Here is a 136,418-nt window from a genome sequence, read left to right on the forward strand (position 1 = left end):
ATCGCTGATAGGCGGCGAGAGAGGTGATTGACGTGTCCCGGGGAGCCAACCGGGATGCGGCAAGGGGCGGGAGCTGCGGTCTCCCTAGTGCGCATGCCCAAACCGCGAGCGCTGATAGGCGGCGAGAGAGGTGATTGACGTGTCCCGGGGAGCCAACCGGGATGCGGCAAGGGGCGGGAGCTGCGGTCTCCCTACTGCGCATGCCCCAGCCGCGATCGCTGATAGGCGGCGAGAGGGGTGATTGACGTGTCCCGGGGAGCCAACCGGGATGCGGCAAGGGGCGGGAGCTGCGGTCTCCCTACTGCGCATGCCCCAGCCGCGATCGCTGATAGGCGGCGAGAGGGGTGATTGACGTGTCCCGGGGAGCCAACCGGGATGCGGCAAGGGGCGGGAGCTGCGGTCTCCCTACTGCGTTTGCCCCAGCCGCGATCGCTGATAGGCGGCGAGAGGGGTGATTGACGTGTCCCGGGGAGCCAACCGGGATGCGGCAAGGGGCGGGTGCTGCGGTCTCCCTACTGCGCATGCCCAAACCGCGAGCGCTGATAGGTCCGCGGTTTCTCGGTGCCGCGCCGTGGGGGGAGACCGGGAGCGAACGGGAACGGGGGTCGGGGCGGCTGCGGAGCGCTCGCTGCGGCCGGCGCCCGGGCATCGGGAGGCGGGCGGCTCAGGGCCGCCCTTCGTGAGGTTCCCCGGAGGCGGCAGGAGGGCGGAGGGGAAGGAGGCGACAGCCGGGGACCTCCCGCCGCGGGCGTCTCCGGGGCGCGGCGGCTGTCGGTGCCCGCGGAGCCCGGCGGGACGGCGGGGGAGCGCGAGGGGAACGGAGCGGCGAAAGAGGCGGCAGGTGAGTGCGGCAGCGGCGAGGGTGACCGTGCCGTTGGAACGGGGGGAGCGGGAGGGGCCGGCGCGGCGCGGCGCGGAGGCGTTCGGTTCCGGTTCCCCCCCCGCCCCCCCCCCCCCCGCCCTTACGGCCGCGCTGGCGAAGCTGCTGGGAGGCGTGCGGTCCGGAGCCGCGTCTCCCTCCGGCGCAGCGCCCGTGCCCGGTGCGGCAGCCCCTCCGGGAGCGGCGCAGCCCCCGTCGGTCGCGGGGACGGTTACAAGCAGAGCTAAGGCGCGGTTGCGGGCGGGCTGGGTGGCGTGGCGAGCGGGGCGCCGCTTCGGCGGGAGCTCGGGGCGAGCCCCGGCGGGTTCCGTGTCCTGCGGGCGCGGCTTTCGCGCCGCGGCTCTCTCTGTGCGCTTTTTTGTTTGGTCGCGTTTGTTTTTTGGGTTTTTTTTTGGCGGGATTCCCGCGAAACGCGGCACGACCGCTCGCCCGGGGCTGCCGCGGCGGGTCTCAGTGGCGCCGTCCTGTGGGCAAAGCGCGGTACTGCACCCGGCCGCCCCAACGCGGTGCCGCGGCGCGCCTCGGTGCTGCCGCCCTGTGGCGAAACTCGGGTACTGCAGCGCACGGCAAGGCGGGGGGCAGAGACGCCGATCGAGCCGCGGGGGTTCGCGGTCGGGTCTGTGCGTGCCGGTGTCCGTCCCCCCGACGGGGGTCAGGTCCCCATTTGTGTGAAAACGACATCCCTCCCTCGGTGCCTCCTTAAACGTTTAATGACGTAAATATTGCTCCTGCTAACGTTGTCGGCGCGGCTTCTTTCCTCAGTGGATCCGTCCGGCAGTCGGTGGCCCACGGTTGCTCGGCAACAGCAGAAGCGGATTGAAGGGACCGGCCGCTGGAGGATGCCGAAGCCTCCCGGGTCAGCGGTGGGAGCAGCTTTGCGTAAAGCGAGGGGTACGTGAAGCCGGGCGTGCGGTGCCGACCGCCCAGCAGGTAAGGGAAGCTAAAGCTTTACCTCCAGGGACTTCTGCCCAGAAAGCTGAAGCAATTGCTCTCGCGTGAGCTGTAGAGTTACGCAAAGAGAAGAAGATTAGTAGCTGCACTGGTTCTAAGCAGGTTTCTTGAAGGGTGCAGGCCCTTGAAGCCGTTTGAAAAGAATAAAGTGTATTAACGGCACAAGGGAGGCAGATTAAACGTGATGCTCCGGTTGCTGGAAGCTGTGCTGTTGCTAGGAGAGTTGCCGTCACGCGTTGCAACGGGCCTCAGAAGGGAAACGCTGCTCAGGAAACTGGCCATAAATTGGCAGGCGCCGCTGTCAAACCAGCCACCGAGAGGACCGAGACCGGTACGGAAGCCGCGTCTCTGAGCCCAGGTGGCCGTGTCCTCCAGCCAACGTCAGGGAACTGTAACAAAGAGGATAAGCAATTAATAGGAGATTAATAGCCCGATCAGAATTAGGGTCCAAAGGAGCCGTCACCGGCGACGGGAGAGCAGCGGCGCCTCGCGGCGCGAGGAGCTGACGCGCTCTGTCGAGATCGGACGAACAGGTAAGAGCGAATTTAGAAGCTCTGTGCGAACGAGGCAATGGGAAACGTGCCTAGAAAACCATCTTGATGGTGCACGCGGGGTACAGACAAGAGCAGCCGGACGAGGGAAACGTACCAGGACAACGCTGGCAAAGGGAGTTCTCCGAGCTGCCTGGAAAAGGGGGGTGTCGATACCGGCCGGCACGAACGGCTCCCTTCTCGGGTCGGCCGGAAGCGTTGCCGTGCCGGGGGGCGGCTGCCGGCCTGCGGGCCGGGGCTGCGGCTGTTTGGGGCGCTGCCCCCGCTTTGTTTTCCTCGGGGAGTCCCCCCACGTTCGGGGGCTTGTGGGACGTGCACGTGCGAATGACACGGTGTTCCCAGCTGCTCTGTTCTCTGCCTTGTTTTTCCAGACGCCTGTCCCTGTTTTCTCTTCCCGCTTTTGAAGAGAAGCTGCCGAGTTAGCGTACGCTGCGGTGAAGTTCTACAAGATGCGGCCCTCAGGAACCGGTTGCTGTGGGGTTGCTCGTGCGGCCAGGTTTTGGTGTCGGTTGTTCCGGCGCTCCGTCGCGGTGTAGAGCCGGCCCCGTACGTAGCGGTGAGGCGTACCGCAGTTCGGTTTGATTCTCGGATAGGCCTCGGCTCTGACTGTGCACTCGAACGCCAAAACCTACAGCGGAAGCTGCGGTGGCTTTAGCGTGCAAGGGGCGCGAGCGCCGTGAAGCCGCCCGTGTGGCCGAGCGTCCCGATCGCGGCGCTGAGCGTTAGACGGACTTGAGCCGCGTGCCGGAATCGTTTTGTTTTGGAGAGGGCGGGATAAACTTGGAGCACAACTTGTGAGGGCGGTACGTCGTGGGCAGGTTTTAGTATTGCCTGTGGAGTGCCGCTAGAAGCGTTCGTAGTTCTTGCTTGTCTCTGTTACAAGATGAGCCGTGTCGTCCTGCGTGACGCGTAACGGGAGGACGGCGCGGTAGCGGTGCTCTGCAAAAGAGCCCGTTGGGCGGTATTTTAGCTCGCGGGAAAGGGATTGGGGAACCACCTGGTGGGAATGCGAGGAGAGCAGCCCTGGCGGAATCTGAGGAGCCGAGGCCGTTGTATAAATTGGACAAGGAAGGAAAGGCTGCGGGCAAAGCGCGGTACTGCACCCGGCCGCCCCAGTGCGGTGCCGCGGCGCGCCTCGGTGCTGCCGCCCTGTGGCGAAACTCGGGTACTGCAGCGCACGGCAAGGGGGGGGGCAGAGACGCCGATCGAGCCGCGGGGGTTCGCGGTCGGGTCTGTGCGTGCCGGTGTCCGTCCCCCCGACGGGGGTCAGGTCCCCATTGGTGTGCAAACGACACCCCTCCCTCGATGGCTCCTTAGGAGGGTTAATCCCAGTCCTCGTTCTTTTGGCAGCGGCGGGTCTGTGACCTCGCGGGAAGCCCAGGCTGCTGCACAGAGCTCGTCGGGAGCGGGAGCCGCGGAGGCGGGGGGCCTCGACGAGCCAGAGCTGCGGCAGACGGAGGGGGCGCGCGCGCTGCCCGGGGGCCGCGTCCGGCGGAGCCGGAGTGACCTGCGGCGGCAACGAGCGGGAGCCGCTCGGAGCTGGAGCGGCCGTTGGCCGCGCCTTCCCTGGGGAGGTGAGCGCGGGGAGCCCGGCCTCTCTCTCCCTCGGGGATTAAACCCGCGCCCGTCCGCGCCCTTCCCGGGGGCGGCGGCGAGGCGGGTTCCCCCGGCTCTCCCGGGGCGGCCCCGCTGCCGGGGGGCGCGGGCGAGGCGGCGGCAGCGCCTCCTCGGTGCCGGGGGGCGGAGGGGAGAGAGACCTGCCGGCCGGAGCCACGGGGCGCGCGGCCCCTCGGGCAGGGCGCTCCCGGTCTCTGGGCCGCAGGCCGGGGGCGGCAGACGGGTTCAGGTGCTCTGGCCTGCTTTTTAGCCAGCGCGGCCTTCTCCGCGCCGTGAAGAAAATCCCGCGCGGTCGATTCCGCTTGCCGCTCGGGAGATGCCGCGTCTCTGGGGCCGTGGACTGGGGAAGAACGTTTGCGAGTTGGAGGGCGCTACAAGATATTCCGCGGGGAAGCCGGAGAAGAGGCAAATTGGCTGCCAGCGGAGTTGCGTTCCTTCGGTTTAGGACGTTCAGCTTGTCCTTCCAGAGAAGGAGCAGTCGTGGGTAGGGCCGAGAGAGGCTTTTAGGCGCGTGATCGGAATTGGAGCCAAATGGCACTCGACGTTGCCGCCGTGGGTCTTGGCTTTCAGTGGTTTCCCCGCGGCTGCCTGGTGTTTGGGAGCTCGGAGCGGGCATTTTTTTTCCCCCAAGGAGAGGCTGTGCTTGAAACAGAACTTGCTTGAAGAAGACAGACGAGGCGGGTGAGGATGCAGAGCGGGCCAATCAGATCGCTCGGGAGGGCTGGAGGGGCGGAGCGCCGATAGGCGGGGAGAATGGCAATTGATGTGCGTAGGCAGCCAATGAGGTTGCCGGGGGGGCGGGCGTTGCGGTGTCCGTACTGCTCATGCCCAACTTGCGCAGTCCTCAGTCAGGTCCGACGCTGAGGCGGGCACCTGGGGGCGGAGCGCGGGAAGGAGCATCCAATAGGAGGACGGCGCGGCGGGGTGGAAAGCAGCCAATCAGAGCGCGCCGTCTCAATCCCGTTTGAACAGCTGCCTCCCTGGCAAACGCGTCCGTGGGGTCCCGGGGCGGGTAGCGGGAGTTAACGGGGAAACGGGGGTCGGGGCGAGGGAGGGGAGGCTGTGGAGCGCTCATTTTGGCCTCTCCGTCCCTTTTGCCTCTCTCTTCCTCTCTCTGTGTCTCCTTGTCTTGCTCCCTGTCCCTGTCTTTCTCTGGTAAGCTGACCTGCTCTTTGCCCTTCTTTTTTTGTGGAATCACAGGCTCCTTCTGCTTGGAAAAGACACGTGCAGTTTTAAATTTGGGTTTGAATTCTAGGCTTTTTTTTCCCCATTAGCCTGGGGATGCAGAGCGGGCCAATCAGATGGCGCGGGAGGACTGGAAGAGCGGAGCGCTGGTTGGCTGCCTAGGCACGTCAGTTACCATTCTGTCTGCCTATCAGATTGCCAGAGGGGCGGGCGTCGAGGGCTGGGTACTGCGCATGCCCTAAAGCTCGAGCGCTGATAGGCGGAGAGATGCTGATTGGCGTGCCTCCCGCAGCCAATGATGTTGCCGAAGAGGCGGGCGTTGCGGTGTCCCTACTGCGCATGCCCCACTGGCGAGCGCTGATAGGCGGCGAGAGAGGTGATTGACGTGTCCCAGGGAGCCAACCGGGATGCGGCAAGGGGCGGGAGCTGCGGTCTCCCTAGTGCGCATGCCCAAACCGCGAGCGCTGATAGGTCCGCGGTGTCTCGGTGCCGCGCCGTGGGGGGAGACCGGGAGCGAACGGGAACGGGGGTCGGGGCGGCTGCGGAGCGCTCGCTGCGGCCGGCGCCCGGGCATCGGGAGGCGGGCGGCTCAGGGCCGCCCTTCGTGAGGTTTCCCGGAGGCGGCAGAAGGGCGGGGGGGAAGGAGGGGACAGCCGGGGACCTCCCGCCGCGGGCGTGTCCGGGGCGCGGCGGCTGTCGGTGCCCGCGGAGCCCGGCGGGACGGCGGGGGAGCGCGAGGGGAACGGAGCGGCGAAAGAGGCGGCAGGTGAGTGCGGCAGCGGCGAGGGTGACCGTGCCGTTGGAACGGGGGGAGCGGGAGGGGCCGGCGCGGCGCGGAGGCGTTCGGTTCCGGTTCCCCCCCCCCCGCCCTTACGGCCGCGCTGGCGAAGCTGCTGGGAGGCGTGCGGTCCGGAGCCGCGTCTCCCTCCGGCGCAGCGCCCGTGCCCGGTGCGGCAGCCCCTCTGGGAGCGGCGCAGCCCCCGTCGGTCGCGGGGACGGTTACAAGCAGAGCTAAGGCGCGGTTGCGGGCGGGCTGGGTGGCGTGGCGAGCGGGGCGCCGCTCCGGCGGGAGCTCGGGGCGAGCCCCGGCGGGTTCCGTGTCCTGCGGGCGCGGCTTTCGCGCCGCGGCTCTCTCTGTGCGCTTTTTTGTTTGGTCGCGTTTGTTTTTTGGGTTTTTTTTGGCGGGATTCCCGCGAAACGCGGCACGACCGCTCGCCCGGGGCTGCCGCGGCGGGTCTCAGTGGCGCCGTCCTGTGGGCAAAGCGCGGTACTGCACCCGGCCGCCCCAACGCGGTGCCGCGGCGCGCCTCGGTGCTGCCGCCCTGTGGCGAAACTCGGGTACTGCAGCGCACGGCAAGGGGGGGGGCAGAGACGCCGATCGAGCCGCGGGGGTTCGCGGTCGGGTCTGTGCGTGCCGGTGTCCGTCCCCCCGACGGGGGTCAGGTCCCCATTTGTGTGAAAACGACATCCCTCCCTCGATGCCTCCTTAAACGTTTAATGACGTAAATATTGCTCCTGCTAACGTTGTCGGCGCGGCTTCTTTCCTCAGTGGATCCGTCCGGCAGTCGGTGGCCCACGGTTGCTCGGCAACAGCAGAAGCGGATTGAAGGGACCGGCCGCTGGAGGATGCCGAAGCCTCCCGGGTCAGCGATGGGAGCAGCTTTGCATAAAGCGAGGGGTAGGTGAAGCCGGGCGTGCGGTGCCGACCGCCCAGCAGGTAAGGGAAGCTAAAGCTTTACCTCCAGGGACTTCTGCCCAGAAAGCTGAAGAAATTGCTCTCGCGTGAGCTGTAGAGTTACGCAAAGAGAAGAAGATTAGTAGCTGCACTGATTCTAAGCAGGTTTCTTGAACGGTGCAGGCCCTTGAAGCCGTTTGAAAAGAATAAAGTGTATTAACGGCACAAGGGAGGCAGATTAAACGTGATGCTCCGGTTGCTGGAAGCTGTGCTGTTGCGAGGAGAGTTGCCGTCACGCGTTGCAACGGGCCTCAGAAGGGAAACGCTGCTCAGGAAACTGGCCATAAATTGGCAGGCGCCGCTGTAAAACCAGCCACCGAGAGGACCGAGACCGGTACGGAAGCCGCGTCTCTGAGCCCAGGTGGCCGTGTCCTCCAGCCAACGTCAGGAAACTGTAACAAAGAGGATAAGCAATTAATAGGAGATTTATAGCCCGATCAGAATTAGGGTCCAAAGGAGCCGTCACCGGCGACGGGAGAGCAGCGGCGCCTCGCGGCGCGAGGAGCTGAAGCGCTCTGTCGAGATCGGACGAACAGGTGAGAGCGAATTTAGAAGCTCTGTGCGAACGAGGCAGTGGGAAACGTGCCTAGAAAACCATCTTGATGGTGCACGCGGGGTACAGACAAGAGCAGCCGGACGAGGGAAACGTACCAGGACAATGCTGGCAAAGGGAGTTCTCCGAGCTGCCTGGAAAAGGGGGGTGTCGATACCGGCCGGCACGAACGGCTCCCTTCTCGGGTCGGCCGGAAGCGTTGCCGTGCCGGGGGGCGGCTGCCGGCCTGCGGGCCGGGGCTGCGGCTGTTTGGGGCGCTGCCCCCGCTTTGTTTTCCTCGGGGAGTCCCCCCACGTTCGGGGGCTTGTGGGACGTGCACGTGCGAATGACACGGTGTTCCCAGCTGCTCTGTTCTCTGCCTTGTTTTTTCAGACGCCTGTCCCTGTTTTCTCTTCCCGCTTTTGAAGAGAAGCTGCCGAGTCAGCGTACGCTGCGGTGAAGTTCTACAAGATGCGGCCCTCAGGAACCGGTTGACGTGAGGGAAATGCTTTCTGACCGCCTGCGCGGTGAGGGGACGGTTTTCACCTTTTAGCTCCTTCTGCACGACAAGAGGGAGACGGAAGGTTAAGTAACACGTTGTTTAGGAGCTGAGAGCTTAGTTTGTATTTAACTAATAATTAAGAGACGTGTTGTCAGCGAGAAACTAAACGATTACAACTAACCTCATCAAATGAAGTAAAGACAGGCCAGCCAGGCGTGGTGGTGGAGTTGCTCTCTATGTGAGAGAGCAGCTACAGTGTACTAAATTCTGCCCAGGAGCGGATGAGGAGCGAGTTGAGAGTGTATGGGTCAGGATCAAGGGGCAGGCTGGCAGGGGTGACACTGCTGTGGGCGTCTGTTACAGGCCACCAGATCAGGCTGAGGAAGTTGATGAGGCCTTCTATGGGCAGCTGAGAGCGGCCTCACGGTCACAGGCCCTGGTTGTTGTGGGGGATTTTAAGTTCCCTGGTGTTTGCTGGAAGGACCGTTCAGCCAGCCAGCCACAGTCCAGGAGGTTCCTGCCGTGCATCGGTGAGAACCGCCTCATGCAGGTGGTGGAGGAGCCGACTAGGAGAGGTGCACTGCTGGATCTCATCCTCGCTAGCAAGGAGGGTCTGGTCGAAGCAGGAAAGGTTGAGGGCTGCCTGGGCTGCAGTGACCACGAGAAGGTGGAGTTCAGCATCTTGGGCGGCAGGAACAGAATAGCAAGTAGAATTGCAGCCCTGGACTTTAGCAGGGCTAACTTTGGCCTTTTCAAGCAATTGCTGGGGGAAATCCCACGGGCAAGACTGCTTGAAGGAAAAGGGGCCCGAGATAGCTGGGTTGCATTCAGAGATTGCTTCTTCCACGCTCAGGATCAGAGCATCCCCACACGAAGGGAGTCAAGGAAGGGAGCCAGGAGGCCTGCGTGGTTGAACAGGGACCTGTTGGGTATGCTCAAGCAGAAGAGGAGAGTTTGCAGGTCATGGAGGCAGGGGCTGGCCACTTGGGAGGAATATAAGGCTGCTGTTAGAGGATGCAGGAAGGCAGCTAGGATAGCCAAGGCCCCCTAGAATTACAGCTGGCGAGAGGGGTCAAGGACAGCAAAAAGAACTTTTTCAAATACATAGCAGATAAAACTAACACCAGAGGCAATGTAGGCCCACTGATGAACGGGGTGGGTGCCCTGGTGGCAGAAGATACAGAGGAGGCAGAATTCCTGAATGCCTTCTTTGTCTCTGTCTACTCTGCCGGAGGCCGTCCTGGGGAGCCCTGTACCCCTGAGACCCCGGATGAAGCCAGGTCAGTGGAGGAGTTTGCTTTAGTCGATGAGGACTGGGTTAGGGAGCAATTAAATAGTCTGGACATCCATAAATCCACGGGTCCGGAGGGGATGCACCCGCGGGTGCTGAGGGAGCCGGCTGAAGTCACTGCTGGACCGCTCTCCGTCATCTTTGCCAAGTCTTGGGAAACGGGGGAGGTGCCCGAGGATTGGAGGAAAGCAAATGTCACTGCAGTCTTCAAAAAGGGCAAGAAGGAGGACCCGGGTAATTACAGACCGGTCAGCCTCACCTCTGTCCCTGGGAAAGTAATGGAACAGCTTCGTCTGGACAATAGAGCAGTGAGGTGGGTTGCAAACTGGCTTAAGGAGAGAAGCCAGAGAGCGGTAGTCAATGGTGCGGAGTCCAGCTGGAGGCCAGTATCCAGCCAGTATCATTAACGATTTGGACGAGGGAATAGAGTGCACTATCGGCAAGTTTGCTGATGACACCAAGCTGGGAGGGGTGGCTGACACGCCAGAGGCTGTGCTGCCATCCAGAGACCTGGACAGGCTGGAGAGTTGGGCGGGGAATAACCTGATGAAATTTGACAAGGGCAAGTGTAGAGTCCTGCATCTGGGCAGGAACAACCCCAGGTTCCAGTATAGGTTGGGAAATTACATATTAGAGAGCAGTGGAGGGGAAAGGGACCTGGGGGTCCTGGGGGACAGCAGGGTGACCATGAGCCAGCCCTGTGCCCTTGTGGCCAGGAAGGCCAATGGCATCCTGGGGTGTATTAGAAGGGGGGTGGCTAGTAGATCGAGAGAGGTCCTCCTTCCCCTCTGCTCCGCCCTGGTGAGACCGCATCTGGAATATTGTGTCCAGTTCTGGCCCCTCAGTTCCAGAAGGACAGGGAACTGATGGAGAGGGTCCAGCGTAGGGCAACGAAGATGATTAAGGGAGTGGAGCACCTCCCTTATGAAGAAAGGCTGAGGGAGCTGGGTCTCTTTAGTTTGGAGAAGAGGAGACTAAGGGGGGACCTTATCAATGTTTATAAATACATAAAGGGTGAGTGCCATGAGGATGGAGCCAGGCTCTTCTCGGTAGCAAACAACGATAGGACAAGGGGTAATGGGATCAAGCTGGAACACAAGAGGTTCCGCTTAAATTTGAGAAGAAACTTCTTCTCAGTGAGGGTGGCAGAGCCTGGCCCAGGCTGCCCAGGGAGGTTGTGGAGCCTCCTTCTCTGGAGACATTCAAAACCCGCCTGGACATGCTCCTGTGCGACCTCACCTGGGCGTTCCTGCTCCATGGGGGGATTGGACTGGATGATCTTTTGAGGTCCCTTCCCGTCCCAAACATACTGTGATACTGTGAAGAATGCGGCTTAGCAGCGCTGCTGACTCTGCCGTCCCGTTCCCTTCCCCGTTTCAGCCGGCGAGGCGGCCGGAGGACCCGCTCTGTGCGGCCGCGGGGCCCGCGGAGTCGAGGGCTCTGTCGGCGCGCCCCGGGGGTTTCTCTGGAGAGACTCCTCGTCTCGGTCGCGTCGCGGCGGGGACGGACGAGGACCTCTGGCGAGGGGTCTTTCTGCGCTGGGAGCCGGGACCGGGCACGCGCTCGCGGGGCATCCGTAAGTCGCGGTACGGAATTTAGGCAGGATCGCGCGCACGGGCTTGCGAGCGCCTTACAGGCGTGCGGTGGTTGCTCGTGCGGCCAGCTTTTGGTGTCGGTTGTTCCGGCGCTCCGTCGCGGTGTAGAGCCGGCCCCGTACGTAGCGGTGAGGCGTACCGCAGTTCGGTTTGATTCTCGGATAGGCCTCGGCTCTGACTGTGCACTCGAACGCCAAAACCTACAGCGGAAGCTGCGGTGGCTTTAGCGTGCAAGGGGCGCGAGCGCCGTGAAGCCGCCCGTGTGGCCGAGCGTCCCGATCGCGGCGCTGAGCGTTAGACGGACTTGAGCCGCGTGCCGGAATTGTTTTGTTTTGGAGAGGGCGGGATAAACCTGGAGCACAACTTGTGAGGGCGGTACGTCGTGGGCAGGTTTTAGTATTGCCTGTGGAGTGCCGCTAGAAGCGTTCGTAGTTCTTGCTTGTCTCTGTTACAAGATGAGCCGTGTCGTCCTGCGTGACGCGTAACGGGAGGACGGCGCGGTAGCGGTGCTCTGCACAAGAGCCCGTTGGGGGGTATTTTAGCTCGCGGGAAAGGGATTGGGGAACCACCTGGTGGGAATGCGAGGAGAGCAGCCCTGGCGGAATCTGAGGAGCCGAGGCCGTTGTATAAATTGGACAAGGAAGGAAAGGCTGCGGGCACAGCGCGGTGCTGCACCCGGCCGCCCCAACGCGGAACTCTAATGTGGAATTCCTGTGTTTCAGAGGGGGAGCTGTGACCGCCCCGTGCTCAGCAGACCCCCCAGCCCGGGTGGGGGGAGCAGCGCCGGAGCGGGAGACGCGGCTCCGTCCTCCGTCCCCAGCGTGCCGGGGGGCGGCTGCCAGCCTGTGGGACGTGGCTGCGGCTGTTCGGGGCGCTGCCCCCCCATGTTTGGGCGCTCTGGTATGTACATAGGTAAATGGCGTTTTAAAGTAATGTGCTGCCCGCTGGGGCTGTTTTCCTTTTCTACCTTTTTTTTTTTTGAGTGAATAAATGGGGGGACTCGGGGGGTGACGATGATGTTGCTGGAGGAGCAGGCCAGTGAGAGATGGGGGCTTTCAGCCCCAAAACGCCTGAACAATCATGGGTGGGGTGTTTAGTGGTACTGTGGGGAGGAGAAATGTCTCCCTGTCCGTTGCAGAGAAAACAGAACAATCCCACATCAAAGCTGTCCTAGAGAAGTACTTGCTGTTTGTCATTGCGGTTCTAGAGCAGCCCGATGTGCTGTTAAAGGTTGTGGTGGTGCGGGTCAGGGATCCCCAGGCTGTGCCGAGACCGCAGGACGGCTGCTGGTGGAACAAAGTCAAGGACAACTTCTCAGAGTAAGAACCTCTCTATTTGTTCTCCTCGGGACACATCCCTTTGCCTCTGGACCCCTCACAAGCTCACTCGCCACCTTGTTCCCTCAGAAACCCGTTTCCTCCCAGTTCCTCTGCGATTACCCTGCCTGCCTTTGGGTCCCTGCAGGCTCGTTGGTGGCATCACGGTGCCTGTTTGACCTTTTGCCCTGTTAAATTCCCCTCTTTTCTCTCTTCCCCTCAAAACTTCCCCAGTTGCTCTTGTCACATCCCAGAGGCCTCATTTTCCCCTCTTGTCTCCTCTCAGGACCCCCATCTGTTGGCCCCTGTCGAGGGTTTAGATTGCGGGGTGACAGTAAAACCCTGGCAGATGTATTGTTAACCCCGTCTCCCCCCACTTCCCACTTTTGCCCCTCCCTCTCCCCCCTTCCCACTCAGGACAGGCGATCCGGAGGGAAAGAAGGACACAGAGAAGAGAGTTGGAAAAACTGGCAATGTTTTACTAATGCTATATTAAGAGTAGAGAAAATAATACAAAACCAATCCTGAAAGTCTCAGCAACTGCAGAGCCGGCACCTGAAGTCCTGGACTGGACTCTGCAGCCAACCGGAGCTGGATTCAGTCTCTCAGTAGGCCTCAGTTTGCAGGGACGACTAGCAAGGTCCTCTCCTAATGTCACCATAAGCAGAAGGGACGAAAAGGGGCAAAGAGGACAAGATCCTCATGATCTGCCACTTCTATATGAAGTATTCATGTGAAGGGGATGTTATACACGGTTGGTCAGTTTGTTGGTCACCTGTTTCTTGTTGCTCCTCTTGCAAGATGTGAATCTGTCCTTATCAACAAGTAAGCATTCCATTGCATTGTTTACCAAAACATGTGTCTGGTTCTCCAGGAAAATGCAGCTAATATGAAGCTTTAGCTGACAGGCAAATTCACTGAAAGAGAAACTTGTTTTTTAATGAAACCAGGACAGCCCCCTCCCCAATCCCCTCAGGACTCCTCTGATTCCCATCTGCTCCTCTCAGGACAGCTGAGCTTGTCTTTTGGGGCCCCTGAGAGCCCCCATTTACCTTCTTTTACCTACCTTTGTTGTTGTTCCCAGCCTATCCTGGTGTTTTCCATCCTTCAGGACTTACTTATTACTGTTGTGAGAGTCCGAGAGAAAAGGAAGAGTGTCTGCTACTTACAACTGTCGTTGTTGATCTACAGTGTTTTAGAGACGGATTCTTGCAGTATCTATTTCTGGTTCGTCCTTCACTCCTCCCCAGACCGCAGCGCTGGTCCGAGTTCCCCAGCACACGTGTGTGTGTCCAGCCGGGTACGCCGGGGGAGCGCGTCAGGGCGGGCAGACGGCTGAATGGACGCGCTGTCAGCGACTGCGGAACGAGCTGGGGCTGCTTTGACCGTGTCCAGCCTTGTGCGTGTGGTTTGTTTTCACTTGCAGGCTGAAACAGCAGTTTCCTCAATTAAAAACACCCCAACATGTCCCCCGGCCCCCAACAAAAATAACGCCAAAAATGCCACTGAAAGAAACACAGGGAGTTTTTAAAAAATTTCCTTTAGCTTTCTCTCCCCTCCACCCCTACCCTGCTGCGTTCAGTGCAGTGAATGACCGTGAGGAGATGGCTGTGGATCTGGCTGTTGAAGGGTGTGTGAAGGAGAAGGAGGTGTGTGTAGAGCAGGATTGGTGGTGGAGGTGAGTGCAGCTGGTTCGGGTGTGGGGCTGTAAATTCTTTTTGGAGGCTTCCTAGTTTCTGGTGTCACCTGCGGGGTGAAGTGTGACTCTGTGCAGGTTTGAAAGGTGCCACGTGCAGAGCTCCCTCATTTGCCACCAGATCTCCCAATCACAGAGACAGCGTCGCTGTGCAGCTGCTAAGGACAGCGCGTCTCGTGCAGAACAGCATCCTTTGTGCTCCGTGTGCGTGTTCCTCCTTTGAAATGAAGTTGGGCCGCCCGGTGTTCCACGTTACGTGTGGTACCTGCTGGGCTGAGTCTCCTCCCCGCGCTCCGGTCGGTTCCGTCGCGCTGCCGCAGCCCCGGCAGCACCGCGGCGTTCGCTGGACGCGTTGTTGGCGGAGCCGGCACCGACAATCTTGACACGTCGAGGTGCTGCGGTGGGTTTGCCTGGAAATTCCAAGGTAATTCCAAGGCAGACAGTAATAATCCCCAATTTATGTAGTAAAATTTAAAAGAGTGGAATATAAATACTGGAGCGCTAATTGGAAGTAATACCTGTAGAGAAAAAAACCTCTAGTTTATATCTACAATAAAAAATAATGTGTGCTAGTTAATCCGCCTGGTAGTAATGTAATGATAAAAATGTTAAAGTGTAAATAGATGAAATTATATAGGCATGAGCAAGAAGTAAATTTAATTTCAGCTATTACTTGGTGAACTAGGCAGCAGTTGTTCCCAATCTGAATGCTAGTTTAAAAAACACATTGTTTGGAATTCCTTTTAAATGATAAAGGCAGAAAACTAATGTGGAGTCATTGGTAGCTTCATTTGAACAACCGTTATGAAATAAACCGCAGACACGAATGACTGCATAGGAAACAAAGTGAGGAAGCTTTAGATTTTAAACAGCATTGGAAAGTGATCGGGAGTGTTTAGTATTTAAATTATAACAGACCCACGAGATGGGAGGCAACAAAGCTCAGAACCAAACAGAGTCAAAACGTTACATTTCTTTTTTTAAAGAGAAGTATAAAGGAACCACGAAGTAGTGGCTGTTTATAAACAGAGGTATTAAAAAGTTCCCAGGCAGTAATGATTCCCAACAGAACACTAAAAGATATTTAGATGTAAAATAATATTAGAAAACAGTTATGACAGTCTGAATTTAACCACAGCTTTTTTGGGGTTGTGCAAAAACATGACCGCTATTAATTACCTCTGAGTTAAAATAAAAAGACATCAAACTAGATGTGATTAACAACAGCTAATTTTAATTTTTCAGTGTGCTATCCAGTCCGGCTTCTCCCTCCAAGGGCGTGGTCTGAGAAAGCCAGACCCCCAACTCCACCCCGTCCAAGCTCCGCCCCTGCCAGTCTGTGCCCTCCCCGAGGCGCGTGTCCCTTACAGACCCCTCCCAGCAGCATAATGCATCGAAGCCCCGCCCGCGGCTCCACCCCTAAACTCAGCCCCTGCTAAACCACGCCCCCTCAGAGCACGTGCTGTACAGAGTCCACTCTACTCTCGGCTCCACCCCTCCCTTCCTAAGCTACGCCCTCTTTGGGCGTGTCGTTCTCCCTACCCCAAGCGGCTCCTCCTATGGGGGTGTGACACACGGAGGCCCCACCCCCTGCCCAGTTCCCCCAGGTGGGCCTCCTAATGGGCGTGTCCTCCCAGTCCCCGCCCCTCAGCACGGATCCCACCCCCGTGGGTGGGGCTACACCCAGCTGCGCGCGCGGCCCCCCCACCCATGCGTGACCCTAAGTAACCCCATGGCAGCCCTATGGCTGCCCCACAGGTACCGCTACAGCAGCCCTGCTCCTGCCCCGCAAGAGCTCCAGACACGCCTCTGCAGAGCCCCCACAGCAGCCACTTCAGTGCCCCACAGCTATCACCGCAGCCGCCCCATCCCGCCCCACGGCCGCCGCTGCGGGACCCCTGGAGCCCCCGGCCCCACACCCGCCCCGCAGCCCCACAGCGCGCGGTCTCGCGGCCGCGGTGCCGGTGAAGCCACGTGCCGGCCGCGGCCGGAGGAGCCGCCGGTTTTCCCCCCCGCACCCCCCGATCGCTGCTGCCGCGGCCCGAGGAGCCGCCGGTTTCCCCCCCACATCCCCCGATCGCTGCTGCTGCCGCGACCGGAGGAGCCGCCGGTTTCCCCCCCACACACCCCCCGATCGCTGCTGCTGCCGCGGCCGGAGGAGCCGCCGGTTTTCCGCCTAGCCCCGACTCTCCTCCTTCCTCCTCAATCGCCGCTGCATGCCAACACCATGCCTTCTCTTCCGCCATCTTGTTTCCCCCTTCTCCTCTCATTCGCTATTTTATACCGAGGGAGGGAGGAGGCGCTCGCTGATTGGCTGACAGTGTCAGCCTCGGAAGTCGTCCATTGGCTCATCCCCACGAGGGGTTCTCCGAGGGGGTGGGAGAAAGGCGCTGATTGGTCACCGTGTCGCTGAGGGGAGGAAGGCACTGATTGGTCACTTTCCGCCGAAGTTCGCCCTCCCAGTAACAGGCGCTGATTCGCTAGCGCCCCTGAGGTAGAAAAGGCGCTGATTGGTCGGCGTTTTCTCGCCGACGTTAGCCCACAGCAACGAAGCGCTGATTGGGCAGCGCGGCTGACGGGGCGGATCGTCCATTGGAAGGAGGGCGGGCGGGGGGCGGGACCGGGCGGGACAACGAGGTAATAAATGGGGCGGCGCAGGACGCGCGCAGGACCAGAAAGGCGGAGGCGGCAGCGGCAGCGCGAGCTCATCGCCCCCCCCCCCCCCCCCCCCCCCCCCCCCCCGCCCGCCGCGGGAAACCGGAGAACGGCAGGAACGGCGGCCGGAATCAGTTAACGGGATGGGTAAGGGCGGTAATTATCGTGCGGGTGTTAATTGGGGCTCGGCGGGTTAATGAGTGACCGGCGGGCTGGGGTGTATCTGGGGGTTTTGATCGGAACTGGGGTTTTAAAGCCGCGGGTTTGGGGGGGGGGGGGGGGGGGCGGGGGCGATTAAGGCTCCCGAAGCCGCTTTAGCGGCTTAAATCGTTGTGTTGAACGCGGGAGGAGCCGGTTCGGGGCTTTTCTCAGCAAGCGGGGCTGGTTTGGGTCTAATTCGGCTTTTAAAAGATGTTTTTACGTAATTTTTGGGTGCCGATTTGTGCCAGAAGGCGCCTTTGAAATCTGTTTATTGAGGGTTTATCAGGAGAATTAAAGTTTAAAGCTCGGGGAGATTTGGGGCTTTTCCCCGGGATTTTGAGTCCAAATCGGTTTTTTTAGAGCCCTTATTTATTTAAATTGTTATGTTTAAAGGGTTTATTTGAGGTTTTATTTGGAACATTTTGGGCGGGTTTGAGGCTCCTAAGATTTAATTGTTGGTTTATTATTTGATTTATTATTTCACTGCGGTTCGGGGCTCCTGAAGACGCTGAGTTGTTTCAATTATTTAGCGCTGTGAGGAGCCGTTTTGGGGCCGTTGGGGTCTAAATCGGCTTTTTAAAAGGTTTATTTAACGCGTTTAAAGTTTGAGGGGCCGATTTGCGACTTTAAAGCTTTTTGAATCTACTTATTGATAAGAATTTATACAATAGATTAATATTTAAAGCCCGGGGGGAGATTTGGGGCTGTTTCCCAGGATTGCGAGTCCAAATGCGTTTTTTTCTGTTAACCGCTTATTAATTTACATTATTATATTTAAACGGGGCTTTTTGAGGTTTTATGAGGGTTTTTTTGAGCATTTTGGGCGGTTCTGAGGCTCCTAAAGCCGCTTAATTGTTTAAATTATTAATTGTTAAAATAATGTAAGTAGTTGTTGAAATAAGTGTGTAAGTTATTGTATTTAAAGCCGGGAGGGGCATTTCGTTGCTTTTTGGGGGGTTTTAGGGCTGAATTCACTTCATTGAACGTGTCTAGAGCTGGGGGTCCCAGATCTGGTGCTGATTTGGCCCCAAAAAAAGCTTTAAAAATCTATTTATTTATATAATTTACTGAATTAATATTTAAGCGGGAACATGTTCGGCTTTTTTAACCCGCCGCCATTTTGTCTCCCCCGTCCCGCTCTCCCTCACGCTGAGGGGGCCGAGGAGACGCTCGCTGATTGGCCGGTGCCGTCTGGCGGGAAAGCCTCCCCCGGCTCAGCCCCGCTCGGCTGTCTCCGAGGGAGAGAAAGGCGCTGATTGGTCGCTGCCTCTGAGGAGAGAAAGGCGCTGATTGGTCGCCGCCTCCCTAAACCCACGTAATTGTTTACATTCCATTTTAAAATTTATTTCTATATTTTAATTTAATTTAACTTATTTTTAATTTAATTTAAATTTAAATTATTAAAGTTAATTTTAAATTAATAGTAAATATATAGACTAAATCAATATAGCAATATGCTACTATAAACGATATAATATGATGAATAGTAGAAATATATAATATATAATCTGATATAATTAACTGATCAACTAATACTCATTGATATTACGTAATGAAATTTATAATTAATATATAATGGCATAATATAATGATATCTATAATATACTATTGTAATGATATTCATTAAATATTAATATATACTGTATATATTATGTATAATTACTATGTAATGTATCTAATCTATTTTTACATATATATCTTATTATATAAAGCTGTGAGGGACCATATTTGGGCAGGATTTTGAGATTTTTAAGGCTGTTTGGTCTCAAATTCAATTTACTTCATTTTGGGGCTGTTTTTAGGATAATTTGTGCTCAAAGAAGCTTTCAAGATCCATTTTTTTGGCAGTTAATTTGCTCACTCGGTTAATGTTGAAGCGGGGGGATTTGGGGCTGTTTCCCAGGACTGTGACACAAATAACGGCCCTTTCCTTCCCTTTCCCACTGCAGCTCCTGCGCAGAGAACAGCGAAGGCAGCCTGGCCACGCCCCCTCCGGCTGACCACGCCCCCCGCTCCGGCTGACCGCGCGTGCCCCCCCCGCAACTCGGCTGACCGCGTGCCCCCCCCAACTCCGGCTGACTGTGCCCCCCTGCCCCCCGGCTGATCCCGTGCCCCCCCCACTGCACTCCTGCTGACTGTGCGCCCCCCCCACCTCCTCCGGCTGGCCACATCTCCACTGCACACCATGGCGGGGATGGGGCGGGGGGGGATCACAAGGGTCTATGGGGCGGTGTGGGGGTCAGGGCGGCTGTGGGGTCAATGGGGTTGTTGTGGGGTGAAACACCCCTGAAGAGGCTGAACACCCTGCAGGTGAGTGACCCACACAGTGCCCCACAGTGCCCCATAGCACCTCCACTCTGCCCTATGGATCCACAACACTGCCCCACAGCACCCTATAGCTCCTGCTTGCTATCCCACAGCACCCCATGGCTTCTCCACTCTGCCCCATATGTCTACAGCAGTGCCACAGAGTACCTCATATGTCTTCCACTCTGCCCCATGGGTGCAGAGTGCTGCCCTACAGCACCCTATAGCTCCTGTACTCTGCCCCACAGATCCACAGTGCTGTCCCACAGCACCCTATAGCTCATCTGGCCTATAGACCCACTGTACTGCCCTACAATGCCCCATGGCTTCTACACTCTGCCCCATAGACCCACAACACTGCCTCACAACACCCCATTGCTCCTGCACTCTGCCCCATGGATGCCCAGTAACGCCCCACAGCACCATATAGGTCCTGTACTCTGCCCCATATATCCACAGGAGTGCCCCCCAGCACCCCATGGCTCCTGCACTCTGCCCCATGGATGCCCAGTACTGCCCAACAGCACCATATAGGTCCTGTACTCTGCCCCATACATCCACAGGAGTACCCCCCAGCACCCTATGGCTCCTGCATTCTGACCCATGGATGCCCAGTACTGCCCCACAGCACCATATAGGTCCTGTACTCTGCCCCATACATCCACAGGAGTGCCCCCCAGCACCCCATGGCTCCTGCACTCTGCCCCATGGATGCCCAGTACTGCCCCACAGCACCGTATAGCTCCTCTACTCTGCCCCATACATCCACAGGAGTGCCCCCCAGCACCCCATAGTGACTCTACTCTTCCCCATAGAGCCACAGTGCTGCCCCACAGGACTCTACTCTGCCCCTTAGACCCAGAGAGCTGCCCCACAGCAGCCTGTAGGTGCTGCGTTCTGCCCCATTGGTGCAAAGTGCTGCCCCACAGCGCCCCACACGTCTGTCCACCTGACCACCCTTCCCTCCTGACTGCGCCTGCACTGCCCACTATGGGTGGGTCACAAGGGTCTATGGGGCGGTGTGGGGTCAATGGGGTTGTTGTGGTGTGAAACACCCCTGAAGAGGCTGAACACCCTACAGGTGAGTGACCCACACAGTGACCCACAGCAGCCCATAGCCCCTCTGCCCTATAGAGTCACTGCACCCCATAGCTGCTTTTACTCTGCACCATAAATGGACAGCAGTGCTGCACAGACACACAGTGCTGTCCCACAGCACCCCATATCTTGTTCACTCTGCCCTATAGACCCACAGTGTAACCCTACAGCACCCCATAGTTCCTCTGCCCTATAGATCAACAGCACTGTCCCAGAAAACACCATAGCTTCTTCCCACTAGCCCATAGGCCAGCAATTCTGCCCTACAGCGCACTAGCTCCTGCACCCTATCCCATAGACCCACAGCAGTGCCCCCCAGATCCAGTCTGCCCTATACAGCCACAGCACTGCTCTGCAGCACCATATACTTCCAGCACTCTGGCCCATTGATATGTAGCACCCCACAGCTGCTGCATTCCACCCATAGATCGAGATTCCTGGGTCCCCTCACCCCACCAGCTGTCCTGGGTTGCGATGCTGCACGGGGCCCTGTGCACAACAAAATGAGGACAGCATGGCTGCTGGGCGCCACCCTGCTTGGAATCCAAGATGGCTGGGGGGGGAGGGCTGGCAGCCATGCTGGCACTGCCGGAGGGGCTGTTGGTCTGCACCGTGCTCAGGCGGCAGCTCCCGGCTGTATCGGCTGCTCCTGTGGCCCTGCACCCTGCCCATGGGAACAAGGTGGCTGCCCTGATGGGCGTGGCCATCTCGGCTGTTGTGTCCCTGCTGGTGGGTGGGGCTATGACTGTCATGGCTGCCAAGCCTGTGCTGGAAGGGTGGGGCTGAGGTGGGTGGGGCCTGCCTAGGGTGGCCATTTTGGGGTGGGGCCCAAGGTGGGTGGTGGGGCCTGTGGCTCTGCTTGCCCCTGACGGCCATCTTGGAAAAGGGCAGCGCTGTGCCGCTGCCATCCTGACGTTGCTCCCCCAGGGCCATGTTGGGGGATTTTTAACCTGGTTTTGGGGCCAGTTCTCACCCAATAAAATTAAATAATGTAAAAAAACCTTAAGCATTTGGTTTCTTCCATTTCCAGTGAAGGATTTGGGGGTGGGGTTTAGGGTTGAGGGTGGGGCTGAAGATGTGGGCGGGGCCACTGCCAACCCCACCTCCCTCCCAAGCTCTCCCCAATGTGCCTTCTTGAAGGGGTGTGCCCCAACCAGGACCCCCGCCCTTTCCAAGCACCTCACCCTCCCCGCTGGGCTCCTCCCCCTTGACCCACACTTCCACCCCCATTGGTGGGCTCCCTGCAGGGGATGTGGCCTACAGACCTACAACTCCTTCCCCTCCCCTGCTGAGCCATGTACCCGACAGGGCATGACAGGGGCAGACAAAGCTCAAGAAAGACCAACAGAGCCAGGCAGGGCCTGAGAGAGCTTGAGAAAGTCCGACAGAGCCCGACAGGGCCCGAGAGAGTTTGACGGATCCTCACAGAGCCTGACAAAGCTTGGCAGAGCCCAACAGGACCCGTCAGGGCCTGACAAATCTTGTCAGTTCCTGATAGAGCCTCAATGTGTATGACAGAGCCCTGGGGGTCTCAACAGAGCCTGAGAAATCTTGACAGGGCTCAGCAGACCCCAAGAGGTCTCGACAGAGCCCTACAGAGCCCATCAAAGCCTGACAGAGCCTGACAGACCCAAGAGGTCTCACAGGGCTTCACAAAAACCAACAGTGTCTGACAGAGCCCGACAGGAGTGCAGGTGCTGTCACTTCCAGTGAGGGTCCAGGTGATTTGATAAGGGTGGTGGGTGGGGCCTGGGGTGATTGACCCCTCCCCTTTCCCAGGGGATTGTGGGAAGGGGTGGGCGGGGCTCAGGGTATTTGAGCCCCAGTCCCTAGGTAGGGAAGCTCATTCTGCTGCTGGGCTGCTTGGGTGCTGGTTCTCTGCTGCTCCTTTAGCAGTCGGCAGCTTTTGAGCTGTTTAAGCTGCATGGACGGATGTGTTTGGAGAAGTGGAGATGTCTGCTTGAGGTAGGACCTTCAGGAGCAGAGAAGTTTCAATTGCAGCTGTAGTTGAAAGTATGTTTGTAACTATTTTTCATTTATTGCATCAATTCCTGGTACTTGGTGTTTTCCATAAATTCCTGATTGCAATGAAGATGGGGTGTTAATTCTTGGTTTGTATTGGTGTGTAACAAGTTGCTGATACAATCTCTCCTCCTAGGATGCTCAGGTTATCTACCAGGGGTTAGGATGAGCATCTCGTATCTGTAGGTGGAGTTTTAGCATTTCTGAAGGAAGCAGCAGGACCATAAGGCAGAGTGTCTTTCAAGCTACGGGGTGGCTCATGGCCTCCCTGATCACCCACAGAACAGTGTGTTGTCCACAGAACCTTTGCAGTGTGCGGTGGACCCTGGTAGATCATTCAAATGTAACTCCCAGAACTCAGTCAAGGTGAACGATGGCTAGGGAACTAGTATGGACAACCGCTATCTGAGTGCTTATTATTGTGTATGTCTTTTCGTATTGTGGGTGATTGTCGAGGGTTAAGATTGCGGGGTGACAATAAAACCCTGGCAGATGTATTGCTAACCCCCTCTCCCCCCCTCCCCACACTTCCCCCTCCCTCTCCCCCCTTTTCACTAGGGAGAGGCGATTGGGAGGAAAAGAAGCACAGAGTGAAGAGAGTTGGAAAAAAATTAAAGATGTTTTACTAATGCTACTAATAAGAATAGAGAAAATAATAGAAAATATACAAAACCAGTCTTGAAAGTCTCAGCAACTGCAGAGCCGGCACCTGAAGTCCTGGATTAGACTCTGCAGCCAACCGGAGCTGGATTCAGTCTGTCACTGGCCTCAGTTTGCAGGGACGACTAGCAAGGTCCTCTCCTAATGTCACCATAAGGAAGAGGGAAAAGGGAAAAGCACATGAGATCCTCGTGATCTCCCACTTTTATATGCAGTATTCACGTGAATGGGATGTTATAAACAGTTGGTCAGTTTCTTGCTCGCTTTTTTCTCGTCGCCCCTCTCACGAGATGTCCATCTGTGCTTATCAATAAGTTTGCATTCCATTGCAATGTTTACCAAAACATGTGTCTGGTTCTCCAGGAAAATGCAGTTAATATGAAGCTTTAGCTGACAGGCAAATTCACTGAAAGAGAAACTTGTTTTTAGCAAAACCAGGACATTCCACCCCTTATAATATGCCATTCACTGAATGCTTAAACCTTATCAATACAATCTATCAATACAATCTAATTACTCACTACTACTATATATATATATATACATATGTACATATATACACAGGAGTAATTAATCAGTAGACCATCCTTTAAAAAGTTCATTAAGTTCATTTTGTCACGACAGTCTCCCAGGGCAGGAAAAATGGTACAAGTGCATCTCATGACCACTGTTTGTGGGTTAAAGACATCAACTTCGAAGAAGTTGTCAGGCGCCACTCGAAGAAGCTAGCTCTGGTTTCGTCATCACTGTTTTGATCTGAAAAACACTTATTAAACATTGTTAGCATGGCAATTCACATCCTGCAGTTCAGTATTGCGTATTTTCACCTAAACTCAAATCCCCTTGAGGTACACACCGAAATTCTCCATCCTTAAGCATCACCCACCAGGTGCTGCCAGGTCCCTGGGCAAAAACAATCCCACGAATGGGCTTGCCTTTGCCTGAGCCAGGATTAACCCAGACTGCCTTTCCTAACATGTTTTTCATGTGTACTACAGGGACTTTATCTCCTTCTACAGTCTGTGTAACTTCTGACTGGGCAGGCCCGGCTCGATTCATTGATCCCCTTTTGTTGACCAACCAAGTGGCTTTTGCTAAATGTGAATCCCAGTTTTTAAAGGTTCCACCACCAAGTGCCTTTAGTGTAGTTTTTAGCAAACCATTGTACCTTTCAATTTTCCCAGAGGCTGGTGCATGATATGGAATATGATACACCCACTCAATACCATGTTCTTTGGCCCAATTGTCTATAATACTGTTTTTGAAATGAGTACCATTGTCTGATTCAATTCTTTCTGGCGTACCGTGTCGCCAAGGACTTGCTTTTCAAGGCCCAAGATAGTATTTCGGGCTGTAGCATGAGGTACGGCATATGTTTCCAACCATCCAGTGGTTGCTTCCACCATTGTAAGTACATAACGCTTACCTTGACGTGTTTGTGGAAGTGTAATATAATCAATCTGCCAAGCTTCTCCATACTTATACTTTAACCATCGCCCCCCATACCATACAGGCTTTAACCGTTTCGCTTGTTTGATTTCGGCGCAAGTCTCACATTCATGAATAACCTGTGAAATAGTGTCCATAGTTAAATCCACCCCTCGATCGCGAGCCCATTTATATGTTGCATCTCTACCTTGATGCCCTGAAGCATCATGGGCCCACCGAGCTAGGAAAAGTTCACCTTTATGTTGCCAGTCCAAGTCCACCTCAGCTACTTTAATCTTAGCAGCTTGATCTGCTTGTTGGTGGTTTAGATGTTCCTCGGTGGCTCGACTTTTAGGCAGATGAGCATCTACATGCCGAACTTTCACAGGCAGGCTCTCTAGCCGAGCAGCAATGTCTTGCCACAGTGTGGCAGCCCAAATGGGTTTACCTCTGCGCTGCCAGTTGCTTTTCTTCCATTGCTGTAGCCACCCCACAAGGCATTTGCTACCATCCATGAGTCAGTATAGAGATAAAGTATTGGCCGCTTCTCTCGTTCAGCAATGTCCAAAGCCAGCTGGATGGCTTTCACTTCTGCAAATTGACTAGATTCACCTTGTCCTTCAGTGGCTTCTGTAACTTGTCGTGTGGGACTCCACACAGCAGCTTTCCACCTTCGATGTTTTCCTACAAGACGACAGGATCCATCTGTGAACAGTGCATACTGCTTATCAGTCTCTGAAAGGGTATTATACGGTGGTGCTTCTTCAGCACGTTTTACTTCCTCATCATCTGGAGACATCCCAAAGTCTTTGCTTTCTGGCCAGTCTGTAATCACTTCTAAGATCCCTGGGCGACTGGGATTTCCAATTCGAGCTCGTTGCGTGATCAGTGCAATCCGTTTACTCCACGTAACTTCGGTTGCATGATGTGGAGAGGGAACCGTCCCTTTGAACATCCAGCTCAGCACCGGCAGTCGAGGTGCCAGGAGGAGCTGTGCTTCAGTACCGATCACTTCTGAAGCAGCTCGAACTCCTTCATATGCTGCTAGTATCTCTTTTTCAGTTGGAGTATAGTTGGCCTCAGATCCTTTGTATCCTCGACTCCAAAAACCTAAGGGTCGACCTCGCGTTTCTCCTGGTGCTTTCTGCCAGAGGCTCCAGGTAAGTCCATTATCTCCGGCTGCAGTGTAGAGCACATTTTTAACATCTAGTCCAGTCCGAACTGGTCCAAGGGCCACCGCATGAGTTATCTCACGCTTCATTTGTTCAAAGGCTTGTCGTTGTTCAGGGCCCCACTCAAATTGGTTCTTTTTACGAGTCACTCGATAGAGAGGGCTCACAATCTGGCTGTAGTCAGGAATACGCATTCTCCAAAAACCTACAACGCCCAAGAAAGTCCGTGTCTCCTTTTTATTAGTAGGTGGAGACATTGCTGCAATTTTGTTGATCACATCTATTGGGATCTGACGACGGCCATCGTGCCATTTTATTCCTAAAAACTGGATCTCTCGTGCAGGTCCCTTGACCTTGCTTCGTTTTATGGCAAAACCAGCATCCAAAAGAATCTGAATTATTCTCTCACCTTTCTCGAAGACTTCTTTCGCCGTGTCGCCCCATACGATGACGTCGTCAATATATTGCAGGTGTTCTGGAGCTTTACCTTGCTCCAGCGTGGTCTGGATCAGTCCATGGCAGATGGTAGGACTGTGTTTCCACCCCTGGGGCAAGCGATTCCACGTGTACTGGATGCCTCTCCAGGTGAAAGCAAACTGCGGCCTGCACTCTGCTGCTACAGGAATAGAGAAAAATGCATTAGCAATGTCAATTGTAGCATACCACTTAGCTGCCTTTGACTCCAGTTCAAATTGCAGTTCTAGCATGTCCGGCACAGCAGCACTCAGTGGTGGTGTAACTTCATTCAGGCCACGATAGTCTACAGTTAGTCTCCACTCGTCACTAGACTTACGCACTGGCCAGATTGGGCTGTTAAAAGGTGAGCGAGTCTTACTGATCACACCCTGGCTTTCCAATTGACGGATCAACTTCTGGATCGGAATCAAAGAGTCTCGGTTGGTGCGCTATTGCCGACGATGCACCGTCGTGGTAGCAATTGGCACCTGCTGATCGTCAACCATCAGCAGTCCTACAACAGAAGGATCATCTGAAAGACCAGGCAAATCAGACAGCTGTTCAATTTTCTCAGTGTCCACAGCTGCTATACCAAATGCCCACCTATACCCTTTTGGGTCCTTAAAATACCCTCTCCTGAGGTAGTCTATGCCAAGGATGCACGGAGCATCTGGACCAGTCACAATGGGATGCTTTTGCCAGTTTTTTCCAGTTAGGCTCATTTCAGCCTCTACAACAGTCAGTTCCTGGGATCCCCCAGTCACTCCAACAATATTGATGGATTGCGTTCCTTTATAATTAGAAGGAATTATTGTGCACTGAGCACCAGTGTCCACTAAAGCTTTGTACTCCTGGGGGTGTGTTGTACCAGGCCATAGTATTTGTACAGTCCAATATACTCTGTTATCCCTTTCCTCCACCTGGTTGGAGGCAGGGCACCTCTAATTTCTGTTTTGCACAGTCTCTGGGTGTGAATTAGAGGTTCCTTCAAGAGCATCAGAATCTCTTCTGCTCCTTTTGTAAACTGGAGCAGCCACCTTCCTAGGAGTTTTTCCTTTTATCTCACGTACTCGTTCCTGAAGTTCTGAGGTCGGTCTTCCATGCCACTTATTCATGTTTTCTCCCTGCTCATGTAGGAAGAACCACAGTGAACCTCTTTTTGTGGGCTGCCTCTGTCCTCTCTCTCGAGATTGGAAACGCCTTTTCCTAATAGCTGAAACATAGGTTTGTGCAGGTCGTGAATGGTATGTGTCTTCGCTGAGTTCTTTGATTTCTTGCAATATCTTTTCAAACCGGTCATCAGATTTTTCACACAGTTTCTCTACAGCGGAGACACAAGCCCGTAGAGAACCAGCAAGGCTGTCCTCAAAGTTCCGAAGCTGCTCAATCACTTCATTAATCTCTTGTTGACCTCTAGCTGACCAGACCATTCCTGCCAATGACTTAGCATATGCAGGGGGTGCACTTTGTACAAATCTGCGCCACAGAGATCGTGTACAATTGATTCTATCTGGGTCTGTCCCCTCTTGGTTGTCTGATCCAAAATAGATGATCTCTCGCACAGCTAATTCTCTCAGGAACTGAATACCTCTCTCCATAGTATTCCATTTCCCTAACTTGGATATACAATCTTCCTTGTAGGGAAATCTTACTTTCATAGCTGCCAGGAGTCGGGTCCAGAGACTAGTGGCATTAGACTCTCTTGAAATTGCCCTATCAATGGTGGAATCTCTTGACAGAGATCCCAGCTGCCTGGCTTCACCACCTTCCAATTCAATTGTTTCTGCCCCATTGTCCCAGCATCGGAGCAGCCAGGTTAAAATATTCTCGCCTTCACGGCGACTAAAGTCTTTTCTCATATCTCTCAGCTCACCTGGAGAAAAGGACCGAGTGGTGGTCACTTCATCTCCTCCCTGTCCTGATGATGCACCTTGGGTTGATGTTGGCCCTGTGCCATCATCTGCTGCACGGGTAGTCTTTCTAGTGACTTTCTTACAACCAGCAACTGATGCTGATATGGGTTTACCATCATTTGATTTATTTCCAGAGTCTGAATGACTGTCACAGTGGTTACAGCAGCAACAGTGCCCAGTGTGTGAAGAAGGGGGGGCTGCCTTGTTAGCCTTTGAGGCTGGAGAAGTAATGTTATCTGCAGCGCCCTTGGCAGAGGAACTCTGCGGAGGAGCTGTAGCTTCAGCCTGCGAAGCCGCCGTTGCGGGGGCAGTGGCTGCAGCGGCAGCTTTGGCTGTTTTGCTCTTTCTCGAGCGGCTCGGAGTGCTTTTTGCTAAAGCTTCCGAAGACGCACCGCAAATCTCAGGACAACAAAGAGACGCAAACCTCCTGTTGAACGCCATTTCTCTTAACAGAAGCACAAACTGACACACATTCAGCAAACCAGATAACACCATCACAGTTCTATCAAAACTCCAAGGATATTCAAAGTTCTCTAAAACATTTGTGAACTATCCTAGCGAAAAAACGAAAGTATTGTTAGTCAGCCTTTCTAAAGATTCGCCTGACCAATTAGCAAACACAGAGCCGTACTGCTCTTTAATCTCTCCTGGAGGCTTTTCAAGGTAGAGCAGAAGCGAGTAGAAATTCATTAGCGGCTGCAGTATAATGAAATAAACCAGTGACAAACCACACAGTATCATCATGACCATTGTCCAGTTCCTTGTTGTTATATAATGAATACTTCGATTTAAAAAGAAAGCCCAACACAGATATGGAATCAGTGAGCACAGTGTAGAAAATAACTGATACAACTTATGCCATAACATCTTTAAATCAGTGTAATTCACTTTGCCTTAATACAACTAACTAATATCCAAAGCAAACAGACGCCCGAGTATCACAACTCTATGAGTTGGCACCGTGCCAAGAAAACTGAACGGTACGTCAGAGCAGTAGAAAAGCCAAAAATCTTCAAATTTACCCCTTTCTCGTGCCCCACGTTGGGCGCCAATTTATCTGTTGAGGGTTAAGATTGTGGGGTGACAATAAAACCCTGGCAGATGTATTGCTAACCCCCTCTCCCCCCCTCCCCACACTTCCCCCTCCCTCTCCCCCCTTTTCACTAAGGAGAGGCGATTGGCAGGAAAAGAAGCACAGAGTGAAGAGAGTTGGAAAAAAATTAAAGATGTTTTACTAATGCTACTAATAAGAATAGAGAAAATAATACAAAATATACAAAACCAATCTTGAAAGTCTCAGCAACTGCAGAGCCGGCACCTGAAGTCCTGGACTGGACTCTGCAGCCAATAGGAGCTGGATTCAGTCTGTCACTGGCCTCAGTTCGCAGGGACGACTAGCAAGGTCCTCTCCTAATGTCGGCCATAAGCAGAAGGGAAAAGGGAAAAGCACACGAGATCCTCGTGATCTCCCACTTTTATATGAAGTATTCACATGAATGGGATGTTATACACAGTTGGTCAGTTTCTTGCTCACTTGCTTCTCGTCGCCCCTCTCACGAGATGTCCATCTGTGCTTATCAATAAGTTTGCATTCCATTGCTAGGTTTACCAAAACATGTGTCTGGTTCTCCAGGAAAATGCAGTTAATATGAAGCTTTAGCTGACAGGCAAATTCACTGAAAGAGAAATTTTTTTTTTAGCAAAACCAGAACAGTGACGAAGGGGAAAGTGGCAACTTCCTGGTTTGTCCCAAGCACTACAGTTCTTTTGCTTCTCGCCGTCGTAGGCGTCACCAGCGCTGAGGGTTTGTGACGGCGCCAGCGGCAGGACACGCCGACCGGACCGCCCTGGAGCTCAGCAGGAGGTGGGTGTCGCGGACGGACTCGGCGTTTGCCCCGCGGCGCCGTGTGCCGGCGTGGCTTAGCGAGCGCGTGCTTTCTCGTGCTCCTGCAGGCGCTGAAGAGGAACCCGGCGACGCGGGAAGACGGCCGTTGGCGCACGTGGCGTTTTCCTCTGCCGAAGATGGGTTCGGTCCCTCGGCCCTCTGAAAGCTAAGTGGAGGCGCGAGGGCTGGGAAGGGGCCGGGAATGGCAGGGACGGGGGGTTTAGCTCTGCTAAGGGCAAGGGCCGTCCAGGAACCACGCCCTTGGCGCGGGTCAAGGGCCCGGGGACCTTTACCGTGCGATGCCAGCGTGTGCCGGGCCGGGCAGCTCCAGCCTGCGTCTGCGTTGTGGTGTAGTTCGGGAAGCCTGCCTTGCGCCTGTCAGCCGATCCTATTTTAGCTCGCGGGAAAGGGATTGGGGAACCACCTGGTGGGAATGCGAGTAGAGCAGCCCTGGCGGAATCTGATGAGCAGAGGCCATTGTATAAATTGGACAAGGAAGGAAAGGCTGCGGGCAAAGCGCGGTACTGCACCCGGCCGCCCCAACGCGGTGCCGCGGCGCGCCTCGGTGCTGCCGCCCTGTGGCGAAACTCGGGTACTGCAGCGCACGGCAAGGGGGGGGGCAGAGACGCCGATCGAGCCGCGGGGGTTCGCGGTCGGGTCTGTGCGTGCCGGTGTCCGTCCCCCCCGACGGGGGTCAGGTCCCCATTGGTGTGCAAACGACACCCCTCCCTCGATGGCTCCTTAGGAGGGTTAATCCCAGTCCTCGTTCTTTTGGCAGCGGCGGGTCTGTGACCTCGCGGGAAGCCCAGGCTGCTGCACAGAGCTCGTCGGGAGCGGGAGCCGCGGAGGCGGGGGGCCTCGACGAGCCAGAGCTGCGGCAGACGGAGGGGGCGCGCGCGCTGCCCGGGGGACGCGTCCGGCGGAGCCGGAGTGACCTGCGGCGGCAACGAGCGGGAGCCGCTCGGAGCTGGAGCGGCCGTTGGCCGCGCCTTCCCTGGGGAGGTGAGCGCGGGGAGCCCGGCCTCTCTCTCCCTCGGGGATTAAACCCGCGCCCGTCCGCGCCCTTCCCGGGGGCGGCGGCGAGGCGGGTTCCCCCGGCTCTCCCGGGGCGGCCCCGCTGCCGGGGGGCGCGGGCGAGGCGGCGGCAGCGCCTCCTCGGTGCCGGGGGGCGGAGGGGAGAGAGACCTGCCGGCCGGAGCCACGGGGCGCGCGGCCCCTCGGGCAGGGCGCTCCCGGTCTCTGGGCCGCAGGCCGGGGGCGGCAGACGGGTTCGGGTGCTCTGGCCTGCTTTTTAGCCAGCGCGGCCTTCTCCGCGCCGTGAAGAAAATCCCGCGCGGTCGATTCCGCTCGCCGCTCGGGAGATGCCGCGTCTCTGGGGCCGTGGACTGGGGAAGAACGTTTGCGAGTTGGAGGGCGCTACAAGATATTCCGCGGGGAAGCCGGAGAAGAGGCAAATTGGCTGCCAGCGGAGTTGCGTTCCTTCGGTTTAGGACGTTCAGCTTGTCCTTCCAGAGAAGGAGCAGTCGTGGGTAGGGCCGAGAGAGGCTTTTAGGCGCGTGATCGGAATTGGAGCCAAATGGCACTCGACGTTGCCGCCGTGGGTCTTGGCTTTCAGTGGTTTCCCCGCGGCTGCCTGGTGTTTGGGAGCTCGGAGCGGGCATTTTTTTTCCCCCAAGGAGAGGCTGTGCTTGAAACAGAACTTGCTTGAAGAAGACAGACGAGGCGGGTGAGGATGCAGAGCGGGCCAATCAGATCGCTCGGGAGGGCTGGAGGGGCGGAGCGCCGATAGGCGGGGAGAATGGCAATTGATGTGCGTAGGCAGCCAATGAGGTTGCCGGGGGGGCGGGCGTTGCGGTGTCCGTACTGCTCATGCCCAACTTGCGCAGTCCTCAGTCAGGTCCGACGCTGAGGCGGGCACCTGGGGGCGGAGCGCGGGAAGGAGCATCCAATAGGAGGACGGCGCGGCGGGGTGGAAAGCAGCCAATCAGAGCGCGCCGTCTCAATCCCGTTTGAACAGCTGCCTCCCTGGCAAACGCGTCCGTGGGGTCCCGGGGCGGGTAGCGGGAGTTAACGGGGAAACGGGGGTCGGGGCGAGGGAGGGGAGGCTGTGGAGCGCTCATTTTGGCCTCTCCGTCCCTTTTACCTCTCTCTCCCTCTCTCTGTGTCACCTTGTCTTGCTCCCTGTCCCTGTCTTTCTGTGATAAGCTGATCTGCTCTTTGCCCTTCTTTTTTTTTGTGGAATCACAGGCTCCTTCTGCTTGGAAAAGACACGTGCAGTTTTAAATTTGGGTTTGAATTCTAGGCTTTTTTTTCCCCATTAGCCTGGGGATGCAGAGCGGGCCAATCAGATGGCGCGGGAGGGCTGGAGGAGCGGAGCGCTGGTTGGCTGCCTAGGCACGTCAGTTACCATTCTGTCTGCCTATCAGATTGCCAGAGGGGCGGGCGTCGAGGGTTGGGTACTGCGCATGCCCTAAAGCTCGAGCGCTGATAGGCGGAGAGATGCTGATTGGCGTGCCGCCCGCAGCCAATGATGTTGCCGAAGAGGCGGGCGTTGCGGTGTCCCTACTGCGCATGCCCCACTGGCGAGCGCTGATAGGCGGCGAGAGAGGTGATTGACGTGTCCCAGGGAGCCAACCGGGATGCGGCAAGGGGCGGGAGCTGCGGTCTCCCTAGTGCGCATGCCCAAACCGCGAGCGCTGATAGGTCCGCGGTGTCTCGGGGCCGGGGCCGGGGTGGGGGGGACCGGGAGCGAACGGGAACGGGGGTCGGGGCGGCTGCGGAGCGCTCGCTGCGGCCGGCGCCCGGGCATCGGGAGGCGGGCGGCTCAGGGCCGCCCTTCGTGAGGTTTCTCGGAGGCGGCAGAAGGGCGGAGGGGAAGGAGGCGACAGCCGGGGACCTCCCGCCGCGGGCGTCTCCGGGGCGCGGCGGCTGTCGGTGCCCGCGGAGCCCGGCGGGACGGCGGGGGAGCGCGAGGGGAACGGAGCGGCGAAAGAGGCGGCAGGTGAGTGCGGCAGCGGCGAGGGTGACCGTGCCGTTGGAACGGGGGGAGCGGGAGGGGCCGGCGCGGCGCGGCGCGGAGGCGTTCGGTTCCGGTTCCCCCCCCCCCCAGCCCTTACGGCCGCGCTGGCGAAGCTGCTGGGAGGCGTGCGGTCCGGAGCCGCGTCTCCCTCCGGCGCAGCGCCCGTGCCCGGTGCGGCAGCCCCTCCGGGAGCGGCGCAGCCCCCGTCGGTCGCGGGGACGGTTACAAGCAGAGCTAAGGCGCGGTTGCGGGCGGGCTGGGTGGCGTGGCGAGCGGGGCGCCGCTTCGGCGGGAGCTCGGGGCGAGCCCCGGCGGGTTCCGTGTCCTGCGGGCGCGGCTTTCGCGCCGCGGCTCTCTCTGTGCGCTTTTTTGTTTGGTCGCGTTTGTTTTTTGGGTTTTTTTTGGCGGGATTCCCGCGAAACGCGGCACGACCGCTCGCCCGGGGCTGCCGCGGCGGGTCTCAGTGGCGCCGTCCTGTGGGCAAAGCGCGGTACTGCACCCGGCCGCCCCAACGCGGTGCCGCGGCGCGCCTCGGTGCTGCCGCCCTGTGGCGAAACTCGGGTACTGCAGCGCACGGCAAGGGGGGGGGCAGAGACGCCGATCGAGCCGCGGGGGTTCGCGGTCGGGTCTGTGCGTGCCGGTGTCCGTCCCCCCGACGGGGGTCAGGTCCCCATTTGTGTGAAAACGACATCCCTCCCTCGGTGCCTCCTTAAACGTTTAACGATGTAAATATTGCTCCTGCTAACGTTTTCGGCGCGGCTTCTTTCCTCAGTGGATCCGTCCGGCAGTCGGTGGCCCACGGTTGCTCGGCAACAGCAGAAGCGGATTGAAGGGACCGGCCGCTGGAGGATGCCGAAGCCTCCCGGGTCAGCGGTGGGAGCAGCTTTGCGTAAAGCGAGGGGTACGTGAAGCCGGGCGTGCGGTGCCGACCGCCCAGCAGGTAAGGGAAGCTAAAGCTTTACCTCCAGGGACTTCTGCCCAGAAAGCTGAAGCAATTGCTCTCGCGTGAGCTGTAGAGTTACGCAAAGAGAAGAAGATTAGTGGCTGCACTGATTCTAAGCAGGTTTCTTGAAGGGTGCGGGCCCTTGAAGCCGTTTGAAAAGAATAAAGTGTATTAACGGCACAAGGGAGGCAGATTAAACGTGATGCTCCGGTTGCTGGAAGCTGTGCTGTTGCTAGGAGAGTTGCCGTCACGCGTTGCAACGGGCCTCAGAAGGGAAACGCTGCTCAGGAAACTGGCAATAAATTGGCAGGCGCCGCTGTCAAACCAGCCACCGAGAGGACCGAGACCGGTACGGAAGCCGCGTCTCTGAGCCCAGGTGGCCGTGTCCTCCAGCCAACGTCAGGGAACTGTAACAAAGAGGATAAGCAATTAATAGGAGATTAATAGCCCGATCAGAATTAGGGTCCAAAGGAGCCGTCACCGGCGACGGGAGAGCAGCGGCGCCTCGCGGCGCGAGGAGCTGACGCGCTCTGTCGAGATCGGACGAACAGGTAAGAGCGAATTTAGAAGCTCTGTGCGAACGAGGCAATGGGAAACGTGCCTAGAAAACCATCTTGATGGTGCACGCGGGGTACAGACAAGAGCAGCCGGACGAGGGAAACGTACCAGGACAATGCTGGCAAAGGGAGTTCTCCGAGCTGCCTGGAAAAGGGGGGTGTCGATACCGGCCGGCACGAACGGCTCCCTTCTCGGGTCGGCCGGAAGCGTTGCCGTGCCGGGGGGCGGCTGCCGGCCTGCGGGCCGGGGCTGCGGCTGTTTGGGGCGCTGCCCCCGCTTTGTTTTCCTCGGGGAGCCCCCCCACGCTCGGGGGCTTGTGGGACGTGCACGTGCGAATGACACGGTGTTCCCAGCTGCTCTGTTCTCTGCCTTGTTTTTCCAGACGCCTGTCCCTGTTTTCTCTTCCCGCTTTTGAAGAGAAGCTGCCGAGTTAGCGTACGCTGCGGTGAAGTTCTACAAGATGCGGCCCTCAGGAACCGGTTGACGTGAGGGAAATGCTTTCTGACCGCCTGCGCGGTGAGGGGACGTTTTTCACCTTTTAGCTCCTTCTGCACGACAAGAGGGAGACGGAAGGTTAAGTAACACGTTGTTTAGGAGCTGAGAGCTTAGTTTGTATTTAACTAATAATTAAGAGACGTGTTGTCAGCGAGAAACTAAACGATTACAACTAACCTCGTCAAATGAAGTAAAGACAGGCCAGCCAGGCGTGGTGGTGGAGTTGCTCTCTATGTGAGAGAGCAGCTACAGTGTACTAAATTCTGCCCAGGAGCGGATGAGGAGCGAGTTGAGAGTGTATGGGTCAGGATCAAGGGGCAGGCTGGCAGGGGTGACACTGCTGTGGGCGTCTGTTGCAGGCCACCAGATCAGGCTGAGGAAGTTGATGAGGCCTTCTATGGGCAGCTGAGAGCGGCCTCACGGTCACAGGCCCTGGTTGTTGTGGGGGATTTTAAGTTCCCTGGTGTTTGCTGGAAGGACCGTTCAGCCAGCCAGCCACAGTCCAGGAGGTTCCTGCCGTGCATCGGTGAGAACCGCCTCATGCAGGTGGTGGAGGAGCCGACTAGGAGAGGTGCACTGCTGGATCTCATCCTCGCTAGCAAGGAGGGTCTGGTCGAAGCAGGAAAGGTTGAGGGCTGCCTGGGCTGCAGTGACCACGAGAAGGTGGAGTTCAGCATCTTGGGTGGCAGGAACAGAACAGCAAGTAGAATTGCAGCCCTGGACTTTAGCAGGGCTAACTTTGGCCTTTTCAAGCAATTGCTGGGGGAAATCCCATGGGCAAGACTGCTTGAAGGAAAAGGGGCCCAAGATAGCTGGGTTGCATTCAGAGATTGCTTCTTCCACCTCAGGATCAGAGCATCCCCACACGAAGGGAGTCAAGGAAGGGAGCCAGGAGGCCTGCGTGGTTGAACAGGGATCTGTTGGGTATGCTCAAGCAGAAGAGGAGAGTTTGCAGGTCATGGAGGCAGGGGCTGGCCACTTGGGAGGAATATAAGGCTGCTGTTAGAGAAAATAATACAAAATATACAAAACCAATCTTGAAAGTCTCAGCAACTGCAGAGCCGGCACCTGAAGTCCTGGACTGGACTCTGCAGCCAATAGGAGCTGGATTCAGTCTGTCACTGGCCTCAGTTCGCAGGGACGACTAGCAAGGTCCTCTCCTAATGTCGGCCATAAGCAGAAGGGAAAAGGGAAAAGCACACGAGATCCTCGTGATCTCCCACTTTTATATGAAGTATTCACATGAATGGGATGTTATACACAGTTGGTCAGTTTCTTGCTCACTTGCTTCTCGTCGCCCCTCTCACGAGATGTCCATCTGTGCTTATCAATAAGTTTGCATTCCATTGCTAGGTTTACCAAAACATGTGTCTGGTTCTCCAGGAAAATGCAGTTAATATGAAGCTTTAGCTGACAGGCAAATTCACTGAAAGAGAAATTTTTTTTTTAGCAAAACCAGAACAGTGACGAAGGGGAAAGTGGCAACTTCCTGGTTTGTCCCAAGCACTACAGTTCTTTTGCTTCTCGCCGTCGTAGGCGTCACCAGCGCTGAGGGTTTGTGACGGCGCCAGCGGCAGGACACGCCGACCGGACCGCCCTGGAGCTCAGCAGGAGGTGGGTGTCGCGGACGGACTCGGCGTTTGCCCCGCGGCGCCGTGTGCCGGCGTGGCTTAGCGAGTGCGTGCTTTCTCGTGCTCCTGCAGGCGCTGAAGAGGAACCCGGCGACGCGGGAAGACGGCCGTTGGCGCACGTGGCGTTTTCCTCTGCCGAAGATGGGTTCGGTCCCTCGGCCCTCTGAAAGCTAAGTGGAGGCGCGAGGGCTGGGAAGGGGCCGGGAATGGCAGGGACGGGGGGTTTAGCTCTGCTAAGGGCAAGGGCCGTCCAGGAACCGCGCCCTTGGCGCGGGTCAAGGGCCCGGGGACCTTTACCGTGCGATGCCAGCGTGTGCCGGGCCGGGCAGCCCTGTTGGGTATGCTCAAGCAGAAGAGGAGAGTTTGCAGGTCATGGAGGCAGGGGCTGGCCACTTGGGAGGAATATAAGGCTGCTGTTAGAGGATGCAGGAAGGCAGCTAGGATAGCCAAGGCCCCCTAGAATTACAGCTGGCGAGAGGGGTCAAGGACAGCAAAAAGAGCTTTTTCAAATACATAGCAGATAAAACTAACACCAGAGGCAATGTAGGCCCACTGATGAACGGGGTGGGTGCCCTGGTGGCAGAAGATACAGAGGAGGCAGAATTCCTGAATGCCTTCTTTGTCTCTGTCTACTCTGCCGGAGGCCGTCCTGGGGAGCCCTGTACCCCTGAGACCCCGGATGAAGCCAGGTCAGTGGAGGAGTTTGCTTTAGTCGATGAGGACTGGGTTAGGGAGCAATTAAATAGTCTGGACATCCATAAATCCACGGGTCCGGATGGGATGCACCCGCGGGTGCTGAGGGAGCCGGCTGAAGTCACTGCTGGACCGCTCTCCGTCATCTTTGCCAAGTCTTGGGAAACGGGGGAGGTGCCCGAGGACTGGAGGAAAGCAAATGTCACTGCAGTCTTCAAAAAGGGCAAGAAGGAGGACCCGGGTAATTACAGACCGGTCAGCCTCACCTCTGTCCCTGGGAAAGTAATGGAACAGCTTCGTCTAGACAATAGAGCAGTGAGGTGGGTTGCAAACTGGCTTAAGGAGAGAAGCCAGAGAGCGGTAGTCAATGGTGCGGAGTCCAGCTGGAGGCCAGTATCCAGTGCAGTGCCTCAGGGGTCAGCGCTGGGGCCAATGTTATTCAGTATATTCATTAACGATTTGGACGAGGGAATAGAGTGCACTATCGGCAAGTTTGCTGATGACACCAAGCTGGGAGGGGTGGCTAACACGCCAGAAGGCTGTGCTGCCATCCAGAGACCTGGACAGGCTGGAGAGTTGGGCGGGGAATAACCTGATGAAATTTGACAAGGGCAAGTGTAGAGTCCTGCACCTGGGCAGGAACAACCCCAGGTTCCAGTATAGGTTGGGAAATTACATATTAGAGAGCAGTGTAGGGGAAAGGGACCTGGGGGTCCTGGTGGACAGCAGGGTGACCATGAGCCAGCACTGGCCCTTGTGGCCAGGAAGGCCAATGGCATCCTGGGGTGTATTAGAAGGGGGGTGGCTAGTAGATCGAGAGAGGTTCTCCTTCCCCTCTGCTCCGCCCTGGTGAGACCACATCTGGAATATTGTGTCCAGTTGTGGCCCCTCAGTTCCAGAAGGACAGGGAACTGCTGGAGAGGGTCCAGCGTAGGGCAACAAAGATGATTAAGGGAGTGGAGCACCTCCCTTATGAGGAAAGGCTGAGGGAGCTGGGTCTCTTTAGTTTGGAGAAGAGGAGACTAAGGGGGGACCTCATTAATGTTTATAAATATATAAAGGGTGAGTGCCGTGAGGATGGAGCCAGGCTCTTCTCGGGGGCAAACAATGATAGGACAAAGGGTAATGGGAGCCGGAGGAGGGGATTGCTTTGGGGGCTTCATCAGGGGTCTGGGACATGCAGAGGCAGGGGGCCCAGCGGCTGTGTGCCCCCAATCCAGGGTGCCCCCATAGCCATGACCTGGGTGCCGACAGCTGCCTCTGGCCATTGATTTCTTCGTTATTTGCGTCCCCTTCGCTCTCCCGCCCCGCTGCAGCGATGCTGGTGGGAGGGGGCGTTAAGAAACCCCCCCCACCCAGCACCCACCCCTGTGCTGCTGCTCCTTCTCTCTAGATTTATATATATTAAATATATATTTTTAAAAAATGAGGGGAGAAAAGACCATCTAGAGGCTCTCAAGGGCCAGTGCCCTCCCCAGCAGTGTGTGCCCCCCACCCTAGAAATAATACCTAGAAAATTGTTCCAGTGCGATTCTCAGGGGAGCCCCCGCTCCCAACACCGTGGCCTGGGACCCCCCTGACCCCCCCACCTCCGCCAACCCAGTCTGGTCTCTGGCTGTCCATGGTGGCCGTGGCTTTCTGGGGGGCAGGGGGTGGTGGAGGCCGTGGGCGGTGGGTGAGGAGGGGGCAGCCAGGCGGGCTGGGGGTTGTGGGTGAGGAAGCCCAGTAGGGACTGAAGCTCCCGGGGGCACAGGCCATGGAGGTGATGGGGCTGATGCTGCTCTGTGGCTCTCGGGGGTTCGCAGCTTGGAGAACGTGGCCAGAGCGTCGGGGAAGTTGGGCGGCGTGGCCGGTGTGTTGCTGGGGGTGCACATCTGCGGGGGTGTCAGATCGGCCATGGATGGTTTTTGGAGTCCCAACCTGCCAACTCCCCATCACTGAAGATCTGGGTGCATCCCGCACCAGGGGATGCTCGAAGCCGAGCTCTGGTGGGTATTGGGGTACCCAGCGCTGCAGGGTCTGGGTGGCACCCCCAGAACGTGGGGGCTGCCTGGGGAGGATCTCCAGCCCAGGCAGGGCCAGCTCGGGCTGCGAAGAACAGTTTGGACCATCCAGGGTGCTTAGAGCGCTGGGGTGCAGCGGGTTTGGGGAGGGGACACTGCTCTGATGCCAGCTGCCCCGGGCAGGGATGAGGTGATGCAATGAGGACCAGCACGATGGGTGGGGAGAGTTTTGGGGTCCCTCAGGACCCTCTTCACCCGGCTCCCTGTCCCCTGCTCCACTTCGCACCCCATTAGGACACAGAAAGTCAGGCAGGGCCCCCGGGACACGAGGCGCTGGCCGGGCCCCTCGCGGTTCCCGGCACGGCCCCTGCTTTCTGAGCACTGAGCTGAATTTAGTGCCCTCCCCACCTCCCCCCCGGACAGACCCGGCCCTTTTTGAGGCCAGTCTTGCCAAAAACCCCAGGAGCTCACGATGAAAATGAGAAGTTAAATGATTCCTCACAACACCATTCAACACAAGAACCGAGAGGTTTTTGACACCTGCTTCCTTGTAGGTGTCCTACTGAGCACTAGCACAAAGCCAAGAGTGTTGCTCAGCAGCACCAACCGCGTCTGCCAGGAATTAATCTTCAACATGAACCAGGGGCAGCAGAAGGCAATCACCAGCACCACAGACAGCAAAGGAGAAGTCTGCAAGATCCCATAAGGCTGGAATAGACTGTTGGCATCTGCTCTCCACGGCAAAAGTGGAGGAGAGCGTAGAGGGAAAAGAAATGAAAGTCATTGACAGTGAAAAATGCGTGGCGAAACACAGGAGGTTCTGACACAAGAAGACCCTCCCAGGAGCAAGCCATGACTTCTGGAGCCAGCATCTCTGGCCCGGGATGAACGCTTGCCCATTGCCGTGCGGCCACTTGGGGTGCAAAACTGGGGTTTGAGAGGGGCTGTTGCCCCCCGGTGTCTTGCTCTGCCTGGAGATGTCTGTGCAGAGGTCCCTGGACAGGACGCCTCTTCCTCAGTCAGCGCTGGCAAAAACCATCTGGGGACACGCTCCGTCCCCTGGAACTCTTCCTTGTGTGACTCGCAGCTCACGTGTGACAGCGCTGCTCCAAACTTGGCCATCTCTAAGGACCGGCTTTCTTTGGGATGTGGGGTTCACTCTCAGAGGAATCATGGCAGCCCTGCTTTCTGTGTTGGGGTCTCCCTTTCAGCTGTGGAGCAGCTTCAGTTCTCAGTGCAAAAGGATCTTGCAATGGCTGTGTAGCTAGCAGCAGCGTTTCTGAAGCATCAGAGGAGATGTCAGAGCCATGAGGCTGAGGGACGGGACTCCCAGCACAAGATTGCCCGTGTTTCAAAAGGGAGGCAGCCGTGCCAGCTGGAGAACCTCTCTCGCAGCTCCATCCCCAGCAAAGAGCTGTCTCTAGAGCAGTTTGTGCTGCTTACGGGCAAGATCAGCCTTTGCATTTGAACCACCTTCTTGCAGAGGTGACAGGAAACATCCTCTGGTTTATGTCGTTCCAGCTGCAAAGGCCAGAGCAGTGTTCTTGAGGGAGCAAGCGATGAGCACATTTCCTGGTCAGCAGCCGCTGGCTCGTGCCAACGGTCAAGAGAGGCAGAAGAAATCCCTTCAGAACAGCTCCCTCTCAAAAGACACCCTTCTGCTTGATGAACCGCAGGGAAAGGCGTCCTAAACCAGGCACTTTGACCTTGTTTTCAGCCCAGGTTCCCAGTGCTGGTGCACTCGTGAGCCAGTCGCTGCACATCTGCCGCCAAGGGGAATCGCCTCCGAGGCCAACTGTGCCATGGGGAAAGGAAAGGGTGAGACGTCGGGAGAGTTTCATTTAGTGCACAACACGGATAAAGCCATTCTTTCTGCAATTAAAACTGAGGGTATTTAATTGAGTGAAATGAGATTTCATTCCCCATGACCTGTCTGATTGTACTTTGAATCTGGGCACGGGCTGCAGTGACCTGCCACAACATTTGAGGTGTCACCAGCTGCATTGTAGGTGGTAAAGTGGGAAAGGCAGGAGGGAGCCTCAGCATCTCCCATCCCGTGGGTGACTTCATCACAAAGGACCAGGGCGGCGCCCGCTGGCTCCTGGGGCGGCTGTTGCCAGGCAACAGAGACACTATATTGTCCCCTGTCACCTGTGCCCCTCGCCCATTTGGTCACTGGCCGTGGTGGGATCACTTGCCGTGGTGGGATCACTGTGGTGGTGGACTCATTTTGGCAGTTGGATTGCTTTCGTGGTGGGATCGCTATTGGTGGTTGCACCACTTTTGGTGGTAGGATCGCTACTGGTGGTTGAACCACTTCTGGTGGTTGAACTGCTGTTGGTGGTTTTATCACTTTCGGAACTTGGATCTGTTTGGCGACTGGATCACTTTCATCACTCGGATTGCTTTTGGCACTTGGATCTGTTTGGTGACTGGATCACTTTCTGTGGCAAGGAGGAGGAGGAGAAAGGCTGCTGGCTGCCCATCCCTCCAACATCATCTCCGGACAGAAGAGCTCCCGTCTTCCCACATCCAGTTCAGTGTTTTCGGGCAGAGCAGCAGCGATGGCCACACGTGGACTGCTGGAGATGCTGAACGCCGCCATGGGGACACCCCATTTGGGGGTTGTCGACTTGGTGGCACTGCACAAATTGCTTGAGGCCATCATCGGGCAGCTGGGCCAGCAGGAGCTGTCTGTCCTGGAGCCAGAGCAGAGCCCGACCCCCGGCCTGGCAAAGGATCAGGACAGCAAGGCCCAGCCTGGCCAGGAGAAGGAGGAGGATGGAGCCCTGGGCACAGGGCAGCACCTCTGGAAACCAAAGCAGCAGCTGGATGAGAAGGACACGCTGGAGGGGACCGGGAGCAACTCCAAGGTCTCCTCCGTGGCCAAGGAGGCCATGCTAAAAACAACGGAAGAGGAGAAGAGAGATGTCCCCAAGGTAGATGCTCTTGCTGGTCCCTGGGTGCTCCCCCACGAGACGCCCCCTCCTCCGGGCTCCGCGCTGCCGTCGTGCCGCCCTCAGCCCAAGGGCTGGGTTAAGCCCGAGCTCCCGCAGCAGAGCACAGCGGGGCCCAGGTCCCCAGGGACCCTCCCCTGGGCTCACCCCCCACCCGCTCTCCCAGAAAAGGGCTTCGCTCCAGGACCTGTGGGAGGAGATCAGCAAGTTTAAGGAGGCGCAGTCCAGCCTGGAACAGGACGTGCGGGAGATGAAGGAGGCCATGCAGGAGGCGCATTCTGGCCTGGAACAGGACATCCAGGAGGTGAAGGAGGCACATGTCGGCCTGGCAGAGGACATGCATGCCCTGCAGGAGGCGCATTCCGGCCTGGCGGAGGACATCCAGGAGATCCAGGAGACGCTTGGCCTGGTGAGCATCCCCTGGTGCCCCGGGAGGGAGCTGGGCCCTCGTCCCTCCCCGCTCCTGCTGCCCTGTCACACTGTGCCCCTGCCCCACGGCCATCGGTGTCACCAGCGTGAAGGGCAGCAGGAGGGAAGATGGGAAGGGTGTCCCAGGAGTTGCTAAGGCACTTTTGAACTAGAGAGCCCTCAAAACAGAACCATGGGAGGGGCAGGAGGGGAGATAAAGTTCTGCCCATGCAATTCAGCCGCGGTCCCCAGGCACAGCCCTGCCCAGTGTCCCTCTGCCTCGTGCCCCAGTTCACTCGGGGATACTCTTTAAATCCCGCTCCCACATCTGAGCGGGTGTCCCTCTCCTCGCCCAGCTCCAGGGGAAGCCCCGGGACGCTGCCGGGCTGCGCAGGGACAGGAGGCGGCTGCGTCCCCCGCTCCCTCGGGGACACCAGCCCTCCTGCCTCGGGGCACAGCCTGTGGGCTGGGGTGCTGGGCAGTGATGCTGGGGGTTCCATCCCTGGGGATCCCATCCCTCTGGTTCCATGGCCGGGCTGACCCCGTGATCACTTTGCATTTGGGCTCTCGTTTTCAACACGAGTCTGGCCATGCAAGATGGTGGTTTGGGGACGGGGACTGGGGACATGGCGGGGGGTTCTGGGGTCTGTCCTCTAGGCTGCCCAGCTGCCAGTAAACCTGCTGCCTTTTGCCTCTTCTTCCCAGGAGGGTGGTGGGGGCCAGTCTGCCCCCGCTGAGCCCACCCAGGTGGCCATGGACAGCCAGGCCAGGAGGAGCTCAGCACTGGAGCCAAAGGGACGTGGGACACAGCCTGGGATGGAGACCGGCAAGGGGACTGCAGGGTCTGGCTCCCCGGGGATGCAAGCAGGGATACAGGGGCAACCAGCGACCCCTGTGAAGTTGTCAGGCGCTCCCTCCATTCACAAGAGGTCTATTGGTGCCAACGCCACCACCCCGGGGATGCAGCCAGGATCCCCGGGCACCCAGGCCAGCACCTCCCTGGGGACACAACCAGGGGCCCCTGATGCCCAGGCCAGCACCGCGGGGATGCAGGCAGGATCCCCTGGGACCCACACCACCACCCCTGGGGTGCAGCCTGGGTCCTCCAGCTCCAAAGCCACCATCCCAGGGGATGCCCAAGAGCCGGCCAAGCCCTGGGGCTCCACCAGCACCTCAAGCTACGAGTCGGAGATGCGGGAGGTGCTGTCACAGGTTGGGCAGCTCGGCCAGCTCTGCGCTGGTCTGAAGGAACAGGTGGAGCAGCTTAAATCTACAAAAGCAGAAAGCACAGATCTTGAGGACGTGCGCCGGCTCTTCCCAAAGGGAGGTGAGAGCACGGGGGGGCTGGCGGCGTTGTTTGGTGTGGGGACACCCTGGGTCAGGGGCTCGTCATGCTCAGAGCCTGGCCCCACGGGTGAGACCCCCTCACCGACAGCACATCCCCTTGCACCATGTCCCTCTAGGCCGGCAGAGCATCACCAGCATCCTGGCCGACCTCAGGTGCCAGGTGTCCTTCCTGCAGGACATGGCCAGGGCCCTCCACGGGGAGAAGGAGAAGGTGAGCCGGCAGCAGTCCCCGAGGGGCTGTGGGGACAGCAGTTTGGGCAGGGAGGGGGCAGCTGAAGGCTCCCCGTGCCAGAATGACACAGGGGGCTGTGCCCTCACCCCCCCCACTGCCGTTCCCAGATCAGCAAGGTGGAGGATGCTCCCAGAAAGACGAGGGGGTCTGGAGCCGGTAGGAAAGCAGACGGCAGTGGCCAGATGACCCAACAGCCGCGGTAAAAGGATGGGAGAGGGTTTCCTACCTGCAGGGCTGTGAGGGAGCCTGGGGTCTGGGAACATCCCAGTTTGGGGGCCGAGGGACACCCCCACGAAGGCTAAGCCTGCCCCTGCCCCCGTCTCGCTGGCCAGGCCCAAGGGACAGAAGGTCAAGGCAGAGCGCAAGGAGCTGGGGAAGCAGCAGGAGCCAACCCAGGCCGAGCTGGAGCAGTTTGCGGCCAAGTACGTGAATAAGTTGGTGATGGAGGCAGCACAGCAGCTGCAGGCAGAGGTGAGGCCCGGGGGCAGCGCTCCCAGCCCCCGCTGGCTCGGGGGGGGTCCTGGCGGGGTCCCGGCCACGTCCCCTGGCTGGATGGGGCCATGGAGCCTCCACGGCACCTGGGCTTGTGGGCGGCATCCAGCCCGGCTCAGAGCTGATTCCTCCTCCCCTGCCAGCAGGTGGACGAGCCGAGGACGACGGCGCAGAGCGGGGGACACGAGCACGCAGGGTGCCACGTCTGCAGCCCGGACACCAGGGTGCTGCTGGGGAAACTCCTCCAGCGCTGCGAGAAGCTCGAGGAGCAGGTGGAGTCCCTGGTCCAGAAGGCGGGCAGCAAGGTGGAGAGTCATCCGAAGTGGAGGAGACAGGTAAGGAGATGTGGTGTAGGGGGCTTGAGCTGCCAGGACCCCTCAGACATTTCAACATGGGGGAGCCCCTCGCTGCCCCCCTAATTGGCTTGTGAGAGTCAGCAGCACGGAAGGGAACTAAAGCCTTGGAGCAAATGTCCTGCTTGCACTGAGGGCCCGTGGCCACCAGCCAAAATACCCTGGGTCTGTCCCCGAGGGGCAGCCACCCCCTTGCTCAGCACCGCCTTGTCCTCTTAGTCCCTGCAGCAGGACGAGCAACTCAAGTGCCTCCAGGCCAGCATCATGCAGCTACAAAAGGACTATGAGAAGTTGAGCTCGGCCCTTGCAAACCTCCAGCAGGATCGTCAGCAGAAGCAGAATGACATCAAGGTGGGTGGCTGTAACCCGCAGGAGAGCCCAGGCTGGGACCCCAAGGGGTCTGTCCCCCTGCCACCCTGCTCGCAGCCCTGCACAGCTTCCCCATGCCTTTCCTGGAGGTATCTGATGGGGTGGGGAGGCAGGGGGTGCTCGGCTGGCCGGGGGGCAGCTCCGACCCTGCCGTGGCATCACGGGCTGCTGTCTGCCTTGGAAGGCTCTGTCCCAGGCCCTGGGGAGGCTGGAGAAGAAGCAAGCAGACAAGGAGGAGCTGCTGGTGCTGGGAATCGATGAGGTACGGGCTCGAGGGGCCCTGGTGCCAGCCAAGGGTGTCCCAGGCAGGGTGACAAACACCCCTTGTCCCTTGGGTGCTGGCTGGCAGAACCAGCCAGGGGGAGGGAGGATTTCCAGCCCGGCTGCGGGTCCCTTGCCAGGTCCCTCTGTGGCCCCGAGTCCCTTCGGCTGGTGGGACCAACGCCACGGGGGTGATGGGGTGAACAGGACCACGTAGCCACTTCTCCCTCTCCCGTTGTCCCTGCATCCTGTCCCCACCGCTCTCCTGCCTTTCCCCGTTGCTAGAAAGCAGACAAAGCCGCCCTGGCTGACAAAGTCAGTCGCAGCCAGCTTGAGGCGTGCGAGGAGCGGCTGACCAAGATGATGGAGGAGGTGACGAGCCGGGTGACGGGCCAGGAGAAGGGCTGGCACCAGTTCCAGCGAGAGCTGCAGAGACAGATGGACTGCAAGGTGAGGGCTCGTCCCCTCCACGCAGAACTGGCACCTTGGGGGCCTGGCAGCCTAAGGCAGCATTCTTGCGAGGGTCCCCCCTCCCGGCTGTGCCCCAGGGGACCGCCATGTCCCATCCTGGGGTAGCTGGCTGAGGGTGTCACCCGTCCACAGCTGGACCGCCGGGAGCTGGGGGCGTTCCGGCAGCAGCAGGAGGAGCGGTGGAAGAGCCTCAGCGGGCAGCTCCAGGAGAAGGCGCTGCAGGCAGAGCGTGACGATGCCGCTGGGATTAGGAAGTGAGTGCGATGGGGACAGTGGTGGCTTTGGCAGTGCTGGCCCTGTTCCTGCTGGCTGTCCCGGCTCGTGCCGGTGTGGTACCTGGCGTGGGAGCCACGTGGGCAGCGCCCCTGGGGATGCTGAGCAAGTGGCTGTGCCTTGTGCTCCTGCCAGCTGCAGCTTCGCAGCGATAGAGGCGGCACAATGAGGGGGCACGCGCGGGAGGAGCCCTCCTGAACCAGTCTTGGGGGGTGGGTGCAGAGGCGTTTTGTGGCAGGTGTGCAGGTGGGGCTGTGCCCCCCAGGAGCTCCCCAGCCCTTTTCTCCCCCCTCCAGGCAGCTGCTGCCCGGTTTCCATTGCCTGTCCTGCGACCGGCCCCTCAACATGCTGGCACCTGGACCGTGAGTAACTGCCCCCTGAACATGGAGCACCCCCCGACCCCTCCTGGCGTCGAGTGACACACGGGGTGCCACCTGCCGGGCACTGAGCACCCCCATGTCCTGTCCCACAGGGAGCGGACGGGCGAGTGTAGATACCCCACTGTTCCGCGGAGCTGCGGAGGCCAACACACCGTCACGCCCCCGCGTTTCCAGCCCCAACCGCCCAGCACCCCACGGCCATCCAAACCCAGTGCCCGCAGCCCCAACAAGGTAGGGATGACAGAGGTGGGGAGGGGGATCTGAGCCTGTGGGGGGATCCATCCGTGCCTCAGTTTCCCCGGGGAGAGCTGGCTGGGGGAGGGTTGCTGGGGGATGCGGAACGGGGCCCCGTGTTTGGGTCACACGCTCTCCCCTTCTCAGAAGGACGCGATGCAGCTGTTGGGCCAGGACGGCACTGATGGGAACCAGCAGGACGAGCAGCTCTCCATGATGGGGGGCTCTGAGCTGCCCACAATGCCAAGGGCCACCCCAGACACCCCGACCTCCAGGAACCGGCCAAGTATGGCCCTGTCAGGGCACCGGGGGGCAGAGGACACCCCGCTGTCTGGGGGGACGGGTCTGTGCCCACAGCTGGGCGGGGTGGGAGGGGGGTCTGGGGTCTGGGCTGGGCTGTGGGGGCAGCACTGGCTGCTGGGGCAGCCGGTCCTCGTGGTGGAGCTGGAGGGAGCTGGGGGCACATGGGGGGTGGTGCTGGGCAGTGTGGGACAAGAGCCTGTGTGCTTCAGGGTGGGGGCAGGACCCTGTTGGTGGGTGTCTGTGGCTGACCCTGCCCCTCGCCCCCAGGCACCCGCTCCTCGCTGAGATCAGCCGTGCTGCAGCACCTACCAGTCTCGTCTCCCAGACGCTTCACCCTGGCACCGCAGCTGCTGCCGCCCATCCCGCCCCCCCGCCGTGAACCAACCCCCTGACAGCCGGGCACGACGGGGTCCCGGCCCCGGTCCCACCGCCCCGGGCACTGAGCAGGCAGCGGCTGCAATAAATGGCGATGGGAAACCAAGCACCGGTGTGGTCTGAGAGGAGTCCCTGGGGCAGGATGGCAGAAAGCCCCGCTGTGTTTGCTTTTTCAGGAGAAAAATAAGTGCTAAAAAGGCGCTTTGGGGGTGCCCAGGTGGATCCAGTTGGTATCCAGGCCCCCCCAGAAGGAGCACGGGGAGCAAACCAGTGGGCACCAGGGCAGAGCCAGCAGAGGCCCATCCTGCCCCCGGGTGGGGCTGAGGTGTCCATGGGCTTCAGAAACACCCCTGGGACTAACTGGGGGGACGGGGTGAGGGGGAACCAGGGGGCTGTGTAAGAAGCCGGGCTGGCTGTCGGCAGCCGGAGGAGGGGAGCGCTTTGCGCTTTGCTCTGGGTCAGGGGATCCAGAACTGGGGGGACGCAGCAGCTTCGTGCCCCGCCCCGGGGTGCCCGCAGCCGCCATGTCGCAGATGTATTGTTAACCCCGTCTCCCCCCCACTTCCCCCTTTTGCCCCTCCCTCTCCCCCCTTCCCACTCAGGACAGGCGATCCGGAGGGAAAGAAGGACAGAGAGAAGAGAGTTGGAAAAACTGGCAATGTTTTACTAATGCTATATTAAGAGTAGAGAAAATAATACAAAACCAATCCTGAAAGTCTCAGCAACTGCAGAGCCGGCACCTGAAGTCCTGGACTGGACTCTGCAGCCAACCGGAGCTGGATTCAGTCTCTCAGTAGGCCTCAGTTTGCAGGGACGACTAGCAAGGTCCTCTCCTAATGTCACCATAAGCAGAAGGGACGAAAAGGGACAAAGAGGACAAGATCCTCATGATCTGCCACTTCTATATGAAGTATTCATGTGAAGGGGATGTTATACACGGTTGGTCAGTTTGTTGGTCACCTGTTTCTTGTTGCTCCTCTTGCAAGATGTGAATCTGTCCTTATCAACAAGTAAGCATTCCATTGCAATGTTTATCAAAACATGTGTCTGGTTCTCCAGGAAAAGGCAGCTAATATGAAGCTTTAGCTGACAGGCAAATTCATGCTGTCTGCCTATCAGATTGCCGGAGGGGCGGGCGTCGAGGGCTGGGTACTGCGTGCCGCCCGCAGCCAATGATGGTGCGGAAGAGGCGGGCGTTGCGGTGTCCCTACTGCGCATGCCCCAGTTGCGAGCGCTGATAGGCGGAGAGGGAGATGATTGACGTGTCCCGGGGAGCCAACCGGGATGCGGCAAGGGGCGGGTGCTGCAGTCTCCCTAGTGCGCATGCCCAAATCGCGAGCGCTGATAGGTCCGCGGTGTCTCGGGGCCGGGGCCGGGGGGGGGAGACCGGGAGCGAACGGGAACGGGGGTCGGGGCGGCTGCGGAGCGCTCGCTGCGGCCGGCGCCCGGGCATCGGGAGGCGGGCGGCTCAGGGCCGCCCTTCGTGAGGTTCCCCGGAGGCGGCAGGAGGGCGGAGGGGAAGGAGGCGACAGCCGGGGACCTCCCGCCGCGGGCGTCTCGGGGGCGCGGCGGCTGTCGGTGCCCGCGGAGCCCGGCGGGACGGCGGGGGAGCGCGAGGGGAACGGAGCGGCGAAAGAGGCGGCAGGTGAGTGCGGCAGCGGCGAGGGTGACCGTGCCGTTGGAACGGGGGGAGCGGGAGGGGCCGGCGCGGCGCGGAGGCGTTCGGTTCCGGTTCCCCCCCCCCCAGCCCTTACGGCCGCGCTGGCGAAGCTGCTGGGAGGCGTGCGGTCCGGAGCCGCGTCTCCCTCCGGCGCAGCGCCCGTGCCCGGTGCGGCAGCCCCTCCGGGAGCGGCGCAGCCCCCGTCGGTCGCGGGGACGGTTACAAGCAGAGCTAAGGCGCGGTTGCGGGCGGGCTGGGTGGCGTGGCGCCGCTTCGGCGGGAGCTCGGGGCGAGCCCCGGCGGGTTCCGTGTCCTGCGGGCGCGGCTTTCGCGCCGCGGCTCTCTCTGTGCGCTTTTTTGTTTGGTCGCGTTTGTTTTTTGGGTTTTTTTTGGCGGGATTCCCGCGAAACGCGGCACGACCGCTCGCCCGGGGCTGCCGCGGCGGGTCTCAGTGGCGCCGTCCTGTGGGCAAAGCGCGGTACTGCACCCGGCCGCCCCAACGCGGTGCCGCGGCGCGCCTCGGTGCTGCCGCCCTGTGGCGAAACTCGGGTACTGCAGCGCACGGCAAGGGGGGGGGCAGAGACGCCGATCGAGCCGCGGGGGTTCGCGGTCGGGTCTGTGCGTGCCGGTGTCCGTCCCCCCGACGGGGGTCAGGTCCCCATTTGTGTGAAAACGACATCCCTCCCTCGGTGCCTCCTTAAACGTTTAACGATGTAAATATTGCTCCTGCTAACGTTTTCGGCGCGGCTTCTTTCCTCAGTGGATCCGTCCGGCAGTCGGTGGCCCACGGTTGCTCGGCAACAGCAGAAGCGGATTGAAGGGACCGGCCGCTGGAGGATGCCGAAGCCTCCCGGGTCAGCGGTGGGAGCAGCTTTGCGTAAAGCGAGGGGTACGTGAAGCCGGGCGTGCGGTGCCGACCGCCCAGCAGGTAAGGGAAGCTAAAGCTTTACCTCCAGGGACTTCTGCCCAGAAAGCTGAAGCAATTGCTCTCGCGTGAGCTGTAGAGTTACGCAAAGAGAAGAAGATTAGTGGCTGCACTGATTCTAAGCAGGTTTCTTGAAGGGTGCGGGCCCTTGAAGCCGTTTGAAAAGAATAAAGTGTATTAACGGCACAAGGGAGGCAGATTAAACGTGATGCTCCGGTTGCTGGAAGCTGTGCTGTTGCTAGGAGAGTTGCCGTCACGCGTTGCAACGGGCCTCAGAAGGGAAACGCTGCTCAGGAAACTGGCAATAAATTGGCAGGCGCCGCTGTCAAACCAGCCACCGAGAGGACCGAGACCGGTACGGAAGCCGCGTCTCTGAGCCCAGGTGGCCGTGTCCTCCAGCCAACGTCAGGGAACTGTAACAAAGAGGATAAGCAATTAATAGGAGATTAATAGCCCGATCAGAATTAGGGTCCAAAGGAGCCGTCACCGGCGACGGGAGAGCAGCGGCGCCTCGCGGCGCGAGGAGCTGACGCGCTCTGTCGAGATCGGACGAACAGGTAAGAGCGAATTTAGAAGCTCTGTGCGAACGAGGCAATGGGAAACGTGCCTAGAAAACCATCTTGATGGTGCACGCGGGGTACAGACAAGAGCAGCCGGACGAGGGAAACGTACCAGGACGACGCTGGCAAAGGGAGTTCTCCGAGCTGCCTGGAAAAGGGGGGTGTCGATACCGGCCGGCACGAACGGCTCCCTTCTCGGGTCGGCCGGAAGCGTTGCCGTGCCGGGGGGCGGCTGCCGGCCTGCGGGCCGGGGCTGCGGCTGTTTGGGGCGCTGTCCCCGCTTTGTTTTCCTCGGGGAGCCCCCCCACGTTCGGGGGCTTGTGGGACGTGCACGTGCGAATGACACGGTGTTCCCAGCTGCTCTGTTCTCTGCCTTGTTTTTTCAGGTGCCTGTCCCTGTTTTCTCTTCCCGCTTTTGAAGAGAAGCTGCCGAGTGAGCGTACGCTGCGGTGAAGTTCTACAAGATGCGGCCCTCAGGAACCGGTTGACGTGAGGGAAATGCTTTCTGACCGCCTGCGCGGTGAGGGGACGTTTTTCACCTTTTAGCTCCTTCTGCACGACAAGAGGGAGACGGAAGGTTAAGTAACACGTTGTTTAGGAGCTGAGAGCTTAGTTTGTATTTAACTAATAATTAAGAGACGTGTTGTCAGCGAGAAACTAAACGATTACAACTAACCTCATCAAATGAAGTAAAGACAGGCCAGCCAGGCGTGGTGGTGGAGTTGCTCTCTATGTGAGAGAGCAGCTACAGTGTACTAAATTCTGCCCAGGAGCGGATGAGGAGCGAGTTGAGAGTGTATGGGTCAGGATCAAGGGGCAGGCTGGCAGGGGTGACACTGCTGTGGGCGTCTGTTACAGGCCACCAGATCAGGCCGAGGAAGTTGATGAGGCCTTCTATGGGCAGCTGAGAGCGGCCTCACGGTCACAGGCCCTGGTTGTTGTGGGGGATTTTAAGTTCCCTGGTGTTTGCTGGAAGGACCGTTCAGCCAGCCAGCCACAGTCCAGGAGGTTCCTGCCGTGCATCGGTGAGAACCGCCTCATGCAGGTGGTGGAGGAGCCGACTAGGAGAGGTGCACTGCTGGATCTCATCCTCGCTAGCAAGGAGGGTCTGGTCGAAGCAGGAAAGGTTGAGGGCTGCCTGGGCTGCAGTGACCACGAGAAGGTGGAGTTCAGCATCTTGGGTGGCAGGAACAGAACAGCAAGTAGAATTGCAACCCTGGACTTTAGCAGGGCTAACTTTGGCCTTTTCAAGCAATTGCTGGGGGAAATCCCATGGGCAAGACTGCTTGAAGGAAAAGGGGCCCAAGATAGCTGGGTTGCATTCAGAGATTGCTTCTTCCACCTCAGGATCAGAGCATCCCCACACGAAGGGAGTCAAGGAAGGGAGCCAGGAGGCCTGCGTGGTTGAACAGGGATCTGTTGGGTATGCTCAAGCAGAAGAGGAGAGTTTGCAGGTCATGGAGGCAGGGGCTGGCCACTTGGGAGGAATATAAGGCTGCTGTTAGAGGATGCAGGAAGGCAGCTAGGATAGCCAAGGCCCCCTAGAATTACAGCTGGCGAGAGGGGTCAAGGACAGCAAAAAGAGCTTTTTCAAATACATAGCAGATAAAACTAACACCAGAGGCAATGTAGGCCCACTGATGAACGGGGTGGGTGTCCTGGTGGCAGAAGATACAGAGGAGGCAGAATTCCTGAATGCCTTCTTTGTCTCTGTCTACTCTGCCGGAGGCCGTCCTGGGGAGCCCTGTACCCCTGAGACCCCGGATGAAGCCAGGTCAGTGGAGGAGTTTGCTTTAGTCGATGAGGACTGGGTTAGGGAGCAATTAAATAGTCTGGACATCCATAAATCCACGGGTCCGGAGGGGATGCACCCGCGGGTGCTGAGGGAGCCGGCTGAAGTCACTGCTGGACCGCTCTCCGTCATCTTTGCCAAGTCTTGGGAAACGGGGGAGGTGCCCGAGGACTGGAGGAAAGCAAATGTCACTGCAGTCTTCAAAAAGGGCAAGAAGGAGGACCCGGGTAATTACAGACCGGTCAGCCTTACCTCTGTCCCTGGGAAAGTAATGGAACAGCTTCGTCTAGACAACAGAGCAGTGAGGTGGGTTGCAAACTGGCTTAAGGAGAGAAGCCAGAGAGCGGTAGTCAATGGTGCGGAGTCCAGCTGGAGGCCAGTATCCAGTGCAGTGCCTCAGGGGTCAGCGCTGGGGCCAATGTTATTCAGTATATTCATTAACGATTTGGACGAGGGAATAGAGTGCACTATCGGCAAGTTTGCTGATGACACCAAGCTGGGAGGGGTGGCTGACACGCCAGAAGGCTGTGCTGCCATCCAGCGGGACCTGGACAGGCTGGAGAGTTGGGCGGGGAATAACCTGATGAAATTTGACAAGGGCAAGTGTAGAGTCCTGCACCTGGGCAGGAACAACCCCAGGTTCCAGTATAGGTTGGGAAATTACGTATTAGAGAGCAGTGTAGGGGAAAGGGACCTGGGGGTCCTGGTGGACAGCAGGATGACCATGAGCCAGCCCTGTGCCCTTGTGGCCAGGAAGGCCAATGGCATCCTGGGGTGGATTAGAAGGGGGGTGGTTAGTAGGTGGAGAGAGGTTCTCCTTCCCCTCTGCTCCGCCCTGGTGAGACCCCATCTGGAATATTGTGTCCAGTTCTGGGCCCCTCAGTTCCAGCAGGACAGGGAACTGCTGGAGAGGGTCCAGCGTAGGGCAACCAAGATGATTAAGGGAGTGGAGCACCTCCCTTATGAAGAAAGGCTGAGGGAGCTGGGTCTCTTTAGTTTGGAGAAGAGGAGACTAAGGGGGGACCTTATCAATGTTTATAAATACATAAAGGGTGAGTGCCACGAGGACGGAGCCAGGCTCTTCTCGGTAGCAAACAACGATAGGACAAGGGGTAATGGGATCAAGCTGGAACACAAGAGGTTCCGCTTAAATTTGAGAAGAAACTTCTTCTCAGTGAGGGTGGCAGAGCCTGGCCCAGGCTGCCCAGGGGGTTTGTGGAGCCTCCTTCTCTGGAGACATTCAAAACCCGCCTGGACGTGCTCCTGTGCGACCTCACCCGGGCGTTCCTGCTCCATGGGGGGATTGGACTGGATGATCTTTTGAGGTCCCTTCCTGTCCCAAACATACTGTGATACTGTGAAGAGTGCGGCTTAGCAGCGCTGCTGACTCTGCCGTCCCGTTCCCTTCCCCGTTTCAGCCGGCGAGGCGGCCGGAGGACCCGCTCTGTGCGGCCGCGGGGCCCGCGGAGTCGAGGGCTCTGTCGGCGCGCCCCGGGGGTTTCTCTGGAGAGACTCCTCGTCTCGGTCGCGTCGCGGCGGGGACGGACGAGGACCTCTGGCGAGGGGTCTTTCTGCGCTGGGAGCCGGGACCGGGCACGCGCTCGCGGGGCGTCCGTAAGTCGCGGTACGGAATTTAGGCAGGATAGCGCGCACGGGCTTGCGAGCGCCTTACAGGCGTGCGGTGGTTGCTCGTGCGGCCAGCTTTTGGTGTCGGTTGTTCCGGCGCTCCGTCGCGGTGTAGAGCCGGCCCCGTACGTAGCGGTGAGGCGTACCGCAGTTCGGTTTGATTCTCGGATAGGCCTCGGCTCTGACTGTGCACTCGAACGCCAAAACCTACAGCGGAAGCTGCGGTGGCTTTAGCGTGCAAGGGGCGCGAGCGCCGTGAAGCCGCCCGTGTGGCCGAGCGTCCCGATCGCGGCGCTGAGCGTTAGACGGACTTGAGCCGCGTGCCGGAATTGTTTTGTTTTGGAGAGGGCGGGATAAACCTGGAGCACAACTTGTGAGGGCGGTACGTCGTGGGCAGGTTTTAGTATTGCCTGTGGAGTGCCGCTAGAAGCGTTCGTAGTTCTTGCTTGTCTCTGTTACAAGATGAGCCGTGTCGTCCTGCGTGACGCGTAACGGGAGGACGGCGCGGTAGCGGTGCTCTGCACAAGAGCCCGTTGGGGGGTATTTTAGCTCGCGGGAAAGGGATTGGGGAACCACCTGGTGGGAATGCGAGGAGAGCAGCCCTGGCGGAATCTGAGGAGCCGAGGCCGTTGTATAAATTGGACAAGGAAGGAAAGGCTGCGGGCACAGCGCGGTGCTGCACCCGGCCGCCCCAACGCGGAACTCTAATGTGGAATTCCTGTGTTTCAGAGGGGGAGCTGTGACCGCCCCGTGCTCAGCAGACCCCCCAGCCCGGGTGGGGGGAGCAGCGCCGGAGCGGGAGACGCGGCTCCGTCCTCCGTCCCCAGCGTGCCGGGGGGCGGCTGCCGGCCTGTGGGACGTGGCTGCGGCTGTTCGGGGCGCTGCCCCCCCATGTTTGGGCGCTCTGGTATGTACATAGGTAAATGGCGTTTTAAAGTAATGTGCTGCCCGCTGGGGCTGTTTTCCTTTTCTACCTTTTTTTTTTTTGAGTGAATAAATGGGGGGACTCGGGGGGTGACGATGATGTTGCTGGAGGAGCAGGCCAGTGAGAGATGGGGGCTTTCAGCCCCAAAACGCCTGAACTATCATGGGTGGGGTGTTTAGTGGTACTGTGGGGAGGAGAAATGTCTCCCTGTCCGTTGCAGAGAAAACAGAACAATCCCACATCAAAGCTGTCCTAGAGAAGTACTTGCTGTTTGTCATTGCGGTTCTAGAGCAGCCCGATGTGCTGTTAAAGGTTGTGGTGGTGCGGGTCAGGGATCCCCAGGCTGTGCCGAGACCGCAGGACGGCTGCTGGTGGAACAAAGTCAAGGACAACTTCTCAGAGTAAGAACCTCTCTATTTGTTCTCCTCGGGACACATCCCTTTGCCTCTGGACCCCTCACAAGCTCACTCGCCACCTTGTTCCCTCAGAAACCCGTTTCCTCCCAGTTCCTCTGCGATTACCCTGCCTGCCTTTGGGTCCCTGCAGGCTCGTTGGTGGCATCACGGTGCCTGTTTGACCTTTTGCCCTGTTAAATTCCCCTCTTTTCTCTCTTCCCCTCAAAACTTCCCCAGTTGCTCTTGTCACATCCCAGAGGCCTCATTTTCCCCTCTTGTCTCCTCTCAGGACCCCCATCTGTTGGCCCCTGTCGAGGGTTTAGATTGCGGGGTGACAGTAAAACCCTGGCAGATGTATTGTTAACCCCGTCTCCCCCCACTTCCCACTTTTGCCCCTCCCTCTCCCCCCTTCCCACTCAGGACAGGCGATCCGGAGGGAAAGAAGGACACAGAGAAGAGAGTTGGAAAAACTGGCAATGTTTTACTAATGCTATATTAAGAGTAGAGAAAATAATACAAAACCAATCCTGAAAGTCTCAGCAACTGCAGAGCCGGCACCTGAAGTCCTGGACTGGACTCTGCAGCCAACCGGAGCTGGATTCAGTCTCTCAGTAGGCCTCAGTTTGCAGGGACGACTAGCAAGGTCCTCTCCTAATGTCACCATAAGCAGAAGGGACGAAAAGGGGCAAAGAGGACAAGATCCTCATGATCTGCCACTTCTATATGAAGTATTCATGTGAAGGGGATGTTATACACGGTTGGTCAGTTTGTTGGTCACCTGTTTCTTGTTGCTCCTCTTGCAAGATGTGAATCTGTCCTTATCAACAAGTAAGCATTCCATTGCATTGTTTACCAAAACATGTGTCTGGTTCTCCAGGAAAATGCAGCTAATATGAAGCTTTAGCTGACAGGCAAATTCACTGAAAGAGAAACTTGTTTTTTAATGAAACCAGGACAGCCCCCTCCCCAATCCCCTCAGGACTCCTCTGATTCCCATCTGCTCCTCTCAGGACAGCTGAGCTTGTCTTTTGGGGCCCCTGAGAGCCCCCATTTACCTTCTTTTACCTACCTTTGTTGTTGTTCCCAGCCTATCCTGGTGTTTTCCATCCTTCAGGACTTACTTATTACTGTTGTGAGAGTCCGAGAGAAAAGGAAGAGTGTCTGCTACTTACAACTGTCGTTGTTGATCTACAGTGTTTTAGAGACGGATTCTTGCAGTATCTATTTCTGGTTCGTCCTTCACTCCTCCCCAGACCGCAGCGCTGGTCCGAGTTCCCCAGCACACGTGTGTGTGTCCAGCCGGGTACGCCGGGGGAGCGCGTCAGGGCGGGCAGACGGCTGAATGGACGCGCTGTCAGCGACTGCGGAACGAGCTGGGGCTGCTTTGACCGTGTCCAGCCTTGTGCGTGTGGTTTGTTTTCACTTGCAGGCTGAAACAGCAGTTTCCTCAATTAAAAACACCCCAACATGTCCCCCGGCCCCCAACAAAAATAACGCCAAAAATGCCACTGAAAGAAACACAGGGAGTTTTTAAAAAATTTCCTTTAGCTTTCTCTCCCCTCCACCCCTACCCTGCTGCGTTCAGTGCAGTGAATGACCGTGAGGAGATGGCTGTGGATCTGGCTGTTGAAGGGTGTGTGAAGGAGAAGGAGGTGTGTGTAGAGCAGGATTGGTGGTGGAGGTGAGTGCAGCTGGTTCGGGTGTGGGGCTGTAAATTCTTTTTGGAGGCTTCCTAGTTTCTGGTGTCACCTGCGGGGTGAAGTGTGACTCTGTGCAGGTTTGAAAGGTGCCACGTGCAGAGCTCCCTCATTTGCCACCAGATCTCCCAATCACAGAGACAGCGTCGCTGTGCAGCTGCTAAGGACAGCGCGTCTCGTGCAGAACAGCATCCTTTGTGCTCCGTGTGCGTGTTCCTCCTTTGAAATGAAGTTGGGCCGCCCGGTGTTCCACGTTACGTGTGGTACCTGCTGGGCTGAGTCTCCTCCCCGCGCTCCGGTCGGTTCCGTCGCGCTGCCGCAGCCCCGGCAGCACCGCGGCGTTCGCTGGACGCGTTGTTGGCGGAGCCGGCACCGACAATCTTGACACGTCGAGGTGCTGCGGTGGGTTTGCCTGGAAATTCCAAGGTAATTCCAAGGCAGACAGTAATAATCCCCAATTTATGTAGTAAAATTTAAAAGAGTGGAATATAAATACTGGAGCGCTAATTGGAAGTAATACCTGTAGAGAAAAAAACCTCTAGTTTATATCTACAATAAAAAATAATGTGTGCTAGTTAATCCGCCTGGTAGTAATGTAATGATAAAAATGTTAAAGTGTAAATAGATGAAATTATATAGGCATGAGCAAGAAGTAAATTTAATTTCAGCTATTACTTGGTGAACTAGGCAGCAGTTGTTCCCAATCTGAATGCTAGTTTAAAAAACACATTGTTTGGAATTCCTTTTAAATGATAAAGGCAGAAAACTAATGTGGAGTCATTGGTAGCTTCATTTGAACAACCGTTATGAAATAAACCGCAGACACGAATGACTGCATAGGAAACAAAGTGAGGAAGCTTTAGATTTTAAACAGCATTGGAAAGTGATCGGGAGTGTTTAGTATTTAAATTATAACAGACCCACGAGATGGGAGGCAACAAAGCTCAGAACCAAACAGAGTCAAAACGTTACATTTCTTTTTTTAAAGAGAAGTATAAAGGAACCACGAAGTAGTGGCTGTTTATAAACAGAGGTATTAAAAAGTTCCCAGGCAGTAATGATTCCCAACAGAACACTAAAAGATATTTAGATGTAAAATAATATTAGAAAACAGTTATGACAGTCTGAATTTAACCACAGCTTTTTTGGGGTTGTGCAAAAACATGACCGCTATTAATTACCTCTGAGTTAAAATAAAAAGACATCAAACTAGATGTGATTAACAACAGCTAATTTTAATTTTTCAGTGTGCTATCCAGTCCGGCTTCTCCCTCCAAGGGCGTGGTCTGAGAAAGCCAGACCCCCAACTCCACCCCGTCCAAGCTCCGCCCCTGCCAGTCTGTGCCCTCCCCGAGGCGCGTGTCCCTTACAGACCCCTCCCAGCAGCATAATGCATCGAAGCCCCGCCCGCGGCTCCACCCCTAAACTCAGCCCCTGCTAAACCACGCCCCCTCAGAGCACGTGCTGTACAGAGTCCACTCTACTCTCGGCTCCACCCCTCCCTTCCTAAGCTACGCCCTCTTTGGGCGTGTCGTTCTCCCTACCCCAAGCGGCTCCTCCTATGGGGGTGTGACACACGGAGGCCCCACCCCCTGCCCAGTTCCCCCAGGTGGGCCTCCTAATGGGCGTGTCCTCCCAGTCCCCGCCCCTCAGCACGGATCCCACCCCCGTGGGTGGGGCTACACCCAGCTGCGCGCGCGGCCCCCCCACCCATGCGTGACCCTAAGTAACCCCATGGCAGCCCTATGGCTGCCCCACAGGTACCGCTACAGCAGCCCTGCTCCTGCCCCGCAAGAGCTCCAGACACGCCTCTGCAGAGCCCCCACAGCAGCCACTTCAGTGCCCCACAGCTATCACCGCAGCCGCCCCATCCCGCCCCACGGCCGCCGCTGCGGGACCCCTGGAGCCCCCGGCCCCACACCCGCCCCGCAGCCCCACAGCGCGCGGTCTCGCGGCCGCGGTGCCGGTGAAGCCACGTGCCGGCCGCGGCCGGAGGAGCCGCCGGTTTTCCCCCCCGCACCCCCCGATCGCTGCTGCCGCGGCCCGAGGAGCCGCCGGTTTCCCCCCCACATCCCCCGATCGCTGCTGCTGCCGCGACCGGAGGAGCCGCCGGTTTCCCCCCCCACACACCCCCCGATCGCTGCTGCTGCCGCGGCCGGAGGAGCCGCCGGTTTTCCGCCTAGCCCCGACTCTCCTCCTTCCTCCTCAATCGCCGCTGCATGCCAACACCATGCCTTCTCTTCCGCCATCTTGTTTCCCCCTTCTCCTCTCATTCGCTATTTTATACCGAGGGAGGGAGGAGGCGCTCGCTGATTGGCTGACAGTGTCAGCCTCGGAAGTCGTCCATTGGCTCATCCCCACGAGGGGTTCTCCGAGGGGGTGGGAGAAAGGCGCTGATTGGTCACCGTGTCGCTGAGGGGAGGAAGGCACTGATTGGTCACTTTCCGCCGAAGTTCGCCCTCCCAGTAACAGGCGCTGATTCGCTAGCGCCCCTGAGGTAGAAAAGGCGCTGATTGGTCGGCGTTTTCTCGCCGACGTTAGCCCACAGCAACGAAGCGCTGATTGGGCAGCGCGGCTGACGGGGCGGATCGTCCATTGGAAGGAGGGCGGGCGGGGGGCGGGACCGGGCGGGACAACGAGGTAATAAATGGGGCGGCGCAGGACGCGCGCAGGACCAGAAAGGCGGAGGCGGCAGCGGCAGCGCGAGCTCATCGCCCCCCCCCCCCCCCCCCCCCCCCCCCCCCCCCCGCCCGCCGCGGGAAACCGGAGAACGGCAGGAACGGCGGCCGGAATCAGTTAACGGGATGGGTAAGGGCGGTAATTATCGTGCGGGTGTTAATTGGGGCTCGGCGGGTTAATGAGTGACCGGCGGGCTGGGGTGTATCTGGGGGTTTTGATCGGAACTGGGGTTTTAAAGCCGCGGGTTTGGGGGGGGGGGGGGGGGGGGGCGGGGGCGATTAAGGCTCCCGAAGCCGCTTTAGCGGCTTAAATCGTTGTGTTGAACGCGGGAGGAGCCGGTTCGGGGCTTTTCTCAGCAAGCGGGGCTGGTTTGGGTCTAATTCGGCTTTTAAAAGATGTTTTTACGTAATTTTTGGGTGCCGATTTGTGCCAGAAGGCGCCTTTGAAATCTGTTTATTGAGGGTTTATCAGGAGAATTAAAGTTTAAAGCTCGGGGAGATTTGGGGCTTTTCCCCGGGATTTTGAGTCCAAATCGGTTTTTTTAGAGCCCTTATTTATTTAAATTGTTATGTTTAAAGGGTTTATTTGAGGTTTTATTTGGAACATTTTGGGCGGGTTTGAGGCTCCTAAGATTTAATTGTTGGTTTATTATTTGATTTATTATTTCACTGCGGTTCGGGGCTCCTGAAGACGCTGAGTTGTTTCAATTATTTAGCGCTGTGAGGAGCCGTTTTGGGGCCGTTGGGGTCTAAATCGGCTTTTTAAAAGGTTTATTTAACGCGTTTAAAGTTTGAGGGGCCGATTTGCGACTTTAAAGCTTTTTGAATCTACTTATTGATAAGAATTTATACAATAGATTAATATTTAAAGCCCGGGGGGAGATTTGGGGCTGTTTCCCAGGATTGCGAGTCCAAATGCGTTTTTTTCTGTTAACCGCTTATTAATTTACATTATTATATTTAAACGGGGCTTTTTGAGGTTTTATGAGGGTTTTTTTGAGCATTTTGGGCGGTTCTGAGGCTCCTAAAGCCGCTTAATTGTTTAAATTATTAATTGTTAAAATAATGTAAGTAGTTGTTGAAATAAGTGTGTAAGTTATTGTATTTAAAGCCGGGAGGGGCATTTCGTTGCTTTTTGGGGGGTTTTAGGGCTGAATTCACTTCATTGAACGTGTCTAGAGCTGGGGGTCCCAGATCTGGTGCTGATTTGGCCCCAAAAAAAGCTTTAAAAATCTATTTATTTATATAATTTACTGAATTAATATTTAAGCGGGAACATGTTCGGCTTTTTTAACCCGCCGCCATTTTGTCTCCCCCGTCCCGCTCTCCCTCACGCTGAGGGGGCCGAGGAGACGCTCGCTGATTGGCCGGTGCCGTCTGGCGGGAAAGCCTCCCCCGGCTCAGCCCCGCTCGGCTGTCTCCGAGGGAGAGAAAGGCGCTGATTGGTCGCTGCCTCTGAGGAGAGAAAGGCGCTGATTGGTCGCCGCCTCCCTAAACCCACGTAATTGTTTACATTCCATTTTAAAATTTATTTCTATATTTTAATTTAATTTAACTTATTTTTAATTTAATTTAAATTTAAATTATTAAAGTTAATTTTAATTTAATAGTAAATATATAGACTAAATCAGTATAGCAATATGCTACTATAAACGATATGATGAATAGTAGAAATATATAATATATAATCTGATATAATTAACTGATCAACTAATACTCATTGATATTATGTAATGAAATTTATAATTAATATATAATGGCATAATGATATCTATAATATACTATTGTAATGATATTCATTAAATATTAATATATATTATATATATTATGTATAATTACTATGTAATGTATCTAATCTATTTTTACATATATATCTTATTATATAAAGCTGTGAGGGACCATATTTGGGCAGGATTTTGAGATTTTTAAGGCTGTTTGGTCTCAAATTCAATTTACTTCATTTTGGGGCTGTTTTTAGGATAATTTGTGCTCAAAGAAGCTTTCAAGATCCATTTTTTTGGCAGTTAATTTGCTCACTCGGTTAATGTTGAAGCGGGGGGATTTGGGGCTGTTTCCCAGGACTGTGACACAAATAACGGCCCTTTCCTTCCCTTTCCCACTGCAGCTCCTGCGCAGAGAACAGCGACGGCAGCCTGGCCACGCCCCCTCCGGCTGACCGCGCCCCCCGCTCCGGCTGACCGCGCGTGCCCCCCCCCCCCGCAACTCGGCTGACCGCGTGCCCCCCCCCAACTCCGGCTGACTGTGCCCCCCCGCCCCCCCCGGCTGACCGCGTGCCCCCCCCACTGCACTCCTGCTGACTGTGCGCCCCCCCCACCTCCTCCGGCTGGCCACATCTCCACTGCACACCATGGCGGGGAGGGGGCAGGGGGGGATCACAAGGGTCTATGGGGCGGTGTGGGGGTCAGGGCGGCTGTGGGGTCAATGGGGTTGTTGTGGGGTGAAACACCCCTGAAGAGGCTGAACCCCCTACAGGTGAGTGACCCACACAGTGCCCCACAGTGCCCCATAGCACCTCCATTCTGCCCTACGGATCCACAACACTGCCCCACAGCACCCTATAGCTCCTGCTTGCTATCCCACAGCACCCCATGGCTTCTCCACTCTGCCCCATATGTCTACAGCAGTGCCACAGAGTACCTCATATGTCTTCCACTCTGCCCCATGGGTGCAGAGTGCTGCCCTACAGCACCCTATAGCTCCTGTACTCTGCCCCACAGATCCACAGTGCTGTCCCACAGCACCCTATAGCTCATTTGGCCTATAGACCCACTGTACTGCCCTACAATGCCCCATGGCTCCTACACTCTGCCCCATAGACCCACAACACTGCCTCACAACACCCCATTGCTCCTGCACTCTGCCCCATGGATGCCCAGTACTGCCCCACAGCACCATATAGGTCCTGTACTCTGCCCCATATATCCACAGGAGTGCCCTGCAGCACCCCATGGCTCCTGCACTCTGCCCCATGGATGCCCAGTACTGCCCAACAGCACCATATAGGTCCTGTACTCTGCCCCATACATCCACAGGAGTGCCCCCCAGCACCCTATGGCTCCTGCATTCTGACCCATGGATGCCCAGTACTGCCCCACAGCACCATATAGGTCCTGTACTCTGCCCCATACATCCACAGGAGTGCCCCCCAGCACCCCATGGCTCCTGCACTCTGCCCCATGGATGCCCAGTACTGCCCCACAGCACCGTATAGCTCCTCTACTCTGCCCCATACATCCACAGGAGTGCCCCCCAGCACCCCATAGTGACTCTACTCTTCCCCATAGACCCACAGTGCTGCCGCACAGGACTCTACTCTGCCCCTTAGACCCAGAGAGCTGCCCCACAGCAGCCTGTAGGTGCTGTGTTCTGCCCCATTGGTGCAAAGTGCTGCCCCACAGCGCCCCACACCTCTGTCCACCTGACCACCCTTCCCTCCTGACTGCGCCTGCACTGCCCACTATGGGTGGGTCACAAGGGTCTATGGGGTGGTGTGGGGGTCAGGGCGGCTGTGGGGTCAATGGGGTTGTTGTGGTGTGAAACACCCCTGAAGAGGCTGAACCCCCTACAGGTGAGTGACCCACACAGTGCCCCACAGTGCCCCATAGCACCTCCATTCTGCCCTACGGATCCACAACACTGCCCCACAGCACCCTATAGCTCCTGCTTGCTATCCCACAGCACCCCATGGCTTCTCCACTCTGCCCCATATGTCTACAGCAGTGCCACAGAGTACCTCATATGTCTTCCACTCTGCCCCATGGGTGCAGAGTGCTGCCCTACAGCACCCTATAGCTCCTGTACTCTGCCCCACAGATCCACAGTGCTGTCCCATAGCACCCTATAGCTCATCTGGCCTATAGACCCACTGTACTGTCCTACAATGCCCCATGGCTCCTACACTCTGCCCCATAGACCCACAACACTGCCTCACAACACCCCATTGCTCCTGCACTCTGCCCCATGGATGCCCAGTACTGCCCCACAGCACCATATAGGTCCTGTACTCTGCCCCATATATCCACAGGAGTGCCCTGCAGCACCCCATGGCTCCTGCACTCTGCCCCATGGATGCCCAGTACTGCCCAACAGCACCATATAGGTCCTGTACTCTGCCCCATACATCCACAGGAGTGCCCCCCAGCACCCTATGGCTCCTGCATTCTGACCCATGGATGCCCAGTACTGCCCCACAGCACCATATAGGTCCTGTACTCTGCCCCATACATCCACAGGAGTGCCCCCCAGCACCCCATGGCTCCTGCACTCTGCCCCATGGATGCCCAGTACTGCCCCACAGCACCGTATAGCTCCTCTACTCTGCCCCATACATCCACAGGAGTGCCCCCCAGCACCCCATAGTGACTCTACTCTTCCCCATAGACCCACAGTGCTGCCGCACAGGACTCTACTCTGCCCCTTAGACCCAGAGAGCTGCCCCACAGCAGCCTGTAGGTGCTGTGTTCTGCCCCATTGGTGCAAAGTGCTGCCCCACAGCGCCCCACACCTCTGTCCACCTGACCACCCTTCCCTCCTGACTGCGCCTGCACTGCCCACTATGGGTGGGTCACAAGGGTCTATGGGGTGGTGTGGGGGTCAGGGCGGCTGTGGGGTCAATGGGGTTGTTGTGGTGTGAAACACCCCTGAAGAGGCTGAACCCCCTACAGGTGAGTGACCCACACAGAGACCCACAGCAGCCCATAGCCCCTCTGCCCTATAGAGTCACTGCACCCCATAGCTGCTTTTACTCTGCCACATAAATGGACAGCAGTGCTCCACAGCACCCTAAGTCTCCACTGTGCCCCATAGACACACAGTGCTGTCCCACAGCACCCCATATCTTGTTCACTCTGCCCTATAGACCCACAGTGTAACCCTACAGCACCCCATAGTTCCTCTGCCCTATAGATCGACAGCACTGTCCCAGAAAACACCATAGCTTCTTCCCACTAGCCCATAGGCCAGCAATTCTGCCCTACAGCGCACTAGCTCCTGCACCCTGCCCCATAGACCCACAGCAGTGCCCCACAGATCCAGTCTGCCCTATACAGCCACAGCACTGCTCTGCAGCACCATATACTTCCAGCACTCTGGCCCACTGATATGTAGCACCCCACAGCTGCTGCATTCCACCCATAGATCGAGATTCCTGGGTCCCCTCACCCCACCAGCTGTCCTGGGTTGCAATGCTGCACGGGGCCCTGTGCACAACAAAATGAGGACAGCATGGCTGCTGGGCGGCACCCTGCTTGGAATCCAAGATGGCTGGGGGGGGGAGGGCTGGCAGCCATGCTGGCACTGCCGGAGGGGCTGTTGGTCTGCGCCGTGCTCAGGCGGCAGCTCCCGGCTGTATCGGCTGCCCCTGTGGCCCTGCACCCTGCCCATGGGAACAAGGTGGCTGCCCTGATGGGCGTGGCCATCTCGGCTGCTGTGTCCCTGCTGGTGGGCGGGGCCATGGCTGTCATGGCTGCCAAGCCTGTGCTGGAAGGGTGGGGCTGAGGTGGGTGGTGCCTGCCTAGGGTGGCCATTTTGGGGTGGGGCCCAAGGTGGGTGGTGGGGCCTGTGACTCTGTTTGCCCCTGACGGCCATCTTGGAAAAGGGCAGCACTGTGCCGCTGCCATCCTGACGTTGCTCCCCCAGGGCCATGTTGGGGGATTTTTAACCTGGTTTTGGGGCCAATTCTCACCCAATAAAATTAAATAATGTAAAAAAACCTTAAGCATTTGGTTTCTTCCATTTCCAGTGAAGGATTTGGGGGTGGGGTTTAGGGTTGAGGGTGGGGCTGAAGGTGTGGGCAGGGCCACTGTCAACCCCACCTCCCTCCCAAGCTCTCCCCAATGTGCCTTCCCAAAGGGGTGTACCCTAATCAGGCCCCACCCCCTTTCCAAGCACCTCACCCTCCCAGCTGGGCTCCTCCCCCTTGACCCACACTTCCACCCCCATTGGTGGGCTCCCTGCAGGGGGTGTGGCCTACAGACCTACAACTCCTTCACCTCCGCTGCTGAGCCATGTACCCGACAGGGCATGACAGGGGCAGACAAAGCTCAAGAAAGACCAACAGAGCCAGGCAGGGCCTGAGAGAGCTTGAGAAAGTCCGACAGGGCCTGACAGGGCCCGAGAGAGTTTGACGGATCCTCACAGAGCCTGACAAAGCTTGGCAGAGCCCAACAGGACCCGTCAGGGCCTGACAAATCTTGTCAGTTCCTGATAGAGCCTCAATGTGTATGACAGAGCCCTGGGGGTCTCAACAGAGCCTGAGAAATCTTGACAGGGCTCAGCAGAGCCCAACAGGTCTCGACAGAGCCCTACAGAGCCCATCAAAGCCTGACACAGCCTGACAGACCCAAGAGGTCTCGACAGGGCCCTACAGAGCCCATCAAAGCCTGACAGAGCCTGACAGACCCAAGAGGTCTCACAGGGCTTCACAAAAACCAACAGTGTCTGACAGAGCCCGACAGGAGTGCAGGTGCTGTCACTTCCAGTGAGGGTCCAGGTGATTTGATAAGGGTGGTGTGTGGGGCCTGGGGTGATTGACCCCTCCCCTTTCCCAGGGGATTGTGGGAAGGGGTGGGCGGGGCTCAGGGTATTTGAGCCCCAGTCCCCAGGTGGGGAGCTCATTCTGCTGCTGGGCTGCTTGGGTGCTGGTTCTCTGCTGCTCCTTTAGCAGTTGGCAGCTTTTGAGCTGTTTAAGCTACATGGGCAGATGTGTTTGGAGAAGTGGAGATGTCTGCTTGAGGTAGGACCTTCAGGAGCAGAGAAGTTTCAATTGCAGCTGTAGTTGAAAGTATGTTTCTAACTTTTTTTCTTCTATTGAATCAATTCCTGGTACTTTGCGTTTTCCCTAAATTCCTGATTGCAATGAAGATGGGGTGTTAATTCTTGGTTTGTATTGGTATGTAACAAGTTGCTGATATAATCTCTCCTCCTAGGATGCTCAGGTTATCTACCAGGGGTTAGGATGAGCATCTCGTATCTGTAGGTGGAGTTTTAGCATTTCTGAAGGAAGCAGCAGGACCATAAGGCAGAGTGTCTTTCAAGCTACGGGGTGGCTCATGGCCTCCCTGATCACCCACAGAACAGTGTGTTGTCCACAGACCCTTTGCAGTGTGCGGTGGACCCTGGTAGATCATTCAAATGTAACTCCCAGAACTCCATCAAGGCGAGGAATAGCGAGGGAACTAGTACGGACAACCATGATCTGAGTGCTCATTATTGTGTATGTGTTTTTGTATTGTGGGTGATGAAGGGGAAAGTGGCAACTTTCTGGTATGTCCCAAGCAATACAGTTTTTTGCTTCTCGCCGTCGTAGGCGTCACCAGCGCTGAGGGTTTGTGACCGCGCCCGCGCCACGACACGCCGACCGGACCGCCCTGGAGCTCAGCAGGAGGTGGGTGTTGTGGACGGGGTCGGCGTTTGCCCCGCGGCGCCGTGTGCCGGCGTGGCTTAGCGAGCGCGTGCTTTCTTGTGCTCCTGCAGGCGCTGAAGAGGAACCCGGCGACGCGGGAAGACGGCCGTTGGCGCACGTGGCGTTTTCCTCTGCCGAAGATGGGTTCGGTCCCTCGGCCCTCTGAAAGCTAAGTGGAGGTGCGAGGGCTGGGAAGGGGCCGGGAATGGCAGGGACGGGGGGTTTAGCTCTGCTAAGGGCAAGGGCCGTCCAGGAACCGCGCCCTTGGCGCGGGTCAAGGGCCCGGGGACCTTTACCGTGCGATGCCAGCGTGTGCCGGGCAGGGCAGCTCCAGCCTGCGTCTGCGTTGTGGTGTAGTTCGGGAAGCCTGCCTTGCGCCTGTCAGCCGATCCTGGGGTCTCGTTGCGTTCGAGGGGCACGGAAGGCCTCTCGGGTGCCACCCCGGGATCTGGAACGCCGGTGCCGATCGGCGTAGCGCCGATCGGGCGCTGGTTTTCTGGTGTCGGCAGCCGAAAGCGTGGCGCGTTCTTGCCTTTGGGCCGTTTCTGGTCAGGGCTGATTGTGGCGTTGTCCTGGGCTGTGCCGGCAGCTCTAGCCATCCAGTCTCAGGGACTGGAACTTCAAGATGCTGGGAAGAAGTTCTTAGGTTTTTCATCAGCTTCTCGTTTGGTTGCGACGTCTCTGCTCGGTTGTGGCGCTGCCGCCGTCTCGTCAGGAGCCGTGACGTCGGGCTCCTTTTCCGTTTGAGGATGCAGGAGAGGCTCCTCTCCTCCCCGTAGATTATTGGGATCGATGCCCTTCTGGTCTCAGAGCGTCGTGTTCGTTGTGGAGCGTTTTTGGTGCTGTGGCCGTCGCGTGGTCTATAAGTGCCGCGATTGAGAGACGGGGACGCAGCTTGATGCAAGCAAGGTGTCCGCTTTATTGTTTGGCAAACATACATTTATATAGTCTAAGGCACACATGTTTCATGCTGATTGGCTAATCACTTTAACAGACATTAAGCTAGCTAAGGCGGGAATGTTGGTCAGGCAGTGTTCGCATGGTAACAAGATCGTTATCTCGTAGTCACAAGCTGTCCCCCCGCTCCAGGGCGCAGGCACCCCCACCGACCACAAGCTCCCCGCCTCCAAGTCGCCTCACAACTAGCGCAACACTTAACTTTATTCATACAGCAAACTAGCCTATTAACTCCAAATACAGAAAACTAACTCATCACCTCTAAATTCAGACAACCCACATCTCCCCCTTTTTGTTTTAATTAACTGACCCTCCCAAGGTCGGCGAACGACCAACTCGAGGACATCTTATTTCACTAACAGCTCCGTACTGGGGGTTTTCGTAATTTCGTTCTGATCTTGGTCCGCTCCTTGCTGCACAAGGAGAATCTTGTTCATTGAAGCAGTTATTGATTTTTGCAAGCATTGTAACACACATGGGATTACTATTAATAATGCACAAATCATTAAAAGAACAGAAACTCATTTGAATGTCTTTGGCGTATTCAATCTTAGAATATAAAATGTCTCCAGACCTTTGTGCTACAATTTTCCCCCAATCGTTAGAATAATAATCATACCGGGGAGAATATTCTGTCTCTCTACCTGTTATCAATAACACCTGAACTGTATTCCACTCAACTGTTAGGCAGTTATCACACCAGCGTCCTACTGTATGGCGATTTAGCCACTGTGATTTTCCACAATTAGCACAAATTCTACAAATCCACGGATTACATTTTTCACATTGGGGACATTTAAGCTCCCATTTGTTAACCTCTGGAACAGAGTTCATTCAATTATTGATCGGTGGTGTCTTCTATATCAGTCGCAGGATCAGGACCAGGAATGTCTTCAGGAGGCTGCTGCAGTGTCTCTCGAAAAGGTCTCACGTTTTTAGCTGGGATCCAGCGGGGACCTCTTTCTGTGGAAACACAAGCATAGCCTCTTCCCCACGTGACAAGGGGATAGGGTCCCATTATCTTACCTGTTTCGGGGTCCCGGATCAATACTGGCGGTTTAATCTTGGGTTCAAAAAGGGTGTTTGTGCTAAAATGGCGAACTACTGGAGGATTGCTGTCTAATAGGGAACAATTCAAAAAGTTAAAAACATACAAGGCTTTCTGTATTCGCTCCTCTGGCGTAGTGGCTCCTATTCCCCCTTTTTGTTTTAATAACAGGTGTTTTAAGGTTTGGTGGGAACGTTCTATTAAAGCTTGTCCTGTAGGAGAGTGAGGGATACCTGTAACGTGTGATATACCCCAAGAGGCAAAAAAGGTAGTTAAGGTTTTAGATACATATGCGGGGCCATTGTCAGTTTTAATTTGAGAGGGTACCCCTGAAGTAGCAAAAGCGCGCATTAGATGTTTTTGCACATCACGTGCTTTTTCTCCTATATGACAGGAGGCAAATAACATTCCTGAAAATGTATCAATAGAGCAATGAACAAACTTTAAACGACCAAATTCAGCAAAATGAGTGACATCTGTTTGCCAGAGTTGAAGGCTCTGTAGCCCTCTGGGGTTGACTCCTTCTGCTATAGAAGGGAAAGAGTGCCTTTGACAATCAGGACACACCGCAATGATATTATGGGCTTGTTGTATAGCGAGGTCAAATTGACGCTTAAGGCCTGCAGCGTTTTGATGAAAAAAGGAGTGGCTGAGTTTAGCTTGCGCTAATCGATGTGGTAACACCTGCACCGGTAGCGTAAGCAAATCCGCTTGTCGGTTCCCTTCTGCAATAAAACCAGGTAGAGAAGTGTGAGATCGAACGTGCATAATAAAATAAGGGTGAAGACGGGAATTTAACAGAAAGATGAGTTCTTGTAACAAATTAAACAGTGCCGTATGAGAAACATCTCGTAGCACAGAAGCCTCTGCTCGGCTAACAATTCCTGCAACATAAGCAGAATCAGTGATTATATTGAGAGGAATAGACCATTTTCGAAACACTCGAACAACTGCAGACAATTCTACTATTTGAGGAGAACCCTGTACAGTCTCTACATCTGAGTTCCACTGTTCTCGATGATCATCCCACCAAAGGATGACAGACTTGTGAGATTTGCCAGACCCATCTGTGAATACAGTGAGGGCTTGTAAAGGCTGGTCACTCCGCTTTGTAATAGGTAAAAGGTGAAAATCAACGCTTAACAGTTTGTGAGAAGGCGGATGAGAAGTGAGTTGGCCTGCATAGCCAGTTAGAGCTATGCCTAGTGCATCTGATTGTTGTTGTAACCATTGCAGGTAAACACTTGTTACCGGCATACATATAAGGATGAAGTCCGTGCCCGCCAGGGTAAGTAATCGCTGTCTGGCCCTGATGATTAAAGATGCAAACATCACATGTTGGGTAGAAATCGTCTTTGTGGCTTGGTTAGGCAGAAAAATCCATTCAATGATCAGTAAAGGGTCCGTTTTCTGGCAGTCCCATTGGAAAATAAGTGCATGAGGCTGTCGAACAGGGTTAAGGATGATTAATTGAAAAGGCAATTCTGGTTCCCATCGATGCGCTTGTCTGGAGGTAATCGCTGCCGCAGCTTTATGCAAGGAAGTTATGGCTTCAGGACTGAGAGTTCGCGGAGCGTTTAAGTCCGAGCTTCCTTTAAGCATTTCGAATAAGGGACGAAGATCCGCATTAGTGATTCCTAACAATGGTCTGACCCAATTGATTGTTCCTAACAGTTTCTGCACATCATGTAAATTTTTTACATTTGCCTGTATTTGTAAAGGTTGCGGAGCAATAGTCTGAGCCCTTATACGCCATCCTAAGTATTTCCAAGGTGGCACTTTTTGAATTTTTTCTGGTGCAATACAGAGGTCTGCTGATTTTACAGCAGCCACGACAAGGGCTACAGCTTCCTCCATGACTTCATGGTGCTGTGCTGCCACTAGGATGTCATCCATATAATGATATAACAATGCAGCAGGTACTACAGTTCTGACAGGACTAAGTATTTTTGCTACATACCATTGGCATATTGTAGGGCTATTTTTCATTCCCTGCGGTAGCACAACCCACTGGTATCTTTGCAAAGGGGCTTGCATGTTGACGCTAGGAACCGAAAAGGCAAATTTAGGAGCATCATCTGGATGCAATGGAATGTTGAAAAAACAATCTTTGAGGTCTGTGATGGTTAAATGCCAATCTCTAGGGATCATGGCGGGTGACGGAAGCCCAGGTTGCAGGGCCCCCATGTCTTCCATAGCGTCATTAATTTTTCTGAGGTCATGGAGCAAGCGCCACTTGCCAGTCAGTTTTTTAATAACAAAAACGGGCGAGTTCCAAGGACTTGTAGAGGGTACAATATGTCCCATAGATAGTTGTTCATTAACTATTTCTTGGAGGGCGTGAAGTTTTTCCAGCGGCAGGGACCACTGATCAATCCAAATAGGAGTATCTGTTTTCCAAGTTAACTTTAGGGTTTCACGCCCCTCAATGGCCCCACCTAAAAATGTGTCTGGATAGACATCCCCCACTGAGACAACACATCACGCCCCCACAAGACCATAGGTACTGGTAAGATAAACGGTTTGACTGAGGCAACTTGTCCTTCTGAATTTTGAACTTGTATTATTTCTGCGCTTTGGCGGCTAGCTCCACACCCCCCGATTCCTGCTAATGTCTGAGAGACATCAGCTAAAGGCCACCTAGAAGGCCACTTTGCTTGAGAAATAACGGTAACATCTGCACCTGTATCAATAATTCCACTTAACATAACTTGCTGACCTCTGCGAATGAGGGTGCATTGACATATAGGACGTTTTTGTGAGATGGCTTGAACCCATAAAATTAGTGGTTCTCCCGTAGATCCAAAACTTCCCTGTCTCTGTGGGAGCAATTGGTCAGGGATTGGGACATAGTCTTCCTTAGGGATCAGTATCAGTTGAGCGATACGACTTCCCTCTGGCACTGTACAAGGAGGAAACGGGGTCCAGGCCATAATTTTAATTTCTGAATTACTGTCAGGATCGATTACTCCGGGCAATACAAAAAGTACAGAGTGGTGGACGATCTTCCTAATAATAATGCTTGCGTTTGAGGGGGCAAAGGACCTGCAATTTTGGTAGGCAGTAAGTGAACAGAGGAATCAAGTAGCGTTACTGTGTAGGCGGTTGCCAGGTCCAGGCAGGCACTCCCTGCTGTTGCTGGGCGGAGACTGGAAACACTCCTGTTTCCCCCCCCGGCGTTTGTGGGGGTGCTGGTCGCGGAACTTGTGTCTGTGCGCGCCGCAGTCCCGCGCTCTGCAATCGGTTTCCCTGTATGGGGCGCCCTTGAGAGTCGTATTTAGATCGACATTGATTAGCATAGCGGCACCCTTTTTGGCACTTGGGACAAACCCCAGGTGTTTGGGGTCGTTTCCCAGCATTGGCACTAAAGCAATCTTTTTTAAGGTGTCCCGGTTTTCCACACCCATAGCAGTTTCGCTGTGGGTCGGCGCCCATCGGGCCGTGCATGGCTGCAAAAGCAGCAGCCATGGCCTCATATTTATGATCCATAGTGCCAATTCTATTACAGGCTTCCACCATTTCAATTAAGGTGGGGTTTTGATTTGGGAGAGACTTAAAGAGCTTTTTACAATAGGCGTTAGCGTTTTCCACAGCCAGTTTAAGGAGTAAAATCTCCCGAGCTTGTCCGTTATCAACTTGCCGCTCTAAGGCTTGTTTTAATCCATCTATAAACTGCATATACGGCTCACGGGGTTTCTGAGTGATACTAGTGAATGCTTTTTGGGGTCTGCCAGAGTCAGGAACTCTCAACAAGGCCCTTTTCGCTTCTTCTCTGCCTGCTTCCAAAGCCTCCCGAGGAATGTCCCTAGCTTGGGCTGCCGGGTCCGAAAACTGCCCTGTTCCTGTGAGGTGCTCTATAGTCACTGCAGCTAAGGCGGCATTAGCATGTCCTGCATAACCCAGCAAAACTGTCTGCAATCCCGTTCTCCATTGAGACTCCCACATTGTATATTGTGTTGGGATTAATAACAATCGCGCGAGAGATTTTAAATCATGTGGGGTCATGACATATGTATCGAATACAGAAGATAAAAGGCTTGCAAAATAAGGGGAAGACAACCCATGCTCGGTAACTGTACGGCGCAACTCCTTAATGACTGAAAAAGAAAGAGCTTCCCACTGAGCCTGAGCCCCCCCCCGTCCTTGGTATATAACGGGGGCTACTATAGTTCTGGCTATTTCCAACTCCCCCTCGTTTATCGCTTGGTGCTTAATCTTTCCCCAAACCTCATGAGGATCAGGGGGAAAAAGATCAGGTTCCTTTTCAGGGTCAATCGGACCCGGGTCAAAGAGATCATTCTCTGGGGGATATCCAGCAGCACAAGCTAATGGTGGCGCAGAGGGTTCCGCCCCACCAGCGATTTTAGAAGGGCAGGGGGGAGGTGACTGAGCTCCCTCCTCAGAGCCTCGCTGATTTTGCTCTTGTGCCTTTATGGTTTCAAAGATTTTTCTCCAACTGGGGAGCATATACTGCGCTTCCTCATCTCCTGAGGTGGCTGCGTCCCATAACTTTACCCCCACATTGTCCCAAAGTTCACGCGTAAAAATAGAAGAAGCAGTCACCGCGGGGATCTTAACCTGCACCCATTTAAGGATTAACTTAAGATCTTGTTCCGAAAGAGTCTTTTTCCCATGCTTCTTAAGTAGAGCTTTCATAAGCTCATAAGCATCTCTCTCAGGGAAAGACTCTTGATTCCCCATTTTGCTAGTTTCCCGCAGCTCACCTCTCGTTCCAGACAGAGGGATTGTTTGGCCGGCCGGCTTATCCTGCTTCCTTTCAGCAGGTCATTCCACGTTCTGCGGGACTCGCGACATGCCAGCAGGTAGGTGGTTTTTCAATCCTCGGCGGTTTCGTCGCTGACGATCACGTCGGGGTCACCAATTTGCCGCGATTGAGAGACAGGGACGCAGCTTGATGCAAGCAAGGTGTCCGCTTTATTGTTTGGCAAACATACATTTATATAGTCTAAGGCACACATGTTTCATGCTGATTGGCTAATCACTTAAACAGACGTTAAGCTAGCTAAGGCGGGAATGTTGGTCAGGCAGTGTTCGCATGGTAACAAGATCATTATCTCGTAGTCACAAGCTGTCCCCCGGCTCCAGGGCGCAGGCACACCCACCGACCACAAGCTCCCCGCCTCCAAGTCGCCTCACAACTAGCGCAACACTTAACTTTATTCATACAGCAAACTAGCCTATTAACTCCAAATACAGAAAACTAACTCATCAACTCTAAATTCAGACAACCCACAATAAGGTTGCAGGAGAGGCTCCTCTCCTCCCCGTAGATTATTGGGATCGATGCCCTTCTGGTCTCGGAGCGTCGTGTTCGTCGTGGAGCGTTTTTGGCGCTGTGGCCGTCGCGTGGTCTGTAAGGTTCTGCGGAGCGTCTGTCGGCCCGGGTGCGCGTTTGGCTCGGAGCTGCTCTGCCCGGACGCGTAGAGGCAGGGGAGGGTGGACGGAGCTCTGGCGGTCCCCGGTTAACCTGCTGACGCGTTAAATTGCGTGGGCAGAGGCGGCGCGGTCATCTGGGATGGAGTAGCCGTGGGCAGGGGAGCGGAGGGTCCCCGCGCAGGCGTTTGAGAGCCTCCACGAGAGCTTGGGACGTTATTGCGCCACAGAAAGCAGACCTGTGGGCTGGTCAGGCTGTGGATGGGCTGCTGGGTGACTTGCAGAATCACCTGATTTCAGGAGCAGAGGGACAACTTGGCCCGGAAGAGCGACGGAGGAGGCGAGCTGTGCCCCGTAAGCAGGTGGGTCGGTGGGTGGTGCCAGAGGGGAGCTGTGCCGTGTGGCTCTAGCTAAGCTCGGTCGTTTCTCTGTTTCCTAGGTGCGAAGCGAAGAGGAAAGCGGGCTGTCGGCAGCTCAGCTCCTCGGGCCAGGTGAGCACGGAGTGCTGGGCCGAAGCGGCAGCTCATTTCAGGTCCCGTGTTGCTGGCGCGGGTCCGAGCGTCCTTTGGTGGTGTTTTACAGGCGGCAGCTGAGCGTCTCGGCGGTCCGCGGCGTGGCAGTCAAAAGCAAGGGCGGCCGGGTGGGCGAGCGGCCCAGGTAAGGGAGGGCGAGCTGGGACCGTCTGCGGGCAGGCTGTGTTTTCGGGCGGCGTCCGAGCGCGTGCCTCTGGTTTTGCGGGTGCCGCAGACGAGCCGGCAGGGGCGAAGCCGCACGCCGGCCGGCAGCCGAGAAGGTGAGGCGGCGGTGGGCGTTGAGGAGCCCGGTATTGCCCGGTGTCTCGCTTCATCTTTTCCTTCTCGCTTTGCAGGCGCTTTGTGGGCCCTCTGGACCGGGAGGAGCATTTGCGGTGAGCCGGGCTAGCGGCGAGGAGGAGCGTGGGGCCGGGGACTCGTTCCCGGCGCCACGGTTTTTTTTGCTTCTCGCCGTCGTAGGCGTCACCAGCGCTGAGGGTTTGTGACCGCGCCAGCGGCAGGACACGCCGACCGGACCGCCCTGGAGCTCAGCAGGAGGTGGGTGTCGCGGACGGACTCGGCGTTTGCCCCGCGGCGCCGTGTGCCGGCGTGGCTTAGCGAGCGCGTGCTTTCTCGTGCTCCTGCAGGCGCTGAAGAGGAACCCGGCGACGCGGGAAGACGGCCGTTGGCGCACGTGGCGTTTTCCTCTGCCGAAGATGGGTTCGGTCCCTCAGCCCTCTGAAAGCTAAGTGGAGGCGCGAGGGCTGGGAAGGGGCCGGGAATGGCCGGGACGGGGGGTTTAGCTCTGCTAAGGGTGAGGGCCGTCCAGGAACCGCGCCCTTGGCGCGGGTCAAGGGCCCGGGGACCTTTACCGTGCGATGCCAGCGTGTGCCGGGCAGGGCAGCTCCAGCCTGCGTCTGCGTTGTGGTGTAGTTCGGGAAGCCTGCCTTGCGCCTGTCAGCCGATCCTGGGGTCTCGTTGCGTTCGAGGGGCACGGAAGGCCTCTCGGGTGCCACCCCGGGATCTGGAACGCCGGTGCCGATCGGCGTAGCGCCGATCGGGCGCTGGTTTTCTGGTGTCGGCAGCCGAAAGCGTGGCGGGTTCTTGCCTTTCGGCCGTTTCTGGTCAGGGCTGATTGTGGCGTTGTCCTGGGCTGTGCCGGCAGCTCTAGCCATCCAGTCTCAGGGACTGGAACTTCAGGATGCTGGGAAGAAGTTCTTAGGTTTTTCATCAGCTTCTCGTTTGGTTGCGACGTCTCTGCTCGGTTGTGGCGCTGCCGCCGTCTTGTCAGGAGCCGTGACGTCGGGCTCCTTTTCCGTTTGAGGATGAAGGAGAGGCTCCTCTCCTCCCCGTAGATTATTGGGATCGATGCCCTTCTGGTCTCGGAGCGTCGTGTTCGTCGTGGAGCGTTTTTGGCGCTGTGGCCGTCGCGTGGTCTATAAGTGCCGCGATTGAGAGACGGGGACGCAGCTTGATGCAAGCAAGGTGTCCGCTTTATTGTTTGGCAAACATACATTTATATAGTCTAAGGCACACATGTTTCATGCTGATTGGCTAATCACTTTAACAGACATTAAGCTAGCTAAGGCGGGAATGTTGGTCAGGCAGTGTTCGCATGGTAACAAGATCGTTATCTTGTAGTCACAAGCTGTCCCCCCGCTCCAGGGCGCAGGCACCCCCACCGACCACAAGCTCCCCGCCTCCAAGTCGCCTCACAACTAGCGCAACACTTAACTTTATTCATACAGCAAACTAGCCTATTAACTCCAAATACAGAAAACTAACTCATCACCTCTAAATTCAGACAACCCACATCTCCCCCTTTTTGTTTTAATTAACTGACCCTCCCAAGGTCGGCGAACGACCAACTCGAGGACATCTTATTTCACTAACAGCTCCGTACTGGGGGTTTTCGTAATTTCGTTCTGATCTTGGTCCGCTCCTTGCTGCACAAGGAGAATCTTGTTCATTGAAGCAGTTATTGATTTTTGCAAGCATTGTAACACACATGGGATTACTATTAATAATGCACAAATCATTAAAAGAACAGAAACTCATTTGAATGTCTTTGGCGTATTCAATCTTAGAATATAAAATGTCTCCAGACCTTTGTGCTACAATTTTCCCCCAATCGTTAGAATAATAATCATACCGGGGAGAATATTCTGTCTCTCTACCTGTTATCAATAACACCTGAACTGTATTCCACTCAACTGTTAGGCAGTTATCACACCAGCGTCCTACTGTATGGCGATTTAGCCACTGTGATTTTCCACAATTAGCACAAATTCTACAAATCCACGGATTACATTTTTCACATTGGGGACATTTAAGCTCCCATTTGTTAACCTCTGGAACAGAGTTCATTCAATTATTGATCGGTGGTGTCTTCTATATCAGTCGCAGGATCAGGACCAGGAATGTCTTCAGGAGGCTGCTGCAGTGTCTCTCGAAAAGGTCTCACGTTTTTAGCTGGGATCCAGCGGGGACCTCTTTCTGTGGAAACACAAGCATAGCCTCTTCCCCACGTGACAAGGGGATAGGGTCCCATTATCTTACCTGTTTCGGGGTCCCGGATCAATACTGGCGGTTTAATCTTGGGTTCAAAAAGGGTGTTTGTGCTAAAATGGCGAACTACTGGAGGATTGCTGTCTAATAGGGAACAATTCAAAAAGTTAAAAACATACAAGGCTTTCTGTATTCGCTCCTCTGGCGTAGTGGCTCCTATTCCCCCTTTTTGTTTTAATAACAGGTGTTTTAAGGTTTGGTGGGAACGTTCTATTAAAGCTTGTCCTGTAGGAGAGTGAGGGATACCTGTAACGTGTGATATACCCCAAGAGGCAAAAAAGGTAGTTAAGGTTTTAGATACATATGCGGGGCCATTGTCAGTTTTAATTTGAGAGGGTACCCCTGAAGTAGCAAAAGCGCGCATTAGATGTTTTTGCACATCACGTGCTTTTTCTCCTATATGACAGGAGGCAAATAACATTCCTGAAAATGTATCAATAGAGCAATGAACAAACTTTAAACGACCAAATTCAGCAAAATGAGTGACATCTGTTTGCCAGAGTTGAAGGCTCTGTAGCCCTCTGGGGTTGACTCCTTCTGCTATAGAAGGGAAAGAGTGCCTTTGACAATCAGGACACACCGCAATGATATTATGGGCTTGTTGTATAGCGAGGTCAAATTGACGCTTAAGGCCTGCAGCGTTTTGATGAAAAAAGGAGTGGCTGAGTTTAGCTTGCGCTAATCGATGTGGTAACACCTGCACCGGTAGCGTAAGCAAATCCGCTTGTCGGTTCCCTTCTGCAATAAAACCAGGTAGAGAAGTGTGAGATCGAACGTGCATAATAAAATAAGGGTGAAGACGGGAATTTAACAGAAAGATGAGTTCTTGTAACAAATTAAACAGTGCCGTATGAGAAACATCTCGTAGCACAGAAGCCTCTGCTCGGCTAACAATTCCTGCAACATAAGCAGAATCAGTGATTATATTGAGAGGAATAGACCATTTTCGAAACACTCGAACAACTGCAGACAATTCTACTATTTGAGGAGAACCCTGTACAGTCTCTACATCTGAGTTCCACTGTTCTCGATGATCATCCCACCAAAGGATGACAGACTTGTGAGATTTGCCAGACCCATCTGTGAATACAGTGAGGGCTTGTAAAGGCTGGTCACTCCGCTTTGTAATAGGTAAAAGGTGAAAATCAACGCTTAACAGTTTGTGAGAAGGCGGATGAGAAGTGAGTTGGCCTGCATAGCCAGTTAGAGCTATGCCTAGTGCATCTGATTGTTGTTGTAACCATTGCAGGTAAACACTTGTTACCGGCATACATATAAGGATGAAGTCCGTGCCCGCCAGGGTAAGTAATCGCTGTCTGGCCCTGATGATTAAAGATGCAAACATCACATGTTGGGTAGAAATCGTCTTTGTGGCTTGGTTAGGCAGAAAAATCCATTCAATGATCAGTAAAGGGTCCGTTTTCTGGCAGTCCCATTGGAAAATAAGTGCATGAGGCTGTCGAACAGGGTTAAGGATGATTAATTGAAAAGGCAATTCTGGTTCCCATCGATGCGCTTGTCTGGAGGTAATCGCTGCCGCAGCTTTATGCAAGGAAGTTATGGCTTCAGGACTGAGAGTTCGCGGAGCGTTTAAGTCCGAGCTTCCTTTAAGCATTTCGAATAAGGGACGAAGATCCGCATTAGTGATTCCTAACAATGGTCTGACCCAATTGATTGTTCCTAACAGTTTCTGCACATCATGTAAATTTTTTACATTTGCCTGTATTTGTAAAGGTTGCGGAGCAATAGTCTGAGCCCTTATACGCCATCCTAAGTATTTCCAAGGTGGCACTTTTTGAATTTTTTCTGGTGCAATACAGAGGTCTGCTGATTTTACAGCAGCCACGACAAGGGCTACAGCTTCCTCCATGACTTCATGGTGCTGTGCTGCCACTAGGATGTCATCCATATAATGATATAACAATGCAGCAGGTACTACAGTTCTGACAGGACTAAGTATTTTTGCTACATACCATTGGCATATTGTAGGGCTATTTTTCATTCCCTGCGGTAGCACAACCCACTGGTATCTTTGCAAAGGGGCTTGCATGTTGACGCTAGGAACCGAAAAGGCAAATTTAGGAGCATCATCTGGATGCAATGGAATGTTGAAAAAACAATCTTTGAGGTCTGTGATGGTTAAATGCCAATCTCTAGGGATCATGGCGGGTGACGGAAGCCCAGGTTGCAGGGCCCCCATGTCTTCCATAGCGTCATTAATTTTTCTGAGGTCATGGAGCAAGCGCCACTTGCCAGTCAGTTTTTTAATAACAAAAACGGGCGAGTTCCAAGGACTTGTAGAGGGTAAAATATGTCCCATAGATAGTTGTTCATTAACTATTTCTTGGAGGGCGTGAAGTTTTTCCAGCGGCAGGGACCATTGATCAATCCAAATAGGAGTATCTGTTTTCCAAGTTAACTTTAGGGTTTCACGCCCCTCAATGGCCCCACCTAAAAATGTGTCTGGATAGACATCCCCCACTGAGACAACACATCACGCCCCCACAAGACCATAGGTACTGGTAAGATAAACGGTTTGACTGAGGCAACTTGTCCTTCTGAATTTTGAACTTGTATTATTTCTGCGCTTTGGCGGCTAGCTCCACACCCCCCGATTCCTGCTAATGTCTGAGAGACATCAGCTAAAGGCCACCTAGAAGGCCACTTTGCTTGAGAAATAACGGTAACATCTGCACCTGTATCAATAATTCCACTTAACATAACTTGCTGACCTCTGCGAATGAGGGTGCATTGACATATAGGACGTTTTTGTGAGATGGCTTGAACCCATAAAATTAGTGGTTCTCCCGTAGATCCAAAACTTCCCTGTCTCTGTGGGAGCAATTGGTCAGGGATTGGGACATAGTCTTCCTTAGGGATCAGTATCAGTTGAGCGATACGACTTCCCTCTGGCACTGTACAAGGAGGAAACGGGGTCCAGGCCATAATTTTAATTTCTGAATTACTGTCAGGATCGATTACTCCGGGCAATACAAAAAGTACAGAGTGGTGGACGATCTTCCTAATAATAATGCTTGCGTTTGAGGGGGCAAAGGACCTGCAATTTTGGTAGGCAGTAAGTGAACAGAGGAATCAAGTAGCGTTACTGTGTAGGCGGTTGCCAGGTCCAGGCAGGCACTCCCTGCTGTTGCTGGGCGGAGACTGGAAACACTCCTGTTTCCCCCCCCGGCGTTTGTGGGGGTGCTGGTCGCGGAACTTGTGTCTGTGCGCGCCGCAGTCCCGCGCTCTGCAATCGGTTTCCCTGTATGGGGCGCCCTTGAGAGTCGTATTTAGATCGACATTGATTAGCATAGCGGCACCCTTTTTGGCACTTGGGACAAACCCCAGGTGTTTGGGGTCGTTTCCCAGCATTGGCACTAAAGCAATCTTTTTTAAGGTGTCCCGGTTTTCCACACCCATAGCAGTTTCGCTGTGGGTCGGCGCCCATCGGGCCGTGCATGGCTGCAAAAGCAGCAGCCATGGCCTCATATTTATGATCCATAGTGCCAATTCTATTACAGGCTTCCACCATTTCAATTAAGGTGGGGTTTTGATTTGGGAGAGACTTAAAGAGCTTTTTACAATAGGCGTTAGCGTTTTCCACAGCCAGTTTAAGGAGTAAAATCTCCCGAGCTTGTCCGTTATCAACTTGCCGCTCTAAGGCTTGTTTTAATCCATCTATAAACTGCATATACGGCTCACGGGGTTTCTGAGTGATACTAGTGAATGCTTTTTGGGGTCTGCCAGAGTCAGGAACTCTCAACAAGGCCCTTTTCGCTTCTTCTCTGCCTGCTTCCAAAGCCTCCCGAGGAATGTCCCTAGCTTGGGCTGCCGGGTCCGAAAACTGCCCTGTTCCTGTGAGGTGCTCTATAGTCACTGCAGCTAAGGCGGCATTAGCATGTCCTGCATAACCCAGCAAAACTGTCTGCAATCCCGTTCTCCATTGAGACTCCCACATTGTATATTGTGTTGGGATTAATAACAATCGCGCGAGAGATTTTAAATCATGTGGGGTCATGACATATGTATCGAATACAGAAGATAAAAGGCTTGCAAAATAAGGGGAAGACAACCCATGCTCGGTAACTGTACGGCGCAACTCCTTAATGACTGAAAAAGAAAGAGCTTCCCACTGAGCCTGAGCCCCCCCCCGTCCTTGGTATATAACGGGGGCTACTATAGTTCTGGCTATTTCCAACTCCCCCTCGTTTATCGCTTGGTGCTTAATCTTTCCCCAAACCTCATGAGGATCAGGGGGAAAAAGATCAGGTTCCTTTTCAGGGTCAATCGGACCCGGGTCAAAGAGATCATTCTCTGGGGGATATCCAGCAGCACAAGCTAATGGTGGCGCAGAGGGTTCCGCCCCACCAGCGATTTTAGAAGGGCAGGGGGGAGGTGACTGAGCTCCCTCCTCAGAGCCTCGCTGATTTTGCTCTTGTGCCTTTATGGTTTCAAAGATTTTTCTCCAACTGGGGAGCATATACTGCGCTTCCTCATCTCCTGAGGTGGCTGCGTCCCATAACTTTACCCCCACATTGTCCCAAAGTTCACGCGTAAAAATAGAAGAAGCAGTCACCGCGGGGATCTTAACCTGCACCCATTTAAGGATTAACTTAAGATCTTGTTCCGAAAGAGTCTTTTTCCCATGCTTCTTAAGTAGAGCTTTCATAAGCTCATAAGCATCTCTCTCAGGGAAAGACTCTTGATTCCCCATTTTGCTAGTTTCCCGCAGCTCACCTCTCGTTCCAGACAGAGGGATTGTTTGGCCGGCCGGCTTATCCTGCTTCCTTTCAGCAGGTCATTCCACGTTCTGCGGGACTCGCGACATGCCAGCAGGTAGGTGGTTTTTCAATCCTCGGCGGTTTCGTCGCTGACGATCACGTCGGGGTCACCAATTTGCCGCGATTGAGAGACAGGGACGCAGCTTGATGCAAGCAAGGTGTCCGCTTTATTGTTTGGCAAACATACATTTATATAGTCTAAGGCACACATGTTTCATGCTGATTGGCTAATCACTTAAACAGACGTTAAGCTAGCTAAGGCGGGAATGTTGGTCAGGCAGTGTTCGCATGGTAACAAGATCATTATCTCGTAGTCACAAGCTGTCCCCCGGCTCCAGGGCGCAGGCACCCCCACCGACCACAAGCTCCCCACCTCCAAGTCGCCTCACAACTAGCGCAACACTTAACTTTATTCATACAGCAAACTAGCCTATTAACTCCAAATACAGAAAACTAACTAATCAACTCTAAATTCAGACAACCCACAATAAGGTTGCAGGAGAGGCTCCTCTCCTCCCCGTAGATTATTGGGATCGATGCCCTTCTGGTCTCGGAGCGTCGTGTTCGTCGTGGAGCGTTTTTGGCGCTGTGGCCGTCGCGTGGTCTATAAGGTTCTGCGGAGCGTCTGTCGGCCCGGGTGCGCGTTTGGCTCGGAGCTGCTCTGCCCGGACGCGTAGAGGCAGGGGAGGGTGGACGGAGCTCTGGCGGTCCCCGGTTAACCTGCTGACGCGTTAAATTGCTTGGGCAGAGGCGGCGCGGTCATCTGGGATGGAGTAGCCGTGGCAGGGGAGCGGAGGGTCCCCGCGCAGGCGTTTGAGAGCCTCCACGAGAGCTTGGGACGTTATTGCGCCACAGAAAGCAGACCTGTGGGCTGGTCAGGCTGTGGATGGGCTGCTGGGTGACTTGCAGAATCACCTGATTTCAGGAGCAGAGGGACAACTTGGCCCGGAAGAGCGACGGAGGAGGCGAGCTGTGCGCCGTAAGCAGGTGGGTCGGTGGGTGGTGCCAGAGGGGAGCTGTGCCGTGTGGCTCTAGCTAAGCTCGGTCGTTTCTCTGTTTCCTAGGTGCGAAGCGAAGAGGAAAGCGGGCTGTCGGCAGCTCAGCTCCTCGGGCCAGGTGAGCACGGAGTGCTGGGCCGAAGCGGCAGCTCGTTTCAGGTCCCGTGTTGCTGGCGCGGGTCCGAGCGTCCTTTGGTGGTGTTTTACAGGCGGCAGCTGAGCGTCTCGGCGGTCCGCGGCGTGGCAGTCAAAAGCAAGGGCGGCCGGGTGGGCGAGCGGCCCAGGTAAGGGAGGGCGAGCTGGGACCATCAGCGGGCAGGCTGTGTTTTCGGGCAGCGTCCGAGCGCGTGCCTCTGGTTTTGCGGGTGCCGCAGACGAGCCGGCAGGGGCGAAGCCGCACGCCGGCCGGCAGCCGAGAAGGTGAGGCGGCGGTGGGCGTTGCGGAGCCCGGTATTGCCCGGTCTCTCGCTTCATCTTTTCCTTCTCGCTTTGCAGGCGCTTTGTGGGCCCTCTGGACCGGGAGGAGCATTTGCGGTGAGCCGGGCTAGGGGCGAGGAGGAGCGTGGGGCCGGGGACTCGTTCCCGGCGCCACGGTTTTTTTTGCTTCTCGCCGTCGTAGGCGTCACCAGCGCTGAGGGTTTGTGACCGCGCCAGCGGCAGGACACGCCGACCGGACCGCCCTGGAGCTCAGCAGGAGGTGGGTGTCGTGGACGGACTCGGCGTTTGCCCCGCGGCGCCGTGTGCCGGCGTGGCTTAGCGAGCGCGTGCTTTCTCGTGCTCCTGCAGGCGCTGAAGAGGAACCCGGCGACGCGGGAAGACGGCCGTTGGCGCACGTGGCGTTTTCCTCTGCCGAAGATGGGTTCGGTCCCTCAGCCCTCTGAAAGCTAAGTGGAGGCGCGAGGGCTGGGAAGGGGCCGGGAATGGCAGGGACGGGGGGTTTAGCTCTGCTAAGGGTGAGGGCCGTCCAGGAACCGCGCCCTTGGCGCGGGTCAAGGGCCCGGGGACCTTTACCGTGCGATGCCAGCGTGTGCCGGGCAGGGCAGCTCCAGCCTGCGTCTGCGTTGTGGTGTAGTTCGGGAAGCCTGCCTTGCGCCTGTCAGCCGATCCTGGGGTCTCGTTGCGTTCGAGGGGCACGGAAGGCCTCTCGGGTGCCACCCCGGGATCTGGAACGCCGGTGCCGATCGGCGTAGCGCCGATCGGGCGCTGGTTTTCTGGTGTCGGCAGCCGAAAGCGTGGCGGGTTCTTGCCTTTGGGCCGTTTCTGGTCAGGGCTGATTGTGGCGTTGTCCTGGGCTGTGCCGGCAGCTGTGCTCTCTAGCCATCCAGTCTCAGGGACTGGAACTTCAAGATGCTGGGAAGAAGTTCTTAGGTTTTTCATCAGCTTCTCGTTTGGTTGCGACGTCTCTGCTCGGTTGTGGCGCTGCCGCCGTCTCGTCAGGAGCCGTGATGTCGGGCTCCTTTTCCGTTTGAGGATGCAGGAGAGGCTCCTCTCCTCCCCGTAGATTATTGGGATCGATGCCCTTCTGGTCTCGGAGCGTCGTGTTCGTCGTGGAGCGTTTTTGGCGCTGTGGCCGTCGCGTGGTCTATAAGGTTCTGCGGAGCGTCTGTCGGCCCGGGTGCGCGTTTGGCTCGGAGCTGCTCTGCCCGGACGCGTAGAGGCAGGGGAGGGTGGACGGAGCTCTGGCGGTCCCCGGTTAACCTGCTGACGCGTTAAATTGCGTGGGCAGAGGCGGCGCGGTCATCTGGGATGGAGTAGCCGTGGCAGGGGAGCGGAGGGTCCCCGCGCAGGCGTTTGAGAGCCTCCACGAGAGCTTGGGACGTTATTGCGCCACAGAAAGCAGACCTGTGGGCTGGTCAGGCTGTTGATGGGCTGCTGGGTGACTTGCAGAATCACCTGATTTCAGGAGCAGAGGGACAACTTGGCCCGGAAGAGCGACGGAGGAGGCGAGCTGTGCCCCGTAAGCAGGTGGGTCGGTGGGTGGTGCCAGAGGGGAGCTGTGCCGTGTGGCTCTAGCTAAGCTCGGTCGTTTCTCTGTTTCCTAGGTGCGAAGCGAAGAGGAAAGCGGGCTGTCGGCAGCTCAGCTCCTCGGGCCAGGTGAGCACGGAGTGCTGGGCCGAAGCGGCAGCTCATTTCAGGTCCCGTGTTGCTGGCGCGGGTCCGAGCGTCCTTTGGTGGTGTTTTACAGGCGGCAGCTGAGCGTCTCGGCGGTCCGCGGCGTGGCAGTCAAAAGCAAGGGCGGCCGGGTGGGCGAGCGGCCCAGGTAAGGGAGGGCGAGCTGGGACCGTCTGCGGGCAGGCTGTGTTTTCGGGCGGCGTCCGAGCGCGTGCCTCTGGTTTTGCGGGTGCCGCAGACGAGCCGGCAGGGGCGAAGCCGCACGCCGGCCGGCAGCCGAGAAGGTGAGGCGGCGGTGGGCGTTGAGGAGCCCGGTATTGCCCGGTGTCTCGCTTCATCTTTTCCTTCTCGCTTTGCAGGCGCTTTGTGGGCCCTCTGGACCGGGAGGAGCATTTGCGGTGAGCCGGGCTAGCGGCGAGGAGGAGCGTGGGGCCGGGGACTCGTTCCCGGCGCCACGGTTTTTTTTTGCTTCTCGCCGTCGTAGGCGTCACCAGCGCTGAGGGTTTGTGACCGCGCCAGCGGCAGGACACGCCGACCGGACCGCCCTGGAGCTCAGCAGGAGGTGGGTGTCGCGGACGGACTCGGCGTTTGCCCCGCGGCGCCGTGTGCCGGCGTGGCTTAGCGAGCGCGTGCTTTCTCGTGCTCCTGCAGGCGCTGAAGAGGAACCCGGCGACGCGGGAAGACGGCCGTTGGCGCACGTGGCGTTTTCCTCTGCCGAAGATGGGTTCGGTCCCTCAGCCCTCTGAAAGCTAAGTGGAGGCGCGAGGGCTGGGAAGGGGCCAGGAATGGCCGGGACGGGGGGTTTAGCTCTGCTAAGGGTGAGGGCCGTCCAGGAACCGCGCCCTTGGCGCGGGTCAAGGGCCCGGGGACCTTTACCGTGCGATGCCAGCGTGTGCCGGGCAGGGCAGCTCCAGCCTGCGTCTGCGTTGTGGTGTAGTTCGGGAAGCCTGCCTTGCGCCTGTCAGCCGATCCTGGGGTCTCGTTGCGTTCGAGGGGCACGGAAGGCCTCTCGGGTGCCACCCCGGGATCTGGAACGCCGGTGCCGATCGGCGTAGCGCCGATCGGGCGCTGGTTTTCTGGTGTCGGCAGCCGAAAGCGTGGCGGGTTCTTGCCTTTCGGCCGTTTCTGGTCAGGGCTGATTGTGGCGTTGTCCTGGGCTGTGCCGGCAGCTCTAGCCATCCAGTCTCAGGGACTGGAACTTCAGGATGCTGGGAAGAAGTTCTTAGGTTTTTCATCAGCTTCTCGTTTGGTTGCGACGTCTCTGCTCGGTTGTGGCGCTGCCGCCGTCTTGTCAGGAGCCGTGACGTCGGGCTCCTTTTCCGTTTGAGGATGAAGGAGAGGCTCCTCTCCTCCCCGTAGATTATTGGGATCGATGCCCTTCTGGTCTCGGAGCGTCGTGTTCGTCGTGGAGCGTTTTTGGCGCTGTGGCCGTCGCGTGGTCTATAAGTGCCGCGATTGAGAGACGGGGACGCAGCTTGATGCAAGCAAGGTGTCCGCTTTATTGTTTGGCAAACATACATTTATATAGTCTAAGGCACACATGTTTCATGCTGATTGGCTAATCACTTTAACAGACATTAAGCTAGCTAAGGCGGGAATGTTGGTCAGGCAGTGTTCGCATGGTAACAAGATCGTTATCTTGTAGTCACAAGCTGTCCCCCCGCTCCAGGGCGCAGGCACCCCCACCGACCACAAGCTCCCCGCCTCCAAGTCGCCTCACAACTAGCGCAACACTTAACTTTATTCATACAGCAAACTAGCCTATTAACTCCAAATACAGAAAACTAACTCATCACCTCTAAATTCAGACAACCCACATCTCCCCCTTTTTGTTTTAATTAACTGACCCTCCCAAGGTCGGCGAACGACCAACTCGAGGACATCTTATTTCACTAACAGCTCCGTACTGGGGGTTTTCGTAATTTCGTTCTGATCTTGGTCCGCTCCTTGCTGCACAAGGAGAATCTTGTTCATTGAAGCAGTTATTGATTTTTGCAAGCATTGTAACACACATGGGATTACTATTAATAATGCACAAATCATTAAAAGAACAGAAACTCATTTGAATGTCTTTGGCGTATTCAATCTTAGAATATAAAATGTCTCCAGACCTTTGTGCTACAATTTTCCCCCAATCGTTAGAATAATAATCATACCGGGGAGAATATTCTGTCTCTCTACCTGTTATCAATAACACCTGAACTGTATTCCACTCAACTGTTAGGCAGTTATCACACCAGCGTCCTACTGTATGGCGATTTAGCCACTGTGATTTTCCACAATTAGCACAAATTCTACAAATCCACGGATTACATTTTTCACATTGGGGACATTTAAGCTCCCATTTGTTAACCTCTGGAACAGAGTTCATTCAATTATTGATCGGTGGTGTCTTCTATATCAGTCGCAGGATCAGGACCAGGAATGTCTTCAGGAGGCTGCTGCAGTGTCTCTCGAAAAGGTCTCACGTTTTTAGCTGGGATCCAGCGGGGACCTCTTTCTGTGGAAACACAAGCATAGCCTCTTCCCCACGTGACAAGGGGATAGGGTCCCATTATCTTACCTGTTTCGGGGTCCCGGATCAATACTGGCGGTTTAATCTTGGGTTCAAAAAGGGTGTTTGTGCTAAAATGGCGAACTACTGGAGGATTGCTGTCTAATAGGGAACAATTCAAAAAGTTAAAAACATACAAGGCTTTCTGTATTCGCTCCTCTGGCGTAGTGGCTCCTATTCCCCCTTTTTGTTTTAATAACAGGTGTTTTAAGGTTTGGTGGGAACGTTCTATTAAAGCTTGTCCTGTAGGAGAGTGAGGGATACCTGTAACGTGTGATATACCCCAAGAGGCAAAAAAGGTAGTTAAGGTTTTAGATACATATGCGGGGCCATTGTCAGTTTTAATTTGAGAGGGTACCCCTGAAGTAGCAAAAGCGCGCATTAGATGTTTTTGCACATCACGTGCTTTTTCTCCTATATGACAGGAGGCAAATAACATTCCTGAAAATGTATCAATAGAGCAATGAACAAACTTTAAACGACCAAATTCAGCAAAATGAGTGACATCTGTTTGCCAGAGTTGAAGGCTCTGTAGCCCTCTGGGGTTGACTCCTTCTGCTATAGAAGGGAAAGAGTGCCTTTGACAATCAGGACACACCGCAATGATATTATGGGCTTGTTGTATAGCGAGGTCAAATTGACGCTTAAGGCCTGCAGCGTTTTGATGAAAAAAGGAGTGGCTGAGTTTAGCTTGCGCTAATCGATGTGGTAACACCTGCACCGGTAGCGTAAGCAAATCCGCTTGTCGGTTCCCTTCTGCAATAAAACCAGGTAGAGAAGTGTGAGATCGAACGTGCATAATAAAATAAGGGTGAAGACGGGAATTTAACAGAAAGATGAGTTCTTGTAACAAATTAAACAGTGCCGTATGAGAAACATCTCGTAGCACAGAAGCCTCTGCTCGGCTAACAATTCCTGCAACATAAGCAGAATCAGTGATTATATTGAGAGGAATAGACCATTTTCGAAACACTCGAACAACTGCAGACAATTCTACTATTTGAGGAGAACCCTGTACAGTCTCTACATCTGAGTTCCACTGTTCTCGATGATCATCCCACCAAAGGATGACAGACTTGTGAGATTTGCCAGACCCATCTGTGAATACAGTGAGGGCTTGTAAAGGCTGGTCACTCCGCTTTGTAATAGGTAAAAGGTGAAAATCAACGCTTAACAGTTTGTGAGAAGGCGGATGAGAAGTGAGTTGGCCTGCATAGCCAGTTAGAGCTATGCCTAGTGCATCTGATTGTTGTTGTAACCATTGCAGGTAAACACTTGTTACCGGCATACATATAAGGATGAAGTCCGTGCCCGCCAGGGTAAGTAATCGCTGTCTGGCCCTGATGATTAAAGATGCAAACATCACATGTTGGGTAGAAATCGTCTTTGTGGCTTGGTTAGGCAGAAAAATCCATTCAATGATCAGTAAAGGGTCCGTTTTCTGGCAGTCCCATTGGAAAATAAGTGCATGAGGCTGTCGAACAGGGTTAAGGATGATTAATTGAAAAGGCAATTCTGGTTCCCATCGATGCGCTTGTCTGGAGGTAATCGCTGCCGCAGCTTTATGCAAGGAAGTTATGGCTTCAGGACTGAGAGTTCGCGGAGCGTTTAAGTCCGAGCTTCCTTTAAGCATTTCGAATAAGGGACGAAGATCCGCATTAGTGATTCCTAACAATGGTCTGACCCAATTGATTGTTCCTAACAGTTTCTGCACATCATGTAAATTTTTTACATTTGCCTGTATTTGTAAAGGTTGCGGAGCAATAGTCTGAGCCCTTATACGCCATCCTAAGTATTTCCAAGGTGGCACTTTTTGAATTTTTTCTGGTGCAATACAGAGGTCTGCTGATTTTACAGCAGCCACGACAAGGGCTACAGCTTCCTCCATGACTTCATGGTGCTGTGCTGCCACTAGGATGTCATCCATATAATGATATAACAATGCAGCAGGTACTACAGTTCTGACAGGACTAAGTATTTTTGCTACATACCATTGGCATATTGTAGGGCTATTTTTCATTCCCTGCGGTAGCACAACCCACTGGTATCTTTGCAAAGGGGCTTGCATGTTGACGCTAGGAACCGAAAAGGCAAATTTAGGAGCATCATCTGGATGCAATGGAATGTTGAAAAAACAATCTTTGAGGTCTGTGATGGTTAAATGCCAATCTCTAGGGATCATGGCGGGTGACGGAAGCCCAGGTTGCAGGGCCCCCATGTCTTCCATAGCGTCATTAATTTTTCTGAGGTCATGGAGCAAGCGCCACTTGCCAGTCAGTTTTTTAATAACAAAAACGGGCGAGTTCCAAGGACTTGTAGAGGGTACAATATGTCCCATAGATAGTTGTTCATTAACTATTTCTTGGAGGGCGTGAAGTTTTTCCAGCGGCAGGGACCACTGATCAATCCAAATAGGAGTATCTGTTTTCCAAGTTAACTTTAGGGTTTCACGCCCCTCAATGGCCCCACCTAAAAATGTGTCTGGATAGACATCCCCCACTGAGACAACACATCACGCCCCCACAAGACCATAGGTACTGGTAAGATAAACGGTTTGACTGAGGCAACTTGTCCTTCTGAATTTTGAACTTGTATTATTTCTGCGCTTTGGCGGCTAGCTCCACACCCCCCGATTCCTGCTAATGTCTGAGAGACATCAGCTAAAGGCCACCTAGAAGGCCACTTTGCTTGAGAAATAACGGTAACATCTGCACCTGTATCAATAATTCCACTTAACATAACTTGCTGACCTCTGCGAATGAGGGTGCATTGACATATAGGACGTTTTTGTGAGATGGCTTGAACCCATAAAATTAGTGGTTCTCCCGTAGATCCAAAACTTCCCTGTCTCTGTGGGAGCAATTGGTCAGGGATTGGGACATAGTCTTCCTTAGGGATCAGTATCAGTTGAGCGATACGACTTCCCTCTGGCACTGTACAAGGAGGAAACGGGGTCCAGGCCATAATTTTAATTTCTGAATTACTGTCAGGATCGATTACTCCGGGCAATACAAAAAGTACAGAGTGGTGGACGATCTTCCTAATAATAATGCTTGCGTTTGAGGGGGCAAAGGACCTGCAATTTTGGTAGGCAGTAAGTGAACAGAGGAATCAAGTAGCGTTACTGTGTAGGCGGTTGCCAGGTCCAGGCAGGCACTCCCTGCTGTTGCTGGGCGGAGACTGGAAACACTCCTGTTTCCCCCCCCGGCGTTTGTGGGGGTGCTGGTCGCGGAACTTGTGTCTGTGCGCGCCGCAGTCCCGCGCTCTGCAATCGGTTTCCCTGTATGGGGCGCCCTTGAGAGTCGTATTTAGATCGACATTGATTAGCATAGCGGCACCCTTTTTGGCACTTGGGACAAACCCCAGGTGTTTGGGGTCGTTTCCCAGCATTGGCACTAAAGCAATCTTTTTTAAGGTGTCCCGGTTTTCCACACCCATAGCAGTTTCGCTGTGGGTCGGCGCCCATCGGGCCGTGCATGGCTGCAAAAGCAGCAGCCATGGCCTCATATTTATGATCCATAGTGCCAATTCTATTACAGGCTTCCACCATTTCAATTAAGGTGGGGTTTTGATTTGGGAGAGACTTAAAGAGCTTTTTACAATAGGCGTTAGCGTTTTCCACAGCCAGTTTAAGGAGTAAAATCTCCCGAGCTTGTCCGTTATCAACTTGCCGCTCTAAGGCTTGTTTTAATCCATCTATAAACTGCATATACGGCTCACGGGGTTTCTGAGTGATACTAGTGAATGCTTTTTGGGGTCTGCCAGAGTCAGGAACTCTCAACAAGGCCCTTTTCGCTTCTTCTCTGCCTGCTTCCAAAGCCTCCCGAGGAATGTCCCTAGCTTGGGCTGCCGGGTCCGAAAACTGCCCTGTTCCTGTGAGGTGCTCTATAGTCACTGCAGCTAAGGCGGCATTAGCATGTCCTGCATAACCCAGCAAAACTGTCTGCAATCCCGTTCTCCATTGAGACTCCCACATTGTATATTGTGTTGGGATTAATAACAATCGCGCGAGAGATTTTAAATCATGTGGGGTCATGACATATGTATCGAATACAGAAGATAAAAGGCTTGCAAAATAAGGGGAAGACAACCCATGCTCGGTAACTGTACGGCGCAACTCCTTAATGACTGAAAAAGAAAGAGCTTCCCACTGAGCCTGAGCCCCCCCCCGTCCTTGGTATATAACGGGGGCTACTATAGTTCTGGCTATTTCCAACTCCCCCTCGTTTATCGCTTGGTGCTTAATCTTTCCCCAAACCTCATGAGGATCAGGGGGAAAAAGATCAGGTTCCTTTTCAGGGTCAATCGGACCCGGGTCAAAGAGATCATTCTCTGGGGGATATCCAGCAGCACAAGCTAATGGTGGCGCAGAGGGTTCCGCCCCACCAGCGATTTTAGAAGGGCAGGGGGGAGGTGACTGAGCTCCCTCCTCAGAGCCTCGCTGATTTTGCTCTTGTGCCTTTATGGTTTCAAAGATTTTTCTCCAACTGGGGAGCATATACTGCGCTTCCTCATCTCCTGAGGTGGCTGCGTCCCATAACTTTACCCCCACATTGTCCCAAAGTTCACGCGTAAAAATAGAAGAAGCAGTCACCGCGGGGATCTTAACCTGCACCCATTTAAGGATTAACTTAAGATCTTGTTCCGAAAGAGTCTTTTTCCCATGCTTCTTAAGTAGAGCTTTCATAAGCTCATAAGCATCTCTCTCAGGGAAAGACTCTTGATTCCCCATTTTGCTAGTTTCCCGCAGCTCACCTCTCGTTCCAGACAGAGGGATTGTTTGGCCGGCCGGCTTATCCTGCTTCCTTTCAGCAGGTCATTCCACGTTCTGCGGGACTCGCGACATGCCAGCAGGTAGGTGGTTTTTCAATCCTCGGCGGTTTCGTCGCTGACGATCACGTCGGGGTCACCAATTTGCCGCGATTGAGAGACAGGGACGCAGCTTGATGCAAGCAAGGTGTCCGCTTTATTGTTTGGCAAACATACATTTATATAGTCTAAGGCACACATGTTTCATGCTGATTGGCTAATCACTTAAACAGACGTTAAGCTAGCTAAGGCGGGAATGTTGGTCAGGCAGTGTTCGCATGGTAACAAGATCATTATCTCGTAGTCACAAGCTGTCCCCCGGCTCCAGGGCGCAGGCACACCCACCGACCACAAGCTCCCCGCCTCCAAGTCGCCTCACAACTAGCGCAACACTTAACTTTATTCATACAGCAAACTAGCCTATTAACTCCAAATACAGAAAACTAACTCATCAACTCTAAATTCAGACAACCCACAATAAGGTTGCAGGAGAGGCTCCTCTCCTCCCCGTAGATTATTGGGATCGATGCCCTTCTGGTCTCGGAGCGTCGTGTTCGTCGTGGAGCGTTTTTGGCGCTGTGGCCGTCGCGTGGTCTGTAAGGTTCTGCGGAGCGTCTGTCGGCCCGGGTGCGCGTTTGGCTCGGAGCTGCTCTGCCCGGACGCGTAGAGGCAGGGGAGGGTGGACGGAGCTCTGGCGGTCCCCGGTTAACCTGCTGACGCGTTAAATTGCTTGGGCAGAGGCGGCGCGGTCATCTGGGATGGAGTAGCCGTGGGCAGGGGAGCGGAGGGTCCCCGCGCAGGCGTTTGAGAGCCTCCACGAGAGCTTGGGACGTTATTGCGCCACAGAAAGCAGACCTGTGGGCTGGTCAGGCTGTGGATGGGCTGCTGGGTGACTTGCAGAATCACCTGATTTCAGGAGCAGAGGGACAACTTGGCCCGGAAGAGCGACGGAGGAGGCGAGCTGTGCGCCGTAAGCAGGTGGGTCGGTGGGTGGTGCCAGAGGGGAGCTGTGCCGTGTGGCTCTAGCTAAGCTCGGTCGTTTCTCTGTTTCCTAGGTGCGAAGCGAAGAGGAAAGCGGGCTGTCGGCAGCTCAGCTCCTCGGGCCAGGTGAGCACGGAGTGCTGGGCCGAAGCGGCAGCTCGTTTCAGGTCCCGTGTTGCTGGCGCGGGTCCGAGCGTCCTTTGGTGGTGTTTTACAGGCGGCAGCTGAGCGTCTCGGCGGTCCGCGGCGTGGCAGTCAAAAGCAAGGGCGGCCGGGTGGGCGAGCGGCCCAGGTAAGGGAGGGCGAGCTGGGACCATCAGCGGGCAGGCTGTGTTTTCGGGCAGCGTCCGAGCGCGTGCCTCTGGTTTTGCGGGTGCCGCAGACGAGCCGGCAGGGGCGAAGCCGCACGCCGGCCGGCAGCCGAGAAGGTGAGGCGGCGGTGGGCGTTGAGGAGCCCGGTATTGCCCGGTGTCTCGCTTCATCTTTTCCTTCTCGCTTTGCAGGCGCTTTGTGGGCCCTCTGGACCGGGAGGAGCATTTGCGGTGAGCCGGGCTAGGGGCGAGGAGGAGCGTGGGGCCGGGGACTCGTTCCCGGCGCCACGGTTTTTTTTGCTTCTCGCCGTCGTAGGCGTCACCAGCGCTGAGGGTTTGTGACCGCGCCAGCGGCAGGACACGCCGACCGGACCGCCCTGGAGCTCAGCAGGAGGTGGGTGTCGCGGACGGACTCGGCGTTTGCCCCGCGGCGCCGTGTGCCGGCGTGGCTTAGCGAGCGCGTGCTTTCTCGTGCTCCTGCAGGCGCTGAAGAGGAACCCGGCGACGCGGGAAGACGGCCGTTGGCGCACGTGGCGTTTTCCTCTGCCGAAGATGGGTTCGGTCCCTCAGCCCTCTGAAAGCTAAGTGGAGGCGCGAGGGCTGGGAAGGGGCCGGGAATGGCCGGGACGGGGGGTTTAGCTCTGCTAAGGGTGAGGGCCGTCCAGGAACCGCGCCCTTGGCGCGGGTCAAGGGCCCGGGGACCTTTACCGTGCGATGCCAGCGTGTGCCGGGCAGGGCAGCTCCAGCCTGCGTCTGCGTTGTGGTGTAGTTCGGGAAGCCTGCCTTGCGCCTGTCAGCCGATCCTGGGGTCTCGTTGCGTTCGAGGGGCACGGAAGGCCTCTCGGGTGCCACCCCGGGATCTGGAACGCCGGTGCCGATCGGCGTAGCGCCGATCGGGCGCTGGTTTTCTGGTGTCGGCAGCCGAAAGCGTGGCGGGTTCTTGCCTTTCGGCCGTTTCTGGTCAGGGCTGATTGTGGCGTTGTCCTGGGCTGTGCTGTCAGCTGTGCTCTCTAGCCATCCAGTCTCAGGGACTGGAACTTCAGGATGCTGGGAAGAAGTTCTTAGGTTTTTCATCAGCTTCTCGTTTGGTTGCGACGTCTCTGCTCGGTTGTGGCGCTGCCGCCGTCTTGTCAGGAGCCGTGACGTCGGGCTCCTTTTCCGTTTGAGGATGAAGGAGAGGCTCCTCTCCTCCCCGTAGATTATTGGGATCGATGCCCTACTGGTCTCGGAGCGTCGTGGTCGTCGTGGAGCGTTTTTGGCGCTGTGGCCGTCGCGTGGTCTATAAGGTTCTGCGGAGCGTCTGTCGGCCCGGGTGCGCGTTTGGCTCGGAGCTGCTCTGCCCGGACGCGTAGAGGCAGGGGAGGGTGGACGGAGCTCTGGCGGTCCCCGGTTAACCTGCTGATGCGTTGAATTGCGTGGGCAGAGGCGGCGCGGTCATCTGGGATGGAGTAGCCGCGGGCAGGGGAGCGGAGGGTCCCCGCGCAGGCGTTTGAGAGCCTCCACGAGAGCTTGGGACGTTATTGCGCCACAGAAAGCAGACCTGTGGGCTGGTCAGGCTGTGGATGGGCTGCTGGGTGACTTGCAGAATCACCTGATTTCAGGAGCAGAGGGACAACTTGGCCCGGAAGAGCGCCGGAGGAGGCGAGCTGTGCGCCGTAAGCAGGTGGGTCGGTGGGTGGTGCCAGAGGGGAGCTGTGCCGTGTGGCTCTAGCTAAGCTCGGTCGTTTCTCTGTTTCCTAGGTGCGAAGCGAAGAGGAAAGCGGGCTGTCGGCAGCTCAGCTCCTCGGGCCAGGTGAGCACGGAGTGCTGGGCCGAAGCGGCAGCTCGTTTCAGGTCCCGTGTTGCTGGCGCGGGTCCGAGCGTCCTTTGGTGGTGTTTTACAGGCGGCAGCTGAGCGTCTCGGCGGTCCGCGGCGTGGCAGTCAAAAGCAAGGGCGGCCGGGTGGGCGAGCGGCCCAGGTAAGGGAGGGCGAGCTGGGACCGTCTGCGGGCAGGCTGTGTTTTCGGGCGGCGTCCGAGCGCGTGCCTCTGGTTTTGCGGGTGCCGCAGACGAGCCGGCAGGGGCGAAGCCGCACGCCGGCCGGCAGCCGAGAAGGTGAGGCGGCGGTGGGCGTTGCGGAGCCCAGTATTGCCCGGTCTCTCGCTTCATCTTTTCCTTCTCGCTTTGCAGGCGCTTTGTGGGCCCTCTGGACCGGGAGGAGCATTTGCGGTGAGCCGGGCTAGGGGCGAGGAGGAGCGTGGGGCCGGGGACTCGTTCCCGGCGCCACGGTTTTTTTTTGCTTCTCGCCGTCGTAGGCGTCACCAGCGCTGAGGGTTTGTGACCGCGCCAGCGGCAGGACACGCCGACCGGACCGCCCTGGAGCTCAGCAGGAGGTGGGTGTCGCGGACGGACTCGGCGTTTGCCCCGCGGCGCCGTGTGCCGGCGTGGCTTAGCGAGCGCGTGCTTTCTCGTGCTCCTACAGGCGCTGAAGAGGAACCCGGCGACGCGGGAAGACGGCCGTTGGCGCACGTGGCGTTTTCCTCTGCCGAAGATGGGTTCGGTCCCTCGGCCCTCTGAAAGCTAAGTGGAGGCGCGAGGGCTGGGAAGGGGCCGGGAATGGCAGGGACGGGGGGTTTAGCTCTGCTAAGGGCAAGGGCCGTCCAGGAACCGCGCCCTTGGCGCGGGTCAAGGGCCCGGGGACCTTTACCGTGCGATGCCAGCGTGTGCCGGGCAGGGCAGCTCCAGCCTGCGTCTGCGTTGTGGTGTAGTTCGGGAAGCCTGCCTTGCGCCTGTCAGCCGATCCTGGGGTCTCGTTGCGTTCGAGGGGCACGGAAGGCCTCTCGGGTGCCACCCCGGGATCTGGAACGCCGGTGCCGATCGGCGTAGCGCCGATCGGGCGCTGGTTTTCTGGTGTCGGCAGCCGAAAGCGTGGCGGGTTCTTGCCTTTGGGCCGTTTCTGGTCAGGGCTGATTGTGGCGTTGTCCTGGGCTGTGCCAGCAGCTGTGCTCTCTAGCCATCCAGTCTCAGGGACTGGAACTTCAAGATGCTGGGAAGAAGTTCTTAGGTTTTTCATCAGCTTCTCGTTTGGTTGCGACGTCTCTGCTCGGTTGTGGCGCTGCCGCCGTCTCGTCAGGAGCCGTGACGTCGGGCTCCTTTTCCGTTTGAGGATGCAGGAGAGGCTCCTCTCCTCCCCGTAGATTATTGGGATCGATGCCCTTCTGGTCTCGGAGCGTCGTGTTCGTTGTGGAGCGTTTTTGGCGCTGTGGCCGTCGCGTGGTCTATAAGGTTCTGCGGAGCGTCTGTCGGCCCGGGTGCGCGTTTGGCTCGGAGCTGCTCTGCCCGGACGCGAGGAGGCAGGGGAGGGTGGACGGAGCTCTGGCGGTCCCCGGTTAACCTGCTGACGCGTTAAATTGCGTGGGCAGAGGCGGCGCGGTCATCTGGGATGGAGTAGCCGTGGCAGGGGAGCGGAGGGTCCCCGCGCAGGCGTTTGAGAGCCTCCAGGAGAGCTTGGGACGTTATTGCGCCACAGAAAGCAGACCTGTGGGCTGGTCAGGCTGTTGATGGGCTGCTGGGTGACTTGCAGAATCACGTGATTTCAGGAGCAGAGGGACAACTTGGCCCGGAAGAGCGACGGAGGAGGCGAGCTGTGCGCCGTAAGCAGGTGGGTCGGTGGGTGGTGCCAGAGGGGAGCTGTGCCGTGTGGCTCTAGCTAAGCTCGGTCGTTTCTCTGTTTCCTAGGTGCGAAGCGAAGAGGAAAGCGGGCTGTCGGCAGCTCAGCTCCTCGGGCCAGGTGAGCACGGAGTGCTGGGCCGAAGCGGCAGCTCGTTTCAGGTCCCGTGTTGCTGGCGCGGGTCCGAGCGTCCTTTGGTGGTGTTTTACAGGCGGCAGCTGAGCGTCTCGGCGGTCCGCGGCGTGGCAGTCAAAAGCAAGGGCGGCCGGGTGGGCGAGCGGCCCAGGTAAGGGAGGGCGAGCTGGGACCGTCTGCGGGCAGGCTGTGTTTTCGGGCGGCGTCCGAGCGCGTGCCTCTGGTTTTGCGGGTGCCGCAGACGAGCCTGCAGGGGCGAAGCCGCACGCCGGCCGGCAGCCGAGAAGGTGAGGCGGCGGTGGGCGTTGCGGAGCCCGGTATTGCCCGGTCTCTCGCTTCATCTTTTCCTTCTCGCTTTGCAGGCGCTTTGTGGGCCCTCTGGACCGGGAGGAGCATTTGCGGTGAGCCGGGCTAGGGGCGAGGAGGAGCGTGGGGCCGGGGACTCGTTCCCGGCACCACGGTTTTTTTTGCTTCTCGCCGTCGTAGGCGTCACCAGCGCTGAGGGTTTGTGACCGCGCCAGCGGCAGGACACGCCGACCGGACCGCCCTGGAGCTCAGCAGGAGGTGGGTGTCGCGGACGGACTCGGCGTTTGCCCCGCGGCGCCGTGTGCCGGCGTGGCTTAGCGAGCGCGTGCTTTCTCGTGCTCCTGCAGGCGCTGAAGAGGAACCCGGCGACGCGGGAAGACGGCCGTTGGCGCACGTGGCGTTTTCCTCTGCCGAAGATGGGTTCGGTCCCTCGGCCCTCTGAAAGCTAAGTGGAGGCGCGAGGGCTGGGAAGGGGCCGGGAATGGCAGGGCCGGGGGGTTTAGCTCTGCTAAGGGCAAGGGCCGTCCAGGAACCGCGCCCTTGGCGCGGGTCAAGGGCCCGGGGACCTTTACCGTGCGATGCCAGCGTGTGCCGGGCAGGGCAGCTCCAGCCTGCGTCTGCGTTGTGGTGTAGTTCGGGAAGCCTGCCTTGCGCCTGTCAGCCGATCCTGGGGTCTCGTTGCGTTCGAGGGGCACGGAAGGCCTCTCGGGTGCCACCCCGGGATCTGGAACGCCGGTGCCGATCGGCGTAGCGCCGATCGGGCGCTGGTTTTCTGGTGTCGGCAGCCGAAAGCGTGGCGGGTTCTTGCCTTTCGGCCGTTTCTGGTCAGGGCTGATTGTGGCGTTGTCCTGGGCTGTGCCGGCAGCTCTAGCCATCCAGTCTCAGGGACTGGAACTTCAAGATGCTGGGAAGAAGTTCTTAGGTTTTTCATCAGCTTCTCGTTTGGTTGCGACGTCTCTGCTCGGTTGTGGCGCTGCCGCCGTCTCGTCAGGAGCCGTGACGTCGGGCTCCTTTTCCGTTTGAGGATGCAGGAGAGGCTCCTCTCCTCCCCGTAGATTATTGGGATCGATGCCCTTCTGGTCTCGGAGCGTCGTGTTCGTCGTGGAGCGTTTTTGGCGCTGTGGCCGTCGCGTGGTCTATAAGGTTCTGCGGAGCGTCTGTCGGCCCGGGTGCGCGTTTGGCTCGGAGCTGCTCTGCCCGGACGCGTAGAGGCAGGGGAGGGTGGACGGAGCTCTGGCGGTCCCCGGTTAACCTGCTGACGCGTTGAATTGCGTGGGCAGAGGCGGCGCGGTCATCTGGGATGGAGTAGCCGTGGGCAGGGGAGCGGAGGGTCCCCGCGCAGGTGTTTGAGAGCCTCCACGAGAGCTTGGGACGTTATTGCGCCACAGAAAGCAGACCTGTGGGCTGGTCAGGCTGTGGATGGGCTGCTGGGTGACTTACAGAGTCACCTGATTTCAGGAGCAGAGGGACAACTTGGCCCGGAAGAGCGCCGGAGGAGGCGAGCTGTGCGCCGTAAGCAGGTGGGTCGGTGGGTGGTGCCAGAGGGGAGCTGTGCCGTGTGGCTCTAGCTAAGCTCGGTCGTTTCTCTGTTTCCTAGGTGCGAAGCGAAGAGGAAAGCGGGCTGTCGGCAGCTCAGCTCCTCGGGCCAGGTGAGCACGGAGTGCTGGGCCGAAGCGGCAGCTCGTTTCAGGTCCCGTGTTGCTGGCGCGGGTCCGAGCGTCCTTTGGTGGTGTTTTACAGGCGGCAGCTGAGCGTCTCGGCGGTCCGCGGCGTGGCAGTCAAAAGCAAGGGCGGCCGGGTGGGCGAGCGGCCCAGGTAAGGGAGGGCGAGCTGGGACCGTCTGCGGGCAGGCTGTGTTTTCGGGCGGCGTCCGAGCGCGTGCCTCTGGTTTTGCGGGTGCCGCAGACGAGCCGGCAGGGGCGAAGCCGCACGCCGGCCGGCAGCCGAGAAGGTGAGGCGGCGGTGGGCGTTGCGGAGCCCGGTATTGCCCGGTCTCTCGCTTCATCTTTTCCTTCTCGCTTTGCAGGCGCTTTGTGGGCCCTCTGGACCGGGAGGAGCATTTGCGGTGAGCCGGGCTAGGGGCGAGGAGGAGCGTGGGGCCGGGGACTCGTTCCCGGCGCCACGGTTTTTTTTGCTTCTCGCCGTCGTAGGCGTCACCAGCGCTGAGGGTTTGTGACCGCGCCAGCGGCAGGACACGCCGACCGGACCGCCCTGGAGCTCAGCAGGAGGTGGGTGTCGCGGACGGACTCGGCGTTTGCCCCGCGGCGCCGTGTGCCGGCGTGGCTTAGCGAGCGCGTGCTTTCTCGTGCTCCTGCAGGCGCTGAAGAGGAACCCGGCGTCGCGCGAAGACGGCCGTTGGCGCACGTGGCGTTTTCCTCTGCCGAAGATGGGTTCGGTCCCTCGGCCCTCTGAAAGCTAAGTGGAGGCGCGAGGGCTGGGAAGGGGCCGGGAATGGCAGGGACGGGGGGTTTAGCTCTGCTAAGGGCAAGGGCCGTCCAGGAACCGCGCCCTTGGCGCGGGTCAAGGGCCCGGGGACCTTTACCGTGCGATGCCAGCGTGTGCCGGGCAGGGCAGCTCCAGCCTGCGTCTGCGTTGTGGTGTAGTTCGGGAAGCCTGCCTTGCGCCTGTCAGCCGATCCTGGGGTCTCGTTGCGTTCGAGGGGCACGGAAGGCCTCTCGGGTGCCACCCCGGGATCTGGAACGCCGGTGCCGATCGGCGTAGCGCCGATCGGGCGCTGGTTTTCTGGTGTCGGCAGCCGAAAGCGTGGCGCGTTCTTGCCTTTGGGCCGTTTCTGGTCAGGGCTGATTGTGGCGTTGTCCTGGGCTGTGCCGGCAGCTCTAGCCATCCAGTCTCAGGGACTGGAACTTCAAGATGCTGGGAAGAAGTTCTTAGGTTTTTCATCAGCTTCTCGTTTGGTTGCGACGTCTCTGCTCGGTTGTGGCGCTGCCGCCGTCTCGTCAGGAGCCGTGACGTCGGGCTCCTTTTCCGTTTGAGGATGCAGGAGAGGCTCCTCTCCTCCCCGTAGATTATTGGGATCGATGCCCTTCTGGTCTCGGAGCGTCGTGTTCGTCGTGGAGCGTTTTTGGCGCTGTGGCTGTCGCGTGGTCTATAAGGTTCTGCGGAGCGTCTGTCGGCCCGGGTGCGCGTTTGGCTCGGAGCTGCTCTGCCCGGACGCGTAGAGGCAGGGGAGGGTGGACGGAGCTCTGGCGGTCCCCAGTTAACCTGCTGACGCGTTGAATTGCGTGGGCAGAGGTGGCGCGGTCATCTGGGATGGAGTAGCCGTGGGCAGGGGAGCGGAGGGTCCCCGCGCAGGCGTTTGAGAGCCTCCACGAGAGCTTGGGACGTTATTGCGCCACAGAAAGCAGACCTGTGGGCTGGTCAGGCTGTTGATGGGCTGCTGGGTGACTTGCAGAATCACCTGATTTCAGGAGCAGAGGGACAACTTGGCCCGGAAGAGCGCCGGAGGAGGCGAGCTGTGCGCCGTAAGCAGGTGGGTCGGTGGGTGGTGCCAGAGGGGAGCTGTGCCGTGTGGCTCTAGCTAAGCTCGGTCGTTTCTCTGTTTCCTAGGTGCGAAGCGAAGAGGAAAGCGGGCTGTCGGCAGCTCAGCTCCTCGGGCCAGGTGAGCACGGAGTGCTGGGCCGAAGCGGCAGCTCGTTTCAGGTCCCGTGTTGCTGGCGCGGGTCCGAGCGTCCTTTGGTGGTGTTTTACAGGCGGCAGCTGAGCGTCTGGGCGGTCCGCGGCGTGGCAGTCAAAAGCAAGGGCGGCCGGGTGGGCGAGCGTCCCAGGTAAGGGAGGGCGAGCTGGGACCGTCTGCGGGCAGGCTGTGTTTTCGGGCGGCGTCCGAGCGCGTGCCTCTGGTTTTGCGGGTGCCGCAGACGAGCCGGCAGGGGCGAAGCCGCACGCCGGCCGGCAGCCGAGAAGGTGAGGCGGCGGTGGGCGTTGCGGAGCCCGGTATTGCCCGGTGTCTCGCTTCATCTTTTCCTTCTCGCTTTGCAGGCGCTTTGTGGGCCCTCTGGACCGGGAGGAGCATTTGCGGTGAGCCGGGCTAGGGGCGAGGAGGAGCGTGGGGCCGGGGACTCGTTCCCGGCGCCACGGTTTTTTTTTGCTTCTCGCCGTCGTAGGCGTCACCAGCGCTGAGGGTTTGTGACCGCGCCAGCGGCAGGACACGCCGACCGGACCGCCCTGGAGCTCAGCAGGAGGTGGGTGTCGCGGACAGACTCGGCGTTTGCCCCGCGGCGCCGTGCGCCGGCGTGGCTTAGCGAGCGCGTGCTTTCTCGTGCTCCTGCAGGCGCTGAAGAGGAACCCGTCGACGCGGGAAGACGGCCGTTGGCGTACGTGGCGTTTTCCTCTGCCGAAGATGGGTTCGGTCCCTCGGCCCTCTGAAAGCTAAGTGGAGGCGCGAGGGCTGGGAAGGGGCCGGGAATGGCAGGGCCGGGGGGTTTAGCTCTGCTAAGGGCAAGGGCCGTCCAGGAACCGCGCCCTTGGCGCGGGTCAAGGGCCCGGGGACCTTTACCGTGCGATGCCAGCGTGTGCCGGGCAGGGCAGCTCCAGCCTGCGTCTGCGTTGTGGTGTAGTTCGGGAAGCCTGCCTTGCGCCTGTCAGCCGATCCTGGGGTCTCGTTGCGTTCGAGGGGCACGGAAGGCCTCTCGGGTGCCACCCCGGGATCTGGAACGCCGGTGCCGATCGGCGTAGCGCCGATCGGGCGCTGGTTTTCTGGTGTCGGCAGCCGAAAGCGTGGCGGGTTCTTGCCTTTGGGCCGTTTCTGGTCAGGGCTGATTGTGGCGTTGTCCTGGGCTGTGCCGGCAGCTCTAGCCATCCAGTCTCAGGGACTGGAACTTCAAGATGCTGGGAAGAAGTTCTTAGGTTTTTCATCAGCTTCTCGTTTGGTTGCGACGTCTCTGCTCGGTTGTGGCGCTGCCGCCGTCTCGTCAGGAGCCGTGACGTCGGGCTCCTTTTCCGTTTGAGGATGCAGGAGAGGCTCCTCTCCTCCCCGTAGATTATTGGGATCGATGCCCTACTGGTCTCGGAGCGTCGTGTTCGTCGTGGAGCGTTTTTGGCGCTGTGGCCGTCGCGTGGTCTATAAGGTTCTGCGGAGCGTCTGTCGGCCCGGGTGCGCGTTTGGCTCGGAGCTGCTCTGCCCGGACGCGTAGAGGCAGGGGAGGGTGGACGGAGCTCTGGCGGTCCCCGGTTAACCTGCTGACGCGTTGTATTGCGTGGGCAGAGGCGGTGCGGTCATCTGGGATGGAGTAGCCGTGGGCAGGGGAGCGGAGGGTCCCCGCGCAGGCGTTTGAGAGCCTCCACGAGAGCTTGGGACGTTATTGCGCCACAGAAAGCAGACCTGTGGGCTGGTCAGGCTGTTGATGGGCTGCTGGGTGACTTGCAGAATCACCTGATTTCAGGAGCAGAGGGACAACTTGGCCCGGAAGAGCGCCGGAGGAGGCGAGCTGTGCGCCGTAAGCAGGTGGGTCGGTGGGTGGTGCCAGAGGGGAGCTGTGCCGTGTGGCTCTAGCTAAGCTCGGTCGTTTCTCTGTTTCCTAGGTGCGAAGCGAAGAGGAAAGCGGGCTGTCGGCAGCTCAGCTCCTCGGGCCAGGTGAGCACGGAGTGCTGGGCCGAAGCGGCAGCTCGTTTCAGGTCCCGTGTTGCTGGCGCGGGACCGAGCGTCCTTTGGTGGTGTTTTACAGGCGGCAGCTGAGCGTCTCGGCGGTCCGCGGCGTGGCAGTCAAAAGCAAGGGCGGCCGGGTGGGCGAGCGGCCCAGGTAAGGGAGGGCGAGCTGGGACCTTCTGCGGGCAGGCTGTGTTTTCGGGCGGCGTCCGAGCACGTGCCTCTGGTTTTGCAGGTGCCGCAGACGAGCCGGCAGGGGCGAAGCCGCACGCCGGCCGGCAGCCGAGAAGTTGAGGCGGTGGTGGGCGTTGCGGAGCCCGGTATTGCCCGGTCTCTCGCTTCATCTTTTCCTTCTCGCTTTGCAGGCGCTTTGTGGGCCCTCTGGACCGGGAGGAGCATTTGCGGTGAGCCGGGCTAGGGGCGAGGAGGAGCGTGGGGCCGGGGACTCGTTCCCGGCGCCACGGTTTTTTTTGCTTCTCGCCGTCGTAGGCGTCACCAGCGCTGAGGGTTTGTGACCGCGCCAGCGGCAGGACACGCCGACCGGACCGCCCTGGAGCTCAGCAGGAGGTGGGTGTCGCGGACGGACTCGGCGTTTGCCCCGCGGCGCCGTGTGCCGGCGTGGCTTAGCGAGCGCGTGCTTTCTCGTGCTCCTGCAGGCGCTGAAGAGGAACCCGGCGACGCGGGAAGACGGCCGTTGGCGCACGTGGCGTTTTCCTCTGCCGAAGATGGGTTCGGTCCCTCGGCCCTCTGAAAGCTAAGTGGAGGCGCGAGGGCTGGGAAGGGGCCGGGAATGGCAGGGCTGGGGGGTTTAGCTCTCCTAAGGGCAAGGGCCATCCAGGAACCGCGCCCTTGGCGCGGGTCAAGGGCCCGCGGACCTTTACCGTGCGATGCCAGCGTGTGCCGGGCAGGGCAGCTCCAGCCTGCGTCTGCGTTGTGGTGTAGTTCGGGAAGCCTGCCTTGCGCCTGTCAGCCGATCCTGGGGTCTCGTTGCGTTCGAGGGGCACGGAAGGCCTCTCGGGTGCCACCCCGGGATCTGGAACGCCGGTGCCGATCGGCGTAGCGCCGATCGGGCGCTGGTTTTCTGGTGTCGGCAGCCGAAAGCGTGGCGGGTTCTTGCCTTTGGGCCGTTTCTGGTCAGGGCTGATTGTGGCGTTGTCCTGGGCTGTGCTGTCAGCTGTGCTCTCTAGCCATCCAGTCTCAGGGACTGGAACTTCAAGATGCTGGGAAGAAGTTCTTAGGTTTTTCATCAGCTTCTCGTTTGGTTGCGACGTCTCTGCTCGGTTGTGGCGCTGCCGCCGTCTCGTCAGGAGCCGTGACGTCGGGCTCCTTTTCCGTTTGAGGATGCAGGAGAGGCTCCTCTCCTCCCCGTAGATTATTGGGATCGATGCCCTACTGGTCTCGGAGCGTCGTGTTCGTCGTGGAGCGTTTTTGGCGCTGTGGCCGTCGCGTGGTCTATAAGGTTCTGCGGAGCGTCTGTCGGCCCGGGTGCGCGTTTGGCTCGGAGCTGCTCTGCCCGGACGCGTAGAGGCAGGGGAGGGTGGACGGAGCTCTGGCGGTCCCCGGTTAACCTGCTGACGCGTTGTATTGCGTGGGCAGAGGCGGTGCGGTCATCTGGGATGGAGTAGCCGTGGGCAGGGGAGCGGAGGGTCCCCGCGCAGGCGTTTGAGAGCCTCCACGAGAGCTTGGGACGTTATTGCGCCACAGAAAGCAGACCTGTGGGCTGGTCAGGCTGTTGATGGGCTGCTGGGTGACTTGCAGAATCACCTGATTTCAGGAGCAGAGGGACAACTTGGCCCGGAAGAGCGCCGGAGGAGGCGAGCTGTGCGCCGTAAGCAGGTGGGTCGGTGGGTGGTGCCAGAGGGGAGCTGTGCCGTGTGGCTCTAGCTAAGCTCGGTCGTTTCTCTGTTTCCTAGGTGCGAAGCGAAGAGGAAAGCGGGCTGTCGGCAGCTCAGCTCCTCGGGCCAGGTGAGCACGGAGTGCTGGGCCGAAGCGGCAGCTCGTTTCAGGTCCCGTGTTGCTGGCGCGGGACCGAGCGTCCTTTGGTGGTGTTTTACAGGCGGCAGCTGAGCGTCTCGGCGGTCCGCGGCGTGGCAGTCAAAAGCAAGGGCGGCCGGGTGGGCGAGCGGCCCAGGTAAGGGAGGGCGAGCTGGGACCTTCTGCGGGCAGGCTGTGTTTTCGGGCGGCGTCCGAGCACGTGCCTCTGGTTTTGCAGGTGCCGCAGACGAGCCGGCAGGGGCGAAGCCGCACGCCGGCCGGCAGCCGAGAAGTTGAGGCGGTGGTGGGCGTTGCGGAGCCCGGTATTGCCCGGTCTCTCGCTTCATCTTTTCCTTCTCGCTTTGCAGGCGCTTTGTGGGCCCTCTGGACCGGGAGGAGCATTTGCGGTGAGCCGGGCTAGGGGCGAGGAGGAGCGTGGGGCCGGGGACTCGTTCCCGGCGCCACGGTTTTTTTTGCTTCTCGCCGTCGTAGGCGTCACCAGCGCTGAGGGTTTGTGACCGCGCCAGCGGCAGGACACGCCGACCGGACCGCCCTGGAGCTCAGCAGGAGGTGGGTGTCGCGGACGGACTCGGCGTTTGCCCCGCGGCGCCGTGTGCCGGCGTGGCTTAGCGAGCGCGTGCTTTCTCGTGCTCCTGCAGGCGCTGAAGAGGAACCCGGCGACGCGGGAAGACGGCCGTTGGCGCACGTGGCGTTTTCCTCTGCCGAAGATGGGTTCGGTCCCTCGGCCCTCTGAAAGCTAAGTGGAGGCGCGAGGGCTGGGAAGGGGCCGGGAATGGCAGGGCTGGGGGGTTTAGCTCTCCTAAGGGCAAGGGCCATCCAGGAACCGCGCCCTTGGCGCGGGTCAAGGGCCCGCGGACCTTTACCGTGCGATGCCAGCGTGTGCCGGGCAGGGCAGCTCCAGCCTGCGTCTGCGTTGTGGTGTAGTTCGGGAAGCCTGCCTTGCGCCTGTCAGCCGATCCTGGGGTCTCGTTGCGTTCGAGGGGCACGGAAGGCCTCTCGGGTGCCACCCCGGGATCTGGAACGCCGGTGCCGATCGGCGTAGCGCCGATCGGGCGCTGGTTTTCTGGTGTCGGCAGCCGAAAGCGTGGCGGGTTCTTGCCTTTGGGCCGTTTCTGGTCAGGGCTGATTGTGGCGTTGTCCTGGGCTGTGCTGTCAGCTGTGCTCTCTAGCCATCCAGTCTCAGGGACTGGAACTTCAAGATGCTGGGAAGAAGTTCTTAGGTTTTTCATCAGCTTCTCGTTTGGTTGCGACGTCTCTGCTCGGTTGTGGCGCTGCCGCCGTCTCGTCAGGAGCCGTGACGTCGGGCTCCTTTTCCGTTTGAGGATGCAGGAGAGGCTCCTCTCCTCCCCGTAGATTATTGGGATCGATGCCCTACTGGTCTCGGAGCGTCGTGTTCGTCGTGGAGCGTTTTTGGCGCTGTGGCCGTCGCGTGGTCTATAAGGTTCTGCGGAGCGTCTGTCGGCCCGGGTGCGCGTTTGGCTCGGAGCTGCTCTGCCCGGACGCGTAGAGGCAGGGGAGGGTGGACGGAGCTCTGGCGGTCCCCGGTTAACCTGCTGACGCGTTGTATTGCGTGGGCAGAGGCGGTGCGGTCATCTGGGATGGAGTAGCCGTGGGCAGGGGAGCGGAGGGTCCCCGCGCAGGCGTTTGAGAGCCTCCACGAGAGCTTGGGACGTTATTGCGCCACAGAAAGCAGACCTGTGGGCTGGTCAGGCTGTTGATGGGCTGCTGGGTGACTTGCAGAATCACCTGATTTCAGGAGCAGAGGGACAACTTGGCCCGGAAGAGCGCCGGAGGAGGCGAGCTGTGCGCCGTAAGCAGGTGGGTCGGTGGGTGGTGCCAGAGGGGAGCTGTGCCGTGTGGCTCTAGCTAAGCTCGGTCGTTTCTCTGTTTCCTAGGTGCGAAGCGAAGAGGAAAGCGGGCTGTCGGCAGCTCAGCTCCTCGGGCCAGGTGAGCACGGAGTGCTGGGCCGAAGCGGCAGCTCGTTTCAGGTCCCGTGTTGCTGGCGCGGGTCCGAGCGTCCTTTGGTGGTGTTTTACAGGCGGCAGCTGAGCGTCTCGGCGGTCCGCGGCGTGGCAGTCAAAAGCAAGGGCGGCCGGGTGGGCGAGCGGCCCAGGTAAGGGAGGGCGAGCTGGGACTGTCTGCGGGCAGGCTGTGTTTTCGGGCGGCGTCCGAGCGCGTGCCTCTGGTTTTGCGGGTGCCGCAGACGAGCCGGCAGGGGCGAAGCCGCATGCCGGCCGGCAGCCGAGAAGGTGAGGCGGCGGTGGGCGTTGCGGAGCCCGGTATTGCCCGGTCTCTCGCTTCATCTTTTCCTTCTCGCTTTGCAGGCGCTTTGTGGGCCCTCTGGACCGGGAGGAGCATTTGCGGTGAGCCGGGCTAGGGGCGAGGAGGAGCGTGGGGCCGGGGACTCGTTCCCGGCGCCACGGTTTTTTTTTGCTTCTTGCCGTCGTAGGCGTCACCAGCGCTGAGGGTTTGTGACCGCGCCAGCGGCAGGACACGCCGACCGGACCGCCCTGGAGCTCAGCAGGAGGTGGGTGTCGTGGACGGACTCGGCGTTTGCCCCGCGGCGCCGTGTGCCGGCGTGGCTTAGCGAGCGCGTGCTTTCTCGTGCTCCTGCAGGCGCTGAAGAGGAACCCGGCGACGCGCGAAGACGGCCGTTGGCGCACGTGGCGTTTTCCTCTGCCGAAGATGGGTTCGGTCCCTCGGCCCTCTGAAAGCTAAGTGGAGGCGTGAGGGCTGGGAAGGGGCCGGGAATGGCCGGGACGGGGGGTTTAGCTCTCCTAAGGGCAAGGGCCATCCAGGAACCGCGCCCTTGGCGCGGGTCAAGGGCCCGGGGACCTTTACCGTGCGATGCCAGCGTGTGCCGGGCAGGGCAGCTCCAGCCTGCGTCTGCGTTGTGGTGTAGTTCGGGAAGCCTGCCTTGCGCCTGTCAGCCGATCCTGGGGTCTCGTTGCGTTCGAGGGGCACGGAAGGCCTCTCGGGTGCCACCCCGGGATCTGGAACGCCGGTGCCGATCGGCGTAGCGCCGATCGGGCGCTGGTTTTCTGGTGTCGGCAGCCGAAAGCGTGGCGGGTTCTTGCCTTTGGGCCGTTTCTGGTCAGGGCTGATTGTGGCGTTGTCCTGGGCTGTGCTGTCAGCTGTGCTCTCTAGCCATCCAGTCTCAGGGACTGGAACTTCAAGATGCTGGGAAGAAGTTCTTAGGTTTTTCATCAGCTTCTCGTTTGGTTGCGACGTCTCTGCTCGGTTGTGGCGCTGCCGCCGTCTCGTCAGGAGCCGTGACGTCGGGCTCCTTTTCCGTTTGAGGATGCAGGAGAGGCTCCTCTCCTCCCCGTAGATTATTGGGATCGATGCCCTACTGGTCTCGGAGCGTCGTGTTCGTCGTGGAGCGTTTTTGGCGCTGTGGCCGTCGCGTGGTCTATAAGGTTCTGCGGAGCGTCTGTCGGCCCGGGTGCGTGTTTGGCTCGGAGCTGCTCTGCCCGGACGCGTAGAGGCAGGGGAGGGTGGACGGAGCTCTGGCGGTCCCCGGTTAACCTGCTGACGCGTTGAATTGCGTGGGCAGAGGCGGCGCGGTCATCTGGGATGGAGTAGCCGCGGGCAGGGGAGCGGAGGGTCCCCGCGCAGGCGTTTGAGAGCCTCCACGAGAGCTTGGGACGTTATTGCGCCACAGAAAGCAGACCTGTGGGCTGGTCAGGCTGTCGATGGGCTGCTGGGTGACTTGCAGAATCACCTGATTTCAGGAGCAGAGGGACAACTTGGCCCGGAAGAGCGCCGGAGGAGGCGAGCTGTGCGCCGTAAGCAGGTGGGTCGGTGGGTGGTGCCAGAGGGGAGCTGTGCCGTGTGGCTCTAGCTAAGCTCGGTCGTTTCTCTGTTTCCTAGGTGCGAAGCGAAGAGGAAAGCGGGCTGTCGGCAGCTCAGCTCCTCGGGCCAGGTGAGCACGGAGTGCTGGGCCGAAGCGGCAGCTCGTTTCAGGTCCCGTGTTGCTGGCGCGGGTCCGAGCGTCCTTTGGTGGTGTTTTACAGGCGGCAGCTGAGCGTCTCGGCGGTCCGCGGCGTGGCAGTCAAAAGCAAGGGCGGCCGGGTGGGCGAGCGGCCCAGGTAAGGGAGGGCGAGCTGGGACCGTCTGCGGGCAGGCTGTGTTTTCGGGCGGCGTCCGAGCGCGTGCCTCTGGTTTTGCGGGTGCCGCAGACGAGCCGGCAGGGGCGAAGCCGCACGCCGGCTGGCAGCCGAGAAGGTGAGGCGGCGGTGGGCGTTGCGGAGCCCGGTATTGCCTGGTGTCTCGCTTCATCTTTTCCTTCTCGCTTTGCAGGCGCTTTGTGGGCCCTCTGGACCGGGAGGAGCATTTGCGGTGAGCCGGGCTAGCGGCGAGGAGGAGCGTGGGGCCGGGGACTCGTTCCCGGCGCCACGGTTTTTTTTTGCTTCTCGCCGTCGTAGGCGTCACCAGCGCTGAGGGTTTGTGACCGCGCCAGCGGCAGGACACGCCGACCGGACCGCCCTGGAGCTCAGCAGGAGGTGGGTGTCGCGGACGGACTCGGCGTTTGCCCCGCGGCGCCGTGCGCCGGCGTGGCTTAGCGAGCGCGTGCTTTCTCGTGCTCCTGCAGGCGCTGAAGAGGAACCCGGTGCCGCGTGAAGACGGCCGTTGGCGCACGTGGCGTTTTCCTCTGCCGAAGATGGGTTCGGTCCCTCGGCCCTCTGAAAGCTAAGTGGAGGCGTGAGGGCTGGGAAGGGGCCGGGAATGGCCGGGACGGGGGGTTTAGCTCTCCTAAGGGCAAGGGCCATCCAGGAACCGCGCCCTTGGCGCGGGTCAAGGGCCCGGGGACCTTTACCGTGCGATGCCAGCGTGTGCCGGGCAGGGCAGCTCCAGCCTGCGTCTGCGTTGTGGTGTAGTTCGGGAAGCCTGCCTTGCGCCTGTCAGCCGATCCTGGGGTCTCGTTGCGTTCGAGGGGCACGGAAGGCCTCTCGGGTGCCACCCCGGGATCTGGAACGCCGGTGCCGATCGGCGTAGCGCCGATCGGGCGCTGGTTTTCTGGTGTCGGCAGCCGAAAGCGTGGCGGGTTCTTGCCTTTGGGCCGTTTCTGGTCAGGGCTGATTGTGGCGTTGTCCTGGGCTGTGCTGTCAGCTGTGCTCTCTAGCCATCCAGTCTCAGGGACTGGAACTTCAAGATGCTGGGAAGAAGTTCTTAGGTTTTTCATCAGCTTCTCGTTTGGTTGCGACGTCTCTGCTCGGTTGTGGCGCTGCCGCCGTCTCGTCAGGAGCCGTGACGTCGGGCTCCTTTTCCGTTTGAGGATGCAGGAGAGGCTCCTCTCCTCCCCGTAGATTATTGGGATCGATGCCCTACTGGTCTCGGAGCGTCGTGTTCATCGTGGAGCGTTTTTGGCGCTGTGGCCGTCGCGTGGTCTATAAGGTTCTGCGGAGCGTCTGTCGGCCCGGGTGCGCGTTTGGCTCGGAGCTGCTCTGCCCGGACGCGTAGAGGCAGGGGAGGGTGGACGGAGCTCTGGCGGTCCCCGGTTAACCTGCTGACGCGTTGAATTGCGTGGGCAGAGGCGGCGCGGTCATCTGGGATGGAGTAGCCGCGGGCAGGGGAGCGGAGGGTCCCCGCGCAGGCGTTTGAGAGCCTCCACGAGAGCTTGGGACGTTATTGCGCCACAGAAAGCAGACCTGTGGGCTGGTCAGGCTGTCGATGGGCTGCTGGGTGACTTGCAGAATCACCTGATTTCAGGAGCAGAGGGACAACTTGGCCCGGAAGAGCGCCGGAGGAGGCGAGCTGTGCGCCGTAAGCAGGTGGGTCGGTGGGTGGTGCCAGAGGGGAGCTGTGCCGTGTGGCTCTAGCTAAGCTCGGTCGTTTCTCTGTTTCCTAGGTGCGAAGCGAAGAGGAAAGCGGGCTGTCGGCAGCTCAGCTCCTCGGGCCAGGTGAGCACGGAGTGCTGGGCCGAAGCGGCAGCTCGTTTCAGGTCCCGTGTTGCTGGCGCGGGTCCGAGCGTCCTTTGGTGGTGTTTTACAGGCGGCAGCTGAGCGTCTCGGCGGTCCGCGGCGTGGCAGTCAAAAGCAAGGGCGGCCGGGTGGGCGAGCGGCCCAGGTAAGGGAGGGCGAGCTGGGACCGTCTGCGGGCAGGCTGTGTTTTCGGGCGGCGTCCGAGCGCGTGCCTCTGGTTTTGCGGGTGCCGCAGACGAGCTGGCAGGGGCGAAGCCGCACGCCGGCCGGCAGCCGAGAAGGTGAGGCGGCGGTGGGCGTTGCGGAGCCTGGTATTGCCCGGTGTCTCGCTTCATCTTTTCCTTCTCGCTTTGCAGGCGCTTTGTGGGCCCTCTGGACCGGGAGGAGCATTTGCGGTGAGCCGGGCTAGGGGCGAGGAGGAGCGTGGGGCCGGGGACTCGTTCCCGGCGCCACGGTTTTTTTTGCTTCTCGCCGTCGTAGGCGTCACCAGCGCTGAGGGTTTGTGACCGCGCCAGCGGCAGGACACGCCGACCGGACCGCCCTGGAGCTCAGCAGGAGGTGGGTGTCGCGGACGGACTCGGCGTTTGCCCCGCGGCGCCGTGTGCCGGCGTGGCTTAGCGAGCGCGTGCTTTCTCGTGCTCCTGCAGGCGCTGAAGAGGAACCCGGTGCCGCGTGAAGACGGCCGTTGGCGCACGTGGCGTTTTCCTCTGCCGAAGATGGGTTCGGTCCCTCGGCCCTCTGAAAGCTAAGTGGAGGCGCGAGGGCTGGGAAGGGGCCGGGAATGGCAGGGACGGGGGGTTTAGCTCTGCTAAGGGCAAGGGCCGTCCAGGAACCGCGCCCTTGGCGCGGGTCAAGGGCCCGGGGACCTTTACCGTGCGATGCCAGCGTGTGCCGGGCAGGGCAGCTCCAGCCTGCGTCTGCGTTGTGGTGTAGTTCGGGAAGCCTGCCTTGCGCCTGTCAGCCGATCCTGGGGTCTCGTTGCGTTCGAGGGGCACGGAAGGCCTCTCGGGTGCCACCCCGGGATCTGGAACGCCGGTGCCGATCGGCGTAGCGCCGATCGGGCGCTGGTTTTCTGGTGTCGGCAGCCGAAAGCGTGGCGGGTTCTTGCCTTTGGGCCGTTTCTGGTCAGGGCTGATTGTGGCGTTGTCCTGGGCTGTGCCGGCAGCTGTGCTCTCTAGCCATCCAGTCTTAGGGACTGGAACTTCAAGATGCTGGGAAGAAGTTCTTAGGTTTTTCATCAGCTTCTCGTTTGGTTGCGACGTCTCTGCTCGGTTGTGGCGCTGCCGCCGTCTCGTCAGGAGCCGTGACGTCGGGCTCCTTTTCCGTTTGAGGATGCAGGAGAGGCTCCTCTCCTCCCCGTAGATTATTGGGATCGATGCCCTTCTGGTCTCGGAGTGTCGTGTTCGTTGTGGAGCGTTTTTGGCGCTGTGGCCGTCGCGTGGTCTATAAGGTTCTGCGGAGCGTCTGTCGGCCCGGGTGCGCGTTAGACTCGGAGCTGCTCTGCCCGGACGCGTAGAGGCAGGGGAGGGTGGACGGAGCTCTGGCGGTCCCCGGTTAACCTGCTGACGCGTTGAATTGCGTGGGCAGAGGCGGCGCGGTCATCTGGGATGGAGTAGCCGTGGGCAGGGGAGCGGAGGGTCCCCGCGCAGGCGTTTGAGAGCCTCCACGAGAGCTTGGGACGTTATTGCGCCACAGAAAGCAGACCTGTGGGCTGGTCAGGCTGTTGATGGGCTGCTGGGTGACTTGCAGAATCACCTGATTTCAGGAGCAGAGGGACAACTTGGCCCGGAAGAGCGACGGAGGAGGCGAGCTGTGCGCCGTAAGCAGGTGGGTCGGTGGGTGGTGCCAGAGGGGAGCTGTGCCGTGTGGCTCTAGCTAAGCTCGGTCGTTTCTCTGTTTCCTAGGTGCGAAGCGAAGAGGAAAGCGGGCTGTCGGCAGCTCAGCTCCTCGGGCCAGGTGAGCACGGAGTGCTGGGCCGAAGCGGCAGCTCGTTTCAGGTCCCGTGTTGCTGGCGCGGGTCCGAGCGTCCTTTGGTGGTGTTTTACAGGCGGCAGCTGAGCGTCTCGGCGGTCCGCGGCGTGGCAGTCAAAAGCAAGGGCGGCCGGGTGGGCGAGCGGCCCAGGTAAGGGAGGGCGAGTTGGGACCGTCTGCGGGCAGGCTGTGTTTTCGGGCGGCGTCCGAGCGCGTGCCTCTGGTTTTGCGGGTGCCGCAGACGAGCCGGCAGGGGCGAAGCCGCACGCCGGCCGGCAGCCGAGAAGGTGAGGCGGCGGTGGGCGTTGCGGAGCCCGGTATTGCCCGGTGTCTCGCTTCATCTTTTCCTTCTCGCTTTGCAGGCGCTTTGTGGGCCCTCTGGACCGGGAGGAGCATTTGCGGTGAGCCGGGCTAGGGGCGAGGAGGAGCGTGGGGCCGGGGACTCGTTCCCGGCGCCACGGTTTTTTTTGCTTCTCGCCGTCGTAGGCGTCACCAGCGCTGAGGGTTTGTGACCGCGCCAGCGGCAGGACACGCCGACCGGACCGCCCTGGAGCTCAGCAGGAGGTGGGTGTCGTGGACGGACTCGGCGTTTGCCCCGCGGCGCCGTGTGCCGGCGTGGCTTAGCGAGCGCGTGCTTTCTCGTGCTCCTGCAGGCGCTGAAGAGGAACCCGGCGACGCGGGAAGACGGCCGTTGGCGCACGTGGCGTTTTCCTCTGCCGAAGATGGGTTCGGTCCCTCGGCCCTCTGAAAGCTAAGTGGAGGCGTGAGGGCTGGGAAGGGGCCGGGAATGGCCGGGACGGGGGGTTTAGCTCTCCTAAGGGCAAGGGCCATCCAGGAACCGCGCCGTTGGCGCGGGTCAAGGGCCCGCGGACCTTTACCGTGCGATGCCAGCGTGTGCCGGGCAGGGCAGCTCCAGCCTGCGTCTGCGTTGTGGTGTAGTTCGGGAAGCCTGCCTTGCGCCTGTCAGCCGATCCTGGGGTCTCGTTGCGTTCGAGGGGCACGGAAGGCCTCTCGGGTGCCACCCCGGGATCTGGAACGCCGGTGCCGATCGGCGTAGCGCCGATCGGGCGCTGGTTTTCTGGTGTCGGCAGCCGAAAGCGTGGCGGGTTCTTGCCTTTGGGCCGTTTCTGGTCAGGGCTGATTGTGGCGTTGTCCTGGGCTGTGCCAGCAGCTGTGCTCTCTAGCCATCCAGTCTCAGGGACTGGAACTTCAAGATGCTGGGAAGAAGTTCTTAGGTTTTTCATCAGCTTCTCGTTTGGTTGCGACGTCTCTGCTCGGTTGTGGCGCTGCCGCCGTCTCGTCAGGAGCCGTGACGTCGGGCTCCTTTTCCGTTTGAGGATGCAGGAGAGGCTCCTCTCCTCCCCGTAGATTATTGGGATCGATGCCCTACTGGTCTCGGAGCGTCGTGTTCGTCGTGGAGCGTTTTTGGCGCTGTGGCCGTCGCGTGGTCTATAAGGTTCTGCGGAGCGTCTGTCGGCCCGGGTGCGCGTTTGGCTCGGAGCTGCTCTGCCCGGACGCGTAGAGGCAGGGGAGGGTGGACGGAGCTCTGGCGGTCCCCGGTTAACCTGCTGACGCGTTAAATTGCGTGGGCAGAGGCGGCGCGGTCATCTGGGATGGAGTAGCCGTGGCAGGGGAGCGGAGGGTCCCCGCGCAGGCGTTTGAGAGCCTCCACGAGAGCTTGGGACGTTATTGCGCCACAGAAAGCAGACCTGTGGGCTGGTCAGGCTGTTGATGGGCTGCTGGGTGACTTGCAGAATCACCTGATTTCAGGAGCAGAGGGACAACTTGGCCCGGAAGAGCGACGGAGGAGGCGAGCTGTGCGCCGTAAGCAGGTGGGTCGGTGGGTGGTGCCAGAGGGGAGCTGTGCCGTGTGGCTCTAGCTAAGCTCGGTCGTTTCTCTGTTTTCTAGGTGCGAAGCGAAGAGGAAAGCGGGCTGTCGGCAGCTCAGCTCCTCGGGCCAGGTGAGCACGGAGTGCTGGGCCGAAGCAGCAGCTCGTTTCAGGTCCCGTGTTGCTGGCGCGGGTCCGAGCGTCCTTTGGTGGTGTTTTACAGGCGGCAGCTGAGCGTCTCGGCGGTCCGCGGCGTGGCAGTCAAAAGCAAGGGCGGCCGGGTGGGCGAGCGGCCCAGGTAAGGGAGGGCGAGCTGGGACCGTCTGCGGGCAGGCTGTGTTTTCGGGCGGCGTCCGAGCGCGTGCCTCTGGTTTTGCGGGTGCCGCAGACGAGCCTGCAGGGGCGAAGCCGCACGCCGGCCGGCAGCCGAGAAGGTGAGGCGGCGGTGGGCGTTGCGGAGCCCGGTATTGCCCGGTCTCTCGCTTCATCTTTTCCTTCTCGCTTTGCAGGCGCTTTGTGGGCCCTCTGGACCGGGAGGAGCATTTGCGGTGAGCCGGGCTAGGGGCGAGGAGGAGCGTGGGGCCGGGGACTCGTTCCCGGCACCACGGTTTTTTTTGCTTCTCGCCGTCGTAGGCGTCACCAGCGCTGAGGGTTTGTGACCGCGCCAGCGGCAGGACACGCCGACCGGACCGCCCTGGAGCTCAGCAGGAGGTGGGTGTCGCGGACGGACTCGGCGTTTGCCCCGCGGCGCCGTGTGCCGGCGTGGCTTAGCGAGCGCGTGCTTTCTCGTGCTCCTGCAGGCGCTGAAGAGGAACCCGGCGACGCGGGAAGACGGCCGTTGGCGCACGTGGCGTTTTCCTCTGCCGAAGATGGGTTCGGTCCCTCGGCCCTCTGAAAGCTAAGTGGAGGCGCGAGGGCTGGGAAGGGGCCGGGAATGGCAGGGAGGGGGGTTTAGCTCTGCTAAGGGCAAGGGCCGTCCAGGAACCGCGCCCTTGGCGCGGGTCAAGGGCCCGGGGACCTTTACCGTGCGATGCCAGCGTGTGCCGGGCAGGGCAGCTCCAGCCTGCGTCTGCGTTGTGGTGTAGTTCGGGAAGCCTGCCTTGCGCCTGTCAGCCGATCCTGGGGTCTCGTTGCGTTCGAGGGGCACGGAAGGCCTCTCGGGTGCCACCCCGGGATCTGGAACGCCGGTGCCGATCGGCGTAGCGCCGATCGGGCGCTGGTTTTCTGGTGTCGGCAGCCGAAAGCGTGGCGGGTTCTTGCCTTTCGGCCGTTTCTGGTCAGGGCTGATTGTGGCGTTGTCCTGGGCTGTGCCGGCAGCTCTAGCCATCCAGTCTCAGGGACTGGAACTTCAAGATGCTGGGAAGAAGTTCTTAGGTTTTTCATCAGCTTCTCGTTTGGTTGCGACGTCTCTGCTCGGTTGTGGCGCTGCCGCCGTCTCGTCAGGAGCCGTGACGTCGGGCTCCTTTTCCGTTTGAGGATGCAGGAGAGGCTCCTCTCCTCCCCGTAGATTATTGGGATCGATGCCCTTCTGGTCTCGGAGCGTCGTGTTCGTCGTGGAGCGTTTTTGGCGCTGTGGCCGTCGCGTGGTCTATAAGGTTCTGCGGAGCGTCTGTCGGCCCGGGTGCGCGTTTGGCTCGGAGCTGCTCTGCCCGGACGCGTAGAGGCAGGGGAGGGTGGACGGAGCTCTGGCGGTCCCCGGTTAACCTGCTGACGCATTGAATTGCGTGGGCAGAGGCGGCGCGGTCATCTGGGATGGAGTAGCCGTGGGCAGGGGAGCGGAGGGTCCCCGCGCAGGTGTTTGAGAGCCTCCACGAGAGCTTGGGACGTTATTGCGCCACAGAAAGCAGACCTGTGGGCTGGTCAGGCTGTGGATGGGCTGCTGGGTGACTTACAGAGTCACCTGATTTCAGGAGCAGAGGGACAACTTGGCCCGGAAGAGCGCCGGAGGAGGCGAGCTGTGCGCCGTAAGCAGGTGGGTCGGTGGGTGGTGCCAGAGGGGAGCTGTGCCGTGTGGCTCTAGCTAAGCTCGGTCGTTTCTCTGTTTCCTAGGTGCGAAGCGAAGAGGAAAGCGGGCTGTCGGCAGCTCAGCTCCTCGGGCCAGGTGAGCACGGAGTGCTGGGCCGAAGCGGCAGCTCGTTTCAGGTCCCGTGTTGCTGGCGCGGGTCCGAGCGTCCTTTGGTGGTGTTTTACAGGCGGCAGCTGAGCGTCTCGGCGGTCCGCGGCGTGGCAGTCAAAAGCAAGGGCGGCCGGGTGGGCGAGCGGCCCAGGTAAGGGAGGGCGAGCTGGGACCGTCTGCGGGCAGGCTGTGTTTTCGGGCGGCGTCCGAGCGCGTGCCTCTGGTTTTGCGGGTGCCGCAGACGAGCCGGCAGGGGCGAAGCCGCACGCCGGCCGGCAGCCGAGAAGGTGAGGCGGCGGTGGGCGTTGCGGAGCCCGGTATTGCCCGGTGTCTCGCTTCATCTTTTCCTTCTCGCTTTGCAGGCGCTTTGTGGGCCCTCTGGACCGGGAGGAGCATTTGCGGTGAGCCGGGCTAGGGGCGAGGAGGAGCGTGGGGCCGGGGACTCGTTCCCGGCGCCACGGTTTTTTTTTGCTTCTCGCCGTCGTAGGCGTCACCAGCGCTGAGGGTTTGTGACCGCGCCAGCGGCAGGACACGCCGACCGGACCGCCCTGGAGCTCAGCAGGAGGTGGGTGTCGCGGACGGACTCGGCGTTTGCCCCGCGGCGCCGTGTGCCGGCGTGGCTTAGCGAGCGCGTGCTTTCTCGTGCTCCTGCAGGCGCTGAAGAGGAACCCGGCGACGCGCGAAGACGGCCGTTGGCGCACGTGGCGTTTTCCTCTGCCGAAGATGGGTTCGGTCCCTCGGCCCTCTGAAAGCTAAGTGGAGGCGCGAGGGCTGGGAAGGGGCCGGGAATGGCAGGGACGGGGGGTTTAGCTCTGCTAAGGGCAAGGGCCGTCCAGGAACCGCGCCCTTGGCGCGGGTCAAGGGCCCGGGGACCTTTACCGTGCGATGCCAGCGTGTGCCGGGCAGGGCAGCTCCAGCCTGCGTCTGCGTTGTGGTGTAGTTCGGGAAGCCTGCCTTGCGCCTGTCAGCCGATCCTGGGGTCTCGTTGCGTTCGAGGGGCACGGAAGGCCTCTCAGGTGCCACCCCGGGATCTGGAACGCCGGTGCCGATCGGCGTAGCGCCGATCGGGCGCTGGTTTTCTGGTGTCGGCAGCCGAAAGCGTGGCGCGTTCTTGCCTTTCGGCCGTTTCTGGTCAGGGCTGATTGTGGCGTTGTCCTGGGCTGTGCCGGCAGCTCTAGCCATCCAGTCTCAGGGACTGGAACTTCAAGATGCTGGGAAGAAGTTCTTAGGTTTTTCATCAGCTTCTCGTTTGGTTGCGACGTCTCTGCTCGGTTGTGGCGCTGCCGCCGTCTCGTCAGGAGCCGTGACGTCGGGCTCCTTTTCCGTTTGAGGATGCAGGAGAGGCTCCTCTCCTCCCCGTAGATTATTGGGATCGATGCCCTTCTGGTCTCGGAGCGTCGTGTTCGTCGTGGAGCGTTTTTGGCGCTGTGGCCGTCGCGTGGTCTATAAGGTTCTGCGGAGCGTCTGTCGGCCCGGGTGCGCGTTTGGCTCGGAGCTGCTCTGCCCGGACGCGTAGAGGCAGGGGAGGGTGGACGGAGCTCTGGCGGTCCCCGGTTAACCTGCTGACGCGTTGAATTGCGTGGGCAGAGGCGGCGCGGTCATCTGGGATGGAGTAGCCGTGGGCAGGGGAGCGGAGGGTCCCCGCGCAGGTGTTTGAGAGCCTCCACGAGAGCTTGGGACGTTATTGCGCCACAGAAAGCAGACCTGTGGGCTGGTCAGGCTGTGGATGGGCTGCTGGGTGACTTACAGAGTCACCTGATTTCAGGAGCAGAGGGACAACTTGGCCCGGAAGAGCGACGGAGGAGGCGAGCTGTGCGCCGTAAGCAGGTGGGTCGGTGGGTGGTGCCAGAGGGGAGCTGTGCCGTGTGGCTCTAGCTAAGCTCGGTCGTTTCTCTGTTTCCTAGGTGCGAAGCGAAGAGGAAAGCGGGCTGTCGGCAGCTCAGCTCCTCGGGCCAGGTGAGCACGGAGTGCTGGGCCGAAGCGGCAGCTCGTTTCAGGTCCCGTGTTGCTGGCGCGGGTCCGAGCGTCCTTTGGTGGTGTTTTACAGGCGGCAGCTGAGCGTCTCGGCGGTCCGCGGCGTGGCAGTCAAAAGCAAGGGCGGCCGGGTGGGCGAGCGGCCCAGGTAAGGGAGGGCGAGCTGGGACCGTCTGCGGGCAGGCTGTGTTTTCGGGCGGCGTCCGAGCGCGTGCCTCTGGTTTTGCGGGTGCCGCAGACGAGCCGGCAGGGGCGAAGCCGCACGCCGGCCGGCAGCCGAGAAGGTGAGGCGGCGGTGGGCGTTGCGGAGCCCGGTATTGCCCGGTCTCTCGCTTCATCTTTTCCTTCTCGCTTTGCAGGCGCTTTGTGGGCCCTCTGGACCGGGAGGAGCATTTGCGGTGAGCCGGGCTAGGGGCGAGGAGGAGCGTGGGGCCGGGGACTCGTTCCCGGCGCCACGGTTTTTTTTGCTTCTCGCCGTCGTAGGCGTCTCCAGCGCTGAGGGTTTGTGACCGCGCCAGCGGCAGGACACGCCCACCGGACCGCCCTGGAGCTCAGCAGGAGGTGGGTGTCGCGGACGGACTCGGCGTTTGCCCCGCGGCGCCGTGTGCCGGCGTGGCTTAGCGAGCGCGTGATTTCTCGTGCTCCTGCAGGCGCTGAAGAGGAACCCGGCGACGCGCGAAGACGGCCGTTGGCGCACGCGGCCTTTTCCTCTGCCGAAGATGGGTTCGGTCCCTCGGCCCTCTGAAAGCTAAGTGGAGGCGCGAGGGCTGGGAAGGGGCCGGGAATGGCAGGGCCGGGGGGTTTAGCTCTGCTAAGGGCAAGGGCCGTCCAGGAACCGCACCCTTGGCGCAGGTCAAGGGCCCGGGGACCTTTACCGTGCGATGCCAGCGTGTGCCGGGCAGGGCAGCTCCAGCCTGCGTCTGCGTTGTGGTGTAGTTCGGGAAGCCTGCCTTGCGCCTGTCAGCCGATCCTGGGGTCTCGTTGCGTTCGAGGGGCACGGAAGGCCTCTCGGGTGCCACCCCGGGATCTGGAACGCCGGTGCCGATCGGCGTAGCGCCGATCGGGCGCTGGTTTTCTGGTGTCGGCAGCCGAAAGCGTGGCGGGTTCTTGCCTTTGGGCCGTTTCTGGTCAGGGCTGATTGTGGCGTTGTCCTGGGCTGTGCCGGCAGCTCTAGCCATCCAGTCTCAGGGACTGGAACTTCAAGATGCTGGGAAGAAGTTCTTAGGTTTTTCATCAGCTTCTCGTTTGGTTGCGACGTCTCTGCTCGGTTGTGGCGCTGCCGCCGTCTCGTCAGGAGCCGTGACGTCGGGCTCCTTTTCCGTTTGAGGATGCAGGAGAGGCTCCTCTCCTCCCCGTAGATTATTGGGATCGATGCCCTTCTGGTCTCGGAGCGTCGTGTTCGTCGTGGAGCGTTTTTGGCGCTGTGGCCGTCGCGTGGTCTATAAGGTTCTGCGGAGCGTCTGTCGGCCCGGGTGCGCGTTTGGCTCGGAGCTGCTCTGCCCGGACGCGTAGAGGCAGGGGAGGGTGGACGGAGCTCTGGCGGTCCCCAGTTAACCTGCTGACGCGTTGAATTGCGTGGGCAGAGGCGGCGCGGTCATCTGGGATGGAGTAGCCGTGGGCAGGGGAGCGGAGGGTCCCCGCGCAGGCGTTTGAGAGCCTCCACGAGAGCTTGGGACGTTATTGCGCCACAGAAAGCAGACCTGTGGGCTGGTCAGGCTGTTGATGGGCTGCTGGGTGACTTGCAGAATCACCTGATTTCAGGAGCAGAGGGACAACTTGGCCCGGAAGAGCGCCGGAGGAGGCGAGCTGTGCGCCGTAAGCAGGTGGGTCGGTGGGTGGTGCCAGAGGGGAGCTGTGCCGTGTGGCTCTAGCTAAGCTCGGTCGTTTCTCTGTTTCCTAGGTGCGAAGCGAAGAGGAAAGCGGGCTGTCGGCAGCTCAGCTCCTCGGGCCAGGTGAGCACGGAGTGCTGGGCCGAAGCGGTAGCTCGTTTCAGGTCCCGTGTTGCTGGCGCGGGTCCGAGCGTCCTTTGGTGGTGTTTTACAGGCGGCAGCTGAGCGTCTCGGCGGTCCGCGGCGTGGCAGTCAAAAGCAAGGGCGGCCGGGTGGGCGAGCGGCCCAGGTAAGGGAGGGCGAGCTGGGACCGTCTGCGGGCAGGCTGTGTTTTCGGGCGGCGTCCGAGCGCGTGCCTCTGGTTTTGTGGGTGCCGCAGACGAGCCGGCAGGGGCGAAGCCGCACGCCGGCCGGCAGCCGAGAAGGTGAGGCGGCGGTGGGCGTTGCGGAGCCCGGTATTGCCCGGTCTCTCGCTTCATCTTTTCCTTCTCGCTTTGCAGGCGCTTTGTGGGCCCTCTGGACCGGGAGGAGCATTTGCGGTGAGCCGGGCTAGGGGCGAGGAGGAGCGTGGGGCCGGGGACTCGTTCCCGGCGCCACGGTTTTTTTTGCTTCTCGCCGTCGTAGGCGTCACCAGCGCTGAGGGTTTGTGACCGCGCCAGCGGCAGGACACGCCGACCGGACCGCCCTGGAGCTCAGCAGGAGGTGGGTGTCGCGGACGGACTCGGCGTTTGCCCCGCGGCGCCGTGTGCCGGCGTGGCTTAGCGAGCGCGTGCTTTCTCGTGCTCCTGCAGGCGCTGAAGAGGAACCCGGCGACGCGGGAAGACGGCCGTTGGCGCACGTGGCGTTTTCCTCTGCCGAAGATGGGTTCGGTCCCTCGGCCCTCTGAAAGCTAAGTGGAGGCGCGAGGGCTGGGAAGGGGCCGGGAATGGCAGGGACGGGGGGTTTAGCTCTGCTAAGGGCAAGGGCCGTCCAGGAACCGCGCCCTTGGCGCGGGTCAAGGGCCCGGGGACCTTTACCGTGCGATGCCAGCGTGTGCCGGGCAGGGCAGCTCCAGCCTGCGTCTGCGTTGTGGTGTAGTTCGGGAAGCCTGCCTTGCGCCTGTCAGCCGATCCTGGGGTCTCGTTGCGTTCGAGGGGCACGGAAGGCCTCTCGGGTGCCACCCCGGGATCTGGAACGCCGGTGCCGATCGGCGTAGCGCCGATCGGGCGCTGGTTTTCTGGTGTCGGCAGCCGAAAGCGTGGCGGGTTCTTGCCTTTCGGCCGTTTCTGGTCAGGGCTGATTGTGGCGTTGTCCTGGGCTGTGCCGGCAGCTCTAGCCATCCAGTCTCAGGGACTGGAACTTCAAGATGCTGGGAAGAAGTTCTTAGGTTTTTCATCAGCTTCTCGTTTGGTTGCGACGTCTCTGCTCGGTTGTGGCGCTGCCGCCGTCTCGTCAGGAGCCGTGACGTCGGGCTCCTTTTCCGTTTGAGGATGCAGGAGAGGCTCCTCTCCTCCCCGTAGATTATTGGGATCGATGCCCTTCTGGTCTCGGAGCGTCGTGTTCGTCGTGGAGCGTTTTTGGCGCTGTGGCCGTCGCGTGGTCTATAAGGTTCTGCGGAGCGTCTGTCGGCCCGGGTGCGCGTTTGGCTCGGAGCTGCTCTGCCCGGACGCGTAGAGGCAGGGGAGGGTGGACGGAGCTCTGGCGGTCCCCAGTTAACCTGCTGACGCGTTGAATTGCGTGGGCAGAGGCGGCGCGGTCATCTGGGATGGAGTAGCCGTGGGCAGGGGAGCGGAGGGTCCCCGCGCAGGCGTTTGAGAGCCTCCACGAGAGCTTGGGACGTTATTGCGCCACAGAAAGCAGACCTGTGGGCTGGTCAGGCTGTGGATGGGCTGCTGGGTGACTTACAGAGTCACCTGATTTCAGGAGCAGAGGGACAACTTGGCCCGGAAGAGCGCCGGAGGAGGCGAGCTGTGCGCCGTAAGCAGGTGGGTCGGTGGGTGGTGCCAGAGGGGAGCTGTGCCGTGTGGCTCTAGCTAAGCTCGGTCGTTTCTCTGTTTCCTAGGTGCGAAGCGAAGAGGAAAGCGGGCTGTCGGCAGCTCAGCTCCTCGGGCCAGGTGAGCACGGAGTGCTGGGCCGAAGCGGCAGCTCGTTTCAGGTCCCGTGTTGCTGGCGCGGGTCCGAGCGTCCTTTGGTGGTGTTTTACAGGCGGCAGCTGAGCGTCTCGGCGGTCCGCGGCGTGGCAGTCCAAAGCAAGGGCGGCCGGGTGGGCGAGCGGCCCAGGTAAGGGAGGGCGAGCTGGGACCGTCTGCGGGCAGGCTGTGTTTTCGGGCGGCGTCCGAGCGCGTGCCTCTGGTTTTGCGGGTGCCGCAGACGAGCCGGCAGGGGCGAAGCCGCACGCCGGCCGGCAGCCGAGAAGGTGAGGCGGCGGTGGGCGTTGCGGAGCCCGGTATTGCCCGGTCTCTCGCTTCATCTTTTCCTTCTCGCTTTGCAGGCGCTTTGTGGGCCCTCTGGACCGGGAGGAGCATTTGCGGTGAGCCGGGCTAGGGGCGAGGAGGAGCGTGGGGCCGGGGACTCGTTCCCGGCGCCACGGTTTTTTTTGCTTCTCGCCGTCGTAGGCGTCACCAGCGCTGAGGGTTTGTGACCGCGCCAGCGGCAGGACACGCCGACCGGACCGCCCTGGAGCTCAGCAGGAGGTGGGTGTCGCGGACGGACTCGGCGTTTGCCCCGCGGCGCCGTGTGCCGGCGTGGCTTAGCGAGCGCGTGATTTCTCGTGCTCCTGCAGGCGCTGAAGAGGAACCCGGCGACGCGCGAAGACGGCCGTTGGCGCATGCGGCGTTTTCCTCTGCCGAAGATGGGTCCGGTCCCTCGGCCCTCTGAAAGCTAAGTGGAGGCGCGAGGGCTGGGAAGGGGCCGGGAATGGCAGGGCCGGGGGGTTTAGCTCTGCTAAGGGCAAGGGCCGTCCAGGAACCGCGCCCTTGGCGCGGGTGAAGGGCCCGGGGACCTTTACCGTGTGATGCCAGCGTCTGCCGGGCAGGGCAGCTCCAGCCTGCGTCCGCGTTGTGGTGTAGTTCGGGAAGCCTGCCTTGCGCCTGTCAGGCGATCCTGGGGTCTCGTTGCGTTCGAGGGGCACGGAAGGCCTCTCGGGTGCCACCCCGGGATCTGGAACGCCGGTGCCGATCGGCGTAGCGCCTATCGGGCGCTGGTTTTCTGGTGTCGGCAGCCGAAAGCGTGGCGGGTTCTTGCCTTTCGGCCGTTTCTGGTCAGGGCTGATTGTGGCGTTGTCCTGGGCTGTGCCGGCAGCTCTAGCCATCCAGTCTCAGGGACTGGAACTTCAAGATGCTGGGAAGAAGTTCTTAGGTTTTTCATCAGCTTCTCGTTTGGTTGCGACGTCTCTGCTCGGTTGTGGCGCTGCCGCCGTCTCGTCAGGAGCCGTGACGTCGGGCTCCTTTTCCGTTTGAGGATGCAGGAGAGGCTCCTCTCCTCCCCGTAGATTATTGGGATCGATGCCCTTCTGGTCTCGGAGCGTCGTGTTCGTCGTGGAGCGTTTTTGGCGCTGTGGCCGTCGCGTGGTCTATAAGGTTCTGCGGAGCGTCTGTCGGCCCGGGTGCGCGTTTGGCTCGGAGCTGCTCTGCCCGGACGCGTAGAGGCAGGGGAGGGTGGACGGAGCTCTGGCGGTCCCCAGTTAACCTGCTGACGCGTTGAATTGCGTGGGCAGAGGCGGCGCGGTCATCTGGGATGGAGTAGCCGTGGGCAGGGGAGCGGAGGGTCCCCGCGCAGGCGTTTGAGAGCCTCCACGAGAGCTTGGGACGTTATTGCGCCACAGAAAGCAGACCTGTGGGCTGGTCAGGCTGTGGATGGGCTGCTGGGTGACTTACAGAGTCACCTGATTTCAGGAGCAGAGGGACAACTTGGCCCGGAAGAGCGCCGGAGGAGGCGAGCTGTGCGCCGTAAGCAGGTGGGTCGGTGGGTGGTGCCAGAGGGGAGCTGTGCCGTGTGGCTCTAGCTAAGCTCGGTCGTTTCTCTGTTTCCTAGGTGCGAAGCGAAGAGGAAAGCGGGCTGTCGGCAGCTCAGCTCCTCGGGCCAGGTGAGCACGGAGTGCTGGGCCGAAGCGGCAGCTCGTTTCAGGTCCCGTGTTGCTGGCGCGGGTCCGAGCGTCCTTTGGTGGTGTTTTACAGGCGGCAGCTGAGCGTCTCGGCGGTCCGCGGCGTGGCAGTCCAAAGCAAGGGCGGCCGGGTGGGCGAGCGGCCCAGGTAAGGGAGGGCGAGCTGGGACCGTCTGCGGGCAGGCTGTGTTTTCGGGCGGCGTCCGAGCGCGTGCCTCTGGTTTTGCGGGTGCCGCAGACGAGCCGGCAGGGGCGAAGCCGCACGCCGGCCGGCAGCCGAGAAGGTGAGGCGGCGGTGGGCGTTGCGGAGCCCGGTATTGCCCGGTCTCTCGCTTCATCTTTTCCTTCTCGCTTTGCAGGCGCTTTGTGGGCCCTCTGGACCGGGAGGAGCATTTGCGGTGAGCCGGGCTAGGGGCGAGGAGGAGCGTGGGGCCGGGGACTCGTTCCCGGCGCCACGGTTTTTTTTGCTTCTCGCCGTCGTAGGCGTCACCAGCGCTGAGGGTTTGTGACCGCGCCAGCGGCAGGACACGCCGACCGGACCGCCCTGGAGCTCAGCAGGAGGTGGGTGTCGCGGACGGACTCGGCGTTTGCCCCGCGGCGCCGTGTGCCGGCGTGGCTTAGCGAGCGCGTGATTTCTCGTGCTCCTGCAGGCGCTGAAGAGGAACCCGGCGACGCGCGAAGACGGCCGTTGGCGCATGCGGCGTTTTCCTCTGCCGAAGATGGGTCCGGTCCCTCGGCCCTCTGAAAGCTAAGTGGAGGCGCGAGGGCTGGGAAGGGGCCGGGAATGGCAGGGCCGGGGGGTTTAGCTCTGCTAAGGGCAAGGGCCGTCCAGGAACCGCGCCCTTGGCGCGGGTGAAGGGCCCGGGGACCTTTACCGTGTGATGCCAGCGTCTGCCGGGCAGGGCAGCTCCAGCCTGCGTCCGCGTTGTGGTGTAGTTCGGGAAGCCTGCCTTGCGCCTGTCAGGCGATCCTGGGGTCTCGTTGCGTTCGAGGGGCACGGAAGGCCTCTCGGGTGCCACCCCGGGATCTGGAACGCCGGTGCCGATCGGCGTAGCGCCGATCGGGCGCTGGTTTTCTGGTGTCGGCAGCCGAAAGCGTGGCGGGTTCTTGCCTTTCGGCCGTTTCTGGTCAGGGCTGATTGTGGCGTTGTCCTGGGCTGTGCCGGCAGCTCTAGCCATCCAGTCTCAGGGACTGGAACTTCAAGATGCTGGGAAGAAGTTCTTAGGTTTTTCATCAGCTTCTCGTTTGGTTGCGACGTCTCTGCTCGGTTGTGGCGCTGCCGCCGTCTCGTCAGGAGCCGCGACGTCGGGCTCCTTTTCCGTTTGAGGATGCAGGAGAGGCTCCTCTCCTCCCCGTAGATTATTGGGATCGATGCCCTTCTGGTCTCGGAGCGTCGTGTTCGTCGTGGAGCGTTTTTGGCGCTGTGGCCGTCGCGTGGTCTATAAGGTTCTGCGGAGCGTCTGTCGGCCCGGGTGCGCGTTTGGCTCGGAGCTGCTCTGCCCGGACGCGTAGAGGCAGGGGAGGGTGGACGGAGCTCTGGCGGTCCCCGGTTAACCTGCTGACGCGTTGAATTGCGTGGGCAGAGGCGGCGCGGTCATCTGGGATGGAGTAGCCGTGGGCAGGGGAGCGGAGGGTCCCCGCGCAGGCGTTTGAGAGCCTCCACGAGAGCTTGGGACGTTATTGCGCCACAGAAAGCAGACCTGTGGGCTGGTCAGGCTGTTGATGGGCTGCTGGGTGACTTGCAGAATCACGTGATTTCAGGAGCAGAGGGACAACTTGGCCCGGAAGAGCGACGGAGGAGGCGAGCTGTGCGCCGTAAGCAGGTGGGTCGGTGGGTGGTGCCAGAGGGGAGCTGTGCCGTGTGGCTCTAGCTAAGCTCGGTCGTTTCTCTGTTTCCTAGGTGCGAAGCGAAGAGGAAAGCGGGCTGTCGGCAGCTCAGCTCCTCGGGCCAGGTGAGCACGGAGTGCTGGGCCGAAGCGGCAGCTCGTTTCAGGTCCCGTGTTGCTGGCGCGGGTCCGAGCGTCCTTTGGTGGTGTTTTACAGGCGGCAGCTGAGCGTCTCGGCGGTCCGCGGCGTGGCAGTCAAAAGCAAGGGCGGCCGGGTGGGCGAGCGGCCCAGGTAAGGGAGGGCGAGCTGGGACCGTCTGCGGGCAGGCTGTGTTTTCGGGCGGCGTCCGAGCGCGTGCCTCTGGTTTTGCGGGTGCCGCAGACGAGCCGGCAGGGGCGAAGCCGCACGCCGGCCGGCAGCCGAGAAGGTGAGGCGGCGGTGGGCGTTGCGGAGCCCGGTATTGCCCGGTCTCTCGCTTCATCTTTTCCTTCTCGCTTTGCAGGCGCTTTGTGGGCCCTCTGGACCGGGAGGAGCATTTGCGGTGAGCCGGGCTAGGGGCGAGGAGGAGCGTGGGGCCGGGGACTCGTTCCCGGCGCCACGGTTTTTTTTGCTTCTCGCCGTCGTAGGCGTCACCAGCGCTGAGGGTTTGTGACCGCGCCAGCGGCAGGACACGCCGACCGGACCGCCCTGGAGCTCAGCAGGAGGTGGGTGTCGCGGACGGACTCGGCGTTTGCCCCGCGGCGCCGTGTGCCGGCGTGGCTTAGCGAGCGCGTGATTTCTCGTGCTCCTGCAGGCGCTGAAGAGGAACCCGGCGACGCGCGAAGACGGCCGTTGGCGCACGCGGCCTTTTCCTCTGCCGAAGATGGGTTCGGTCCCTCGGCCCTCTGAAAGCTAAGTGGAGGCGCGAGGGCTGGGAAGGGGCCGGGAATGGCAGGGCCGGGGGGTTTAGCTCTGCTAAGGGCAAGGGCCGTCCAGGAACCGCACCCTTGGCGCGGGTCAAGGGCCCGGGGACCTTTACCGTGCGATGCCAGCGTGTGCCGGGCAGGGCAGCTCCAGCCTGCGTCTGCGTTGTGGTGTAGTTCGGGAAGCCTGCCTTGCGCCTGTCAGCCGATCCTGGGGTCTCGTTGCGTTCGAGGGGCACGGAAGGCCTCTCAGGTGCCACCCCGGGATCTGGAACGCCGGTGCCGATCGGCGTAGCGCCGATTGGGCGCTGGTTTTCTGGTGTCGGCAGCCGAAAGCGTGGCGCTTTCTTGCCTTTGGGCCGTTTCTGGTCAGGGCTGATTGTGGCGTTGTCCTGGGCTGTGCCGGCAGCTCTAGCCATCCAGTCTCAGGGACTGGAACTTCAAGATGCTGGGAAGAAGTTCTTAGGTTTTTCATCAGCTTCTCGTTTGGTTGCGACGTCTCTGCTCGGTTGTGGCGCTGCCGCCGTCTCGTCAGGAGCCGTGACGTCGGGCTCCTTTTCCGTTTGAGGATGCAGGAGAGGCTCCTCTCCTCCCCGTAGATTATTGGGATCGATGCCCTTCTGGTCTCGGAGCGTCGTGTTCGTCGTGGAGCGTTTTTGGCGCTGTGGCCGTCGCGTGGTCTATAAGGTTCTGCGGAGCGTCTGTCGGCCCGGGTGCGCGTTTGGCTCGGAGCTGCTCTGCCCGGACGCGTAGAGGCAGGGGAGGGTGGATGGAGCTCTGGCGGTCCCCGGTTAACCTGCTGACGCGTTGAATTGCGTGGGCAGAGGCGGCGCGGTCATCTGGGATGGAGTAGCCGTGGGCAGGGGAGCGGAGGGTCCCCGCGCAGGCGTTTGAGAGCCTCCACGAGAGCTTGGGACGTTATTGCGCCACAGAAAGCAGACCTGTGGGCTGGTCAGGCTGTTGATGGGCTGCTGGGTGACTTGCAGAATCACCTGATTTCAGGAGCAGAGGGACAACTTGGCCCGGAAGAGCGCCGGAGGAGGCGAGCTGTGCGCCGTAAGCAGGTGGGTCGGTGGGTGGTGCCAGAGGGGAGCTGTGCCGTGTGGCTCTAGCTAAGCTCGGTCGTTTCTCTGTTTCCTAGGTGCGAAGCGAAGAGGAAAGCGGGCTGTCGGCAGCTCAGCTCCTCGGGCCAGGTGAGCACGGAGTGCTGGGCCGAAGCGGCAGCTCGTTTCAGGTCCCGTGTTGCTGGCGCGGGTCCGAGCGTCCTTTGGTGGTGTTTTACAGGCGGCAGCTGAGCGTCTCGGCGGTCCGCGGCGTGGCAGTCCAAAGCAAGGGCGGCCGGGTGGGCGAGCGGCCCAGGTAAGGGAGGGCGAGCTGGGACCGTCTGCGGGCAGGCTGTGTTTTCGGGCGGCGTCCGAGCGCGTGCCTCTGGTTTTGCGGGTGCCGCAGACGAGCCGGCAGGGGCGAAGCCGCACGCCGGCCGGCAGCCGAGAAGGTGAGGCGGCGGTGGGCGTTGCGGAGCCCGGTATTGCCCGGTCTCTCGCTTCATCTTTTCCTTCTCGCTTTGCAGGCGCTTTGTGGGCCCTCTGGACCGGGAGGAGCATTTGCGGTGAGCCGGGCTAGGGGCGAGGAGGAGCGTGGGGCCGGGGACTCGTTCCCGGCGCCACGGTTTTTTTTGCTTCTCGCCGTCGTAGGCGTCACCAGCGCTGAGGGTTTGTGACCGCGCCAGCGGCAGGACACGCCGACCGGACCGCCCTGGAGCTCAGCAGGAGGTGGGTGTCGCGGACGGACTCGGCGTTTGCCCCGCGGCGCCGTGTGCCGGCGTGGCTTAGCGAGCGCGTGATTTCTCGTGCTCCTGCAGGCGCTGAAGAGGAACCCGGCGACGCGCGAAGACGGCCGTTGGCGCATGCGGCGTTTTCCTCTGCCGAAGATGGGTCCGGTCCCTCGGCCCTCTGAAAGCTAAGTGGAGGCGCGAGGGCTGGGAAGGGGCCGGGAATGGCAGGGCCGGGGGGTTTAGCTCTGCTAAGGGCAAGGGCCGTCCAGGAACCGCGCCCTTGGCGCGGGTGAAGGGCCCGGGGACCTTTACCGTGTGATGCCAGCGTCTGCCGGGCAGGGCAGCTCCAGCCTGCGTCCGCGTTGTGGTGTAGTTCGGGAAGCCTGCCTTGCGCCTGTCAGGCGATCCTGGGGTCTCGTTGCGTTCGAGGGGCACGGAAGGCCTCTCGGGTGCCACCCCGGGATCTGGAACGCCGGTGCCGATCGGCGTAGCGCCGATCGGGCGCTGGTTTTCTGGTGTCGGCAGCCGAAAGCGTGGCGGGTTCTTGCCTTTCGGCCGTTTCTGGTCAGGGCTGATTGTGGCGTTGTCCTGGGCTGTGCCGGCAGCTCTAGCCATCCAGTCTCAGGGACTGGAACTTCAAGATGCTGGGAAGAAGTTCTTAGGTTTTTCATCAGCTTCTCGTTTGGTTGCGACGTCTCTGCTCGGTTGTGGCGCTGCCGCCGTCTCGTCAGGAGCCGCGACGTCGGGCTCCTTTTCCGTTTGAGGATGCAGGAGAGGCTCCTCTCCTCCCCGTAGATTATTGGGATCGATGCCCTTCTGGTCTCGGAGCGTCGTGTTCGTCGTGGAGCGTTTTTGGCGCTGTGGCCGTCGCGTGGTCTATAAGGTTCTGCGGAGCGTCTGTCGGCCCGGGTGCGCGTTTGGCTCGGAGCTGCTCTGCCCGGACGCGTAGAGGCAGGGGAGGGTGGATGGAGCTCTGGCGGTCCCCGGTTAACCTGCTGACGCGTTGAATTGCGTGGGCAGAGGCGGCGCGGTCATCTGGGATGGAGTAGCCGTGGGCAGGGGAGCGGAGGGTCCCCGCGCAGGCGTTTGAGAGCCTCCACGAGAGCTTGGGACGTTATTGCGCCACAGAAAGCAGACCTGTGGGCTGGTCAGGCTGTTGATGGGCTGCTGGGTGACTTGCAGAATCACCTGATTTCAGGAGCAGAGGGACAACTTGGCCCGGAAGAGCGCCGGAGGAGGCGAGCTGTGCGCCGTAAGCAGGTGGGTCGGTGGGTGGTGCCAGAGGGGAGCTGTGCCGTGTGGCTCTAGCTAAGCTCGGTCGTTTCTCTGTTTCCTAGGTGCGAAGCGAAGAGGAAAGCGGGCTGTCGGCAGCTCAGCTCCTCGGGCCAGGTGAGCACGGAGTGCTGGGCCGAAGCGGCAGCTCGTTTCAGGTCCCGTGTTGCTCGCGCGGGTCCGAGCGTCCTTTGGTGGTGTTTTACAGGCGGCAGCTGAGCGTCTCGGCGGTCCGCGGCGTGGCAGTCAAAAGCAAGGGCGGCCGGGTGGGCGAGCGGCCCAGGTAAGGGAGGGCGAGCTGGGACCGTCTGCGGGCAGGCTGTGTTTTCGGGCGGCGTCCGAGCGCGTGCCTCTGGTTTTGCGGGTGCCGCAGACGAGCCGGCAGGGGCGAAGCCGCACGCCGGCCGGCAGCCGAGAAGGTGAGGCGGCGGTGGGCGTTGCGGAGCCCGGTATTGCCCGGTCTCTCGCTTCATCTTTTCCTTCTCGCTTTGCAGGCGCTTTGTGGGCCCTCTGGACCGGGAGGAGCATTTGCGGTGAGCCGGGCTAGGGGCGAGGAGGAGCGTGGGGCCGGGGACTCGTTCCCGGCGCCACGGTTTTTTTTTGCTTCTCGCCGTCGTAGGCGTCTCCAGCGCTGAGGGTTTGTGACCGCGCCAGCGGCAGGACACGCCCACCGGACCGCCCTGGAGCTCAGCAGGAGGTGGGTGTCGCGGACGGACTCGGCGTTTGCCCCGCGGCGCCGTGTGCCGGCGTGGCTTAGCGAGCGCGTGATTTCTCGTGCTCCTGCAGGCGCTGAAGAGGAACCCGGCGACGCGCGAAGACGGCCGTTGGCGCACGCGGCCTTTTCATCTGCCGAAGATGGGTTCGGTCCCTCGGCCCTCTGAAAGCTAAGTGGAGGCGCGAGGGCTGGGAAGGGGCCGGGAATGGCAGGGCCGGGGGGTTTAGCTCTGCTAAGGGCAAGGGCCGTCCAGGAACCGCACCCTTGGCGCGGGTCAAGGGCCCGGGGACCTTTACCGTGCGATGCCAGCGTGTGCCGGGCAGGGCAGCTCCAGCCTGCGTCTGCGTTGTGGTGTAGTTCGGGAAGCCTGCCTTGCGCCTGTCAGCCGATCCTGGGGTCTCGTTGCGTTCGAGGGGCACGGAAGGCCTCTCGGGTGCCACCCCGGGATCTGGAACGCCGGTGCCGATCGGCGTAGCGCCGATCGGGCGCTGGTTTTCTGGTGTCGGCAGCCGAAAGCGTGGCGCGTTCTTGCCTTTGGGCCGTTTCTGGTCAGGGCTGATTGTGGCGTTGTCCTGGGCTGTGCCGGCAGCTCTAGCCATCCAGTCTCAGGGACTGGAACTTCAAGATGCTGGGAAGAAGTTCTTAGGTTTTTCATCAGCTTCTCGTTTGGTTGCGACGTCTCTGCTCGGTTGTGGCGCTGCCGCCGTCTCGTCAGGAGCCGTGACGTCGGGCTCCTTTTCCGTTTGAGGATGCAGGAGAGGCTCCTCTCCTCCCCGTAGATTATTGGGATCGATGCCCTTCTGGTCTCGGAGCGTCGTGTTCGTCGTGGAGCGTTTTTGGCGCTGTGGCCGTCGCGTGGTCTATAAGGTTCTGCGGAGCGTCTGTCGGCCCGGGTGCGCGTTTGGCTCGGAGCTGCTCTGCCCGGACGCGTAGAGGCAGGGGAGGGTGGACGGAGCTCTGGCGGTCCCCGGTTAACCTGCTGACGCGTTGAATTGCGTGGGCAGAGGCGGCGCGGTCATCTGGGATGGAGTAGCCGTGGGCAGGGGAGCGGAGGGTCCCCGCGCAGGCGTTTGAGAGCCTCCACGAGAGCTTGGGACGTTATTGCGCCACAGAAAGCAGACCTGTGGGCTGGTCAGGCTGTTGATGGGCTGCTGGGTGACTTGCAGAATCACCTGATTTCAGGAGCAGAGGGACAACTTGGCCCGGAAGAGCGACGGAGGAGGCGAGCTGTGCGCCGTAAGCAGGTGGGTCGGTGGGTGGTGCCAGAGGGGAGCTGTGCCGTGTGGCTCTAGCTAAGCTCGGTCGTTTCTCTGTTTCCTAGGTGCGAAGCGAAGAGGAAAGCGGGCTGTCGGCAGCTCAGCTCCTCGGGCCAGGTGAGCACGGAGTGCTGGGCCGAAGCGGCAGCTCGTTTCAGGTCCCGTGTTGCTGGCGCGGGTCCGAGCGTCCTTTGGTGGTGTTTTACAGGCGGCAGCTGAGCGTCTCGGCGGTCCGCGGCGTGGCAGTCAAAAGCAAGGGCGGCCGGGTGGGCGAGCGGCCCAGGTAAGGGAGGGCGAGCTGGGACCGTCTGCGGGCAGGCTGTGTTTTCGGGCGGCGTCCGAGCGCGTGCCTCTGGTTTTGCGGGTGCCGCAGACGAGCCGGCAGGGGCGAAGCCGCACGCCGGCCGGCAGCCGAGAAGGTGAGGCGGCGGTGGGCGTTGCGGAGCCCGGTATTGCCCGGTCTCTCGCTTCATCTTTTCCTTCTCGCTTTGCAGGCGCTTTGTGGGCCCTCTGGACCGGGAGGAGCATTTGCGGTGAGCCGGGCTAGGGGCGAGGAGGAGCGTGGGGCCGGGGACTCGTTCCCGGCGCCACGGTTTTTTTTGCTTCTCGCCGTCGTAGGCGTCACCAGCGCTGAGGGTTTGTGACCGCGCCAGCGGCAGGACACGCCGACCGGACCGCCCTGGAGCTCAGCAGGAGGTGGGTGTCGCGGACGGACTCGGCGTTTGCCCCGCGGCGCCGTGTGCCGGCGTGGCTTAGCGAGCGCGTGATTTCTCGTGCTCCTGCAGGCGCTGAAGAGGAACCCGGCGACGCGCGAAGACGGCCGTTGGCGCATGCGGCGTTTTCCTCTGCCGAAGATGGGTCCGGTCCCTCGGCCCTCTGAAAGCTAAGTGGAGGCGCGAGGGCTGGGAAGGGGCCGGGAATGGCAGGGCCGGGGGGTTTAGCTCTGCTAAGGGCAAGGGCCGTCCAGGAACCGCGCCCTTGGCGCGGGTGAAGGGCCCGGGGACCTTTACCGTGTGATGCCAGCGTCTGCCGGGCAGGGCAGCTCCAGCCTGCGTCCGCGTTGTGGTGTAGTTCGGGAAGCCTGCCTTGCGCCTGTCAGGCGATCCTGGGGTCTCGTTGCGTTCGAGGGGCACGGAAGGCCTCTCGGGTGCCACCCCGGGATCTGGAACGCCGGTGCCGATCGGCGTAGCGCCGATCGGGCGCTGGTTTTCTGGTGTCGGCAGCCGAAAGCGTGGCGGGTTCTTGCCTTTCGGCCGTTTCTGGTCAGGGCTGATTGTGGCGTTGTCCTGGGCTGTGCCGGCAGCTCTAGCCATCCAGTCTCAGGGACTGGAACTTCAAGATGCTGGGAAGAAGTTCTTAGGTTTTTCATCAGCTTCTCGTTTGGTTGCGACGTCTCTGCTCGGTTGTGGCGCTGCCGCCGTCTCGTCAGGAGCCGCGACGTCGGGCTCCTTTTCCGTTTGAGGATGCAGGAGAGGCTCCTCTCCTCCCCGTAGATTATTGGGATCGATGCCCTTCTGGTCTCGGAGCGTCGTGTTCGTCGTGGAGCGTTTTTGGCGCTGTGGCCGTCGCGTGGTCTATAAGGTTCTGCGGAGCGTCTGTCGGCCCGGGTGCGCGTTTGGCTCGGAGCTGCTCTGCCCGGACGCGTAGAGGCAGGGGAGGGTGGATGGAGCTCTGGCGGTCCCCGGTTAACCTGCTGACGCGTTGAATTGCGTGGGCAGAGGCGGCGCGGTCATCTGGGATGGAGTAGCCGTGGGCAGGGGAGCGGAGGGTCCCCGCGCAGGCGTTTGAGAGCCTCCACGAGAGCTTGGGACGTTATTGCGCCACAGAAAGCAGACCTGTGGGCTGGTCAGGCTGTTGATGGGCTGCTGGGTGACTTGCAGAATCACCTGATTTCAGGAGCAGAGGGACAACTTGGCCCGGAAGAGCGCCGGAGGAGGCGAGCTGTGCGCCGTAAGCAGGTGGGTCGGTGGGTGGTGCCAGAGGGGAGCTGTGCCGTGTGGCTCTAGCTAAGCTCGGTCGTTTCTCTGTTTCCTAGGTGCGAAGCGAAGAGGAAAGCGGGCTGTCGGCAGCTCAGCTCCTCGGGCCAGGTGAGCACGGAGTGCTGGGCCGAAGCGGCAGCTCGTTTCAGGTCCCGTGTTGCTGGCGCGGGTCCGAGCGTCCTTTGGTGGTGTTTTACAGGCGGCAGCTGAGCGTCTCGGCGGTCCGCGGCGTGGCAGTCAAAAGCAAGGGCGGCCGGGTGGGCGAGCGGCCCAGGTAAGGGAGGGCGAGCTGGGACCGTCTGCGGGCAGGCTGTGTTTTCGGGCGGCGTCCGAGCGCGTGCCTCTGGTTTTGCGGGTGCCGCAGACGAGCCGGCAGGGGCGAAGCCGCACGCCGGCCGGCAGCCGAGAAGGTGAGGCGGCGGTGGGCGTTGCGGAGCCCGGTATTGCCCGGTCTCTCGCTTCATCTTTTCCTTCTCGCTTTGCAGGCGCTTTGTGGGCCCTCTGGACCGGGAGGAGCATTTGCGGTGAGCCGGGCTAGGGGCGAGGAGGAGCGTGGGGCCGGGGACTCGTTCCCGGCGCCACGGTTTTTTTTGCTTCTCGCCGTCGTAGGCGTCTCCAGCGCTGAGGGTTTGTGACCGCGCCAGCGGCAGGACACGCCCACCGGACCGCCCTGGAGCTCAGCAGGAGGTGGGTGTCGCGGACGGACTCGGCGTTTGCCCCGCGGCGCCGTGTGCCGGCGTGGCTTAGCGAGCGCGTGATTTCTCGTGCTCCTGCAGGCGCTGTAGAGGAACCCGGCGACGCGCGAAGACGGCCGTTGGCGCACGCGGCCTTTTCCTCTGCCGAAGATGGGTTCGGTCCCTCGGCCCTCTGAAAGCTAAGTGGAGGCGCGAGGGCTGGGAAGGGGCCGGGAATGGCAGGGCCGGGGGGTTTAGCTCTGCTAAGGGCAAGGGCCGTCCAGGAACCGCACCCTTGGCGCGGGTCAAGGGCCCGGGGACCTTTACCGTGCGATGCCAGCGTGTGCCGGGCAGGGCAGCTCCAGCCTGCGTCTGCGTTGTGGTGTAGTTCGGGAAGCCTGCCTTGCGCCTGTCAGCCGATCCTGGGGTCTCGTTGCGTTCGAGGGGCACGGAAGGC

At 59.0% G+C, this 136,418-nt stretch overlaps 2 protein-coding genes and 1 long non-coding RNA gene across 28 annotated transcripts; all 3 read left to right on the forward strand.

The window, feature by feature from the left end:
- Nucleotides 1-687: 687 nt before the first annotated feature.
- Nucleotides 688-15,061, forward strand: LOC135580416 (uncharacterized). Its single transcript, XM_065074793.1, has 9 exons — nucleotides 688-841; nucleotides 1,643-1,771; nucleotides 2,754-2,878; nucleotides 10,908-10,967; nucleotides 11,562-11,739; nucleotides 12,047-12,158; nucleotides 13,406-13,554; nucleotides 13,701-13,833; nucleotides 13,973-15,061. The coding sequence occupies exons 2-9, from the start codon at nucleotides 1,720-1,722 to the stop codon at nucleotides 14,232-14,234; spliced, it is 1,071 nt and encodes a 356-aa protein (XP_064930865.1). The 5' UTR covers nucleotides 688-841; nucleotides 1,643-1,719; the 3' UTR covers nucleotides 14,235-15,061.
- Nucleotides 15,062-34,565: 19,504 nt separating this feature from the next.
- Nucleotides 34,566-58,237, forward strand: LOC135580414 (uncharacterized). Of its 26 annotated transcripts, none has more exons than XM_065074749.1 (21): nucleotides 34,607-34,741; nucleotides 38,793-38,975; nucleotides 39,545-41,929; nucleotides 42,114-42,356; nucleotides 43,061-43,682; nucleotides 43,819-43,913; nucleotides 44,042-44,133; nucleotides 44,267-44,405; nucleotides 44,570-44,761; nucleotides 44,999-45,130; nucleotides 45,333-45,410; nucleotides 45,695-45,859; nucleotides 46,013-46,134; nucleotides 46,450-46,515; nucleotides 46,626-46,764; nucleotides 46,915-47,053; nucleotides 47,338-49,090; nucleotides 49,866-50,587; nucleotides 50,977-55,334; nucleotides 55,749-56,730; nucleotides 56,877-58,237. In XM_065074749.1, the coding sequence occupies exons 3-17, from the start codon at nucleotides 41,555-41,557 to the stop codon at nucleotides 47,460-47,462; spliced, it is 2,724 nt and encodes a 907-aa protein (XP_064930821.1). In that variant the 5' UTR covers nucleotides 34,607-34,741; nucleotides 38,793-38,975; nucleotides 39,545-41,554; the 3' UTR covers nucleotides 47,463-49,090; nucleotides 49,866-50,587; nucleotides 50,977-55,334; nucleotides 55,749-56,730; nucleotides 56,877-58,237. The 26 variants fall into 26 exon arrangements, with proteins under 26 accessions (XP_064930825.1, XP_064930822.1, XP_064930821.1 ...); XM_065074752.1 differs by lacking the exon at nucleotides 34,607-34,741 and having other exon boundaries at nucleotides 37,265-38,975; nucleotides 56,877-57,009; nucleotides 57,149-58,237; XM_065074735.1 differs by lacking the exon at nucleotides 34,607-34,741 and having other exon boundaries at nucleotides 37,265-38,975; nucleotides 50,977-54,915; nucleotides 55,223-55,334.
- A 911-nt stretch (nucleotides 58,238-59,148) lies between these two features.
- Nucleotides 59,149-65,434, forward strand: LOC135580417 (uncharacterized). The gene is made up of 2 exons (XR_010474945.1): nucleotides 59,149-61,204; nucleotides 61,829-65,434. It is a non-coding gene; the product is annotated as an uncharacterized LOC135580417 (long non-coding RNA).
- The last annotated feature ends 70,984 nt before the right edge of the window (nucleotides 65,435-136,418 follow it).

The sequence above is a fragment of the Columba livia genome, chromosome 10 (genome assembly GCF_036013475.1).
Source record: "Columba livia isolate bColLiv1 breed racing homer chromosome 10, bColLiv1.pat.W.v2, whole genome shotgun sequence".
NCBI classification, from domain to species: domain Eukaryota; kingdom Metazoa; phylum Chordata; class Aves; order Columbiformes; family Columbidae; genus Columba; species Columba livia.

Bases quoted from the DNA above. Each gene is read 5' to 3' on its own strand.
- LOC135580416 (XM_065074793.1), top strand. From the start codon at position 1,720: ATGCCGAAGCCTCCCGGGTCAGCGGTGGGAGCAGCTTTGCGTAAAGCG. The intron at 2,879-10,907 runs GTTTTGGTGTCG...TCGTGCGGCCAG, and splicing joins GGGGTTGCTCGTGCGGCCAG to CTTTTGGTGTCGGTTGTTCC. The intron at 10,968-11,561 runs GTGAGGCGTACC...CCTGTGTTTCAG, and splicing joins AGCCGGCCCCGTACGTAGCG to AGGGGGAGCTGTGACCGCCC.
- LOC135580414 (XM_065074753.1), top strand. From the start codon at position 41,555: ATGGCCACACGTGGACTGCTGGAGATGCTGAACGCCGCCATGGGGACA. The intron at 41,930-42,113 runs GTAGATGCTCTT...CCGCTCTCCCAG, and splicing joins AGAAGAGAGATGTCCCCAAG to AAAAGGGCTTCGCTCCAGGA. The intron at 45,411-45,694 runs GTACGGGCTCGA...CCCCGTTGCTAG, and splicing joins TGGTGCTGGGAATCGATGAG to AAAGCAGACAAAGCCGCCCT.